Source organism: Hippopotamus amphibius, unplaced genomic scaffold (genome assembly GCF_030028045.1).
Source record: "Hippopotamus amphibius kiboko isolate mHipAmp2 unplaced genomic scaffold, mHipAmp2.hap2 H_2, whole genome shotgun sequence".
In the NCBI taxonomy this organism is placed as follows: Eukaryota; Metazoa; Chordata; class Mammalia; order Artiodactyla; family Hippopotamidae; genus Hippopotamus; species Hippopotamus amphibius.
Window position 1 is genome coordinate 68 of NW_026648281.1, and position 144179 is coordinate 144246.

General features: G+C 42.2%; 2 protein-coding genes across 2 annotated transcripts in view; both read left to right on the forward strand.

Moving 5' to 3' along the window:
• Positions 1 to 2505: 2505 nt before the first annotated feature.
• On the forward strand, positions 2506 to 78344 carry LOC130843079 (antigen WC1.1-like; the record flags this gene model as incomplete). The annotated part of the gene is made up of 30 exons (XM_057719735.1): positions 2506 to 2814; positions 2908 to 3225; positions 16438 to 16530; positions 16609 to 16923; positions 18026 to 18340; positions 23705 to 24091; positions 29659 to 29967; positions 30060 to 30377; positions 32209 to 32301; positions 32379 to 32693; positions 33774 to 34088; positions 34577 to 34900; positions 35154 to 35186; positions 35770 to 35907; positions 36324 to 36416; positions 36696 to 36779; positions 37312 to 37449; positions 39757 to 39900; positions 62851 to 63171; positions 71669 to 71761; positions 71838 to 72152; positions 73256 to 73570; positions 73924 to 73965; positions 74057 to 74371; positions 74626 to 74658; positions 75224 to 75361; positions 75778 to 75870; positions 76152 to 76230; positions 76785 to 76939; positions 78199 to 78344. Coding segments are annotated over 30 exons (6086 nt in total), but the record flags the coding sequence as incomplete, so codon positions are not given.
• A 22574-nt stretch (positions 78345 to 100918) lies between these two features.
• The window catches only part of LOC130843076 (uncharacterized), a 280003-nt gene continuing 236742 nt past the window's right edge, over positions 100919 to 144179 (forward strand). Inside the window, 14 exon segments of the mRNA XM_057719733.1 lie at positions 100919 to 100991; positions 105937 to 106255; positions 112437 to 112747; positions 112840 to 113157; positions 119001 to 119093; positions 119172 to 119486; positions 120587 to 120901; positions 126207 to 126521; positions 132080 to 132388; positions 132481 to 132798; positions 134646 to 134738; positions 134816 to 135130; positions 136212 to 136526; positions 137025 to 137339. Coding sequence (XP_057575716.1) covers positions 100919 to 100991; positions 105937 to 106255; positions 112437 to 112747; positions 112840 to 113157; positions 119001 to 119093; positions 119172 to 119486; positions 120587 to 120901; positions 126207 to 126521; positions 132080 to 132388; positions 132481 to 132798; positions 134646 to 134738; positions 134816 to 135130; positions 136212 to 136526; positions 137025 to 137339 — 3724 coding nt within the window.

Sequence of the window (144179 nt, forward strand, 5' to 3'; positions counted from 1 at the left end):
TTTATTTATTTATTTATTTATTGGCCACATTGAGTCTTCATTGCTGCACACGGGCTTCCTCTAGTTGCTAAGAGCTGGGGCTACTCTTCCTTGTGGCACATGGGCTTAGTTGCTCCGAGGCATGTGGGATCTTTCTGGACCAGGGATCAAGCACGTGGCCCTTGCATTGTCAGGTGGGTTCTTAACCACTGCACCACCAAGGATGTTCTGACAATAAGTTTCAAAAAACCATTTTCCCACAGAATTATTATTTAGTGCAGTCTTTATAGTTCTGGGTAGATCCAAATTTTCATCTGTTGTCATTTCCCTTTAGTTTGAAGACCTTTCTGTAGCAGTTTTTTGAAACTAAAAATCAGCAATGATAAGGAAACAGGAAAATTCATAAATATATAAAAATTAACACTCATATTTTAAGATTGTTTTTTCTATTTCTATAAAGAAAGCCATTGGGTTTTTGATAGGGATTGCATCAAATCTGTAGATCAGTTTGGGTAGAGAAGACATTTTAGTAATATTAATTCTTCCAGTCCAGAAAGACAAGATGACTTTCATTTCTCAGTCTTTAATTTCTTTCATGACTGTTTTATAATTTTAAAAGAAGATGACAAGCTGCCAAAGAAAAGGAAGAAGGAGAAGGAGGAGGAGGAGGAGAAGAAGGAGAAGGAGAAGGAGAAGGAGAAGAAGAAAGAAGGAGAAGGAGAAGGAGAAGGAGAGGAAGGAGGAGAAGGAGAAGGAGAAGGAGAAGGAGAAGGAGAAGGAGAAGGAGAAGGAGAAGGAGAAGGAGAAGGAGAAGGAGAAGGAGAAGGAGAAGGAGAAGGAGAAGGAGAAGGAGAAGAAGAAGAAGAAGAAGAAGAAGAAGAAGAAGAAGAAGAAGAAGAAGAAGAAGAAGAAGAAGAAGAAGAAGAAGAAGAAGAAGAATAATGAGGGGAGGAGGAGGAGGAGGAGAAGAAAAGAAGAAGAAGAAGAGGCAGGGGAAGGGAGGGAGGAGGAGGAAGATAGTGAGAGGAAGGAAGTAGTCAGCAAACAAGCCATGTTTTGGAGAGTTCCAAATTGCAAAAGCCTCAATATGGATAAAATATATAAATATTTGGGGAAAACACTTGTTGAATAGGTTTTTAGCATATTACATTACCCTCTGCTCCTCTCATCTACCACCTAACCCTGCCACCCTTTCTCATTTCTTCCACTTCAGACAAGCAAACACCAACCTTTCATTATGGCACGTGGGCTCTTTGTTATGGCAGCAGGCTTCTCTCTAGCTGGCATGCAGGCTCCAGAGCCTGTGGGCTTAGTTGCTCCGCAGCATGTGGGGTTTTAGTTCCCCGACCAGGGATCGATCTCACATACCCTACATTGGAAGGCGGATTTTTAACCACTGGACCGGCAGGGAAGTTCCTGGAATTATTTTAATCTTTTTGAATTTGTTAAGACTTGCTTATATCTTAGCATGTCATTTTTCCTGGAGAAAATTCCATGTGTGCTTGAGAAGAATGCATGTTTTTCTGTAGTAGGAATAGCTGTATTTGTACAATGATCGTATTAAATCAATTGTTATCAGCCCTTAGCATTTTCTGCGACTCCTGTTTCAGAAGAAAAACCTCTAATAGGAACTGATCTGCAAACTCAGCTGTCTAGTAAACTCCCACTAAATTTGAACTCTCTCCCAGGTTATTGACAGATCCTGGGGGTTCAAGAGACATGGCTAGGGCTCGCTCTCTCAATGACTGATGAGCTTTCTTAACTCATATTCTTTCACACTGAGGTCACCCAAGAAATTCATGGAATTTTTTGCCATGAAAAATTATCAGAAAAACAAAATGTGATGACATGAAATGAATGGTTTATAATGTCTGTATTTCTTCTCTTGAGCCGTCATCCGTCTGCAGGTTGGCATGCACTCACGGATCCAGCCTTCATGATTTCCCCTAACCTAAGTCACTAGAGGATTAGCTCCTGGGAGAGAAAACTGATCAGAATATTAGCCCCACAAGTCTCAGGAAAGCTTTCTAACTTTGTTTGGATGATAGGTCTCTAAATCATAGCCTATGCGCCTTGGGGTTTGTTCTATTCTTATCTCTGCACTCAGGTTTGAGTGTCCACATATTATGCAGTTTTGTTGGGTTCTGTAGTTCTCAGGCTTTTAAATGAGAAATCCACGTCTCCAACCAATGCTAAAATGTATGTTCCTGGTATTCAGCTATTGCAGGGGTTTGTCTTGGGCCCTGTAGTTTCCAGGCCTTTAGAAAAGGATTTCACATTTCTAACCAACCTCAAAGTATATCTGCTTGGGATTCAGCCATTCCAAACTGTCCCAGGATATCCTTCTGGGTTTTTCTTCAGAAATCTGCTCATGAAAATGCAATTATGACACTGTCAAACTCTCTCTTTATGCTCCACTCCTGGAATACAAAAGCTTTCACACCATTGCCTGTGACGTGTTGTTTCCATTTGCTTAGTGAGGATCCTGAACACTCACTGGTTTTGCTGCTGTTGTTTTTCTCTTAGGGTTTGTGCGTCTAGCTGAGGGGGATGGACCCTGTTCTGGGCGAGTAGAAGTGCATTCTGGAGAAGCCTGGACCCCAGTGTCTGATGGGAACTTTACACTCTTCACTGCCCAGGTCATCTGTGCAGAGCTGGGATGCGGCAAGGCAGTGTCTGTCCTGGGACACATGCCTTTCAGAGCAGCAGAGGGCCGGGTCTGGGCTGAAGAGTTCAGGTGTGAAGGGGAGGAGCCTGAGCTCTGTTCCTGCCCGAGAGTGCCCTGTCCAGGGGGCACTTGTCATCACAGTGGAGCTGTTCACCTTGTCTGTTCAGGTGAGATGCAGGTCAGGTTTATAACCTCTCTGCTTTCCCTGTTCAGGTGGGAAAATCATGAGATTTTGCTAAAATCCTGTCTTCTTCTACCAGTGTATGCAGATGTCCGGCTCATGAGAAATGGCACCTCTCAGTGTGAGGGGCAAGTGGAGGTGAATATTTCTGGACGATGGAGAGCGCTCTGTGCCTCCCACTGGAGTCTGGCCAATGCCAATGTTGTCTGTCGTCAGCTCGGCTGTGGAGTTGCCATCTCTACTCCTAGAGGACCACACTTTGTGGAAGGAAGTGATCAGATCTCAACAGCCCGATTTCACTGCTCAGGGGCTGAGTCCTTCCTGTGGAGTTGCCCTGTGACTGCCCTGGGTGGTCCTGACTGTACCCATGGAAACACAGCCTCTGTGATCTGCTCAGGTAAGAGCGAGGGAAGGGCTGCTAGTACCCCGGATGCTCCTGGAGTGAACTGTCCCCAAGAACAGAGAGTGTAGAAAACTGGCTTCATAAGCAAGATAGTTCATGGTGAAACATGGTTCTTCTCATTGTTCATTCATTTTTCAGGTCAGGGCAGGAAGTGTTAAGGGGAATAATATATTTTTAAGCAACATTATTATTTACATTAATCATAGGAAAAAATGTATAAGCAATAGGTGTATACATTAGTCATGTACCCCAACCCAGATCAACAAAGAGAACATTAACAGCACCAACAGCAGTCACTGCTGCCTCCCCATAACTTTGCCCTCCCTTCTCTCCAGCGAAAATCTGCTACCTAACTTCTATGACCATAGGATATTTTGTTGATTTTTGAACTTTGTATAAAATCATGCAGTATGTCTTCTTTTGTGTCTAACTTCTTCCATTCAACATTATGTTTGGGATTCTCTCATGGTGTTGTTTATAGCAGTGCTCCAGTCATTTTTATTACTGTAGAGCATTCCTTTGAATAATCACATGACCATGTATGGATACATTCAACAGATGGTAGAGATTTGAGTTGTTTACAGTTCTTGTCTATTACAAATATGATGCTACAAATTACTGTGACAATGAATTTGGGTGCATATATATGTTATTTGTTTTGTGTGTTTAACTCATGGTCTCTTATTTTCATGTTCTTAATGGTCTTTTATTTCCATGTTCTTAATGGTCTTTTGATGAATCAAGTTCTTAATTTTTTTAAAGCTTTGTTTTATATTTATTTTTCAGTTAGTTTTTTAAAATTGTAACATATCTTTATTTAAAACAATATTTATTGGAGTATAGTTGTTTTACAATACTGTGTTAGTTTATACTGTACAACAAAGTGAATCAGCGATACGTATACACATCTCCCCTCTTTTTCAGTTTTCCTTCTCATTTATGTCACCACAGGGCATTGTTCCCTGTGTTATACAGCAGGTTCTCATTAGTTATCTCTTTATACATAGTATCAGTTATGTATATATGTCAATCCCAATCTCCCAATTCATCCCACCCGCTCCCTGTCCCCCCTTGGTATCCATATATTTGTTCTCTACATCTATGTCTCTATTTCTGCTTTGTAAATAATATCGTCTATACCAAATTTTTCAGATTCCACATAGATGCCTTAATATATGATATTTGTTTTTCTCTTTCTGACTTACTTCGCTCTGTATGACAGTCTCTAGGTCTATCCACCTCATTACATATAGTTCAATTTCATTCCTTTTTATGGCTGAGTAATACTCTATTGTATATATGTGCCACATCTTCTTTACCCATTCTTCAGTTAATGGACTTTTAGGTTGCATCCACGTCCTGGCCATTGTAAATAGTGCTGCAATGAACATTGTGGTCCATGTATATTTTTGAATTATGGTTTTCTTTGGGTATTTGCCCAGGAGTGGGATTGCTGGATCATATGTTTGTTCTTTTTTTAGTTTTTTAAGGAATCTCCATATTGTTCTCCATTGTGGCTGTATCAATTTACATTCCCACCAACAATGCCTGAGGGTTCCCTTTTACCCACACCCTCTCCAGTGTTTTTTGTTTTTTGTTTTTTTTTGATGTTGGCCTTTCTAACCAGTGTGAGGTGATACTTCATTGTAGTTTTGATTTGCGTTTCTCTGGTAATTAGTGATGTTGAGCATGTTTTCATGTGTTTGTTGGTCACCTGTATGTCTTCTTTGGAGAAATGTCTATTTAGGTCTTCTGCCCATTTTTTGATTGGGTCTTTTTTTTTTTTTAATATTGAGCTGCATGAGCTGTTTGTATACTTTGGAGATTAATTCTTTGTTAGTTGCTTTGTTTGCACATAGTTTCTCCCATTCTGAAGGTTGTCTTTTCATCTTGTTTATGGCTTCCTTTGCTGTGCAAAAGCATTTAAGTTTAATTAGGTCCCATTCATTTATTTATTTTTTTAAGAACTTTTATTGAGATACAGTTAACAGATAATAAACTGCATATATTTAGAGTGTACAATTTGATTTTTTTTTCTTACTAGTAATGTATATATGGCAATCCCAATCTCCCAATTCATTTGCCCCCAACCTTCCGTGCTTTCCCCACTTGGTGTCCATATGTTTCTTCTCTACATCTGTATCTCTATTTCTGCCTTGAAAACTGGTTGATTTGCACCATTTTTCTAGATTCTGCATATGTGTTAATACATGATATTTGTTTTTCTCTTTCTGACTCACTTCACTCTGTATGACAGTCTCTAGGTCCATCCATGTCTCTACAAATGTCCCAGTTTCATTGCTTTTTACAGCTGAGTAATATTCCATTGTATGTATGTACCACATCTTTTTATCCATTCATCTGTTGATGGACATTTAGGTTGCTTCCATGTCCTGGCTATTGTAAAGAGTGCTGCAATGAACACTGGAGTGCATGTGTCTTTTTGCATTATGGTGTTATCTGGGTATATGCCCAGGAGTGGGATTGCTAGGTCATATGGTAACTCTATTTTTAGTTTTGCAAGAAACCTCCATACTGTTCTACATAGTGGCTGTATCAATTTACATTCCCACCAACAGTGCAAGAGCATTCTGTTTTGTCCACACTCTCTCCAGCATATAGTGTTTGTAGATTTCTGATGATGTCCATTCTAACCGGTGTGAGGAGATACCTCATTGTAGTTTTGATTTGCATTTCTCTAATAATTAGTGATGTTGTGCAGCTTTTCATGTGCCTCTTGGCCATCCGTATGTCTTCTTTGGAGGAATGCCTATTTAGGTCTTCTGCCCAATTTTTGATTGGGTTGTTTGTTTTTTTTTTGATATTGAGCTGCGTGAACTGTTTATATATTTTGGTGATTAATCCTTTGTTGATTCATTTGAAAATATATTCTCCCATTCTGAGAGTTGTCCTTTGTCTTGCCTATAGTTTCCTTTGCTGTGCAGAATCTTTTAAGTTTTATTAGGCCCCAATTATTTAGTTTTGTTTTTCTTTCCATTGCTCTACAGGGTGGATCAAAAAAGATCTTGCTGTGATTTATGTCAAAGAGTGTTCTTCCTATGTTTTCCTCTAGGAGTTTTATAGTGTCTGGCCTTACATTTAGGTCTTTAATCCATTTTGAGTTTATTTTTGTGTATGGTGTTAAGGAGTGTTCTAATTTCATTCTTTTCCATGTAGCTATCCAGTGTTCCCAGCACCACTTATTGACGAGGCTGGCTTTTCTCCATCGTATAACCTTGCCCATTCATTTATTTTTGTTTTTATCCTCATTTCTCTAGGAGGTGGGTTAAAAACCATCTTGCTATGACATGTCAAAGAGTGTTCTGCCTATGTTTTCCTGTAAGAATTTTATAGGGCCTGGCCTTGCATTTAGGTCTTTAATCCATTTTGAGTTTATTTTTGTGTATCGTGTTAGAGAGTGTTCTAATTTCATGTTTTTACATGTAGTTATATAGTTTTGTCAGCACCACTTATTGAAGAGGTTATCTTTGCTCCATTGTATATTCTGGCATCCTATGTCATAAATTAGGTGACCATAGGAGCGTGGGTTTATCTCTGGGCTTTCTATCTTGTTCCATTGATTTATATTTCTGTTTTTGTGCCAGTATCATACTGTCTTGATTACTGTAGCTTTTAGTATAGTCTGAAGTCAGGGAGCCTGATTCCTCCAGCTCCATTGTTGTTTCTCAAGATTGTTTTTTCTATTCAAAATCTTTTCTGTTTCCATACAAATCATAATTTTTTTTCTATTTCTGTGAAACATGCCATCAGTAACTTGGTAGGGATTGAATCTGTAGATGCTTTAGGTAGGATAGTCATTTTCACAATACTGATTCTTCCAATCCATGAACATGGTATATCTCTCCCTCTGTTTGTATCGTCTTTGATTTCTTTCATCAGTATCTTATAGTTTTCTGCATACTTAGGTAGCTTTATTTGCCTCCTTAGGTAGATTTATTCCTAGGTATTTTATTCTTTTTGTCAAGTTCTTAATTTTAAGGAAATATAACTTAGCAACGGTTTCTATACATTTAGTGCTTCTTTTAAGCTCTTTATTGAAATATAATTGCTTTACACTCTTGTACCAGCTTTTGAGGTACACCAAAGTGAATCAGCTGTATTTATACATATATCCCCATATCCCCTCCCTCCCAGGACTCCCTCCCATCCTCCCTGTCCTGGCCCTCTAAGGCATCACCCATCATCAAGTTGATCTCCCTTTGTTATACAGCAACTTCCTGCTAGCTAGGAGGAAGTGAGAGAGTTGCATAGACATATATACACTACCATTTAGTGCTTCTTACATCCTTTTAAAAAGAGCTTTGCCTACTCCAAGATCATAATAATAGTCTCCAATATTATATTATAGAAGTTTATTTTTCTCTTGCATATAATTGTACATTCCTTCTGGGATTGATACCTGTGGAAGATAAGGGTGAAGTTTTACATGGATATCTAATTGAGTCAGAATCTTTTTCTAAAAAGACTCTTTTCCCCACTGCAGTGCCACCTTTGTCATAAGCAGAAAGGCATGTATGTCTGAATCTTTTTAAAGACTCTCTATTCTATTCCATTGTATCATTTGTTTATCCTCCCACCAATACCACATTTTATTAATTATTGTAACTGTAGAATAAGTCTGGATAATTTCAATTTACAGGAGTTACTTTCTATTAACTTCTCTAACTGTATTGCCTGTCTTGCCAACTGTATTGATCATTCTTGGTCTTTTGTATTTTGTTTACATTTTGGAATCAGCTTGTGTTTTTCACCAAAAAATAAAGCATAAGGGTATTTTGATTGAGACGATTTAACCTACACCGAAATTTGAGGATGATTGAGTTTGACAGTTTTGAGACTCCCAATTCATTGACACCATACATCCTTCCATTCGGTTAGGTCTCGAATTTCTCTCAGAGGTTCTGCCAATCTTTGAGTAGGTTTTCTCCTAGGCACTTTATATTTTTGATGTTAGTAGTATTTTTTTTTTCAGTGAAGGTGTTCTCGGAATGAATTCTTTCTGACTTGTTTTCACCTTTTAATTTTTTTTATTTTGATGTAATTTGAGACTTACAGAAAAGTTGCAAGAACAATATAAAAATTCCCAGATAATCTTTAACTGGATTCCCCCAATGCTAGTTTTAGATTTAATCAATCTCTGTCTATCTCTCTGTCTCTTTGTCTCTCTCTACCTCTCTCTCCCCCTCCTGCCCCATTTCTCCCTGAATATATACAGTCTTTCTGAATTAGGTTGCAGACATGATGTCCCTTTACCTCTAAAGTACTTCAAGGAATTTTCTTACATAACCACAGTTCAGTCAAACCTTCAGATGACCTCAGCCCCAGATGACATCTAAGTGCAACCACGTGAAAGACACCAAAATAGAACTCCCGAGTAGTCTTTCCCAAGTTACTATACTTTCCTATGTATATATGCAAATATGTATACATATAGATAGATAGATATATAGATATTTATATATTTCAGCTGCTAAGCTTTTTGGGAAAATTTGTTATGTAGCAATATAACCAGGACACTTACCACTTACCTGCAGTTCTAAACAGAAGAATGTTTGTCCTCTGATCTTCCATGCTACTATTTCTACCTTATGCTGAGCTAATGTGCTGATACACTCATTCTTTAGTTCTTTACTTCAGCTATTCAGTTTTTCAGATCTGGAATTTTTGTTTTTTGTTATCATTTCTCTGCCAAGATACACATTTTGTCAGTTAATTCTATGAGCACTGTAAGCATGGCTATTTAAATTCTCTGTTAGGTAACGCTAGCAGCTGAATAACCTGGAAAATTGTTTCTAATGTCTCCTTTTTCTTCTTGGTTTTCTATGAGATGTCTTTTATATAAGTATTTTCTTATCTTTTCTTTTTTCTTTTTGGTTGTGTTAAGAATGCTTTTTATTTTTTTTTTATTTTCTTTATTTTTTTGGGGGGTACACCAAGTTCAATCATCTGTTTTTATACACATATCCCCGTATTCCCTCCCTTCCTTGACTCCCCCCACCTCGAGTCCCCACAACCTTCCCCGCCTCAGTCCTGTAAGGCATCATCCATCCTCGAGTTGGACTCCCTTTGTTATACAGCAACTTCCCACTGTCTATCTATTTTACAGTTGGTAGTATATATATGTCTGTGCTACTCTCTCGCTTCGTCTCAGCTTCCCCTTCACCCCCCGCCCCCCTCCCATACCTCGAGTTCTCCAGTCCAATTCTCTGTATCTGCGTCCTTGTTCTTGTCACTGAGTCCAACAGTACCATTTTTAGATTCTGTATATGTGAGTTAGCATACAATATTTGTCCTTCTCTTTCTGACTTACTTCACTCTGTATGACAGATTGTAGCTCTATCCACCTCATTACATAGAGCTCCATCTCATCCCTTTCTATCGCTGAGTAATATTCCATTGTATATATATGCCACATCTTCTGTATCCATTCATTTGTTGATGGGCATTTCGGTTGCTTCCATGTCCTGGCTATTGTAAATAGTGCTGCAATAAACATTATGGTACAAGTTTCTTTTGGGATTATGGTTTTCTTTGGGTATATGCCCAGTAGTGGGATTACTGGATCATATGGTAGTTCTATGTGTAGTTTTTTAAGGAACCTCCAAATTGTTTTCCATAGTGGCTGTACCAACTTACATTCCCACCAACAGTGCAGGAGAGTTTCCTTTTCTCCACACCCTCTCCAACATTTGTGGTTTCCAGATTTTGTGATGATGGCCATTCTGATTGGTGTGAGGTGATACCTCATTGTGGCTTTGACTTGCATTTCTCTGATGATGAGTGATGTTGAGCATCTTTTCATGTGTTTGTTGGCCATCTGTATGTCTTCTTTGGAGAAATGTCTATTTAGGTCTTCTGCCCATTTGTGGATTGGGTTATTTGCTTTTTTGGTATGAAGCTGCATGAGCTGCTTGTATATTTTGGAGGTTAATCTTTTGTCCGTTGTTTCATAGGCAATTATTTTTTCCCATTCTGAGGGTTGCCTTTTAGTCTTGTTTATGGTTTCTTTCGCTGTAGAAAAGCTTTTAAGTTTCATGAGGTCCCATTTGTTTATTCTTGATTTTACTTCCATGATTCTGGGAGATGGGTCAAAAAGGATGTTGCTTTCATGTATGTCATAGAGTGTTTTGCCTATATTTTCCTCTAGGAGTTTTATAGTGTCTGGCCTTACATGTAGGTCTTTAATCCATTTGGAGTTTATTTTTGTGTATGGTGTTAGGAAGTGTTCTAATTTCATTCTTTTACATGTTGCTGTCCAATTTTCCCAGCACCACTTATTGAAGAGGCTGTCTTTTTTCCATTGTATACTCGTGCCTCCTTTGTCAAAGATAAGGTGCCCATATGTGTTTGGGCTTACTTCTGAGTTCTCTATTCTACTCCATTGATCTTCCTTTCTATTTTTGTGCCAGTACCATACTGTCTTGATCACTATGGCCTTGTAGTATCGTTTGAAGTCAGGAAGCCTGATTCCACCAACTCCATTTTTCCTTCTCAGGATTGCTTTGGCTATTCGGGGTCTTTTGCGTTTCCATACAAATCGTAAGATTTCTTGCTCTAGTTCTGTGAAAAATGCCATTGGTAATTTGATTGGGATTGCATTGAATCTGTAAATTGCTTTGGGTAGTGCAGACATTTTCACTATGTTGATTCTTCCAGTCCAGGAACATGGTATGTCCCTCCATCTGTTTGTGTCGTCTTTGATTTCTTTCATCAATGTCTTAAAGTTTTCTGCATACAGATCTTTTGGCTCCTTAGGCAGGTTTATTCCTAGGTATTTTATTCTTTTTGTTGCAATGGTGAATGGGAGAGTTTCCTTAATTTCTGTTTCTGCTCTTCCATTCTTAGTGTATAGGAATGCAAGAGATTTCTTTGCATTAATTTTGTGTCCTGCTACTTTACTAAACTCATCAATTAGTCCTAGCAGTTTTCTGGTAGAATCTTTAGGGTTTTCGATATATAATATCATGTCATCTGCAAAGAGTGACCATTTTACTTCTTCTTTTCCAATTTGGATTCCTTTGATTTCTTTTTCTTCTCTGATTGTTGTGGCTAAAACTTCCAAAACTGTGTTGAATAATAGTGGTGAGAGTGGACACCCTTGTCTTGTTCCTGTTCTTAGAGGGAATTCTTCCAGTTTTTCCCCATTGAGAACAATGTTGGCTTTTGGTTTGTCATATATGGCTTTTATTATGTTGAGGTAATTTCCTTCTATGCCCATTTTCTGGAGAGCTTTTATCATAAATGGATGTTGAACTTTGTCAAAAGCTTTTTCTGCATCTATTGAAATGATCATATGGTTTTTATCCTTCAATTTGTTGATATGATGTATCACGTTGATTGATTTGCGTATATTGAAGAATCCTTGCATCCCAGGGATAAACCCCACTTGATCATGGTGTATGTTTTTTTAATATGCTGTTGGAGTCTGTTAGCAAGTATTTTGTTGAGGATTTTTGCATCTATATTTATCAGTGATATTGGTCTGTAGTTTTCTTTTTTTGTGACATCTTTGCCTGGTTTTGGTATCAGGGTGATGGTAGCCTTGTAGAATGAGTTTGGGAGTGTTCCGCCTTCTGCAATATTTTGGAAGAGTTTGAGAAGGATAGGTGTTAGCTCTTCTCGAAATGTTTGATAGAATTCGCCCGTGAACCCATCTGGTCCTGGGCTTTTGTGTGTTGGGAGATTTTTAATCACTGCCTCAATTTCCGTACTTGTGATTGGTCTGTTCATGGTTTCTCTTTCTTCCTGGTTCAGCCTTGGAAGATTGTATTTTTCTAAGAATGTATCCATTTCTTCCAGGTTATCCAATTTATTGGCATAGAGTTGCTTGTAGTAGTCTCTCATGATGTTTTGTATGTCTGAGGTGTCCGTTGTTACTTCTCCTTTTTCATTTCTAATTCTGTTGATTTGCATCTTCTCCCTTTTTTTCTTGATGAGTCTGGCTAATGGTTTATCAATTTTGTTAATCTTCTCAAAGAACCAGCTTTTAGTTTTATTTATTTTTGCTATGGTTTCCTTCCTTTCTTTTTCATTTATTTCTGCTCTGATCTTTATGATTTCTTTCCTTCTGCTCCCTTTGGGGTTTCTTTGTTCTTCTTTCTCTAGTTGTTTTAGGTGTAAGGTTAGGTTGCTTATTCGATTATTTTCTTGTTTCTTAAGGTAGGACTGTATTGCTATAAACTTCCCTCTTAGAACTGCTTTTGCTGCATCCCATAGGTTTTGGTTTGTTGTGTTCTCATTGTCATTTGTTTCTAGATATTTTTTGATTTCTTCTTTGATTTCTTTAGTGATTCCTTGGTTGTTTAAGAGTGAATTGTTTAGCCTCCATGTGTTTGTATTTTTTGCAGTTTTTTTCCTGTAATTGATATCTAGTCTCATGGCGTTGTGGTCTGAGAAGATGCTTGATATGATTTCAATTTTCTTGAATTTGCTGAGGTTTGATTTGTGATCCAAGATGTGATCTATCCTGGAAAATGTTCCGTGTGCACTTGAGAAGAAAATGTAGTCTGTAGGTTTTGGATGGAATGTCCTATAAATATCAATGAAGTCAAGATGGTCTAATGTGTCATTTAAAGCTTGTGTGTCTTTATTTGTTTTCTGTTTGGATGATCTGTCCATTGATGTAAGTGGGGTGTTCAAGTCTCCCACTAATATTGTGTTCCTGTCGATGTCCCCTTTTATAGCTGTTAGCATTTGCCTTATGTATTGAGGTGCTCCTATATTGGGGGCATAGATATTTACCATTGTGATATGTTCTTCTTGAATGGATCCCTTGATCATTATGTAGTGTCCTTCCTTGTCTCTTTTAATAGTCTTTACTTTCAAGTTTAATTTGTCTGAGATGAGTATTGCTACTCCAGCTTTCTTTTGACTTCCATTTGCATGGAATATCTTTTTCCATCCCTTTACTTTCAGTCTATATGTATCCCTTGGTCTGAAGTGGGTTTCTTGTAGGCAGCATATAGAAGGGTCTTGTTTTTGTATCGATTCAACAAGTCTGTGTCTTTTGGTTGGAGCATTTAATCCATTTACATTTAAGGTGATTATTGACATGTGTGTTCCCATTATCATTTTCTTAATTGTTTTGGGTTTGTATTTGTAGGTGTTTTCCTTTTCTTGTGTTTCCTACTTAGAGAAGTTCCTTTAGCACTTGTTGAAAGGCTGGTTTGCTGGTGCTGAATTCTCTTAACTTTTGCTTGTCTGGAAAGCTTTTGATTTCTCCCTCAAATCTGAATGAGATTCTTGCTGGGTAGAGTATTCTTGGCTGTAGGTTTCTCTCTTTCAGGACTTTCAGTATATCCTGCCATTCCCTTCTGGCCTGCAGAGTTTCTGCAGAAAGGTCAGCTGTTATCCTGTTGGGTTTTCCCTTGTATGTTGTTTGTTGCTTTTCTCTTGCTGCTTTTAATATTTTTTCTTTGTGTTTAATTGTCATTAGTTTGATTAATATGTGTCTTGGTGTATTTCCCCTTGGGTTTATTCTGTATGGGACTCTCTGTGCTTCTTGGACTTGGTTAATTATTTCCTTTCCTATGTTGGGGAAGTTTTCCACTATAACTTCTTCAAATATTTTCTCAGACCCTTTCTTGTTTTCTTCTTCTTCTGGGATGCCTATAATTCTAATGTTGGTACGCTTAATGTTATCACTGAGGTCTCTGAGACTGTCTTCTAGTCTTTTTATTCTTTTTTCTTTTTCCTGCTCTGTGGCAGTTATGTCCCCCATTCTATCTTCCAACTCACTTATTCGTTCTTCTGCCTCAGTCATTCTGCTGGTTATAGCATCTAGAGTATTTTTAATTTCAGTTATTATGTTATCCATTGCTGTTTGTTTTTCTGAGTTCTTATGACCTGTTTCTTGTACTTTCTCTATTTTGTTATCGAGACTTTGTATCATTTTTACTACCATGACTCTAAATTCTTTTTCAGGCATTTTTCCTATTTCCTCCTCATTTATTTGGTCTTGTGGGTTTTTTTCCTGCTCCTTTGCCTGCATGGTGTTTCTTTGTTTCCTCATGGTTGTCCAAACTTTTGGGGTTGCTTGTCCTGGCGATAGAGGTGTTTATAGAAAACTGTCCAAGCCTCAGACTAATGTCCAAGTATTGGATTAAACAAATATTAACTCTAGGAAACACATACATGTATAAGACACACAATTACTGAATCCATTAGGACATAAGGCTCTATAAAGACCTGACAGAACCCCAGTGTGCTATCAGATATTCAAAGAGAAACCCAACAGAAATTGACAACTGAAACAGAACAAATCAGAGACAAAAGCAAAAGCAAACAAACAAACAAATAACACCTTACACATACAAACATTAATCCGGGGAGATTTTTGTAAGCTAGGATCAAATATAGAAAAGAGCCAGAGTACCACCAGAGAGAATGGAGATTCTTGGAATGTAATTAGACAACTGTACTAAGAACTAATATAAGGACAAAAGCCTAATATTAAATACCAAGGCAGTGCGTCATCTGGAGAACAGAGCAAGGAGCCTGAGCATACCTATAGTGTTGCTTATAAGTATGTTAACATAAAATAAACTTAAAATGGCTGGAAGAAAGGGGGACAGAAGAGCGTAATGTGGTTGGAAATATGCAAATAAAAAGGAATAGAAATGTATAAAAGATAGGGATGAAAGGAAAGTATGAGAGATACATTGTCCATACTACCAAAAACTTAGCTAGATATAGAAGTATATAAAAAGGCAAAAAAAAAAAAAGAATAAAAAATATCATTAAAAAAATATGTTATAAAACTTGTAGATCCCTTAGGGCTAAGATCGTATTTAATAAAGAAAAAAAAAAAAAAAAAAAGAGAGAGAAAAAGAAAAAAAAGAAGAAGAAGAAAAAAAAAAATCCAGAACTGATCCCAGAATGGACCAGTTCAATAGGAATTGATACTACTATTTCTGTTTCCTTAGCATCTCATAAGTGTCCTTCTCCTTGCCTTGGGTTTTTTTGCATTATTCTGTGACCAGCAGAGGTTCCTTTATTGTTCAACTGTAAGCGACGGTGTGTGGGGAGGGAGAGGGTACAATAGTGGCTCCTTCTCCTGGGAGTGAGTGAGCTGTGGCGCACTGTTGTTTCAGTCGGGCTTGGAGGTGCCTGTTGCAGAGGGACACCGGTGGCTCAGGCGTAAACAGAAAGTCTTAGAGTTGGGCCTCTCTCGGGTTTTTTTTTTGTTTGTTTCCGTTTTTTTTTTTTTTTTTCTCTCGGCAGCCTCCCTGCTGCTGACGTTGCAAGGGGTTTTAATCTAGCCCCGCCCGAGTGCCTGAGGGTGCTTGTTATCCCTGAGCACCTTAGGTGGCCCATGGGCTTCTCTCCACTGCCTGTTGCAGAGGTGCCCAAAGAGAGAGAGAGGCTACACACGCGGCTCTTCCCCCCCGCCCGTGAGCCTGCAGCCTCCAGCCGCCATCACAGCCGGGCAGCTCTCAGGGGCAGGCACTCCTTGCCGCGGACCTCCTCCCTCCTGTCCTCTCGGTCCGTCACCCTACCGGCAACAATGTTTCTCACCCTGAACCGGCTCTCCGTTTCCCACACTCCTGCTCCCGGACCCTCCGTTCAACCGCGGATCAACGTCTCGGTCCGGGAACGCTGAGCTGCGCTGCAGACCCTCCGTATGTTTCTCACTCCCTCCCGTCTGCCACAGCTTCGCCGCTGCTTCACCCTCTTTGAGCCGTTGTAGATGCCTCCCTACCGGCTATGTCAGGCTCCCTGCGGTCCTTTCTGATGTCTGAGACCGTCTGCTGGTGTTCAGCTGATTCTCTGTGGGAATTACTGCGTCCTTCCGTGCATTCCCAATGCCTCTGTGGAGAGGGATGCACTCCACGTCCCTCTACTTCGCCGCCATCTTTTCCTATCCTATATAAGTATTTTCAATGACAGAGGTTGTAGATGAAAAATTGTAGAAGTCCTTTGGAAAGGATTTTATTTTGTTTCTTCTATTTAGGGATAGATTCCGGGATAGATGACCTTATTTAACTCATTCTTAGGGCAACGCATTGCTTAAAAATTGTGGTATTGTCAGAAGCAGAACTCTCCATGGAGAAGGTGATGGTAATGATAACTTTACTGCTATGTTGCAGCTTTCATCTCAGACACCATCGCTAGGTTATTACCTAGCGAAATACAATTTTCTGTTCTTCAACCCTACCAACCCTCTGATCACTGCAGTTTCTGCAGAAAACCAGACTCAGGTGAAGCGCCAGTGTAATGACTTCGAGTCTGAACCAGCAGTTTCCGCAGCCTCAGAGGAGAGCCCCGCCAACTGCTCAGGTGAGGGGTGCCACAAGACCCGAGGACCCTTCTCATTCCCTGTGTCAGTGCCCCACTGTCCCATTTCTCTCTCCTCAGACAGCAGACAGCTCCGCCTGGTGGACGGGGGCGGTCACTGCGCCGGGAGAGTGGAGATCCTTCACCAGGGCTCCTGGGGCACCATCTGTGATGATGGCTGGGACCTGGACGATGCCCACGTGGTGTGCAGGCAGCTGGGCTGTGGAGAAGCCCTCAATGCCACGGTGTCTGCTCACTTCGGAGAGGGATCAGGGCCCATCTGGCTGGAGGACCTGAATTGCATAGGAGAGGAGTCCCACGTGTGGAAGTGCCCTTCCCAGGGCTGGGGGCGGCACAGCTGCAGACACAAGCAGGACGCGGGGGTCATCTGCTCAGGTCTGTGCTGCACACTGTCCACAGGCTGGGGGAGGGGGTGGGGGCCTGGAGGTCGGGAGTCTGAGCCTTGAGGGAGAATTGCCGAAAGGACTAGAGAAGGATGCTTCCTCCCATGCAGCCTTGTCTTTCCAACAGACATGAAGATTAGGTGCTTTCACTTCCTCCTGCAGCAGCTGAGGTTCTGGTCCTTTCTTCTCGGCAATATTTTCTGTCAGAGTCATTTCTTACAGTTTCCACTTGAAAGCAAGGCTCTCTCTTCAGTTACATATGGTGCAGAAAACTTAAACCCACGGCACTAGTTTCCGTTTGCTTCTGTAACAAATTACCACATAATTAGTGGTTTAAAACAACATGTATTTATTGCCTGACAATTCTGTAGGTTTCATGTTCAACAGAGATCTCACTGGGCTGGAATCAAGCTTTCAGCAGGGCCACACCACTTCTGAGGCTCTGGGAAGAATCCGTTTCTTATCTCTTCAAGCCTCTGGAAACTGCCTGCTTTCCCTGGCTCATAGCCGCCTTCATTCACCATCAGACCAGCAGTGCTGCATGTCTCTAACCATTATCCACAGTCACATCTCCCTCCAGCCAGAGCCAGGAAGGGTATTCCACTTTTAAGGATAGTGGGTCTAAGGATGTGATTAGGCTGGGCTCTCGTGGTTAATCTCACCATCCCAAAGTCCGTAGGTTAATCATATCTTTGAAGTGATTTTGCTAGAGAAGCTAACATATTCACAGGTTCCAGGGATTGGGATGTGGACATTTGTGGGTCCACTATTCTGCCTACCTCCCCAATGTCCACATTACATCCCTTTCACACACTCTTTTAGAGGTTTTGTCAAGAAGTTGGATTCAGCTCCCCGTCTCTGCAGGTTGGTCTTCCTCTTAGTTCATATCCACTGCATCACGGTGGTAAAAATAGAAAGGGTGACTCAAATGGACAAAATCAGGTAAAAAGAAGACAAATTTCAGTCTTGTCGTCTAGTGGGTGTCTCCTCACTTGGGTCAGGGGTGAATGTTCTCAATTTATTGAGGAGAGAGAAAAACCCAAAGCACTGAGTGGAGTGCTCACTGTGTCCTGTTTCCTTCCTTTCAATCTCAGAGTTCCTGGCCCTCAGGATGGTGAGCGAGGACCAGGAGTGTGCTGGGTGGCTGGAAGTTTTCTACAACGGGACCTGGGGCAGTGTCTGCCGCAGCCCCATGGAAGACATCACTGTGTCCATCATCTGCAGACAACTTGGCTGTGGGGACAGTGGAACCCTCAACTCTTCTGTTGCTCTTAGGGAAGGTTCTAGACCCCGGTGGGTAGATGGAATCCAGTGTCGGAAAACTGATACCTCTCTCTGGCAGTGTCCTTCTGACCCTTGGAAATACAGTTCGTGCTCTTCAAGGGAGGAAGCCTATATCTCCTGTGCAGGTGATGACTTATTGTCTGTTTCTGTGTCTGTCCCAACCCTATAGAATGTTAGTAGTGAGAGTTTATATTTAGAAATGTGAGTGGTGAGTTTAAGTTGAGTCTACAAAATGAAGTTTGGAAGGAGCTGATTTAATCCGCATGTTTCAGCCTTGATTTTTGAAATGTTTAATGAATATGTAATTCACAGAATATTAGTTTCAGGTATAGAATGTAATACTTATATATTTGTACATATTGCTAAGTGATCACCACAAGCCCAGTAATATCCGTCACCATATATATTTACAATTTTTTTCTTCTGATGTGAACTTTCAAGATGCATTTTCTTACCAACTTTCAAATATACAATACAGTGTTAACTGTAGACACTGTGCTATACATTACATCCTCATGACATTTATTTTAGAACTGGAAGTTTATACCTTCTGACTACCTTCACCCATTTTGCCCACACCAACCCACCTCTGGCAACAACCAAACTGTTGTCTGTATCTCTGAACTCATTATTTATTTATTTAATTTATTTTTAAGAATCCACGTATAAATGAGACCATATTTTTCTTTCTGTTTGGTTTATTTCACTTAACATAATGCCCTTATGGTCCATCCATGTTGTTGCCAATGGCAAGATTTTCTTCTTTTTTATGGCTGGATGTATGTACATATCACATTTTCTTTATCCATTCATCCATCAATGAAGATTTACGTTATTTGGTTTTTGTAAATAATGCTGCAATGACACATATCTTTTCAAGTTAGTGTTTTCATTGCCTTCAGATAAATACCCAAAAGTGAGATTGCTAAATCACATGGCAACTCTATTTTTAATTTTTGAGGAACATCAACACTGTTTTCCATAGGGGCTGCACCAATTTACCTTCCCCCCAGCTGTGCACAAGCTTACTCTTCTCTCCATATCCTCACCAACTCTTATTTTTGCTGGTCTTTTTGATGAAAGGAATTCTGTGAGATGATATCTCATTTAGGTTTTGATTTGCACTTCCCTGATGATTAATAATATTGTGCACCTTTTCATGTACCTGTTCTGTTGGCCAGCTGTGTGTTTTCTTTGAAAAAAAATGTCTAAATCAGATTTTTTTTTTGATGTTGAGTTGTATGGGTTCTTTAAGTATTTTGGATAGTAACCCTTATTTAAAATATAATTTGCAAATATTTTCTCCAATTCCATAGCTTGACTTTTCATTTTCTTAAAAAATATTTTTTGAACACAAGATCTTTGCCTTTTCTTCCTTCCTTCCTTCCTTCCTTCCTTCCTCCCTCCCTTCCTTCCTTTGTTCCTTCCTTCCTTCCTTCCTTTATTGGCCAATCTACATGGCCTATGGGATCTCAGTTCCCCAACCAGGAACTGAACCTAGGCCATGGCAGTGAAAGTGCGAAGCCCTGACCACTGGACACCAGGGAGGTTCCTCATTTTGTTGATGGTGTCCTTTACTGTGAAGAAGGCTTTTAGTTTTATGTAGTCCCACTTGTTTATTTTTGCTCTTGTTGCCTTTGCTTTTGGCTTCAAATCCAATAAATCATCACTAAGACTGATATCAAAGGCCTTTTTATTCCTATTTTTTCTTCTAGGATTTTTATGGCTTCAGAGCTTATGATCAAGTCTTTAATCCATTTTGTGTTAATTTTTGTGAATTGTGTAAGATAGTGTTCCAGTTTCATTCTTTTTCATGTCACTGTCCAGTTTTCCCAACACCGTTTACTGAAGACACTGTCCTTTCCACATTGTGTATTCTTGGTTCCTTTGTCAAAAATTAATTGACCATATATATTTCATTTTATTTCTGTGCTCTCTATTTTGTTCCATTGATCTCTGTGTCTGTTTTTATACCAATACCATACTGTTTTGATTAAATAGCTTTGTAATATAGTTTGAAATCAGGACGCATGACACCTCTAGCATTGTTCTTCTTTCTCAAGATTGCTTTGGCAATTCGGGCTCTTTTGTAGTTCCATACAAATTTTAGAATGGTTTGTTCCATATCTGTGAAAATTTCCATTGGAATTTTGATAAGGATTACAGTGAATCTGTAGATAGCTTTGGGTAGTATGAGCATTTTTACAATATTAGGTCTGCCAATCCTGAGCACAGAATATCTTTCCATTTATTTGTGTCTTCTTCAATATCTTCCATCAATGTCTTATAGATTTTAGTGTACAAGACTTTCACCTCTTTGGTTATTTTGGATATTTTATTCTTTTTGGTGCAACTGTAAATAAATAGAATTGTTTTCTTAGTTTCTCCTTATGGCAGTTTGTTGTTGAAATGCAACTAATTTTTGCATATAGATTTTGCATCTTGTAACTTTACTGAGTGTTTTAGTTGTAACAGTTTTTGATGGAGTCATTAGGGTTTGCTATACATAATATCCTGTAACCTGCAAATAGTGTCAGTTTTGCATCTTCCTTTCAGATTGAATGTCCTTATTTTCTTTTTCTTGCCTGATTGCTCTGGCTAGGAATACCAAAACTATGTTGAATAAAAGTGGTGAGAGTAGGCATCTTTGTCTTTGTCTGATCCCAGAGGAAAAGCTTTCAGTGTTTTACAGTCAAGTATGATATTATCTGTGGGCTTCACATATGGCCTTTATTATGTTGAGGTGTGGTACCTCTGTACCTACTTTTTAAAGTGTTTTTTATCACAAATGGACGTTGAATTTTGTCAAATGGTTTTTGTGCTTCTATTGAGAGAATATGATTTTTACCTTCATTTTGTTTATTTGGTGTATCACATTGATTAATATGTGAATGTTGAAACATCCTTGCATCCTTGGAACAAACCTCACTTGATCATGGTGCATGATCCTTTTAATGTATTATTAAATATGGTTTTCTAATTTAATTTTGTTGTTTCATCTAGATGGGCTTTCATTTGAAGTATCTAATCCATTTACTGTAAATGTAGTTACTGATGTTGTTGGGTTAGTATCTACAATTTACTTTTAATGACCGACCTGCATTAGGTTCCTTTCTCTCTTCCTTTTTTCCTTCTTTTGTATTAAACAAATCTGTTCTTATTCCAGATATTCCTTTTTTCCTATGATTTTCAGCAGCTTTACTAGATGTGGAGGTTTTCATAGCCTTCCATCCATTTTTTAAAATTCTCAGTTACTAAATCTTCAAATATTACTTCTGCAGTTCTGTCGCTCTGTCTCTGTTTCTCATTCTCACCCTCCTCCTCCTCCCCTTCCCCCTCCTTCTCTTTCTCCACCTTCTTCTCCCCCTCCGCCTCCTCCCCCTTTCCCTCCTTCCCCTCCTCCTCCTTTTCCTCCTTCCCCTCCTCTTCCAGCCCCGCTTCTCACCTCTTATCTCTAGGACTCCTGTAAGTCACTAATTCTGTGCTGAGTTCTATCAAAAATTCTTTTAAACCTATTCATTTAATTCTTCATTCTAGACATTTTCTTTTCAGTTGGCAACCATTCCTTTGATTTTTTTTGTAGTTACAATTATTTGTTAAATTTTTTCGTCTTTTCACCTGTGTATTCTCTCCTTTCCTCTTTTTTCCTAAATACATTGATCATAGTTAAAATCCTTATCTGCTGACTCCAACATCTGTATCATGTGTGTCTATGCCCTCTCTTCTTCTTTATTTTTTTTGCACTTTAATTTGTCATATCATGCCATCTCTTTATGTGCTATGCAGTTTTTTTTTTTTTATTGAAAGCTAGAAATCGTATATGAAAAACAAGATACTCCAGATATATTTTCTAACGCCTGAAAGGATTCATATTGTGTTTTGTTAAGCAGGTGGGAGAAGGGGTGCACATCACTCAAATATCTAAATATTACCTAGAACTGAGCTGTAACAAGTCTGGGTTGCAGTTTTAGTAGCATTCGGTCTGCCTCTGATTTTCCTCTGTCCCTATGGCATGGGTCTTCAGAGATTTCATTTGAGAGCCTGGATGTTTTGGTAGCTCACCACACAAGAGAATGAGGGAATAGCCACTCTGCTTTCCAAGATTTTTTGACATAGTTCTTTGGGCTCCTGCCCTTCACAGCTTGTATACTGGGCAGATATTTGAGGAGAAAACCTGCTATGGGAGAGAGGCTCTCAAGTCTCCAAATTGTTACTCCAGCACCAGGTAACCCCCAAATTATCCTGGTTGCTCTGTCCCAGCAGGAGTCCTCTGCTATCCTGAGCCATTAACCTCACACCAAATTGAGAAAGTCCCACAGAGAAAAAGAAGCTGCAGATCCTTGGCTAACATTGAAATGATCTCCACTCTTTAAAATTTTAATGTATTTAGTCCCTGTTGTGTCCAAAAATGTGTGATACCTTTACTTTAAAGAAAAAATTTTTTCCAGCTTTTAAAATTGTATCCAGAAAGACCATTGGCTGCTGTGAACACCTCCATTCTTCATGGAAGTAGAAAATTTTAGGTTTTATTCTCTACTTCATTATTAACTTGAAGTGCAACACTGATCGACATTATTTAACCTTTCTTTACATCACTGCTTATGCATAAAAGGAGAGAATAATACAGTGTGTCTGTCAATATTGTTTGTTTGGGTGCTTTTAGAGCAGGAATAGAACCTATTTCTGCTCTGTGGTAAAGTTAGAAATTCATTTTCCCCCTAGAGAACAAATAACCTCAAAGGTTGAAAATAGTGATTCCTGACGTGAAGTCCAAGGAAAGATTATATTTATTTGAGAGAAGATGCAACATTCTCTGATTCCCAGTGGAATCTGGCCAATATCAATATCATCTGCCATCATTTCTCATGCAAGGTTGTCCAGCCTGCTCAAAGAGATTATATATTTTTTGAAACTAAGTATCCAGATCTGGAGTTTGAAGCCTAGAGTCATAAGTGAAATATGCTGGGGTAAACCATGGCATCTCACAAGTCATTTACTTTTCAGTCCTGAGTGACGATACAAAGGAGAACTTCTAAATGGTAGAGGATTCATGGCTGCTCCCTGAGGCTTCTGATGAGGCCAGTTCCTGACTCCACTCCCCTTGATCTAATCTGTTTATCTATTAGGTCAACAGCAGCAAAGTGTGTGTGGTTTATAAGGAATCCATCCAGCTGCCAGCCCATTCCTGTGACTCTGATCTCCTCTAACTGGTCAGGGTAAAGAGACTAGCATTTCCTGTATGTCTTTCTCAGATGCTATGCAGAACTCTACAAGTCAGAAGGTTAACACTCATAGGACCTGGGTAACCCCTTCTGTTTCACACTACTCAGTAGAGTAGTATTTCCTGCTTTTGCCCATTGCGCACTTCATTATTTTCTTATCACTGCTATGAGAAATCAGACCCAGGTGTTGACCTAGTGCAGTGACTCCATTTCTGACCTAACAGGCTCTGCAGCCTAGGGGAGAGCCTCACCAACTGCTCAGGTGAGGGTCCCACAGGAACAGAAGACCCTTCTCATTCCCTGTGTCAGGGCCCTACTGTCCCATTTCTCTCTCCTCAGACAGCAGACAGGTCCGCCTGGTGGACGGGGGCAGTCGCTGCGCCGGGAGAGTGGAGATCCTTCACCAGGGCTCCTGGGGCACCATCTGTGATGATGGCTGGGACCTGGACGATGCCCACGTGGTGTGCAGGCAGCTGGGCTGTGGAGAAGCCCTCAATGCCATGATGTCTGCTCACTTCGGGAAGGGATCAGGGCCCATCTGGCTGGATGACCGGAACTGCACAGGAAAGGAGTCCCACGTGTGGAGGTGCCCTTCCCGGGGCTGGGGGCAGCACAGCTGCGGGCATGACGAGGATGCAGGAGTCATCTGCTCAGGTACGGTCAGTGCATTGTCCAGTGGCTGAGAGAATGAAAGTTCCAAGGAAGCTTGTATCTGATCACTGGGGCAATAGGAGATGGATGAGCTACAGAGGTCAGAGACATCTACACACCCTCCCTGAGTGCACACTCCATCTGTGAGTGATGGGCTTCATTTACTTGCCTCTTATAAGTCTGCTGTTTCTTCTCCAGTGACCTTACCTGACTTTTAATCTATTATCCCAATTCAAATTGATCTTAATTTTTTTTTTATAATTCATTGTTTTTGAAGAGTGAAACATTTGCAAATCACCACACACACACTCCCTTTGCATAGTGAGCCTATGGGAGGGAGGGACAAGAATGAGGATGCACTTTCCTCAGTGGAGTTGTTTCTGTAGGTACAGTGTGAGACTTTATTTTGCACTAGGTTAGCAGAAGTGGAAGCTCAGGGGATATCGTTAAAGAAATTGGAGAGGAATTTACAGGTTTGTGCCAAATTGCAAGTCTCCTTTGAAAATTTAGATGTAAATATTCATAGCTCTTTGGCAGGTAGGACCAGAGGACTGTGGATGAAATGCTCTTAGTCATAGGTTCTCCTTCCATTGTTACCAGAAAAGATTTTCTCTCTGTTTTTTCTTTTAAAACATCTGTATAAAGTCAAACTTTGAAGGAACACCATGCACTGGTAAGTCACTGTGTGCTGATAAGTCAATTGTGGAAGCAATAAAATATTAAGTTGTGTGTTGTATGGTAAAAGATTACATAGTTTTCACCTGATGACTTCAATGATATAAGATAGTTGCATTTGGGGGCTTATTTGATAGAAGTAAGAGTAAGGGGACAAATGTAATTTTTGAAGAAGGTGGAAGAGACTTATAGTAGCTGGGAAGGAGAGGGATGGCATTGGGAGCTGACAAAGGCACATGTGAGGTTCTCTGAGCAGCACTGAAGGTCCAGGTGTGGTGTGGAGGACGCCATGTGTGCTTAGGGACCCACGATGTCTGTACAGCAAGAGACCAGACAAGGATATATCTGACCATGTTTTCATTTTGCCTTCGGTGGGGTTGATTCTTATAAATAAATAGCCCCCTGAAGGGGCAGTTTCCCTTTCTTTGGTTATCCAAGTCTCTCATAAACTCTTCAGAGGGCTTAACACTGTCTACTTGTTTTTCTCCTCCACCAGAAGTGAAGCCCCATAAAGATAAGAACATTGTTTTAGTGAGATTTACATTCCCAGCATCTACTAAAGTTCCTGGGACACGGTAAACTCTAAAAAGGTGTTTATATTTGTAACAAAACCACATGAAAATGGACTCTCAATATTGCCTTCAAATAACTTTCTCCTACTTAAATATCAGACCTATGCAGGTAGTTCAGATATGCCTGCTTTGAAGCCTCTCCTGTCTCTCCATTGTCATCATTTCCCAATCAGATGTTCATTTTTTGCCTATTTTTGGGCCTCTAAGGACCCACTTTCCTTGCATTTTCCTGTGCCTTGATGGAAAGGTCATCCTGACCACCTCTGGCTTTCAGATGTGAATGGGGAAACCAAGGGTAGAGGGCAAGTTTGGTCTTCCAGGAAGATACTTTGATCTTTGTGGATTTCTAAGTGGCCAAATACCATATGGAATGGAGACATTTCCTATACCTCAGGCAACACAGTACTCTATTCCAGTCAAAATAGTAGAAGTCCAGAGTGATGGATAAGGAGACAGAAGGTACAGAGACAGGCGAGGCTGATGGTCAGAGCCCCTGAGAATTGGTCTGGATGCAGATGCATCACAGCTGCAGGCAGGATAGAGAAGGCCGACTTGGTCAGAGGGAGAGAAATGAGCATGTGATGCAGATGATAGATGATAAAAACCAACCCAGTCACCCTTGCTCTCTTGCTTCCTTGGATAAAATCAAGCCCCAAAGCTATAATAATGAGAGGGGACATATCCTCTGGGTCCCAGAGCCCTAAGCAGAAGCTGAGATATAGAAAATTGGGCTCTCTCAGGTTCAAGCAAAGATGCAGAAAGAGTACTTTCCTGAAGACCTGGCCCCCTGCTCTCGCTCCTATGGCTCAGGTTGTTGTCTCTCTTGCAAATGGACTAAATTTGGGAAATGGAGGCCCCCTCTGTGAGAGAAGAACAGAGGTGAAGCACCAAGAAGAGTGGGCCATGATGCATAGTGAACACCAAGCCTGGAGGAAGACCAGATGCTGTGCAGTAACCTGGGACATGAGAGCACAGAACAGACAGAAGAGGCTCAGTCTCTAACTCTGCAGCCTTGAACAAGTCACTCTTGTGACAGGCCCTCCCAGGCTCTGTCTTCTCGGGTCTAAAATAAGAACATATTGTTCAACACCTCCAATGTTATTTACAGCTTTGAACATCTGTTGATCTTAACCCTGAAATAGGCCATATTTTGCTTGGTGTCTTACCCCTTCTGATTGAAGTAATGGTGTGTCTGTATCTCATCATGTTAATAACCCAACATGTGAACCTAGTTCTCCACAGTGCAAGACACAGATTCCAAATTTTAGGTTTTTTTTTTTTTTTTTTTTTTTTTGTCACCTTCAATTTTTGTTCTGTTGGTCCTTTGGAGTTTCTGTGGTTTTAGGTTAAATATATTGATTTTATATTCAGTAGTCCTTGATAAAACTGCTTTTTCTCTGCCATTTCTTTTGCTTGGGAAGACTTTTAGAAAAGTGTCCTGACATTTTTCAGGTCAGGTCAAGAAGACCGATTTCCATGAAAAGGGCAAGAAGCTGGACAGGATTTAGCCTGTATTCACCCTAAAACTTTCACTCACTCTCCTCAGAGGAGCCAGTCAGGAGTTCAGTGAGGAGCCCCATGTCAGTCAGGGCTTCCTTAGCCCTTATTTGTGCAGAAACTTCACTTACTTTCCTAAAGCATATAAATGGTACCCAACCAGGGGGTGAGGTCCTTGGTGAGCCCAGATTCTATTTTATGTCAGATGACAACATCTATGGAACTACTGAATTATTAAATCTTCACTTCTCACTAACAATACCAATCTTGGGTAGATATTAAAATGTCCTTAGCAAATCATAGACCAGTGAAAGGGTTTCTGTCACATCACAGAGGCAAACCACTTCAGTCAACATGGAAATGTGGGCTCATGTTAGCTGACAAGCAGAAAAAAATTATGTTAATGAGAAAGCCCTAGAATGAGTCTTCTTCACAAGCAACACTATTCTTCAAAGAATATATATAATTCATTTTTTCTCTCAGTGTCTTATGCTTCACTTCTGATATGTATATATTTAACTTCTATATAATTTATCTTGGAGTATTATATCAAGTAGGGATTTGATCTTGTTGTTTTAAAATCTATCCCTAAGTTATTCAGCACTCTTTATTAAACAGTCTATCTTCTTTAATGATTTAAAATATTATCTGCTTCAAACAGTAAATACTTATGTGTGTGTGTCTTTGAGTCTACTCGGTATTTATATTCTGCCCCTTTCACTCTATTGTTACACACAGATAATTGGTTTTATTATCTTAATACCTTATCCCCTTACATCAGCCGTCTATTTCATAAATTTTCTTGCAATGTCACACACTTATTTTTCCACGTAAATTTTAAAATCAAGTAGAAAATAAAAAAGAAACAATAATTTGTTTCAGAAGACTCTATCCTGATGTCTATAAGACTTTATTGATTATTCAGAATATATTTGAGTGTCTAACATGTGTCAGGCTACGTAAAATAGCATGCAAGCAATATCTCTTTCTTGTTCTTTCCAAATTTGTAATCTGGTGGGATTAATACAGAAAATAACAAAGTGTTGAGTAACAATCCTTTAATTACAATGTGTAGCTTATGACCAAACTCCCAACCAGACCAGACTGGGCTCCTAACCTGGGCCTCTCTGGGGAGGTGGAAATGGATAAATAACAAGAGGCAACCAGATCATCCTCTCAACATTCATACTTGTACAATTGCAAGCTAATCCTTTAAGTCTTTAATTTCTGTGGTGTATTTCCTGCTCTCTCCTGCTCTCTGTAGTAGATTTTTATTCAGGTAGAACACGCTTTCCGAATCTCCACATCATATGCTTCAAAGTTCATATACTTATGTATTCAGAGTCCTTTGCCAGAAAAAAAATTCCTCCATGCACATAAATAATCATGAGCATGCTCAGAAACCAGGCAAGGGTGTTAAAAAAAAGTGTTCTTTATGAGGTGGGGTTTTATTTTTTTCCATTGGATTACCTATTCTCCACCCAAAATATGGCCCCTGAAGGACCAAATCATGATCACGAATCTTTTCTTTGGTCTCCCCCTTTCCGTTTCATACTCTAGCCACTCCCACTTTAACCTACCACTCACCCCACCCGCACTCCACCTCTAGAGAAGTTCTTCCATTTGGAGTCTCCCTTCCATCCATCTGTAGCACTGCAGATTGTTTTTTCTTGCCTGCAGTGGGAGAAATGGGAAAGGGTAGCAGGGTTAGATGGTGGATGGGAGGAGCATAGGGGATAAAATGTGTTAAAAATCTTTCTATCTTTCATCCATTTTGAGCTTTTTGGAACTTGGAAATCTCTAAATTATATATGGCTTGTTTGCTCTCTGCTCTCTTCCTCTCCATCTCCTTTTTTCCATGCTGGCTATTTCTTGAGACTCCAAATAGGAAAGGAATATGCAGTTAGCATATACATAGGATTAAAATACATTAAATTACCTTCACTGTTAGCATTTGCTGAGGTTCCCACGTCTTGGAAGAAAAACCCTAGTATGAAGTAATCCACGAACTCAGCTGTTTTGCATATTCCTACTGAGAACTCTCTCTCACCCAGGTTCACTGATAAATCCTAGGCTTTCAAGAAAGATGGCTGGGACGAGCCCATTCTTCTCCTATGACTCTGAGCTTTCTTCATATCCAAACTCGTCTGTGGACAACTTCTTTTTACAAGCAACTCGCCAAAGAAATTCTTGGAATTTTCCACCATCAAAAATTATGAGAAAATACACATGAAATCATAATAGCAGGCTTGTTATAATATCTAGATTTCCTCCCTGAGCCGTAAGTCTGTGTGTAGTTTGGTGTGGACTCACAGATCCAGCCCTCAAGACTTTCCCTATTCTCAGAGGCCTGAGTATTGGCTCCTGAGAGAAAACTGGCCAGAATTCTAACCCCAGAAATCTCAGGATGGCCTTCTAACCTTGTCTGCCTCTTAGGCTTCGAACCTCTTGAATCCCATGGGCCTTTTTCACTCTGGGATAGTTCAGCTCTGCACCCAAGTTTGATGCCCACCACAGAGAAGTTTTCTTGGGTCCTGTATTTTCCAGGCCCCTGGATGAGGAATTCACCTTCCTAGCAAACCTCAAAATACACATTCTTGGAAATCAGCCATTCCAAACTGACCCTGGAAATCCTTGTGAATTTCTCTTTAGATACTCACTCATGGAAATGCAATTCTGACAATAATTGTCAAATTCTCTCTCCATGCCCCACTCCCAGAAAATAAAAGCTTTCACATTGTTGCCTGTGACATAATGTTGCAACTGTCAAACCAGGTTCATGAACAGTTATTTAGTTTATTGTTGTTGTTGTTGTTTTTCTCTTAGGGTTTGTGCATCTGGTTGGAGGGGGTGGACCCTGCTCAGGGCAGGTAGAAGTGCATTCTGGAGAAGACTGGATTCCAGTGTCTGATGGGAATTTTACACTCCCCACTGCCCAGGTCATCTGTGCAGAGCTGGGATGCGGCAAGCCTGTGTCTATCCTGGGACACATGCCTTTCAGAGCAGCAGAGGGCCGGGTCTGGGCTGAAGAGTTCAGGTGTGAAGGGGAGGAGCCTGAGCTCTGGTCCTGCCCCAGAGTGCCCTGTCCAGGGGGCACTTGTCATCACAGTGGAGCTGTTCACCTTGTCTGTTCAGGTGAGATGCACATCAGGACATAACCTCCCTGCTTACAGAGTTCAGGTGAGAAAATCATGAGATTTTGCTGAAATCCTGTCTTCTTCTACCAGTGTATGCAGATGTCCGGCTCATGAGAAATGGCACCTCTCAGTGTGAGGGGCAAGTGGAGGTGAATATTTCTGGACGATGGAGAGCGCTCTGTGCCTCCCAGTGGAGTCTGGCCAATGCCAATGTTGTCTGTCGTCAGCTCGGCTGTGGAGTCGCCATCTCTACTCCTAGAGGACCACACTTTGTGGAAGGAAGTGATCAGATCTCAACAGCCCGATTTCACTGCTCAGGGGCTGAGTCCTTCCTGTGGAGTTGCCCTGTGACTGCCCTGGGTGTTCCTGACTGTACCCATGGAAACACAGCCTCTGTGATCTGCTCAGGTAAGAGCGAGGGAAGGGCTACTAGTACCCAGGATGCTCCTGGAGTGAACTGTCCCCAAGAGCAGAGAGTGTAGAAAACTGGCTTCATAAGCAAGATAGTTCATGGTGAAATATGGTTCTTTTCATTGTTCATTCATTTTTCAGGTTAGGGCAAGAAGTGTTAAGGGGAATAATATATTTTCAAGCAACATTATTATTCACTTATAATCATAGAAACAATGTATAAGCAATAGGTGTATACATTAGTCATGTACCCCAACCCAGATCAACAAAGAGAACATTAACAGCACCAAAAGCAGTCACTGTTGCCTCCCCATAGCTATGCCCTCCCTCCTCTCCATCAAAAACCCGCTTGCCTAACTTCTATGACCATAGGATATTTTGTTGATTTTTGAACTTTGTATAAAATCATGCAGTACGCCCTCTTTTGCGTCTGACTTCTTTGACTCAATATTATGTTTGGGATTCACTCATGATGTTGTTTATAGCAGCACTTTATTCATTTCTGTTACTGTAGAGCATTCCCTTGAATGATCACTTGACCGTGTATGGATACATTCAACTGATGGTAGAGATTTGAGTTGTTTCCAGTTCTTGACTACTACAAATATGATGCTACAGCTTACCATGACAATGACGTTGGATGCAAATATGTGTTATTTATTTAACCCTTGGTGTTTTATTTTCATTTTCTTAATGGTATGGTGTCCTTTGATGATCCAAGTTCTTAATCTTAAGGAAATATAACTAACCAACTTTTCTCTATATATTTAGTGTTTCTCATTTCCAATTTTAAAATATTTATTTATTTATTTTTATTTATTGGCTGTGTTGGGTCTTTTTTGCTGCGGGCTTTCTGTAGTTGCAGACAGCGGGGGCTACTCTTCATTGTGGTGCGCACGCTTCTCACTGTAGTGCCTTCTCTTGTTGCAGAGAAGGGCTGTAGGTGCACAGGCCTCAGTAGTTGTGGCACATGGGCTCAGTAGTTGTGTCTTGCAGGTTCTAGAGCGCAGGCTCAGTAGTTGTGGTGCACAGGCTTAGTTGCTCCCCAGCATGTGGGATCTTCCCAGACCAAGGATAGAACCTGTGTCCCCTGCATGGGCAGGTGGATTCTTAACCACTGTGCACCCAGGTTAGCCCCTTATTTCCTTTTAAAAAGAACTTTGCCTATGCCAAGACCATGAAAACATTCTCCAAGAGTGTATTATAGAAGTTTAATCATTTTCTCTTGCATATGTACTGATAGACTCATTGTTTAGTTCTTATTTTCAGCTATTAGTTTCTTAGCTCTAGAATTATATTTTATTTTATTTTATTTATCATTTTTCTGCCAAGATACACATTTTGTCAGTAAATTCCATGAGCACTTTATTCATGGCTATTTAAATTCTCTGTCAGGTAACTCTACTAGTTGTGTACCCTGGAGAATCATTTCTAGTGTTTCATTTTTCCTTTTGGTTTTTTGTGAGATATATTTTATATAAGTATTTTTTTTAAAAGACAGGCATTGAAGATGAAAAAGTGTAGGAATCCTTTGGAAGGATTTTATTTTGCTTCTTCTACTTAGGGATAGATTTAGGGATAGAACAACTTATTTAATTCATTCTTATGAGTTAAATTGCATTTTCAGTGCAATGCTTGGCTTAAAACAAAAATTGTGGCATTGTCAGAAGCATAACTCTCCATGGAGAAGGTGAACTCTAAAATTAAGTTAACTTTACTGATGTGTTCCTGCTTTCATCTCAGACTTCATCACTAGGTTATTATTTAGCTTAATTCAGTTTCCTGATATTCAACGCTCTCAGCCCTTTGATCATTGCTGTTTCTGCAGGAAACCAGACCCAGGTGCTGCCCCAGTGCAACCACTCCCTGTCTGAACCAGCAGGCTCTGCAGCCTCAGAGGAGAGCCCCACCAACTGCTCAGGTGAGGGTCCCACAGGACCAGAAGACCCTTCTCATTCCCTGTGTCAATGCCTCATTGTCCCATTTCTCTCTCCTCAGACAGCAGACAGCTCCGCCTGGTGGACGGGGGCAGTCACTGCGCCGGGAGAGTGGAGATCCTTCACCAGGGCTCCTGGGGCACCATCTGTGATGATGGCTGGGACCTGGACGATGCCCACGTGGTGTGCAGGCAGCTGGGCTGTGGAGAAGCCCTCAATGCTACGGGGTCTGCTCACTTCGGGAAGGGATCAGGGCCCATCTGGCTGGATGAACTAAACTGCACAGGAAAGGAGTCCCACGTGTGGGGGTGCCCTTCCCGGGGCTGGGGGCGGCACGACTGCAGACACAAGGAGGATGCGGGGGTCATCTGCTCAGGTTTGCGCTGCACACTGTCCAGAGTCTGGGGAGCGGGTGGGGGCATGGAGCATGGGGGTCTGAGCCCTGAGGGAGAGTTGCTACAAAGGCCAGGGAAGGAAGCTTCCTCCCGTGGAGCCTGATTTCTAGCAGATGAGAAGATTAGGTGCTTTCACTTCCTTCTGCAGCAGCTGAGGTTCTGGTCCTTTCTTCACAGCAATATCTGCTGACAGAGCCATTTCTTACAGTTTTCACTTGAAAGCTGGGTTCACTCTTCAGTTACCTATGGTAGTAAAATCTCGAGAATGACATGGTAATGAAACCACAAATTTATTATTTACAGTTTTGTATGTTGGAAGTGTGACATGGGTCTCAGTGGGCTAACATCCAGGTGTCCACAGGGCTGCATTCTTGCTGGAGGCTCTGGGGAGGAATCCTTTTCCCAGCCTTTATTAGTTTCTAAAGGTGCCCTGCATTCCTTGGCTCAGAGCCTGCTTTCTTCCTCCTCAGACAGGCAAGAGTGCCACTTCTAACTTTTTCCTCAGTCACATTTCCCTCTGACTGGAGCTGGGACTGGTTATCCATTTCTAAGGATAGTGGGTCTAAGGATGTGATTAGACTGGGCTCACGTGCTTAATCTACAATATTCCAGCTGAATCTCAGCATCTGAAGTCCTTATGTGAATCATAGCTTTAAAGTGATTTGTGACAAGTAAGGTAACGTATTCACAGGTTTCACGGATTAAGATGTAGACATTTTTGTGTCCATTATTCTGCCTACCTCCCCAATATCTGCACCACACCCCTTTCACACACTCTTTTAGAGGTTTTCTTGGGATGTAGCGTTCAGCTCCCCCTCCTCGCAGGTGCCCAGGCTGGTCTTCCTCTCTGCTTGTATGCACTATGTCATTGTGGTAGAAATAGGAAAAGAGATATAAATGGATAAAATTAGATAAAAGTGAGTCAAATTTCAGTCTTGTCACCTAGTAGGTGTCTCCTCATCTGGGTCAGGGGTGAGTGTTCACGATTTCTGGGAGAGAGGAAAACCCAGAGCACTGAGTGGAGGGCTCACTGTGTCCTGTTTCCTCCCTTTCAATTTCAGAGTTCCTGGCCCTCAGGATGGTGAGCGAGGACCAGGAGTGTGCTGGGTGGCTGGAAGTTTTCTACAACGGGACCTGGGGCAGTGTCTGCCGCAGCCCCATGGAAGACATCACCTTGTCCATCATCTGCAGACAGCTTGGCTGTGGGGACAGAGGAACCCTCAACTCTTCTGTTGCTCTTAGGGAAGGTTCTAGACCCCGGTGGGTAGATGGAATCCAGTGTCGGAAAACGGATGCCTCTCTCTGGCAGTGTCCTTCTGATCCTTGGAAATACAGTTCATGTTCTTCAAAGCAGGAAGCCTATATCTTGTGTGCAGGTGACTTACTCTCTCTTTCTGTGTGTCTGTCACAAGCTTGTAGGATGTTGTTAGTGTGATTTTATATTTTCAAATCTAAGTGGTGACATTAGGTTTAGCCTATAAAATGTGTGTGAGTGTGTGTGTGTGTGTGTGTTTTATTTGTTGTGGAAAGTGGAGAGTGATATACAATATAAAGAAACACAGTTATTTCACCTGGTGATAAGATGCAGTGAATATCTCAGCCCATTAGATAATGAAGCCTGTTTTTCACATGTCATTTGGACCAAGCCAAGGCCCTTAGATAATCTTGTTTGGGGATGAGACCACCTCCAGCTGCCCCTGATCCAGCACTTCCCATTGTTTGCTCCTGCAGGAAGGTGACCTAAGAGCTGTCCAACTGTGGTCCCCTGCACAGGTACACCAGCCCCTCCCTCCTCCCCTGTGGCTCCCAGGGGCTCCTTCCTTCCCATCAGGGACAATAACAGGACAGGATGCTGTCTTCTCAGACAATGACAAGATCCGACTCAGGGGAGGAGACACCTCAGAGAACAACTGCTCAGGGCGGGTGGAGGTCTGGCACAGTGGCTCCTGGGGCACAGTGTGTGATGACTCCTGGAGCCTGGCAGAGGCCGAGGTGGTGTGTCAGCAGCTGGGCTGTGGCCATGCCCTGGAAGCCGTGCGGGACGCGGCATTTGGCCCTGGAAATGGGAGCATCTGGCTGGACGAGGTGCAGTGTGGGGGCCGGGAGTCCTCCCTGTGGGACTGTGCTGCGGAGCCCTGGGGGCAGAGCGACTGCAAGCACGAGGAGGATGCTGGCGTGAGGTGCTCTGGTGAGTGGAGTGGCTTGGGATGTGGTCTGGTTGAGCTGGGGCAGCGCTGGGGCAATGGGCTGGGCTGGGGTGTGGTGGGATTTGTATTCAGAAAGCACCCAGGAGCTGTAGCTCTGATCTCGGATGGGGGAGCTGGGAGGACTCAACACTGATGCTGTGGTGACTGAGGGGTGATTTCAGGGCTCAGGAGGGAAGAAGGCTGCCTTGCATCCTGGCCAATTCCCATGATCCAAACCCCTGTCTCTCTCTTTAGGTGGAAGAACAACTTTGCCCCCCACTCGAGCAGGTACTGTGCCATAATCCACGTGCAGGGGAGATATTCAGAGTCCTGGGACCTGCTGTGTGGACTCTCTGACAGAATTAGCCGCTCAGGAGAGGAAAGATCTTGAGGAGCCACTGGCTGGTGGGGGGGAACCAGGGCATTTTCCTTGGGAAACTCCCCCCGCCTTGGTTCAATGCCAGAGTTTCTCATGCCTGTGACCCAAGGGAGGCTGGTTCCTATGCTGCAGGATCTAAGGCTTTCCTACCTGCCCACGAGGGTCGCTCCTCATCAGAAAGGTGCCGGTTCCAGGACTTTTTTGTTGCTCTGGTCTCCTGAAGCCCAAGGAGAGGAGTGAAGCTGGGAGCCTGGCCCTCAGAGGCTGTCTCAGCAGGGAGGCTCGCTGATAATCTCTGGCTCTCCCTCCGTCCACGCTGGCTGGAGTGGAGTTGAATCATCTCAGGACAAGACCTGGGGGAGCCCAGTCACTGTCAGTGCAGTTGTGTCTGAGGCTGGGACTTCATTGTCCAGAGCTCCCTGCAAATGCTGGCATAGGGAGTTTCCCTGTGCCCAGGACCTTCTCCAAACCTTCTTGCTTTTTCCTCCTAAGGGACCAGACCAGGCTCAAATCCTGTTCTTGGCATCTTCTCCCTACCTGGGATCCTCTGCCTTATCCTGGGGGCTCTTCTCTTCCTGGTCCTCATCATCCTGGTGACTCAGCTGCTGAGATGGAGAGCAGAGCGCAGAGGTGGGCTGTAGCGGGTACTGGGTACCATGGAAAGTGTGTGGAGACAGGAAATGGGGCCAGGTGTGAGGAGGGGAAACCTGGGCCAGGTCTCTCTTTTTACCCCCATGAGCCTGCAGAACTCCATCTGCTGCATCTTAAACTCTAAGGGCTGAATATACAGAGGTTCTTAGGATTGAGATATGAGCCCTCATAAGTCATGGCCTCTTCTGTGAGACCAGAAGAAGTTGGGCTGAGCTGTGGGTTCAGGGTCACACAAGGGCAGAAGGTGCAGACCTGGTGCATAGGGTGGCAGGCTCTGCAGAGGTCCCGGCAGCTCTGAGGGGTTTTCCACATGTGAGCCTTGGGGAGATGGAGGGTTAAGCCAGCTGGTTCAGGGTGTCTGGGTTGCAGTCTCTGACCTGCTGGTGGTTTCTCAGCCTTATCCAGTGTAGAAGATGCTCTTGCTGAGGCCGTGTACGAGGAGCTTGATTACCTTGTGACAGCAAAGGAGGATCTTCTGGGCAACACAGGTGGGTGTCTCTGCCCTGTCCTCCTGGGACCTCTGGTTGTCAGCCACCACTGGCTGTGAGCCGTCTTCTCAGCATCTCAAACCCCACATCTGCCCCAGGTTCACAGAGGCAGCCCCTGCAAATGTGGCAGGATGGCCTCTCTGGAACCCCTGTGAGCACCCAGCCTCCCTCTACAGGGCAGGAGCCAAGCCTGCCCCGCATTTCTTCTCAGTGTCACACAGGTCCCATGGGTGTGGGGAGGGTCCTTCTGTTTGTTGTGTGATGTTTTCTCCACACTAGGGTTCCCATCAGATGACTCAGTGACTGAACTGCCACATTACACTGGGGACAGTGAGGACCACGGTGACTATAGATCTGCTGCAGGTAGTAGAGGTGGACCTGCCTCGCTGGGTATTGCGGGCAGGAAAATTTCCCTCATAGAGATGAGATCCAAGCAGAACAGTCTTCCTTTGCCTGAGACTAGAGGGATTCCTTGTGTCCAGATGGGCCCCATCCTCCCCCTTCTCTGGCTGTTCTGTGATGTCTCATGTTGGGGCTGGGCCCTCTGTATGCAGAATCACCCTCATTTATTCAAAACAGGCAACATTGTTTTAAGAAATAACATCTGGAGAGCTTCGTTTGTCAGAATATTTTAGTAATGCTCATAGGTGTAATAATTGCTTTGAGACATATAGTTTTAGTCAAGAAATATTGATATTTGTACAAACATTTTTGGGTTTATGGGCGCGTTAAAATGAAATACAGCCTTAAAAATAATCTATTAAAACAAGGAATGAACAATGCCTCCATTTAGCATCTCAGAAACTCTGGGTCAGAAGGGATCTTCGGTATTTGCCAGGCCAACGTACTTACTGTGGTTTCATCTGATCCCCTTGTCTGCCCTTAAAACCCCCAGATGACAGGACTGATGCCCCTGGTGAAGGTTATGATGATGCTGAAGAGGTACCAGTGCCTGGGGCTCCTCCTGCCCCCCAGGGAATCGAGGGGGAAGTGCCCCCAGTGAAGGAGAATGGGGTGAGGGCCTCTCAGACAGGTGAGTGGAGTTAGCTGATCTCCTGTAGTCTTTGGTCTCTGTCCTGGAAAGGGTGAATTTGAGCTCTCAATGCCCATCCTTCCTATGGATTCCAAGTTTGGATAATCTCATATGTTTGATAGCATCACCTCTAATATATGCCTTTCTTTAATGCTGTCAGAATCCTTGGGAGGGAGGAATCCCTCTATGTTCTTGGGATCTATGTTTCCATAATGAGACGTAAATTTATCAATGTATCCTTGATGTGCTTGCATTAAGACTTGTAGATTAATTGAGCATATTCACTAAACCTAGAAATGGAACAACTGTTCTCATAACACCTTTGTGCTGTCTTAAACATGAAACATAGGTAGAGATTTAAAAAAAGATATTGCAGTATTGGAATTTGTGAAGCATTTTGATAATTTAAGAGATACTGTGTTCATATGTTACACTAACATGTATTTTTAAAATACATTTATTTATTTATTTATTATTTATTTATTTATTGGCTGCATTGGATCTTTGTTGCTTCACTCGGGTTTTCTCTAGTTGTGGTGAGTGGGAGCTACTCTTCGTTGCAGTACACAGGCTTCTTATTGCCGTGGCTTCTCTTGATGAGGAGCATGGGTTCTAGGCATGAGGGCTTCAGTAGTTGCGGCATATGGGCTCAGTTGTTGTTTATCACAGGCACTGGAGCACGGGCTCAGTAGTTATGGCACCTGGGCTTAGTTGCTTTGTAGCATGTGGGATCTTCCCGGACCAGGGATTGCACCTGTGTCCTCTGCACTGGCAGGCAGAGTCTTTTTTTTTTTTAAGAACTTTTATTGAGATACAATTGATATACAATAAACTGCATATATTTAATGTGTACAATTTGATTTTTTTTCTTATTAGTAATGTATATATGGCAATCCCAGTCTCCCAATTCATCCCACGCCAACCCCCCTACCCCCTGCTTTCCCCACTTGGTGTCATATGTTTTTCTCTACATCTGTGACTCTATTTCTGCCTTGCAAACTGGTTGATCTGTACCGTTTGTCTAGATTCCACATATATGCATAAATATAAGATATTTGTTTTTCTCTTTCTGACTTACTTCACTCTGTAGGACAGTCTCTAGGTCCATCCATGTCTCTACAAATGTCCCAATTTCCTTCCTTTTTATGGCTGAGTAATATTCCATTGCATATATGTATCGTATCTTCTTTACCCATTCATCTGTTGATGGACATTTAGGTTGTCTCCATGTCCTGGCTATTGTAAAGTGTGTTGCAATGAACATTGGGGTGCCTGTGTCTTTTTGAATTATGGTTTTCTCTGGGTATATGCCCAGTAGTGGGATTGCTGGGTCATATGGTAACTCTATTTTTAGTTTTGCAAGGAACATCCATAATGTTTTCCATAATGGCTGTACCAATTTACATTCCCACCAGCAGTGCAAGAGTGTTCCCTTTTCTCCACACCCTCTCCAGCATTTAGTGTTTGTAGATTTCTGATGATGCCCATTCTAACGGGTGTGAGGTGATACCTCATTGTAGTTTTGACTTGAATTTCTCTTATAGTCAGTGACGTTGAGCAGGCAGGCAGATTTTTAACCACTGCACCTCCAGGGAAGCTCAACATTAACATGTATTGATACAAATCTATGATATACGGTGACCTTAAAATTAAGCCATGGTGGTGGACCATAGACTAGAATTTGTGGGCAGCTAAGGGCTAATCTGCTCCAGACAGTTCAGTGACCAGGAGAAGAAGGCACTCATTTTCTGGAAAAGAGTATTTCTCCGACTGAGGGCCTGTGTGGTTCCTGGGGAGGGGCCATCTGTGGATGCTGCCTGTGATAGTATTTGTGGGCATTTGGGAACACAAGTCAAGGTGGCTAAGAGCAGAGCTGGGATGTCAGTGAGGAATAGAGATTTCTCCTGTCTCCGGTCTTCCTCTCATTCTAAATTCATATCTGTCAGTTGTGAAAGGGGGGAAATATTAAATTTGTTTTTATTATCGTTACCATTCTTGGGGCATCTCCTTGCAGGTTGTGTAAGCCAGGAAGCAGGTCTTCACAGAGCTCCTGTGTTGGGCACAGATATTTTAATATCCTAAGTTTTTCAGAAGAGCTGAGGCCCCAGACCCACCACTGACTGGATCCTGATAGGACAGCCTGTCATATCTGTGCTGTAACTGATGTGAAATATGCTGAGCCTCCCTGAGCACAATCCAGTCCCTAGGGATGCTCTGCTGTCACCACTTACTTGACTTGCTTCTACCACAGGGCACTGTCCAGTCCCTCTGTCTCAGTTCTAATGAAACATCTCTTTGCTATTTCAGGCTCTTCTCTGTGCTTCTCTAGAGAGGCGGCTGATCCTGGGAGAGGAGAAGAGAGCCTCCGGCTGCTCCAGGGGGAGAGGGGGGACGCTGGGTATGATGACGTTGAACTAAGTGCCCCTGAAACAGCCATGGTGGCTTTCCCATGATGTTATATTAAATGTGAGATGAGGCCTCCGATATTCTAATTGCCTGTATTCCAATAGAGTATTGCTGACCTGTAACTGGGTTATATGGAAATTGCTGAAAATGAAATATTCTGAATAAAGTAACTTTTTGCTTTGTTGATAATTTAATGTTTCATGTCAAATGAGGATTGGTCCTCAAGGGAAATACAAGGTGAGTGAACTGACTTGTTTTCTCACCTCCCGCAAAGGCTAATGAAGGCATGACTTTGTGAGATGCAGAAATGCTCCAGGTCCCTGTGACTTAGACAAGGGACTCAAAACTTGGTCCTCACTCATACCTCATTCCTAGCAAGATGAACTCATGGCAGAAACTCAGTCCTGAACATTCTTGTATGCTCTTTCCTGAGATGTCACATCACCTGTTTTAACCAATCTTGGGCACCAGATTGAGTTTGAGTTTCAAGTTGAGGGTGGGAGCTTGGCTGGTGGAAGAGGATGAATACAGCTTTCCTTATCCTGCCTAACTTTTCATGGGTCCATTAAAAATCTAATTCTTCATAATTACCTTTTCCTTTTTCAACTCTAATTCCCCAAGTTATTCTATTTATTCCTGTAGCCCATCCTGACTCCTCCTCACTCTTCTCTCATGTCTAGTTGGTTATTAAAATCCTTTTAAATTCAGTCTTTCCTCTCTATCATTTCTTATTTCTTCATATTTTCTGTGGGAGAGGCCAAAGGTTACATTTCCAATACACCCCATTACACTGTGAACATGTGGAGGGGCTGCTGAACTCATACAAGAACTGAGTGGTGGCCTGGTTATGAGCTGAGCCCAGCCTGTTACTTAGTTGGTGGCTCTGGATGTTGTCTGGGGGTCCAACCTACTCACCATTGCAATGTTTGTAATTTTTGGCTGGGCATGGGGATTGGAAGATGCCCAGGGCTTCTCCCCATGCAGCTCAAATAGCCATTTGCCATTGGGAAGTGATGAAATAAATGACAGAGTAAAGTATACCCACCAAGAATGTTATATTTTATTTCTGATGCATGGTGTCAGTGAAGCCAAAATAGCTGGTTACTACAATTTTTGATGATAAAAATCATATAAAATTAATGGAGAGGTAGGACAAGATTCACCACCCAGATTTGGGAGAATTCCAGGATGAGCCTGTTATGGATTGGGTACTTAAGAGTGACTTAAGAGTGTTTAGATCAGGGAGATCAGGGCATCATTCCAAGTGACCCATGGCACGTGTGAAGTGGCCTTTTGTGAGGGGTGGTTTTGAAGGGTTTATCATTCCAGAGTCTGCCACAAAAGCCAGAAAACTTCTCTGCATAACAGTAATTATGACAAGGCAGCCAGAATGTCATGTGGGGAAAGAATTTACAGGAAATTCTTTCCTTTTAACAGTGTAGTTAGCATATTAAGCTTGGAGGCCTGTCCCATGTTTTTTGGATGGACCCACTGGATGTCCCTAGATTTTCCTGAAGCCTTACAGGCACTTAACACCCATAAATACTTTATTCTGGGCAGATTGGAGAAAGTCACAAACACCTGAAAATGTCAGGGATTATGTTACATACTAACTTCCAATGTAATAACCCTGTGTGGCAGGTAATGATATGATTCCTACAGGGAAAAATATCAAGTTGCAGGTTTCCCTAGGGCAGCATCACCAGGCATCACCATCAGAGAACGAGTCCAACCCTGCACAGAACTGGTCGCTTTATCAATAAGTGCAGTAAGAAGGGAGCCTAAGAGGATTCTGAAGTTGTGCAGAAGAGGTGTCTAATACAAGTGAAGGTCAAAGTCAGAACTAGGTGATAAACCTTGGCACAGCCAGATATTATCAACCTATACCCCAATTTTTGGCTTGGGTGACATGGCTTAAACAAAATTCTTTCTTGACTCAAGGTAGTAAATCTGCAGTTGTGGAACCACCAGACTTGGTGTTTTCCTCACTTCATGTGAACTCCTAAGACTGTAGTACCACTGAGGATGAGTTATTGAACAAGGTCAAATGAATCATAGAGCTTTTCCAACACCAAGCTTTACTAAAAAAGCAGGCACAGCACCTTTAGAGGGGCTCCAGAGTGGCAGATGTACCTTCTAAGCATCTTCTTTTCACAATGCGACACAGGTGAGCTCTAATTATGAGGGTGCTACAAGTTTGATTTAAGGAAGCCATATAGGTTTGGGTTTCTCAGTTTTTACACTTTGTTACTCATGTAAGGTAGAGAACTTATGTGATTAACTTCCAGCCACATTCTATAAACCAATCCAAGCTTATTTATTATTATTAGTCTTGATTGATTGGTTATATTCATTTTCATTTTTTTGAATTGAAGTATAGTTCATTTAGCATAGCATGTTAGATTCAGGTGTACAGCACAGCAATTCAATTATATATATATATATATATATATAATATGTATAAATGTATATATGTTACATGTATTCTTTTTCAGATTCTTTTCCTTTATATGTTATTACAAAATATAAAACTTTATGTTTAGTTTAATTTACTATGTAATACAGTAAGCCATTGGTTATCCATTTTATATATAGTAGTGAGTATATGTTAATCTCAACCTCTTAATTTCTCTCTCCCTTCTCCCCTTTTCTCTTTGGTACCTATACATTTGTTTTCTATGTCTGTGACTCTCTCTTTGGAAAATAGTTACTTCTATCTTTTATTTTTAGATTCCAAGTAGAAGTTATATCATATGATATTTGTCTTTCTCTGGCTTACTTCATTTAGCATGATAATCTCTAGGTCCATCCATGTTTGCTACAAATGGCATTATTTTATTCTTATTTATGGCTGAGTAATATTGCATTCCATATATATATACACACACCACATCTTCTTTATCCATTCACATTCTGATAAAATATTTTTAGATAAGAATTTCCTTGGCTATCTTCCATGTAGTGAATCCCATGGAAGGCTTTGAAGGAGCTCTGGTTGAGGTTAACACTGCCCTAAAGTTCTGGAACAAGGATTCAGACAATTTACCTCCTTCCGTCCCGGCCCCAAACCTGGTCCTCCTCTCACCAGAGCATCTTACTCTAGCATCCTCCTCGTGTTGCCGTCGCTCTGCCCCTAGGGCTCCCAAGCAGGAGTCCACAGGGAGGACTCCCTGCCCCTGCAGGGCACTTCCTCCAGCCAGATGCTCCTGTTTCTAGGGCCCTTCCCAGGTAATCGACCAGTTCAAGGAACCATTTTTTAATTTAAATGAGAATCAATGCCTCTCGCTCTCTTTGTGTGAGTAATGATCCAACAGAAGAAGAAAACATATACGAATTATTTTTAAGAGGAAGAAAAAATATCAACTAGAGGGAATCCATAGATTTGCTATGGCCCATTCGGGATCAACATCACATGGCATCAAAATTCCTTAGCAGTTCTGCTACCATCACCAAGATTACCTTCTGTTTCCTGCTCCATTTCCCCAGGATTACTAAGGAGTGGAGGTTAACAGCACAGACATGGGACTCAGAATGCCTGGCTTCCCAATACAGCATTTGCCAGCTGGGTGGCCTTGGAAGAGTTTTTAACTTGGTTTTCCTTTTTGTAGAATAGGGATGTTAATAAAAACTCTGCCTTGTACGGTTGTTGTGATGATTACATGAACTATGACATACAATCCCAGGCAATAATTCCTTGTACATAATAAGCTTTCAAAATGTTATTTGCTGAGACACACTCCCCCTCTGTTGTAGCACCTCCATTGGCCCCTAATCTTGTTGCATTGCCACTTCTCCTTTAACCCACCCTGGGGTTTCATGGAATGCTTCCTGTGACCAACTGACTTAGAGAAAAATCAAGTCTGTGTTATAGATGGTTCTGATATGTGTTGGCACCACCTCAAAGAGGATAAACTCAGTATTTTAGAATCCCTCAACCCTGGTCCTTCAAGGCAGTGGAAAAGGAAATCTTTTCAGTGGATAGAACTCTGAGCAGAACATTTGCTTGTGTCCTTTGCTTGAGAGGAGGAAAGGTCATAAGTTATGGATCTATACTGATTCATGGGTAATGGCTAATCATTTGCCTGGATATTCAGAGAGTTAGAAAGAATATGATGGAAAGACTGAGGACAAGGAGTTGGAGAAGAGGTGTGCAGATAAACCATTTGCAGGACACAAAGTATGAAGATATCTGTGTCCCATGTGAATGCTCACCAAAGGTCATTATCATAGAGGTGGGGCTCAAAAATCATTTTGACAAGATAACATGCTCTGTGGAGGGGAATCAACTGCTTTCCCAAGCTACTTCACTGCTTGCTCATTGACTTGTGAACCACGTGGCAATAGCATGAAGCAAAGAAGTTATAAATGGGCTCAGCAGCTGGACTTTCTTTCATCGAATTTGATCTGGGTCCAGTTTTGGTGAGTATCAAACCTGATCATTGCAGAACCCAAAGCCCCTTTTCTGATATTACACTGCATTCTTGGAGATGAACCTGTTCGCAGGCTGACTTCATTAGATCTCTTCCATCATGGATAAGGATGTGGTTAGCTTCCTTACTGGAATAGACCCTTATTCTGGATATAGATTTGTCTTCTCTGTGCACAACACTTTCTTGTGCTATTATTCTTGGATTCACTGAATCCCTTCTTCACCATGATGGTATCCTACCTAATAGTGATTCTGTACTAGGAACTCACTGTGCAACAACAACAAGAAGTTGACAATGTGTTCATAACCACAGTATTCACTTGTTTTATCATGTGTCATTACATCACTCAGAAGAAGCTGGCCTGGTGTAATAATGAAATGGTTTGCTGAAGACTCAATTATAGAATCATATGAGCAAGAATTTGAGGGGTTTAGGGACCTGTCCTATAAGATGTGGTCTATGGTCAAGATCAGTGACCATGCTGATTTCTCCCCTAGACAGCAAACACAGGTCTATGAACAAAGAGGTGGGAATGGCTTTCTTTCCCACTGTTATCTATAACCTCATTTGTGCTTCCTGTCCTGCAACTTTGGAATCTTTGATTTACAGGTTTTAATTCTCAAGGGAAGAATACCTCTACCAGGCTCCACATGTATGGTTCCACTGAAGTGGATGTTGATACCACCACATGTCATTTTGGATTCTTCACAGGACTGAACAAAAGGCAACGTGATAGGCAGAATAATGCCCCTCCCCCGAGAGGTCCACATTCTAATCCGCAGAACCTGTGATTATATTACCTCAGTGGTGAAAGTGTCTTTGCCAATGTGATTGAATAAAGGATTTTGAGGTGGGAAGAATGTCTGAGCAGACCATTAACAAGTGAGGAGATTGAATCAGTGATCCAAACCCTTTGCAGCACAGAAAAGACCAGGTCCGCAGGGTTCCATTTATAATTATACCAAACATTGAAAGAGAATTAAAGGCAATAATTCTTGAACTCCCCCAAAAACTTGAAGAGCAGGAAATATTCCCAAACTTATAGCCAGCTTTACCCCAATATACCAAAGTCAGATGAGGACACCACAAGAAGAGATAACAATAGGCCAACGTCCCTGATAAAGGATGGGTGCCTAAAATTCCCTGTTTCTTGGGCCTCTTCCATATTTTCCTTTGGTTTCTTATCTTCCCATCTCACTGTTAAGGCTACATCCTGCTACATGACCTGAGCTAATGTGGTAACATGTAGTAACAGATTTGTGGGTGGGCGTTTAATTTCATTTTTGAGTGACTACTTTCTTTCCCCTTTGGGACAACCACTATAAGTTACAGATCAGGGAGGACCAGACTTCTTGGGCCACTGAGTCTCTTGGGAAAATCCTTGATGTCTGTTCAGATGAACATATCCTGCCTCTGTATCCTGACCTTGCTGCTCCTCTTCTACCTGCTGTGCAGAACAGTTGAGTTGTCCGGGGTCTACAGCATCCTTCAGGATCAGTTCAAGGGGACTCTCCTTATATAAAATGAAAGACTAATTAAGGTGTTTATTTTTTAAAGCACAAGAACTCCTTTTGCATTCTTTTTGTCTCCTTCCTTATGTCATATAGACAGTGCAGCAGTAGTTTTTTTTTATCGTAACCTTTCTTCCTGTGATATTCCTGTGTGGTTTTACTTGAAAAGCAGCCAAATAATAAATCATATATGAGTATCCTGTCTCCTCCATTGGGTTTGATTAAGACTTAAAAGATGCCACATGGCCTCCACCTGTCAGTATGTTGTGGTTTGTCTTGTGTATCTTTTGAGACAGAGATTTGCAGCATTTCCTATTATACATTTGTTAGTAATAAGCTGCTTGTTTATGAAGATCAAAATTTGCCTTGTTAATTGCTAAAATCTTATGTCTTTGAAATGAAAATATCAATAACTTGAATAATGCCCTAAAATATTCCTTCTTATTTAGGTAATTTCTCTTAAGCATTTAACACAGTGCCATTCTGGCATTCAATAGGCATTAGTTGACCATCTAGGAAGTTTTAGAGAGTGGCAATACAGAGCCATTCTCCTCAAAATCTAGATTAGGAGATTAAGCAGCACATAAAGAAATGAGGTAAATGTTCAGGCACTCTGTTAGCCGTACCTGGAAAGTAAAATGGGAGCATAAAGGAGGTATGTAGGTAGAGGCTTTACCCCAATCCTAGGCCCTGGCAGGGTCCCAGCAGATGCCTGCAGGCTGCAGGGGCCTTAGTTAGCATGCACAGATGGGGAAGGATTCACTGAGAAGGAAAAGAGAATCTGTTCACAGACCTTTAGGTGTTAAAGGGAAGAACACGCTAGCTGCATTTTCAGTGTTCTTAGGCTGGTCTGCAGGCAGGACTGAGCTGCACCAAAGCTCCATGTGCAACAGAGCACCAATGTGGGAGCACCAGGCTTTACCTCTGAGAGCCACCCTGGTGGCACTAACCTTGGGCTTAAATGGTTTAAGAATCACCACCAGCAAGAAGGCAAATTGTTCTGAGTTAATTACATGAACTCTGAGCAGAGGAGGATTAATCCTGAAGCTAACGAAGCTTCATCTTCACGGCCTCTCACTGCACCAGCCCCTCCTAAGGCCCAAGGGTCCCTAGCGCTGTGCTCACAAGGGCATAGGTTTTGAATGTGCCATTGTCTTGTGCTGATGAAAAGAAGCAGTTCTGTAAAATCATTTCTTACCCAAAGGCCAAGAAGGTAATTGAAGGGGCCTGAGCATGGAGCACTGAATCCAGGAATCAGATTTGCTCTGGAAATCAAGAAGGAACTGAAGAGGTTTAGAAAGCACCTGCTGCCTTTTCAATAGTATAGGGTTGGTGGAAGGATAAAAAGAAAATCAAACATGATGAATCGACTAACCTGGAGGGAAGCAGAGCTGTGTAAGGATGAAGGTCAAGATGCTAAGACACAGAAGCAGGGAGATGGGAGCGAGACTGTCAGCGCAGACAGATACTAAGGGAAAAGGAGATGCATCAGGTGCAGGTGCTCTTAAACAGGGCTCTGGATCTAGTTGTTGGTCAGTCAGAAATGGTGACTGGGAACCAGCTCCGCCCAGCAGAGGAAGCAAGTTGAGATGTGAAGGAGCAGCTTGGGATGAAGACACAGAGGAGGATGAGATCCAGGAAAGTACTGAGAAGCCCCTTCTTCCCGTGACAGATTCTGTCTTCTTTTCAAGTCTCCTTTCTCCTTTATATCAGTCCGAATAGACTCTGTTCTGCTGCTGGAACAGGTGAACCCCCAAATCTCAGTGGTGTGTGCGCACACGCACACAAACACACTTATCACCAAGCTACAAACATACTGTGGTTAGTGAGGCTCCACCATTCTGCACATGTACCATTTGAAACATGAAGCTTCTGGGGCAGGAAAGAGAGAGACTAGAGAATCATACTTGGGCTTTTCACTGCCTCCACTCGGAAGTGACACATGTGACACCCAGCCACATTTCATTGGCTAGAACTAGTCACTGGGGGCTAGGAAAATACATATTTGATGACTACTACTGTCTATGCCACATCCTTTAATAAAAAGTTGATAGCAATGCTATCATTTTTTTCTTGTCTTGGAGAAGCTTCTGAGGTACAGGTTTGTACAGTAATTGACATCATCTGAACTCCACCGTGTGGGATTTGAAGGCATTTTCTATCTGATTTCCTTGGCTGCTGTGTCTCTGACTCCTTACATCCACTTCAGTCTGTGTGGAGTGTGATTCATGAGATTTGCGTCTCCCCTGTTCCCCACCTCTCTCCCCCTGCCCCCATAGTCACTAACTGCAGGGTTATTTTCAGCCTTTTTTCATGCATTCATTTCTGCAAATTATCCAATGTTTGTTAAGTTCTTACCATGTGCCTTTACTTGGCCCTAAAGGGACATCGAAGAATAAGACAGAGTCCTTGCACTGGGGAATCTCCCACTTTGGTGACAGTGAGCAAATTTTTTCCAATTAAATGGACACAGCTGTAATTTTGAGCTGGAAGGACCAAAAAGAGCTTCTGTAGTGGGTTTGAAAATGTATCCTCTAGAATTCAACGTGTGCATAAGTGTAGCATTCTCTGCTTTTCTGACTGATTTCATCTTGCTCACTAGCAAGGGGTATTTGTGTGGATTACAAGTTTCCATAAAGTTAACACAGATTCTTCCAATTAAAATGTGCCCTTCGGACTTCCCTGGTGGCCCAGTGGCTAAGAATCAGCCTGCCAATGCAGGGGATACGGGTTCGATCCCTGGTCCAGGAAGATCTCACATGCCGCGGAGCAACAAAGTCTGTGCACCACAACTGCTGAGCCTGAGCTCTACAGCCTGTGAGCCACAACTACTGGAGTCCATGCTTCACAACAGGAGAAGCCACCACGATGAGAAGCCCAAGTACCGCAACAAAGAGTAGCCCCCACTCGCCGCGACTAGAGGAAGTCTGCCTGCAGCAACAAAGACCCAATGCAACCAAATAAATAAATAAAGTTTAAAAATATTTTTAAAAATGTGTCCTTCATCTTACTTCAGTAATAATTATCTTGTTAATTTTAGGTTCAAGTTTCCTGTTGAGATTGGTTTACCTCTTGCTTAGGAGGCATCTTCTCTGTTTCTCCTGTCAAAGTTGGTGTCTGGGAAGAGCAGGCTTCTTACAATCCAGTGGCAGTGGAAAGGCCCTTGGTCTGCATGCTCTGCACTTAGTAACTGCTTGTCTTTGATTTAGTAGCTTTGATCTGGTCTGCTCTCTGGGAATCAGATGCTGGACCTGTGGAGAAATGCATGAGGTCAATTCAGTGCCAAGCTGTTTGCTAGATGTTACTGGTCATGGACTGCAAAGAGCTGAACAGAAATGATGGGCTGGACCTCAGCCAGCTCATGACCTTGCTCTTTCTTTTATGCTCTTGTAATGAAGTGGTCTTTGGTAAAGGATCCTTTACTAACCCTTGTACCATCCATGCAAGGAACACCGGTGGTGAGGTGGGTCTCCAATACATTGGCGAAACAACTCAATTAACAATTTCCTTTTAATGTTGTATAGATCTTTTTGAATTCAAAAAGAATATTTTGGGGCTTCCCTGGTGGTGCAGTGGTTAAGTATCTGCCCGCCAAGGCAGGGAACATGGGTTTGTGCCCTGGTCCGGGAAGGTCCCCCATGCCGTGGAGCAACTAAGCCCACGTGCCACAACTACTGAAGCCCGTGCACCTAGAGCCCGTGCTCTGCAACAAGAGAAGCCACCACAATGAGAAGCCCATGCATCACAAAGAAGAGTAGCCCCTGCTCTCCGCAACTAGAGCAAGCCCGCGCAGCGATGAAGGCAAAATGCAGCCAATAAATAAATAAATAAAAATAAAAAATAAATTCAAAAAAGAATATTTTGTATTTTAGTCACTCTGTTTCTGATTGGTCCTAAGGAAATATCCCTCAAGCATGGATGTTTAATTACTAACTTCCCTAGCAAAGAGATTACTTGACCTCTTAGACCTCCATTTTCTCATGTGTAAATTGGGAGTAACAACGCTCCATTACAATATTGTTGCAACATATTGTATTATTTTGCAATCCATAAGGCCAAGCAGTTATCCTAAGTAAAAGAACAGAACTTTTTCTGCTCTTTACTTCTGCACTTCTAATTCAATATAGAAGCTGTTGAACTAAATTTTTTAAAACCAGTTTTCTTCCTGTTACAGTCATGTGTGGTTTTAATTAAAAACGTGCCAAATGATAAGTATGTAAACATCCTGCCCATGTGGCTATATCTGATTAAGACCAGAGCACAAGGCTTCATGGTCTTCACCTGTCAGTATGCTGTGGTTTGTCTGCTGTATCTTCGGATACACAAAGAAACTTGCAGCATCTATAATTTTTTAAAACTGGTTGTCTCAACACTGCTCTGGGAATAGGGTTGCCTTTGTTTCTGGATATTGGAATTTATTGCATTCATTGCAGACATGTGTGTAATGCATTTAATAGAATTAAAATATCATTACAACAGACAATGCAATTTGCATTGTGCTGTTAAGTCCTCACAACAAGCTGCATTATGTTCTCAAAACAGTTCTTTTTGATTGGAATGATTTGTGTAAAACACCTTACAGAGTGCTATTCATTCATTCATTCATTCATTCATTCATGTATTCAATAGACATAGTTTGGGATTTTTAATTAGCCAGGCATTGGGCAAATGGAGGTGAATTAGACACAGAACTTCTACCAAGAACATTCGAGCCTATAAATTACATTGGCAGGTGAACAACTGAGTTCATGAAAGGGTTACAGGCGGTAGAGTTTCATGCTCAGTAGAATGAGGGGCACAAAAGAGAGGGGTCAGCTGTAGAGGGCTCACAACTCTGATCGGTACCAATTATCATCACACCACTGTGGTTTCCCAGTAGAATTTGACAGGCTCCACTCACAGCCTGATGTAACAGAATTTAATTTCCTGTTCTAGAGTCCTGTGATTCCTGGGATGGGATGAAGAGAGATGCCCTAATACTACTCCTCTGCTAATACTAAGTATTGCTACAAGCCAGCACTTACCACTTACTAATGCCAACTCACTTCATCCTCACCCAAACTCTGTCATCTAGGCCTGATCATAATCCTCCTTTTACGGATGAAGCCACGACACAGAGAGTTTAAGAACCCTGTTCAAGGTCGCACACGTGGTATGTGGCTGAGTTGTGGGTCAAGACAAGGCAGCCTGGCTCCTGAGTCTGTTCTCCTGACCACTGCACTGCACTCTCTCAAGTTCCCTGTGGGACCCAGCTGGCTGGTGTCCTCTCTAAAACTTTCTTCCTTTTCAAATCTTTGATGAGGTCGTAGACTAATATTTCCTTATGTGTCAAAGAAGACTTACCTTCAACAGAGGGTGAGTTGGTCCATGGTGACCCTGCACCCCAAGCTCTGGGGTATAGGGTGCTGCTTGGGACAGCATGCCAGCCCTGAGTTAGTCCCTCCTTTCCAGCTGATCCCTCCCTCGAACAGGGTCTGGAACCCCTAACTGTTAGTGTCTTATCTGTGAGATCTGAATTCCGAGGTAAGTGAGACCATGTGCACCTGGTTCCCTACATGCATCCCTATGTCATCCTGTGGGAAGGGGTGACTGGAGCCCAAGAAGCACATCCTGTGTTCTAGGTGTCTGGCTGATGGTTTCTGGTGGTAGTATGGATTCCAAAACTGCATAAGGAATATTAAATGTGGACCAGAGAGAGAGCATAGCATGAACCCTAAGTGACTGAGCAGATCCTGGTCCTGCTCTAGCACCTGAGTTTAAATTCCAGTTCTGACATTTATAATCAGTCATTGTCATTAATATGTTAGGGGTATAGAAATAGAAGGAGATGGGGCTCAGGTACAATCATGGGGCTTGGGAGTGAGAGAATCAGATGACAAGTAAGTGATTCTTGTAAAATTAATTGGTAGTATTAGAATATTTATGGGGAGAAATGCATGTGTTCAGTTGTCTTTTCTCCCTTTTCACTTACTGGAGTCTCATGGAGAAAGAACAGGCCTGGCAGGAACAGAGAAGCTGTGTCTGCTGACCTGGATGAGGGGGTCCTTCTGGTGGGGAACATGACAGGGCTGTGGACTGACCCGCTGCTGCCCTCAGGGTTGGTCCCACTGAGACCTTCAGGTGTGGGATGGGGAGGGCGTGACGCTGTCTCTGAGCTCTGGTGGGGACTCTGAGGGGTGTGTGTCCCAGAAAGCTTCCTTCCCATGTCTGTGTGCTGAAATGTTGAGAGCTAGGGTGAGGGGGCCACAGGGTGGGCTTGTGTGGAGCGCAGGGTGCATCATGGTAACCCTGAGCCTGAGGGGGTGTGAAGGGTGGAGGTAGCATTTTAGTGACCTTGAATTTTGTCACTATCTCATATCCCCTCACTGCCCTTCTCAGATTCTATACTCGTCCCAGGGCTACTTTCTGGGAGCATCTGGGAGCTTCTGTGATGAGTGGAAACCAGAACAAGGCCGCAATGGCTAAAGTGAGCATAAGTCCCTTCTGCTTTAATCTTTCCCCTCAACCCATCTGAGCTTCCATTCTTGCTGCCACCTTTCCTGTTAAATGAAGAACGAAGGAGGTGGGCTCACTGATGGTTTCAGGCAGCCTGTACCCCCTTCTTTTTTCTCTTTCACATGCCTCTTTTTTACCCCCTTCTCTGAAAATTCACCTGCTAGCAGAAAACTTTCTATTTCCCCTTTCTGTCTGCAGCAGTTCCCTTAAATTAGATTTTTCGTCTTTTGTAGTTATGATTTATAACACAATTGTGTTCTGAGTCCTACCAAGCCAAACTTTCAATATATAAATAGGAAAAATGTGAAGTTTAGAAAACCTTAGTCTTTCAAAACTATTTATTTTCTTCTTGGGACCCCAAAATCCTATTTTGGAGGGCTATAGTCGAATGATGACTCCTACTTTCTCTTTATTTCCTGTAACAGCAATATCTTCCTCTCCTGAAGCATCATTTGGTGAGAAGCTGAAAAGGATATTTCACATAAAATGAAATGTCAATAAAGGAAAAGGGATTCAGCATGTCTAAAAAGCACCATATATATAGCTATTGTGTCTCTGTACCTATGTATCTATGTAGCTATGATCTGTCTGTATCTATCTATCTATCATCTCTCTATCATCTATCTATCTATCTATATCTATCTATCTATATCTATCTATCGATCATCTATCTATCATCATCTGTCATCTATCTATCTATATCTATATCTATCTGTCTATTATCTATCTATCGTCTATCTATCTACCTATCTATCCTCTATCTAATCATCTGTCTATCACCATCACCATCTTCATCATCATCCCATCTATGTAATCTATTTCTTTAGTGTCTATCTATATTTCTAGTTTAATTAATTTCTTTATAGTTCAAACAGTGAAATTCTGTCTTCATCCATAGACCATTCTAAGGTAAATTATGAAAATAATATTAATTGTGAACTTTAAAAAAAACCAAACACAAATTTTGCTTGACTCTAGGGTCCAGGAATTTGTCATTCCCAGTTCTGCCACCTTCTGGCGAGCCTATGAACTGCACACTTGCAAAGTGGAACTTGATACTAATTGCCAAGCAGCATCCATACAGAAGCTAAAACCTTGAAATGCTGGACAAGTGCACTGATACAGTGAGTGGATTACAGTTTGACCATGTGAAAATTAATCATTTAAGTATTTGGAACTCAGACGTCTAGAACCCATCAGGACTATGTAAAGATTCCATGTCTAGTTGATCCCAGGGTTGGGAGTAAGACCTGGGAAAGAGCAGGGGTAAAGATTGGGAGGAGTCATCAACACAGAAGTTTCCGTTGCCTGGGAAACATTCCCCCACCACCACCAGCCACTCCTGGGAGAGGTAGTGACCTAGACCTGGAGTGGAATGAAAGAGAGAGGTTTATTTTTTTTGTTTTTCCTTTTTCAAGAAGATGGAATGATTCAGACTGGAATAGATAGATTTCCAGGTACAGTATGGTAAAAAAAAATTAATATTTTTGCCATCTGGAAAATAATAAATACCTATTCTGCAAATATAATAATAATAATTATTATTCCTGTTCTGGGTATCAATTACAAGTAAATAGGCTGAGATGTGCACAAAATTAACGTGAAAAGATCTTAATAGTAACACTAATTATGTAAAAATGAGGATATGGAATTTTCCTCTCCACCTTCCTCTGTATCCTCATTCTTTTCTCCCTTTCCTCTCGGATAATGATTGGTAAATTATTACCATTAAGGAAGCTATTAATATGTTCCTATTTTCAAAAGGATGTGAAATGTCTACCGACTGCAATTTTTCATAAAACAATTTAAATTTTAAATCAGAATGATGTTTTTTTAACTTACTCTGGGAACTGCAACTGTCAGGTGGGCTGGATATTACCTAAATGTGACCAAAGCATCTTCAAACTGTCCCCTCAGAGAAATCTGCGGCTGGAAGGGGAGGTTAGAGTGTGGCTTTTTGGGGAGAGCCTGCCCAAGGCCTGCTCTCCTCCTCTTCCCATTCCCTCACCTACTACACAGCCAAGGAGCACGCACTGCACCCAGTCTGTGCATCTTCGTTCCCTATAAACCAGCACCTTCAAACCCTGATGTGCAGAAGAAGAACCTGGAATGTCTGCGACACACACACAGAGTCTATTTGCTAGGCCTGGGTGTGGCCTGAGAACTCTCATTTCTTACAAGCTGCTGGGTCATGCAGCTGCTGCCTGCAGGTGGACCACACTTTGAGAAGCCCTGGTCTAAACCACACCCCCACCTCCACAGCAAACAGCAGGCCCTTGGTCACCCTCAGGACCAGGGTTGCCCACTCGTTGTCCCCTCTGGGGAGGACGTGTTGGGAAGAGGCCGATGCTGGTCTTGAAGCAGGCTGGGCTCCATTTGGGCAGAGAATTCCTGGTTCTGAGAACCCAGATAGGTCTAGCAGGGGGATGGCATGGACTCCATCTGGCTGTGCGTGTCCACTCTTCTCATGGCCTCCTCTCCATCTTGGGGAGCTGGTTGGGGGGTAACCTGGGCAGTGTCCTCTTAAGTGCAGTGTCCAGGGTGGGGCCTCTCTGGACTTGAGTCTAAGAGGGGTTCTGCCTGCACATATTCTAATCACTGCACGAAGCCTGTGTTTTGCAGGAAGAAAAATGGTACAAGCACATCAGCCAGGTGGCTCTGAGCCTTGAGCCCCACCTGGCTCTAAGGGCAGGACTGCTGGCCCTGGGCAGCTGCACAGACAGGAGGGAGTCCTTTTGTAAATACCCTGAAGACTACGTCCCCCTCTCATCCTGGAGAAGGAGGATTTAGCCCCAGGTGACAGGTGCCTGCTGGACAGAGTGGTCTTAGGGGCTAAGGAGGATCCTGATGGGGAAACCTTAGGTTATGTCAAAGCCCCGTGTTACTATGAGCCCCTCTGTGCTCCAGGACCCAGGCTCCAGATCATTCTGAGAAGGGGGGAAAGACCAGCCATCTCACCTCCCCAACTTGACGGTTCCCACCTCACCCCTCCACCTTCACCTGTGAATCCTGTGCTGCTGGTCCTCATTTTCTGCTGACCTGATAATTATTCCTGTATTTCAAGCCTTCTTGTAATTCTCTACTTTGGCTCTGAGCTCAGCCAGAGGGAAGATCAATGCTTGATTCCAACAAAGATATTCTCCATGGGCCAAACTATTCCAGCTCTCTGACCCTGGGAGATGTCATAGTCTGTGGCCATCAGCCAGGATGTTCGGGGGAGAGAAAGCCACTCATGCTATTGGATGCAACTCTTCTATGCCAGCCCCGGTCATGGGGGCCTGGTTCTCAGGGAGTCACGGAAGCAGGAGGTCAAAGGCCTGTGTTGCTCATATAAGGAGATGTTGAAGATTCAGAAGCTAATTGGTGTTTGCGCTTCAGAAAGTGGCAGCTGAAGCCTCCGATAGAGTCTGAAATGGTAAAAGCTGTCGCTATTGGCTCTCAGTGGGGAGGATGTCAGGGGATGGGTCTATATAGACCTGTGTTGATGCCCTGATGCCTCCTCACAGGGTGATTTTGCAGCTGGGACTGTGACCTTGATGACTTGGGAGTCAGGATGGCTCAGAACAGACACCTCTCCCTTCAGGGACTCTGTTTCCTCCTCCTCAGCACTGTGTTGAGGGGTCAAGGTAAGAGCTGCCCCTCTTTCTGGGGTCAACAGCAGGGAGTGGATGCCTTGGTAAAGAGAAAAGTCTCTGGAGTGCTGGAGCCGAAGCCTCAGTGTAGATCTTGTGCTTTTGACCAAAAATGGACCACACTGATTGTGAATATTGGTGCCTCTCCCGTGGAGGGTCCACCGGTCATAGTGGCAGATTTTACAGAGAAAAGATGTTTGGTCTGGACTGAGGGAGGTCAGCTTCCGTCCCCTCCACCATCTCCCTTGTTTTCAGGGAGCTTCCATGAGTCCCATTGGCTCCCCGTGTGGGGACGTTCCAGCGACTGACCTCAGCTGGGCCTCTGGGCTGTTCCCTGCTGCGTAGACACTGCCCCTGGGATTCCCATGTTTTATGCAATTATGCTTCTTTAGGCTCTGGTTTTGCCGTGTGTGTGTGTGTGTGTGTGTGTGTGTGTGTGTGTGTAGGGTGTGTAGGATATGTGAGGAGCCTGTGAAGCCTGCCTGTGTGAGAGGAACAGGGCTGCCGAGGAGGGTGTGAGTCCGTTGGGCTGTGAAACACACAGGTGCCCACAGGGCTGGGTGTCATGTCAGCTGCCTATAACCAGATCGTAGATAATCGTGCACCTGCCTGCTTCTTTCTGGCTCCTCTCCTCCAACCCCACAGCCTCCCCTCTGCTTGTTGCAGTGTTTGCCCAGCACTGGGCTCTGTGAGAGGCTCTGCCTCCTGGCCTCACCTGTTCCCACCAGGCATCCATGTGGAGCAGAGGGACCTGCAGCCAGAAGAGGGGACCTCTTGTTTATAGAGAGTAACTGTTGCACAGCACCATTTGTATAAAGTTCCCGAGTCCCTAGCCCAGTCCCCGTGAATTGTCTCCTGACGTGCTGTGGTCCTGGGATGGTCCTTTCCTCTCCCTAGGATCTGCTGTGAATGCTGTAGGGTGCATTTTCTCTCTCATGCTCTCTTCTGTCCCCCTCTGGGGGCTGGTTTCCACTGAGTGAGAGGACATCAGGCACAAGGGATGGGGCTGCATAAAATCTCATCTTCCGCCTGGAGGAGGCAGCTCTTTCAGATTTGGGTGTTGGTCCAGCAGAGACTCAGTAGAGCCCTGTCTCCTCTCAGGGCTCACTGTCTTCCCCTTGGACCTCAGCCTCTCGTTGAACAGCTCTCCTTGGGAAGCCCCCTCCCTCCTCGTCTCTGCTCCTCGAGTGCTGGGCAGGTGATAGTGAAGAGTCTCCTCCTGGGGGCCCTGACTTGCAGAGGTGGGTTTTGGTCCCATGACGGGGAGAGACATGGGTGTTCTGATACCTGGCCCTTTCCTCTTACCAGGAAAACTGTAGGTAATTTTCTCAGTAGTTTTTTAAGAAGCAAGACCACTTCACTAAGGCAAGCACTCTTTTCATTTCCCATGAAACAACACCATTCAGCATTGCGCTATTTAAGACTGTTTTCTTCTTAACCACTGCGCCACCTAGAAAGTCCTAAAACGTTTTTCTTCTACTTCCTGTGATGTTGGACTTGCTCCTTGTTCAACAATAGTCCTGGCCTTTGTGGGCATCTGATGATTTCTGGGATGGGCACACAATCCAGGAGTCTCCATGATGGGCATTGGGAAAAAATCATCCCTTTAAACACAATTGATGCCATTAGACACAAAAGCAGAGACCCTCAAAGACTGTGGATAATTCAGTATATATCATTTTAGAATCTGTTTTTAAAAATTAATAACATATTTTGGACATCACTGACTATTCTTTTACACATTAAAACTTGTTATTGTAGTATTACAAGGATGACATGGAAAATTTTAATTGCCTCCAATTATTTCATTGTATGACTGAAACACAATATGTTCACATAATTACCCGTGTTGTACCCATGTTTGTTTTCAACATTTTTGCTATTATGAAAATGGTGCTCTGAACTTCCCTGTATTTACATGTAAGGACCACCTATGATTCTTTCTAAAAATGAAATTGCTCTTTTATAGGCTATGAACACCTTTAAGGCCTTTCATACGCCAGAAATGTTTGCACTGAATTTTAGTTCCACAAATGCATGAGAATGTTCGTCTCCGCATACCCCTACCAACACTGGCTGTTTATCAAGTTTTAAAATCTTAGCCATTTTTGTAGGCAAAGACTGGCATGCATCAGCTAATTGAATCCCCCATTTTTTAGTTACTTCTTCATGACATTTGTCCTTTTTAGCCACAGATGTTTGTCATTTTTGTAATGATTTATGTTGGAGCTCTTTACGCTACACTATTACTGCTAATACCTACCACTACTACACCACCAAATACCTGTACTGCATTCACTTACATGAACTTATTTGAGTGCACAACAATCTTATAAGGCGGAACACATTTTTTATCTCAAAAAATAGATGAGAAAACTGAGGGAAAGCAACATTAAATCACTTGCCTAAATGAGACAGGTGTAAGTGGTACAGGTATGATTTGAAGCCAAGCAGTTTTTCAGAGTCCTTGTCCCTATTGACTTTTTCCAAGTTGCAAATATACCCCTCAGTTTATTGTTTTCAGTTTACTTTTCCTTCATTTTTAGATTCTTGGAAGTTTCTGATATTAATCATCTATAAAACTTTCCATTTTTTTGTTTCTGCTTTCAGAGTGTTGATAGGAAGTTTCTCTACTTCAAGTTAAATTATTTCATCTTTATTTAAAAATTTTCAAACTATATGTAAATATTGCAATACTCAATGACTGTGTAAGTTGTTTTATTGTATCATAAGAAGTGGTATCTAATTTTATCTTATTTTTCCAATATGATTTCTTGCATTATATCTTTTTCTTTTCTCACTGATGTAAATCCACTTAAAAAACATGTTAAATTACACCATTTTCCTTATTTGCTTTTTGAAATTTATGTAGGCTTTCATTTCAGAAATGCTTATTGAGTTAAAGATGGGCTTGTTGGGGATTAAATCCATACCCTTTGTAGGTCACTAGCTGCTGAGGCCCTAGTGGTGATGAATGAAGTTCCCTGACCCATGAAGCTTGTAGTCTAGTGAGGCTGGGCACCGAAACAAAGATTTATAATAGACTCTGACAAGTGCCATCAGTCAGGACACCAGCAGGGTTAGTTAATCTATCTGGGAGAGGCAGAGAAGGGTCCCTAAAGAAATAAAGTTTAAACTGAGGCCATGCATTCGGGAAATGAAGTAGTTTATTGTTTACAATTTATGGTATTGTTAATAATGTATAGCATATAAATCCATGTATGCATACATATTTACTATATGTCACTTTTAAATAACATGATTTATTTTAAATAGTGTATTTCAACTATTAAAGACTGAGAAATAGTCTAAACTCCCATAACTATTATTCTTCCGTCAATTTTTTTCTGTATTTACAAAAAAAGTGGAGCCCCTCTGATATCATGCCCCCTATAACTGATAACCTCCTTCCCTGTGTAGTGAAGACGTTCTCCTGTCCTGCTGGCCTTTGTCCATACATGACCTTTGCTTCTGACTTGTAAGATTCCCTGTCCTATAAGTCATTGATGTCCCGGTCACTGACTCTGTGTTCTTTCTTGGGTCTAGTAGCAGGACAGTTTCAATAATTGTAGGACTGTGGGGTGCAGCCCAACAATACAACAGTGTATTTTTTGCTGATACTATTTAATTTTGATTGCATCCAAAACTCTACCCTTTTACTTCTCCCCCTATATTTTATGTGTTGGATGTCACAGTTTATCTATTTTTGTAATTTGTAATCATTAACAATTATACTTGTAGCTGTTTTTAGTACTTTTGTCCTTTTTCTAGGGTGAAGTATTTAACACACCATTGTATTATGGTATTAGGGGATTCTGAATCTGGCTGTATGTTTACCTTTACCTATACCTAGTGTGTCATATATATTTCATGTTACTAATTAGCTTCCTTTCATTTCAGCTTGATGAACTCCTGTCAGCATTTTATGTAAGCTGGCCTAGTGGTGATGATCTCCCTCGACTTTTGTTTGTTAGGGAAAGTATTTCTCCATCATTTCTGAAGGACAGTTTTGTTGGGAAAAGTATTCTTGGTTGGCAATTTCTTTCTTTTGGCACTTTGAATATATGATCTCATTCTCTCATGGCCTGCAAGGTTTCATTTGAGAAATCTGCTGATAGCCTGTGGGAGTTCCCTTGTATGATAGAAATGTTTTCTTCTCCTGCCACTTTTAATATTCTCTGTCTTTGGTTTTAGATGGTTTTATTAAAATATGTCTTGGAGAAGACTGTTTGGGTTGAAATTTTGTGGTGACTTATTAGCTTCATGAACTTAGATGTCTAAATTTCTCCCTAGGTTTGGGAAATGCTCAGCCATTATTTTCTAAAATAAGTTTTCTATCCCTTTCTCCCTCACTTCTTCTGGGACTACATGATGTATACTTTGTTTCTCTTAATGGTGTCCATGATTCCCATAGGTTTTCATTATTCCTTTTCATTCTTTTTTTCTTTTTGCTCCTCTGATTGGATAATTTCAACTGATCTCTCTTCTAACTCATTGATTCTTTTGCTTGGTCAAGTCTATTGTTGAAGCTCTGTTTTGAATTCTCTAGTTCACTCATTGTATTGTTCAGCTCCAAAGTTTCTGCTTAGTTTTTGTTTGTTTGTTTGCTTTTAATGTTTTCTATCTCTTTGAATCTCAGTGAATTTACATGTTCCCTTCAGATTTGGCCCGCTTTCCCTTCTTATTTTATCAGGTCTTTAATGCTTTTAAGATAATTTTTGGTAAATTAATTCTGCTTTTTATTTATTTTCAGCAGATGAGATAGCCTCAGTAATAGCCTACTATTACAGATAAAATCTCCTGGAGCTTTTTACAGTAATGAAATCATCTGCTTGTTTGTGTCACAAACTATATAAAAGCTACATGAAGGCAAGGACATTGTCTTATTATTTTCTGCCTTTACAGCACTTAAAAAGGACCTGCCTCTCCATAGATAATTTTAGTGTTAATAAAAGTAGCTTCTTGTGTGCTTTCAGGATCCTATTTCAATCCTTTGCTCTCAGCTCAATATCAGACTCCTAAAAAAATCTCTGAGTAAGCATCACAAGATGCCTCTCTCTTTCTACTGTCTCCTTTACCTTTTCCCCATTTATCTTTATTTCCTTTCTAGAACGACCCCTCCCCCCGCCCAGTTCTATAGACTGAACTATCTTCCTCCAAAATTTATATGTTGAAGCCCTACCTCCCACTGTGCCTGCATTTGGAGATAAGGGCTTTAGGAGGTAATTAAGGTTAAATAAGGCCATAAGGATGTGGCTCTAATCCAATAGGTGACATTATAAGAAGAGGAAGAGATTGATCTCCCTCCCCGTCTCTCTGTGTACATGTCCTGAGGAAAGGCCAGGTGAGCACACGGTGAGGTAGCAGTGGCCTGCAAGCCAAGAGAAGAGGTCTCAGAATGAACACTGCTTTGCCTTGAAATCTTGTAATTATAGCCTCCAGAGCTGTGATAAGATAAATAAATTTCTGTTGTTTAACCAGCCAATCTGTGGAATTTTGTGGTGGCCGCCTGCCTGAGCCGACTAACACATCAGGGCTCTTTTCCAGTTCAGCATTTCCCAAGATGTTTCCCTCTTTGATGCACCATTTCTATTTTCCAGAGTGAAAGCCTACGGGGCTAGGGGTAGACCTGAGCAGTGTGAGTGGTACCCCAGGGACTACATCTTGTTAGATTATAAGAAAAAGCCTCATTTCCTGACCCAAATTCAAAGCTAATGGAGATGATTCTAGGGCCTCAGGAAACTCACTTCTCTATTCCTGATAGGAAAGCAGAAGCCTAGGACACTGGATGAAAAACTGATGGGACAGGGAGAGGTGGTTTGGGTCCCAGTTCCAGGTGGGACCAAGCAGCAGAACTGGTCACACAGGAAGAAATCTCATCTGGATGAAGCAGTTAAGGCACTCATACAAATCTCCAGCTTGTTCATGCCTCTGTTTTCTGACTCAGAAGGGAAGCCCTATATTAGGTATATATTGCTCTGCAAAAAGTTATTGCCAAACTTGGCAGCTTAAGTCAACAAACACCTAGTATCTCACAGTCTCTGTGGTCAGGAATTGGCATGGCTTACCTGGGTCCTCTGACTGATGATCTCTTACAAGGCTACAATCATATGAAGGTTCAACAACCCCAACCTACTTACCTGGATGTTGGCAACATTCAGGCCTTGGTGGACTGTTTAACTGAGGGCATCAGTCCCTTGCTGGCTGTTGGCTAGAGGCCTCCCTCAGTCCTTGTCATGAGGGTCTCTCCATACACAGCTCCCAGCTTGGCAGCTGGCTTCCTCAGAGCAAGAGAGAGGGCAAGATAGTCACAAGGGAGAAACCAGGGTCGTCTTGAAACCTAATCTAAGTGACTTCTCACCACTTCTCCAGGTTCCACTTATTATGTGCATGTTACTAGATACATTCGAGTGTGGGCCTTACACAATGATGTGAACACCAGGTGGCAGGAATAACTGGGACATTTTAGTGCCTGCTTACCATAGTCCTTTGTTCCTAAGCTAGATGAGAGTGTTCCCTGAGGGACAGAGAAGGAGAGGGAACATTCCTTCCTGCATCATGGGCCATGAGCAATAACTGAGATGGGGAATCTGGGCCCCTAGTAGCCTTGGGCACATCTACGGGGAGGGCAGCATCCAGAGTCCTCTGAAGGCCTGTCCTGGTGACCCTGGAGGTGGGTTCTACAGGCTTGTGGGAAATACTTGGGTGCCTCCCTTCCCAGCTCCATGTTCAGTGATGCCACATTGGTAGCATAAAATTGGTCATGGTAGGAATCTTTACACCAGAGAAATCAACAAATGCTATACATTGGGGACTTCTTTTTTTCCCCTCAGAGAGCTCATTTTTTAATAATTACCAAAACACTATAGCATGGTCTCCTAAAGTCTCTCCTGTGTCTTGTGTTCTGTGTCTGTGTCTCTCTTGCAGCTCTGGAGCTGAGGCTGAAGGATGGAGGCCACCGCTGTGAGGGGAGAGTGGAAGTGAAGCACCAAGGAGTATGGGGCACAGTGAATGATTATCAATGGAGCTTGATGTCCGCAGCTGTGGTGTGCAAGCTGCTGGAGTGTGGAGCTGCTGTTGATGCTCCTGGAGGGGCTTATTTTGGGCCAGCAGTTGGCCCCATTTGGTTTTCCTCTGTTTCCTGCAAAGGGACAGAGTCATCCCTCTTTGACTGTACACATTCTGGTATCAAATCGTATCATAATTATGGCTTTTCCCACAACTGGGATGCTGGAGCAGTCTGCTCAGGTAAGGCCTGTCTGGTCTGGAAGGGGATCCCCAGCAGGAAAAGCCTCAATCTCAATCCCAGAATAACTATGAGAATATGGATCACAGACTTTAGAGCATCCTTGGGTGAAGACTCCAGTCACACAGTGATTCTTACAGTATTAGGTGCTCAACGGGGTGCAAGGGCTTGCTTGACCCTGGACAGTAAAGCCTGCAGACCTATTGGTCACTGGGCCCTTCAGGTCTTTATGGTGTGTTATTAGAGGCAGAGAGGTGAGGTCAAATGCTTCATACAGATGCAGCTGCTGGGTTGGACCTCTATGACTTTGTTTCATCATGGTAGCTGTTTTGTATTTGTTTATGAGATGGTCACTCAGGTGCAGCCAAAGAAGGGGACATAGGAGAGGTACCAAGAAACAAAGTTTATTATACTCACAGGTCTTAGGCAGAGTCATCACACAATATAAGGGGGTCACATGGGAGATGCACCAATAGACCAGGCTCAACCAAGCAGTGAGGACCCGAAAGAGGGAATGAAGATTCGTGGACAAGTGACTATACTGGGGGTCAGGGTGTAGTTACACAAGGAAAAGGCATGAGGGGATTTCACTGGTGCATTTCAATGTACTAGGTCACAGCCAGGGGAGGAGAAGAAGGGGGATTTGTGGCAGGGGCTAGTCTTATCACATTGGTGCACTTGGTCACCTGGGTGGGGTTCTCACATCCCACCTGTTGGGGATATTGAGGCTTCAGGAAAATATGAAGTTTTAAAATTTACACTATGGTAGCTTAAACAAAGCAAGTACAAAGGGCAATGAGGATAAGAGAAAGTGTAGTGAGTCATAAGAAGTGCTCAATACTGTCTAAGTGTATTTGACCTGTGCCAAGGTGGATGCAGTAAAGACAGCAGTGAAACTAGGGTGTGAGTGGATGGTCACAGAATCTGCCAGAGATGTTTCCAGTGTTTATCACAATGGTGGATGTGATGCCCAGGACTTTAATCCCATCAGAACAGCTGGAATTGAAGAAAATATTATCAGCTATCACAGTGAATTCCCAACTGTAGGTTGTTGGGTCTTAGGAAAAGGCCATTCCTTGTGATGGGATGGTGGAATGGGGGATCCCTGAGAATATAAGCAGTAGGTCCTTAGCAGCCCATAGCCAATGAGTTCTTTTATGTTATGTTGGGGAAGATCATTGGAAAAGTCATTTTTTCCAATCTCACCTTCAGCAGATTTTTGATGATACTAGTTGAGGTCCCTAAAAAGCAATTATTTTCATTTTACAGAGCTAGTTTATTGAGGTATGGTTGACATACAAAAAGATGTTCATGTTTAATGTATACAACTTCATGATTTTGGAGGTATGTATCCATTTGTGAATCCACTACCGCAGTCTATACCATAAACCTATTCATCTCCTCAAAAGGTTTCTTCCATCCTCTTTGCTATTATTATTAAAAATTATTTTCAAGGTTCATTTGAATTTCAGTTTGGATTTTTTTACAAAAAGTCTTTTCTAGCACTTTAGGTAACATTCCTTATTGTCACAATGTCCTAACTATGATTTTGACTGCAAATAAGCTTGTGGAAACAGTACACAGGGCCCTGCCTTATTTTGATAATTCAGCCTCTAAATAAAAATGGAGTGTGTGATGTTGGAACTTTGTGTGATATTGGAGTTTCTAACGATATCACTGTAAGATAATTGAAATCAAACTCTTGGAGTTTCTTCCTCTCAATTTTAGGAGTTGGGTTTGGAAGAGAAATTTCAGCCTCCGTAGTGGATTGGTGGAAGTGACAACCTGTGTTAGGAGAAATCCGGAGGTAGAAACAATGACCTGAGAAGAATGTAGAGGAGTTTTATGAAATAAAGAGGAGATTTCAGCGGGTTCAGGAGAAAGATTTGGGAGGGGCTTCACAACTTGAGAAGGACTGCAGTACTGAAGTGCACAATGGTGAGAGGATGAGGATGCAAGGATTGCAGGAGGGGAGGCTGGGATCAAGATGCATGTCACCTCGTACATTCACCACGGCTTCTGTGTTACACTTCCTTCCTGCTCTCATTCCTTCCCGCCCTCTCTTCGTTTGTCTTGATGTGAGAGTCATTTCTGAGCTCTGTGGAAGAGCTGGCATTTGAAGGCTGCAATTTTCTTAGTGGGAAGTTTTTATAATATGGATTCTATTTCTTTAGCAAATATAAGACTACTGAGATTTTCCAATTTTTGGGGGGTATCAGTTTAGGGTAAGTTGTGTTTTTTAAGTAATTTGTTTTCAAGGACTCAGCACATTTTATATAAAATTTTCAAATTAGGATAAAATTAGTTAATATCTCATTTCTTTCACTTTTTTATTTAATTTTTAAAAATTATTTATTTACTTATTGGCTGCATTAGGTCTTTCTTGCTGCACACAGGCTTTCTGTAGTGGTGGAGAGCAGGGGATACTCTTCACTGCAAGCCCTCTCTTGTGGCGGAGCATGGGCTCTAGGCGCACAGACTTCAGTAGTTGCGGCATGCAGGATCTGTAGTTGTGGCATACAGGTTAGTTGCTTTGCAGCATGTGGGATCTTTCCAGACCAGGGCTGGAACCCGTGTCCCCTGTATTGGCAGGTGGATTCTTAACCACCAGGGAAGTCCCTCGTTTATTTTCTTTCATTTTATTTATTTATTCATTTATTTATTTATTTATTTATTATCTGCATGGGTCTTCATTGCTGCACAGGGGCTTTCTCTAGTTGTGGTGAGTGGGTGTTACTCTTCATTTTGGTGCACGGGCTTCTCATTGCAGTGGCTTCTCTTGTTTTGGAGCATGAGCTCTAGGCGTGCAGGCTTCAGTAGTTGTGGCACATGAGCTTAGTTGCTCCACAGCATGTGGGATATTCCCGGCCCAAGGATCAAACCCATGTTCCCTGAATTGGCAGGCAGATTCTTAACCACTGCCCCACCTGGGAAGCCCACTTCATTTCTCTTAAATGTTGGGAAGATCCACAATGATATTCCCCTTTTCATTCCTGGCATTGTTAATTCATGTTTTCTCCTATTTTTTCTTGATTGCTTGCTTGATTCCTTTTAAAAGAATAATCATTGACGCTATTGTATTTCTTTATTGTATATTTCCTTTCTATTTCATTGATTTCTGTTCTTAGTTTTCATTTCTCTTTTTTTTCTGCTTGTGATTTGCTGTTACTTCTGTAGATTTTTGAGATGAAATCTTAGATCATTTATATTCAGTTTTTTCTATTCTAATGAATAAATCAAGGAAGCGTCAAGACTCTAATTGCTCATTCAGTTGTAGCCCACTAATTTTGATAGTTCATAATATATTTTGTATTTTATCATCATGAAATGTTTCTTCTTTTTCTTTGTATATACCATTTTTTTAATAGCCGTACTTTGTATGATGCTAACACAGACACTACATCTTTCTTTGATGAGTGCTTGCAAGTTACATCTTTTTTACCTTTAATATGTTTTTATTTTTGTATTTAATGTATCTATGTTTTTGTAGAGGGCATATAGTTTTGTTTTACTTTTATCCAGTCTGATCATCTTGGTTTTATTTGAAGTGTTTAAATTATTTAAATTTAAAGAATTATTGATTTAGTTGTTTAGGTCTACTAGCCTATTTGTTCTATATTTTCTGTGTTCCTATTTTAATCTGATTATTTTTACTATAATATATTATTTACTCTATGGGTTTATTAGCTATATCACCTGTTAAGAGTTTACCATAATGTTGAAATTATTATTCTTCAATCACATCTTACCTTCAGATAATATTATGTCCCTTAACATATAACATCAGACCTTACTGTAGTACACTTCCATTTCCCTGTTCTTGTCATTTGTGCTATCTTTGTCATACATTTTACTCACAAATTTATTATAAATCTTATAACATGTTGGTGTTCTTTTTGCCTTATTCTGTTATTTCAAAAATGAGAAAAAGTTTCTATATTTACCCACAGAATTATCATTTAGAACAGTCTTTATAGCTTTGGGTAGATCCAAAGTTTCATCTGTTGTCATTTTTCTTTAGCTTGAAGACCTTTCTGTAACATTTTGTGTAGTGTGTGTCTGGTGGCCTCAAATTCTATTGTCTCTTCTTTATCTGAAAACAGTTTGATTTTCATTCAGTTTTGAAGGGTATTTCCACAGGTGACTGAATTCTAGGTTAGCAATTTTCCCCACAGTACTTTAAGGACGTTTTTACATTGTCATCTGACTAGCATTGCCTCTAACAAAAAGTCAGTAATACTTATTTTTTTCCCTTGTATATAATGTGTCAGTATTTCCTGGCTGCTTTTAGGTTATTTTGTTTCTTTGCTTGTTTATCGCTGGCTTTCAGCAATTGCATTATCAAATGCTCTGGTGTGGTTTTCTTTACGTTTATCTTGTTTTAGGTTTGTTTAGCTTCTTAGATCAGTGGGTTTATAGTTTTCATTAAATGGAAAAATTCCATCCATCATTTAAAGCTATTTTTCTACTCATTCCTTATTCTGAGTCTCCAAATACACACATTTTTTTTACATGATTTAATAGTATCCCAAATGCCATTGAGTTTCCATTTGTATTTTCTTGCCTTTTTCCCCTCTCTGCTTCAGCTTGAATAGTCTCTATTGCTATGTGCTTAATTTCCCAATTCTTTTATTTTGCTGTGTCTAATCTCTTTTTAAGTTGAGATAATTTTTCTTTTTTAAAAAATGTTTTCTTTCTTATTCTTTTCCCATTATTTATTTTTTTAATATACTTTTTAAAGGTATTTATTTATTTATTTATTGGCTGTGTTGGTTTTCTGTTGCTGCACACGGGCTTTCTTTATTTGCAGCGAGCAGGGGCTACTCTTTGTTGTGGTGCTGAGGCTTCTCAGTACAGTGGCTTCTCTTATTGCAGAGCACGGGCTCTAGGCACACAGGCTTCAGTAGTTGTGGCACGTGGGCTCAGTAGTTGTGGCTTGCAGGCTCTAGAGTGCAGGCTCGGTAGTTGTGGTGCATGGGCTTAGTTGCTCCGTGGCATGTGGGATCGTCCCGTACCAGGGCTGGAATCCATGTCCCCTGCATTGGCAGGGGGATTCTTAACCACTGTGCCACCAGAGAAGTCCAAATCCAGATAATATTTTGTTCCATATATTGATTTCTTCCATTTTAGGAGTTCCATTTGGTTATTTTTTTCTAGTTTTTTTCTGTTGGCTTTATCTTTGTGCTTCATTAAGCATATTTGTATTAGTGGCTTATGACCTTGGCAGCCAATTCAATAATCTCTGTAATTTCTGAATCTGTTTTTTGTGATCTCTCTTTTAAAAATTTTGTTATGAGTTACATTTTTCTTTTTCAAAAGGTCTTGTATTTTTTTGGTTGGATATTGGGCAGTCTTTTAACAGAAATAATTCTAGCAATAAATAATCAGAATACACACCGAAATCAGGTAATTGTGCTTGATGAATTAAAATTTTTTTTCATTGATTTATGTTTCATTCTCTTCAAAATATGTTCCTTGGATGACAAAATGATGAATTTTTATTTTGGTTTCCCTCCTTTAGTGTCAAAACTCCCTGTGATCCCACCTTCCTTGCCACAAACCCCACCTACACTGTACTTTTACGGCCGTTGCTTCCTTTTTTTCATTTTCTTTTCATCTATTTGTATCTTAACTTCTCATTTTATTTGCTCGTCTGAAGTGGGAGAAATGGGAAAGGATGACAGGGTTTGATGGTATATGGGGGAACAGAAGGTGATAAAATACACTAAAAACTTATTTAAGTGTTTTATGTCCTTTATTCATATTGAGGCTTTTATAACTCAGAACTCTCCAAATTAGGGCTTACTTGCTTTCTGCTTCCTTCCTCTTACTCTGTCTGTCTGTCTGTCTGTCTCTTTTTTTTTTTTAGCAGCATGCCATCTTTCAAAATTATGAAACATTTATGAATGAAATTAAAGGAGATACAGATAAATGAAAAGGCACCCTTTGTTCATGGATTGGAAGAATCACTACTGTTAAAATGTCTATTCCACTCAAAGTGCTCTGCAGATTTGATGTAATCTCTATCAAAATCCCAGCTGCACTTTTTTTTAGAGTGTTCAGATTTATGTTTTGACACGTGTATACACTTGTGAAATCAAGATACTGAACATATCCATCACCCCAAAAGATTCCTTGTGTCCATTTGTACATCCGCTCCACCTCCACCTTCCCAGGCAAGCATTTATCTACTTTTTGTCACTGTATATTATTTTTAATTTTCTAAAATTTTATACAAATGGACTCATACAGAATATATTCTTTTTTGTCTGGCTTTTTTCAACACAGATAAATTATTTGGAGATTTATTCATGTTGTATAAATCAGTAGTGCATTCCTTTTTATTGCTGAGTAGTGTTCAACTGTATGGATGTATCACAGTGTATCCATTCATCCCTTGTGAACACTTGGTTTATCATCAGTTTTTGGCAGTTACAAATAAAGCCACGATGAGCAGTCTTTATATGGAGTATAATTGATTTTCTTTTAAGTAAACACTTAGGAGTGGAATAGCTGGATCATATGATAGGTGTATTGTTTAATGTTTTAAGAAACTGTCAAACTGTTCTTTAAATTTAAAAATTTTAATTTTAAATTTTACATTGGCACTAGCACTATAAGAGTTCATTTACATCCCCATCAATGTTTGGTCAGTCAACTTTAGCCCTTCTAATAGATCAGTAATGGTATTTACTGTGTTTTTTAAGAAATTTATTTTATTATTATTATTTTTATATGTCTTTATTGGAGTACAATTGCTTTACAATGTTGTGTTAGTTTCTGCTGTATAACAGTGAATCAGCTATACGTATACATATATCCTCATATCCCCTCCCTCTTGAACCTCCCTCCCACCCTGCCTATCCTACCCCTCTAGGTCATCACAGAACATCAAGTTGATCTCCCTGAGTGGCACTTTTTATAGAAATAGAAAGAAATCTTAAAATACAATCTAAATATGTTTAATTTCCATATGTTTATGAAGTTTTCTGTTTTCTTATCATTATTGACTTTTAGTTGCATTCCACTGTGGTCAGAAAATATACTTGGAATGATTCCAATCTTCTTAATTTGTTAAGAGTTGTTTGTCACTGAGCGTGTCATCTATTCTGGAAAATATGCCATGTGTGCTTGAGAAGAATGCATATTCTTCTGCTGTTGGGTAAATGTTCTATATGTATATCTGTTAGTTCCCTTTGGTCTATAATGTTGTTCTGGTCTGCTGTTTCCTTTTTGATTTTCTGCCTGAATGACCTATCAATTATGGAGAGTGGCATGTTGAAGTCTTCTACTATTACTGTATTGCTTCTACTTCTCCCTCAAGAGCTGTCCATGGTGCCTTGTATATTGAGGTGTTTTATTTTGGGTATATATATATATATTTATATACATATATCTGTAATTGTTATATCTTTCTGTTGAACTGACCCTTTTATCATTACCTCTCTTATGACAGCTTTTGACTTAAAGTCTCTTTTGCCTGACTTTGATCTCTTTTGGTTATTTGCATGGATTGTCTCTTGCCACATATTCACCTCCAGTCTATGTATGTCATGAAATCTAAAGTGAGCCTCTTGTAGGCAATATGTAGTTGTGTCTTTTTTTTTTTTTTTAAATCCACTCAGGTACTCTACATATTTCAGTTGGAAAGTTTAGTACATTTACATTTATAATCATACTGAAAGGGAAGGAGTTACATTGCCATTTTGCTAATTGTTTTCTGTCTGTTTTACACTTCTCTAGTTCCTGCTTTCTGTTTTTTTCTTTGTGGTTTGGTGACTTTTCATGATGGTATGCTTTGACTATTTTCTTTTTATCTTTGTGTATGTACTATACTTTTTATTGTAGTTATGATAGAACTTGTATCAAGCATTTTATAATTATGGCAGTCTGTAACAGAAGTGCAGTGTTATTAAGAAAACAACTACAAAATCATGCAGAACTACATTTTATTCCTCCCCCAGACTTTAAGTGATTGATGTCAGAATTAACTTCTTTATATATTCTGTTTCCATCAACAACTCTCTGTGATTATAGTTTTTCTTATTCTGTATCAGCCTTGGCTGATCTTGAATTGTGTTTTGTGTTCTCTGAGGCCTGTGTGTCTGGCAAAATCTCTGATGAGCTTTTCAGAGTCTCAGCTATTACCTTTGAATTGACAAAGTCCTCAGGGAAGTGGCTTACCTTTCCCTTTACTTCTCTCTGAGAGCTTGGCTCCAAAAATGCTCACTGGCTTGGTAGTTCTACAATCATATTAAAAGTACTGATACTTTCTTGTTTTTCTAAAGTCATTCTTGGTGCAATGGTTGACTTAAAACAGGAATTGTGGTATTGTTAGAAGCAGAACTCTCTGTGCAGAAGGTGAACTCTAAAATTATGATAACTTTACTGCTAAGTTACAGCTTTCATCTCAGAACCCATCACTAGGTCATTATTTAGCTTGATTCAATTTCCTCTTCTTCAGCCCTCCCAATCACTTGATCATTCCTTTTTCTGCAGGAAACCAGACCCAGGTGCTGCCCCAATGCAACCACTCCCTGTCTGAACTAGCAGGATCTGCAGCCTCAGAGGAGAGCCTCGCCAGTTGCTCAGGTGAGGGTCCCACAGGACCAGAGGACCCTTCTCATCCCTGTGTCAAGGCCCCATTGTCCCATTTCTCTCTCCTCAGACAGCAGACAGCTCCGCCTGGTGGACGGGGGCAGTCACTGCGCCGGGAGAGTGGAGATCCTTCACCAGGGCTCCTGGGGCACCATCTGTGATGATGGCTGGGACCTGGACGATGCCCACGTGGTGTGCAGGCAGCTGGGCTGTGGAGAAGCCCTCAGTGCCACAGGGTCTGCTCATTTCGGGGCGGGATCAGGGCCCATCTGGCTGAATGACCTGAACTGCGCAGGAAATGAGTCCCACGTGTGGGGGTGCCCTTCCCAGGGCTGGGGGCGGCACAACTGCAGACACAAGGAGGATGCGGGGGTCACCTGCTCAGGTGTGTGCTGCACATTGTCCACAGGCTGGGGCAGGGGGTGGGGGCATGGAGGAGGGGGGTTCTGAGCCCTGAGGGAGAGTTGTTGAAAGGGCCAGAGAAGGATGCTTCCTCCCATGCAGCCTGTCTTCCTAGTAGATGTGAAGATTATATGCTTTCACTTCCTCCTGCAGCAGCTGAGGTTCTGGTCCCTTCTTCTCAGCAATATTTCCTGGCAGAGCCATTTTTTAAGTTTCCACTTGAAAGCAGGTTTCTCTCTTCAGTTACCTATGGTACTAAAATATTGAGATCCTATTGGTATTTTAATGTAATTGATTTTAAAAAGCACGAATTTATTATTTACAGTTCTGTATGTTAGAAGAATGGCAAGGGTCTTAGTGGGCTAACATCCAGGTGTCCACAGGGCTGCGTTCTTGCTGGAGGCTCTGAGGAGGATTCCTTTTCCCAGCCTCTTCTAGTTTCTAAAAGTGCCCTGCATTCCTTGGCTCAGAGCCCTCTTTCTTCCTCTTCAGACAGAAAACAGTGACTCTTCTGACTGTTCTTCCTTAGTCACATTTCCCTCTGACTGGAGCTGGGAAAGGTTATCCATTTCTAAGGATAGTGGGTCTAAGGATGTGATTAGACTGGGCTCATGTGGTTAATCCACAGTATTCCAGCTGAATCTCAGCATCCCAAACCTTATGTTCATCATATTTTTAAAGTGATTTGTGACAGGTAAGGTAACATATTCACAGGTTCCTGGGATTGGGATGTGGACATTTGTGTGTCCATTATTCTGCCTCCCTCCCCAATATCCACACCACATCCCTTTCACACACTCTTTTAGAGGTTTTGTTGGGAAGCAGGATTCTGCTTCCCCTCCCTGCAAAGTTCACACCCAGTTGGTCTTCCTCTCAGGTCGTATCCATTACATCATTGTGATAGAAATAGGAAAAGAGTATAAATGTACAAAATCAAGAAAAAAGGGAGGCAAATTTCAGTCTTGTTCCCTAGTGGGTGTCTCCTCATCTGGGTCAGGGATGAGTGTCACAATTTCTGGGAGAGAGGGAAACCCAGAGCACTGAGTGGAGGGCTCACTGTGTCCTGTTTCCCCCTTTCAATCTCAGAGTTCCTGGCCCTCAGGATGGTGAGCGAGGACCAGGAGTGTGCTGGGTGGCTGGAAGTTTTCTACAACGGGACCTGGGGCAGTGTCTGCCGCAGCCCCATGGAAGACATCACCTTGTCCATCATCTGCAGACAGCTTGGCTGTGGGGACAGTGGAACCCGCAACTCTTCTGTTGCTCTTAGGGAAGGTTCTAGACCCCGGTGGGTAGATGGAATCCAGTGTCGGAAAACGGATGCCTCTCTCTGGCAGTGTCCTTCTGATCCTTGGAAATACAGTTCATGCTCTTCAAAGGAGGAAGCCTATGTCTTGTGTGCAGGTGACTTACTGTCTCTTTCTGTGTGTCTGTCACAAACTTGTAGGATGTTGTTAGTGTGATTTTATATTTTCCAGTCAAAGTGATTAGTTTCAGTTGAGTCTAAAACATGTATGTGTGTGCATCTGTGTATGTGTGTGTTTGTATTTGTTGTGGGCTGTGGAGACAAGTAAACAAGTAAATAGATAATTTGTGTTAGTGATAAGATGCAGTGGATGTCTCAGGCCATTACATAATGAGGCCTCTGTTTTCACTTGTCATTTGTACTGAGCCAAGGCCCTTAGATAATTTTGTTTGGGGACAAGACCAGCTCCAGCTGCCCCTGATCCAGCACTTCCCATTGTTTGCTCCTGCAGGAAGGAGACCTAAGAGCTGTCCAACTGCGGCCCCCTGCACAGGTACACCAGCCCCTCTCTCCTCCCCTGTGACTCTCAGGGGCTCCTTCCTTGCCATCAGGGGCAGTAACAGGTGGTACTGCTGTCTTTTCAGACAAAGACAAGATCCGACTCAGGGGAGGGGACAACGTGTGCTCAGGGAGGGTGGAGGTCTGGCACAGAGGCTCCTGGGGCACAGTGTGTGATGACTCCTGGAGCCTGGCAGAGGCCGAGGTGGTGTGTCAGCAGCTGGGCTGTGGCCACGCCCTGGAAGCCGTGCGGGACGCGGCATTTGGCCCTGGAAATGGGAGCATCTGGCTGGATGAGGTGCAGTGCGGGGGCCGGGAGTCCTCCCTGTGGGACTGTGCTGCGGAGCCCTGGGGGCAGAGCGACTGCAAGCATGAGGAGGATGCTGGCGTGAGGTGCTCTGGTGAGTGGAGGGGCTTGGGATGTGGTCTGGTTGAGCTGGGGCAGCGCTGGGGCAATGGGCTGGGCTGGGGTGTGGTGGGATTTGTATTCAGAAAGCACCCAGGAGCTGTAGCTCTGATCTTGGACGGGGGAGCTGGGAGGACTCAACACTGATGCTGTGGTGACTGAGGGGTGATTTCAGGGCTCAGGAGGGAAGAAGGGCTGCCCTGCATCCTGGCCAATTCCCGTGCTCCAAACTTCTGTCTTTCTATTTAGGTGGAAGAGCAACTTTGCCCCCCACTCGAGCAGGTACTGTGCCATGATCCACGGGCAGGGGAGATATTCAGATCCCTGGGACCTGCTGTGTGGACTCTCTGACAGAATTAGCCACTCAGGAAAGGAAAGATCCTGAGAAACCAGGGCATTTTCCTTGGGAAACTCCCCCTGCCTTGGTTCACGGGACCAGAAATTTCTCATGTCCATGGGCCAAGGGAGGCTGGTTCCTGTGCTGCAGGATCTAAGGCTTTCCTACCTGCCCACGAGGGTCGCTCCTCATCAACAAGGTGCTGGTCCCAGGGCTTGTTCGATGCTCTGGTCTTCTGAAGCAGAAGGAAAGGAGTGAAGCTGGGAGCCTGGTCCTCAGAGGCTGTCTCAGCAGGGAGGCTCGCTGATAATCTCTGGCTCTCCCTCTGCCCACACTGGCTAGAGCTGAGTTGAATCATCTCAGGACAAGACCTGGGGGAGCCCAGTCACTGTCAGTGCAGTTGTGTCTGAGGCTGGGATTTCATTGTCCAGAGCTCCCTGCAAATGCTGGCATAGGGAGTTTCCGTGTGTCCAGGACCTTCACCAAACCCTCTTGCCTTGTTCTCCTTAGGGACTAGACCAGAATCAAATCCTGTTCCTGACATCTTCTCCCTGCCTGGGATCCTCTGCCTTATCCTGGGGGCCCTTCTCTTCCTGGTCCTCATCATCCTGGTGACTCAGCTGCTGAGATGGAGAGCAGAGCGCAGAGGTGGGTTGCAGGGGGTACTGAGTACCATGGAAAGTGTGTGGAGACAGGAAATGGGGCCAGGTGTGAGGAGGGGAAACCTGGGCCAGGTCTCTCTTCTTACCCCCATGAATCTGCAGAACTCCATCTGCTGCATCTTAAACTCTAAGGGCTGAATATACAGAGGTTCTTAGGATTGGGTTGTGAACACTCATAAGTCATGGCCTCTTCTGTGAGACCAGAAAGAGTCAGGGTTGAGCTGTGGGTTCGGGGTCACACAAGGGCAGAAGGAGCAGACAAGGTGCATGGGGTGGGAGACTCTGCAGAGGTCCCAGCAGCCCTGAGGGTTTTTCTACACATGAGCCTCGGGGAGATGGAGGGTTAGCCTGCTTGTTCAGGGTGTCTAGGGTGCAGTCTCTAACCTGCTGGTGGTTTCTCAGCCTCACCCAGTGTAGAAGATTCTCTTGCTGAGGCCGTGTACGAGGAGCTTGATTACCTTGTGACAGCGAAGGAGCATCTTCTGGGCAGCACAGGTGGGTGTCTCTGTCCTGTCCTCCTGGGACCTCTGGTTGTCAGCCACAACTGGCTGTGAGCTGTTTTCCCAGCATCTTCAGACCCCACATCTGCCCCAGGTTCACAGCGGCAGACCCTCCAAAGACAGCAGGATGGCCTCTCCGGAGCCCCTGTGAGCTCCCAGCCTCCCTCTACAGGGCAGGAGCCAAGCCTGTCCCCCATTTCTTCTCAGCCTTAACACAGGTCCCGTGGGTGTGGGGAGGGTCATTCTGTTTGTTGTGTGATGTTTTCCCCACACTAGGGTTCCCGTCAGATGACCTGGTGACTAAACTGCCATATTACACCGGAGATGGTGAGGACCACGGTGACTATAGATGTGCTGCAGGTAGTAGAGGTGGACCTGCCTCACTGGGTATTGGCGGTAGGAAAATTCCCCTGATAGGGATGAGATCCAAGGGGAACAATCTTCCTTTGGGACTAGAGGGATCCCTTGTTTCCAGATGAGGTCTGTCCTCCCCTTTCTCTGGCTTTTCTGTGATGTCTCATGTTGGGGCTGGGCTCTCTGTGTCCAGAATGACCCTCATTCAGTCACAACAAGCCCACATTGTTTTAAAAAATAATATCTGGGAAGCATAATTTGTCAAAATATTTTAATACTGCTCATTGGTGTAAGTGTTGCTTTGAGATATGTAGTTTTTTAAAATATCTTTATTAGTTTGAGATTTGTAGTTTTAATAAAGAAATACTGAGATTTAAAAAATCATATTTTGGTTTATGGGCACATCAAAATGAAATACAGCTTTAGGAAAAAATCTCTTGAAACAAGGAGTGAGTGATGTCTCTACTTCACTGTTCAGAAACTCTGGGTAATAAGGGATCGTAGGTATTTCCCAAACCGACCCATCTACTGTGCTTTCACCTGAACCCCTTGTCTTCCCTTGGAACCCCCAGATGAGAGGAATGATGCCCCTGGTGAGGGTTATGATGATGCTGAAGAGGTACCCGTGCCTCGGGCTCCTGCTGCTTCTATGATGAGCCAGGGGGACCTGCCCCCAGAGGAGGAGGATGGGATGAGGGCCTCTCAGACAGGTGAGTGGGGTTAGCTGATCTCCTGTAATCTTTGGTCTCTGTCCTGGAAAGGGTGAATTTGAGCTCTCAGTGCCCATCCTTCCTGGAGATTCCAAATTTGGATGACCTCATGTGTGTGACAGCATCACCTCTAACATACGCCATCTTTAATGCTGCAAGACACCTTGGGAGGGAGGAATCACTCTGTTATTGGGGTCTGTGTCTCCAAATTGTGCAACGTAAATGTATCACTTTATGTGTGATGTGCTTGCATTAAGACTTATAGATTAGGGAATTTCCTGGTGGTCCAATGGTTAGGACTCTGAGCTTTCACTGCCAGGGCCTGGGTTCAATCCTAGCGGGAGGAGGGCAGCGACTAAGATGTGGCACCACTGCCAAAAAAAAAAAAAGCGAAAGACTTCATAGATTAATTGAGCATATTTACTGACTCCAAAAATGGAACAACTATTTTGATAGCATCTTTGTGTTGTCTCGTACATGAAAGGAAGTTAGAGGTTTAAAAAAAGATACTGCAGTATTAGAATTTGTGAAGCATTTTGATAATTGAAGCTGCGCTCTGTTCACCTGTTGTCACTAACATGTACAAAGTCTATGATATATGGTGACCTTAAATATAAGCCATGGTGATGGATCATAGGCTCAGAATTTGTGGGCAGCTAACGGCAAATCTGCTCCAGATGTTTCAGTGGCCAGGAGAAAGCGCTCATTCTCTGGAAAAGAGTAATTCTCCATCTGAGGGCCTGTGTGGTGCCTGGGAGGGGCCATCTGTGGATGCTGCCTGTGATAGTATTTGTGGGCATTTGGGAACACAAGTCAAGGCGACTAAGAGCAGAGTTGGATTGTCAGTGAGGAACTGAGATTTTTCCTGTCTCTGGTCTTCCTCTCATTCTAAATTCACATCTGTCATTTGTGAAAGGAGAAAATCTTAAATTTGTTTTTATGATTCTTCCCATTCTTTGGGCCATCTCCTTGCAGATTGTATAAGCCAGGAAGCAGGTCTTCACAGAGCTCCTGTGTTGGCCACAGATGTCTTATTATCCACAGATTCCCAGAAAAGCTGAGGCCCCAGATCCAGATCCTGATAGGACAGCCCTGACATATCTGTGCTGTAATTGATGTGAAATAGCCTGAGCCCCGCTGAGCACAACCTGGGTCCCCAGGGATGCTTTGTCACCACCACTTACTTGACTTGCTTCCACCACAGGGCCTGTCTGGTCCCTTTGTCTCAGTTCTAATCAAACTTCTCTCTGCTATTTCAGGCTCTTCTCTCTGCTTCTCTAGAGAGGCAGCTGATCCTGGGAAAGGAGAAGAGAGCCCCTGGCTGCTCCAGGGAGAGAGAGGGGACCCTGGGTATGATGACGTTGAACTAAGTGCCCCTGAAACAGCCACAGTGGCTTTCTCATGATGTTATATTAAATGTGAGATGAGGCCCCAGATATTCTAACTGCCTATATTCCAATAGAGTGTTGCTGATCTGTAATTGGGTTATATGGAAATTGCTGAAAATGAAATGTTTTGAATAAAATAACTTTTTGCTTTGTTGATAATTTAATGTTTCATGTCAAATGAGGATTGGTCCTCAAAGGAAATGCAAGGTGAGTAAGCTAACTTTTTCTTTCACCTCCCTCAAAGGCTAATGAAGGCATGACTTCGCCCAAGCTCAGAAATTCTCCAGGTCACTCTTATTTAGACAAAGAACTCTAAACTTGGTCCACACTCACACCCTCATTCCTAACAAAACAAACTCATGGAAAAAACTCAATCCTGAACATTCCCGTATGCTCTTCTCTGAGATGTCACATCACCTGTTTTTAACCAGTCTTGGGCACCAGATTGGGTGTGAGTTTCTAAGTCAAGGGTGGAATGTTAGTTGGTGGGAGAGGATGAATACCGCTTTCCTTATCCTGCCTAATTTTTCATGGGTCAATTAAAAATCTAATTCTACATAATTACCTTTTCCTTTTCCCACTCTAATTCCCCAAGTTAGCCTCTCCATGTATTCCTCTAGCCCATCCAGACTTCTCCTCGCTCTTCTCTCATGTCTAGTTGACGATCCAATGCTTTTACATTCAGTCTTTCCTCTCCATCACTTCTTATTTCTTCTTATTTTCTGTAGAAGTGGCCAAAGATTATATTTCCAATACACCCCATTACACTGTGAACACGTTTAGGGGCTGCTGAACTCATACAAGAACTGAGAGCGGTGGCCTGGTCATGAGCTGAGCCCAGCCTGTTACTTAGTTGGTGGCTCTGGATGCTGTCCGGGGGTCCAACCTACTCACTATTGCAATGTTTGTAATTTTTGGCTGGGCATGGGGATTGGAAGATGCCCAGGGTTTCTCCCCATGCAGCTCACATGGCCATTTGCCATTTGGAAGTGATGAAGTAAATGACAGAGTAAAGTATACCCACCAAGAATGTTATATTTTATTTCTGATGCATGGTGTTAATGAAGCCAACATAGCTGGTTACTATAATTTTGGATGATAAAAATCATATACAATTAAGGGAGAGGTGGGTAGGACAAGATTTACCACCCAGATCTGGGAGAGTTCCAGGATGAGCCTGTTATGCATTGGGTGCTCAAGAAGCAGCCAGGATCCGATAAAGAGACTTTCAGAGTGTTTAGATCAGGGAGATCAGAGCATCATTCCAAGTGACCCATGTTGCTTGTGAAGGGATCTTTTGTGAGGAGTGGTTTTGGAGGGTTTATCATTCCAGGGTCTGCCACAAAAGCCAGAATGCTTAGTAGTAATTATCACAAGGCAGCCAGAATGTCATGTGGAGAAAGAATTTATAGGAAATTCTTTCTTATTAACAGTGCAGTTAGTATATTAAGCTTGGAGGCCTGTCCCATGTTATTTGGAAGGACCCACTGGAAGTCCCTAGATTTTCCTGAAACCTCACAGACACTTCACACTCATAAATACTTTATTCTAGGCAGAGTAGAGAAAGTCGCAAAGGCAATAAAATGTCAGGGACTATGTTACGTACTAAACTTTCAATGTAATAACCTGTGTGGCAGGTAATAATATGATTCCTACAGGGAAAAAAAGTTGCAGGTTTCCCTAGGGCAGCATCACCAGGCATCACCATCAGAGAATGTGTCAAACCCTCCACAGAATTGGTCATTTCATTGATAACTGCACAAAGAAGCTAGGCAGAGAGGATTCTGAAGTTGTGCAGGATAGGTGTCTAATACAAGTTTACTACAAGGTCAGAACAAGATGATAAAACTTGGCACAGTCAGATATTATCAATCTAGAGTCCCAATTTTTGGCTTGGGTGACATGGCTTAAATGAAATTCTCTCTCTTTTTTAAAATTTATTTATTTATTTATTTATTTATTTATTTATTGGCTGAGTTGGGTCCTCGTTGCTGCATGCAGGCTTTCTCTAGTTACTGCAAGCAGGGGCTCCTTTTCATTGTGGTATGCAGTTTTCTAATTCCAGTGGTTAATCTTGTTGTGGAGCATGGGCTGTAGGCATGCCGGCTACAGTACTTGTGGCTTGCAGGCTCTAGAGCACAGGATCCGTAGATGTAGCACATAGGCCCAGTTGCTCCATGACATGTGGGATCTCTCTGCACCAGGGATCGAACCCATATCCCTTGCACTGGCTTCCGTGTACCACCAGGGAAGCCCTGGAATTCTTTCTTTTAAGTAATAAATAAATCTGTAGTTGCGGTGCCCTCAGATTTGATATTTTCCTCGCTTCATATGAACTTCTAAGACTGTAGTACCACCATGGATGTATTATTAAACAAGGCCAGGTAAATCACAGAACATTCCCAAAATGAAGCCTTAATAAAAAAAAGTAGGCACAAGCAGAAAATCTATCTTTAGAGGGGCCCCAAAGTGTCAGCTGTATCTTCTAACCATCCTTTTTCCACACTGGGACACAGATGAGCTCTAATTATGCAGACGGTACAAATTAGCTCAAAAGAAGCCATACAGGTTTCCTTTTCGCAAAGTTTTTAGACTTTACTATTCATGTAGGTAAAGAACGTATGTGATTAATGTCCACCACCTTGTAAATCATATTCCATGAATCAAACCAAGTTTATTTATTTTTGTTGATCTTGATTGGATGGTTATATTCTGATAAAATACTTAGATAAGAATTTCCTTGGGTGTCTTCCATCTAATGAATCCCATCGGAATGCTTTGAAGGAGGGCTGGTTGAGGTTAACACTGCCCTAAAGTGCTGGAACAAGGATTCAGCCAATTCACCTCCTTCTGTCCTGGCCCCAGCCCTATCCTCCTCTCACCAGAGCAACTCACTCCAGCATCCTTCTCGTGTTGTGGTTCATCTGCCCCCAGGGGTCCCTAGCAGGAGCGCACAGGGAGTTCTCCCTGCCCTTGCAGTGCACCTCCTCCAGCCAGATGCTCCTGTTTCCAGGGCCCTTCCTAGGTAATTTTCCAGTTCAGGGAAGCATTTCTAAATTTAGGTGAGAACCAATTAAGCTCAATCTCTGTTTGAATAAATGATCCAACAGAAGTAGAAAACATCATATGCAGATGATCCCTTAAGAGGAAGAAAAAACTTCAACTGGAGGGAATCCAAAGATTTGCTACGGCCAACTCTGGATCAATAGCAGATGGTGCCAAATGACCTTAGTAGCAGCTCTGCTACCATTTCCAAGATTACCTTCTGTTTTCTACTCCATTTACCCAGGATTACAAAGGAGTGGAGGTTAACGGCATAGACTCCAGAATCAGACAGCTTGGCTTCACAATACTGCATTTGCTAGCTGGGTAAACCTGGATGAAGTTTTAACTTGGTTTTCTTCTCTGTAGAATAAGGATGTTAATAAAAACTCTATCTTATAGGATTGTTTTGATGATTACATGAATTATTACATATAATCACTGGCAATATTCCTTGTACATAAAGGGCTTGCAAAGTGCTTTTTGCTTAAACACATTCCCGTCCCCCCTCATGGCAGCACCTCCAATAGCCCCTAATTCTGTTGCATTGCCACTTCTCCTTTAACCCACACTGGGGCTTCATGGAATGCTTCCTGTGACCAATTGACTTCAAAAAAAACTTCAAGTTTGTGTTGTAGATGGTTCTGATGATATGTGGGCATTACCTGAAAGTGGATAAGCTCAGTATTTTAGAATCCCTCAACACTGGTCCTTCCAGTCAGTGGAAAAGGAAATCTTTTCAGTGGACAGAACTTTGAATACAGAATTTAATTGTCTATTTTGCTTGGAAGGAGGAAAGGTCATAAGTTATGAATCTATACTGATTCGTGAATAATGGCTGATCACTTGGTGGATGTTCAGAGAGTTAGAAAGAATAAGATGGAAAGATTGAGACAAGGAGTTGGAGAAGAGGTGTGCAGATAAACCATTTGCAAGGGCACAAAGTATGAAGATATCTGTGTCCCATATGAATGCTCACCAAAGGTCATTATCATAGAGGTGGTGCTCAAAAATCATTTTGACACGATAACATGCTCTGTGGAGGGGAATCAACTGCTTTCCCAAGCTACTTCACTGCTTGCTCATTGACTTGTGAACCACGTGGCAATAGCGTGAAGAATATAAGTTATAAATGGGCTTAGCCATTTGTCTTTCCCTCGTCAAATCTGATCTGGTTCCAATTTTGGTGAGTATCAAACCTGATCATTGCAGAACCCAAAGCCTATTTTCTGATGTTACCCTGCATCCTTGGAGATGAACCTGTTCGCAGGCTAACTTCATTAGATCTCTTCCATCACGGATAAGGATGTGGTTAGTTTCCTTACTGGAATAGACCCTTATTCTGGATATAGATTTGTCTCCCCTGTGCACAACACTTCTTCTTGCGCTATCATTGTTGGATTTGCTGAATCGCTTCTTCACCATGATGGTATCCTACCTAAGAGTGATTCTGTACTAGGAACTCACTGTACAACAACAAAAGTCAGGCACTGTGTTCATACCCACAGTATTCCCTTGACTTACCATGCATCATTTCATCACTCAGTAGTAGCTGATATAATTATGAAATGGTTTGTTGAAGACTCACTTATAGAATCACATGAGCAACAATTTGAGGGCTTTACGGATCTGTCCTATAATATGCGGTATATGGTCAACATCAGTGACCATGGTGATTTCTCCCGTAGACAGAAAACACAGGTCCATGAACAAAGAGGTGGGAATGGCTTTCTTTCCCACCATGATCTATAACCACATTTGTGCCTCCTGTTCCTGCAACTTTGGAATCTTTGATTTATAGGTTTTAATCCTCAAGGGAAGAATACCTCTACCAGGCTCCACATTCATGGTTCCATTGAAATGGATGTTGAAACCACCACATGTCATTTTGGATTCTTCACAGGAAAGAACAAAGGGCAATGTGATAGGAGGAATAATGCCCCTCCCCCGAGACATAATCCACAGGACCTGTGAATATATTACCTTACCTGTGAAAGGACTTTGCAGATGTGATTATACTAAGGATCCTGAGACATGAAGAATATCTGAGCAGAAAATTAACAAGTAAGGAGACTGAATCAGTGATCAAAAACCTCCCAGCACAGAAAAGACAAGGTCCACATGATTCCATTTATAATTATACCAAACATTGAAAGAAGAATTAAAGGCAGTAATTCTTGAACTCTTCCAAAAAATTGAAGAGGAGGAAATATTCCCACCCTCATTTTATGAAGCCAGGTTTACCCCAATATACCAAAGGCAGGTGAGGACATCACAAGAGGAGATAAAAATAGGCCAACATCCCCGATAAAGGATGAGTGCCTCAAACTCCCTGTTTCTTGGTCCTCTTTCATATTTTCCTTTGATTTCTTATCTTCCCATCTCACTGTTAAGGCTCCATCCTGCTACACAACCTGAGCTAATGTGGTAACATGTAGTAACAGATTTGTGGGTGGGCATTTAATTTCATTTTTGAGTGACTACTTTCTTTCTCCTTTGGGACAACGGCTATGAGTTACAGATCAGGGAGGACCAGACTTCTTGGGCCACTGAGTCTCTTGGGAAAATAGTAGAAATCTGGACAAACCTATCCTGCCTCTTCATCCTGACCTTGCTGCTCCTCTTCTACCTGTTGTGCAGAACAGTTGAGTTGTCTGGGGTCTACAGCATCCTTCAAGATCAGCTCAAGAGGACTCTCCGTACACAAAGTGAAAGACTAATTAAGGTGTTTATTTTTTAAAGCAAATAAACTCCTTTTGCCTTCGTTTTTTCTCCTTCCTTATGTCATATAGGTGGTGTAGCAGTAGTTTTTTAATCATAATTTTTGTTCTTGTGATATTCCTGTATGGTTTTACTTTAAAAGCAGCCAAATGATAAATCATATATAAGTAACCCATCTCCTTCTTTGGGTCTGATTAAGACTGAGAGAAGCCACATGACCTCTACCTCTTCGTATGTTGTGGTTTGTCTTGTGTATCTTTTGAGACAGAGATTTGCAGCGATCCCTGTTATACATTTGTTAGTAATAAGCTGCTTGTTTGTGAAGATCAAAATTTACCTTGTTAATTACTGACACCTTATGTCTTTGAAATGAAAGTATCAATAACTTAAATAATGTCCTAAAATATTTCTTCTTACTTAAGGTACTTTCTCTTAAGTGTCTAGCACAGGGCCATTCTGTCATTCAATAGGCATTAGTTGACCATCTGTGAAGTTATAGAGAGTGGCAATATAGAGCCATTCTCCTCAAAATCTAGTTTAAGAGATTGTGACACATAAAGAAATGATCTAAATTTTCAGGCATTCTGGTAGCCTTACCTGGGAGGTAAAACCGGGGCATAAAGGAGGTATGTAGGTAGAGGCCTTACCCCAATCCTGGGCCCTGGCAGGGTCCCAGCAATTACCTGCAGGCTGCATGGGCCTTAGTTAGCATGCACTGATGGGGAAGGAATCAGTGGTAAGGAAAAGAGAATCTGTTCACAGATGTTTTAGTGTTAAAGGGAAGAACACAGTAGCTGTATTTTCAGTGTTCTTAGGCTGGTCTTCGGGCAGGACTGAGCTGTACCAAAGCTCCATGGACAACAGAGCACCAATGTGGGAGCACCAGGCTTTGAACTCTGAGTATCACAGTGGTGGCACTAACCTTGGGCTTAAATGGTTTAAGAATCACCACTGGCAAGAAGGCAAAGTGTTCTGAGTTAATTACATGAACTCTGATCAGAGGAGAATTAATCCTGAAGCTAGTGAAGCTTCATCTTCATGGCCTCTCACTGCACCAGCCCCTCCCAAGGCCCGAGGGGGCCCTAGTGCTTTGCTCACAAGGGCATAGGTTTTGAATGTGCCATTGTCTTGTGCTGAAGAAAAGAAGCAGTTCAATAAAATCATTTCTTTTTTTAAAGGTCAGAATCTTTTAATGTATTTATAGGATAATATTTTTACTAATTTTAAAGCACTATTCATATTTTTTTCTTTAAAAAAAAACCTTTTATTGAAATACAATTGACATACAATAAACTGCATATATTTAAAGTGTACAATTTAATAATTTTTTGATTAGTAACGTATATATGGAATACCAATCTCCCAGTTCAATCCCCGCCCTCTGACCGCTTTCCCCACTTGGTGTCCATATGTTTGTTCCCTACATCTGTGTCTCTATTTCTGCCTTGCAAACCGATTGATTTGTACCATTTTTCTGTATTCTGCATATATGTGTTACTAAAGGAAATTTATTTTTCTCTTTATGACTCACTTCATTCTGTATGACAGTCTCTAGCTCCATCCGTATATCTACAAATGTCCCAATTTAGTTCCTTCTTACGGCTGAGTAATATTCCACTGTATACATGTACCACATTTCTTTATCTATTCGTCTGTTGATGGACATTTAGGTTGCTTCCATGTCCTGGCTATTGTAAAGTGCTGCAATGAACATTGTGGTGCATGTATCTTTTCGAATTATGGTTTTCTCTGGGTATATGCCTGGGAGTGGGATTGCAGGGTCATATGGTATCTCTATGTTTAGTTTTTCAAGGAACCTCCATACTGTTCTACATAGTGGCTGTATCAGTTTACATTCCCACCAACAGTGCAAGAGGGTTGCCTTTTCTCCACACCCTCTACAGCATTTATTTGTTGTAGATTATCTGATGATGCCCATTCTAACTGGTTTGAGGTGATACCTCATTGTAGTTTTGATTTGCATTTCTCTAATAATTAGTGATGTTGAGCAGCTTTTCATGTGCCTCGTGGCCATCTGTATGTCTTCTTTGGAGAAATGCCTATTTAGGTCATCTGTCCATTTTTTGATTGGGTTGTTTGTTTTTTTGATATTGAGCTGCATGAACTGTTATATATATTTTGGAGATTAATCTTTTGTCTATTGATTCATTTGCAAATATATTCTCCCATTCTGAGGGTTGTCTTTTCACCTTGCTTATAGTTTCCTTTACTGTACAGAAGCTTTTAAGTTTTAGGTCCTAATTATTTATTTTTGTTTTTCTTTCCATTACTCTAGGAAGCGGGTCAAAAAAGATCTTGCTGTGATTGATGTCAAAGAGTGTTCTTCCTATGTATTCCTCTAGGAGTTTTATAGTGTCTGGCCTTACATTTAGGTCTTTATTTTAAAAAAACTTATTTATTTACTTATTTAGTTTGTTTATTTATTTATTTATTTATTTATTGGCTGTGTTGGGTCTTCTTTGCTACACATGGGCTTTCTGTAGTTGTGGTGAGCCTGGGCTACTCTTCATTGTGGTGTGCAGGCATCTCATTGCAGTGGCTTCTTTTGTTGTGGAGCACAGGCTCTATGCATGCAGGCTTCAGTAGTTGCAGCACACAGGCTCAATAGTTGTGGCCCACCAGCTTAGTTGCTCCATGGCATGTTGAATTCCCCTGGCTCAGGGATCAAACCCATGTCCCCTGCATTGGCAGGTGGTTTCTTAACCACTGTTCCACCTAGGAAGTCCCACATTTAGGTCTTTAATCCATGTTGAGTTTATTTTTGTGTATGGTGTTAGAGAGTGTTCTCATTTCATTCTTTTGCATGTAGCTGTCCAGTTTTCCCAGCACCATTTATTGAAGAGGCTGTCTTTCCTCCATTGTATATCCTTGCCTCCTTTGTCTTGGAGTAGTTGACCATAGTTCATCTCTGGGCTTTCTATCCTGTTCCATTGATCTATATTTAGGTTTTTGTGTCAGTACCATATTGTCTTGATTACTGTAGGTTTGTAGTATAGTCTGAAGACAAGGAGTCTGAGTCCTCCATCTCCATTTTTTTTTCCCCTCAAGATTATTTTGGCTATTCAGGGTCTTTTATGTCTCCATACAAATTTTAGGATTTTTTGTTCTGGTTCCATAATAAATGCCATTGGTAATTTGATATGCATTGCATTGAATCTGTAGATTGCTTTGGGTAGTATAGTCATTTTCACAATATTGGTTCTTCTGATCCAAGAACATGGTATATCTCTCCATCTGTTTGTGTCATCTTTGAATTCTTTCATTAGTGTCTTATAGTTTTCTGAGTACAGGTCTTTTACCTCCTTAGTTAGGTTTATTCCCAGGTATTTTATTCTTTCTGTTGCAGTGGTGAATGGGATTGTTTCCTTAATTTCTTTTTCTTATCTTTTGTTGTTAGTGTGTAGAAATGCAAGAGATTTCTGTGTGTTAATTTTGTATCCTGCAACTTTACCAAATCCATTGATTAGTTCAAGTAGTTTCTGGTGGCATCTTTAGGATTTTCTATGTATAGTATCATGTCATCTGCAAACAGGGACAGTTTTACTTCTTTTCCAATTTGGATTTCTCTTATTACTTTCTCTTCTCTGGTTGCTGTGGCAAGGACTTCCAAAACTATGTTGAATAGTTGTGGAGAGAGTGGACATTCCTTGTCTTGTTCCAGATCTTAGAGGGAATACTTTCAGTTTTTCACCATTGAGAATGATGTTTGCTGTGGGTTTGCTGTAAATGGCTTTTATTATGTGGAGGTAGGTTTCCTCTATGCCCACCCCCTGAAGAGTTTTTTTTTTTTTTTATCATAAATGGGTGTTGAATTTTATCAAAAGCGTTTTGTGCATCCATTGAGATGATCATGTGGTTTTTATCCTTCAATTTGTTAACATGGTGTATCACATTGATTGATTTGCATATATTGAGGAATCCTTGCATTCTAGGGATAAACCCCACTTGATCATGGTGTATGATCCTTTCAGTGTGTTTTTGGATTCAGTTTGCTAATATTTTGTTGAAAATTTTTGCATCTAAATTCATCAGTGATATTGGTCTGTAATTTCTTTTTCTTTCTTTTTTTTTGGTAGTATCTTTGTCTGGTTTTGGTATCAGGGTGATAGTGGCCTCATAGAATGACTTTGGGAGTGTTCCTTCCTCTGCAATTTTTTGGAAGGGTTTGAGAAGAATGGTTGTTAGCTCTTTGCTAAATGTTTGATGACATTGAGCTGTGAAGCCATCTGGTCCTGGACTTTTGTTTGTTGGAAGATTTTTAATCACAGGTTCAATTTCATTACTTGTGATTGGTTTGTTCATATTTTCTATTTCTTCCTGATTCAGTCTTGGAAGGTTATACCTTTCTAAGCACCTGTCCATTTCTTCCAGTTTGTCCTTTTCCTGGCATATAGTTGCTTGTAGCATTCTCTTATGGTGCTTTTTATTTCTGTGGTATCCTTTGTTACTTCTTTGGTTTCATTTCTAATTTTATTGATTTGAGTCCTCTCCCTCTTTTTCTTGATGAGTCTTGCTAAAGGTTTATCAATTTTGTTTATCTCCTCAAAGAGCCAGATTTTAGTTTTATTGATTTTTGCTATTGTTTTCTTTGTTTCTATTTCATTTATTTCTGCTCTGGTCTTTATGATTTCTCTTCGTCTACTAACTTTGAGTTTTGTTTGCTCTTCTTTCTCTAGTTTCTTTAGGTGTAACGTTAGATTGTTTATTTGGGATTTTTTTTGTTTGTTTGTTTCTTGAGGTAGGATTGTATTGCTAAAAACTTCCCTCTTAGAACTGCCTTTGCTGCATCCCATAGGTTTTGGATCATTGTGTTTTCATTGTCATTTGTCTCTAGGTATTTTTGATTTCCTCTTTGATTTCTTCGTTGTTTAATAACATATTGTTTAGCCTCCATGTGTTTATACATTTTACAGTTTGTTTCCTGCAGTTGGTTTCTAATCTCATAGTGCTGTTGTCAGAAAAGATGCTTGATGCACTTTCAATTTTCTTAAATTTACCAAGGCTTGATTTGTGACCCAAACTGTGATCTATCCTGGAGAATGTTCTGTATGCACTTGAGAAGAAAGTGTAATCTGCTGTTTTTGGATGTAATGCCCTATAGATATCTATTAAATCATGCTGGTTTATTGCATCATTTAAAGTTTATGTTTCCTTATTAACTTTCTATGTGAATGATCTGTCCATTGATGTAAGTGGGGTGTTAAAGTCCCCCACTATTATTGTGTTACTGTTGATATCCTCTTTTAGAGTTGTTAGCATTTGCCTTATATATTGAGGTATTCCTATATTGGGTGCATATATATTTATAATTGTTATCGCCTCTTCTTGGGTCAATCCCTTGATCATTATGCAATGTCCTTTCTTGTCTCTTGCAATATTTTTTATTTTAAAGTCTATTTTATCTGATGTGAGTATCACTACTCCAGCTTTCTTTTGATTTCCATTTGCATGGAATATCTTTTTCCATTCCCTCACTTTCAGTCTGTATGTGTCCTGAGGTCTGAAGTGGGTCTCTTGTAGACAGCATGTATATGGGTCTTGTTTTTTATCCATTCAGCCTGTCTGTGTCTTCTGGTTGGAGCATTTAGTCCATTTACATTCAAGGTAATTATCTAGATGTATGTTCCTATTACGATTTTCTTAATTGTTTTGTTTTTGTAGGTTCTTTTCTTCTCTGGTGTTTTCCACTTAGAGGAGTTCCTTTAGCATTTGTTGTAGGGCTGGTTTGGTGGTACTGAATGCTCTTAGCTTTTGCTTGTCTGTAGGGCTTTGATTTCTCTGGTGAATCTCAATGAGATCCCTGCTGGGTATTCTTGGTTGTAGGTTCTTCCCTTTCACCACTTGAAATATATCATGCCACTCCCTTCTGGCTTGCAGAGTTTCTGGTGAGAAATCAGCTGTTAACTTTAGGGGAGTTCCCGTGTATGTTATTTGTCATTTTTCGCTTGTTGCTTTTAATAATTTCTCATTGTCTTTAATATTTGTCAATTTGACTACTATGTGTTGTGGCATGTTTCTCCTTGGGTTTATCCTGCCTGGGACTCTGTGTGCTTCCTGGACTTGGGTTCCTCTTTCCTTTCCCATGTTAGGGAAGTTTTCAACTATAATCTCTTCCAGTATTTTCTCAGGTCCTTTCTCTCTCTTTTCTCCTTCTGGGACCCCTATAATGTGAACGTTGGTGTGTTTAATGTTGTCCCAGAGGTCTCTTAGGCTGTCTTCATTTCTTTTCATTCTTTTTTCCTTATTCTTTTCAGCATCAGTGATTTCCACCATTCTGTCTTCCAGGTCACTTATTTGTTCTTCTGCCTCAGTTATTCTGCTATTGGTTCCTTCTAGTGTATTTTTCATTTCAGTTATTGTATTGCTTATCTCTGTTTGTTTGTTCTTCAGTTCTTCTAGGACTTTCTTAAATTTTTCTTGCATCTTTTCGATCTTTGCATCCAGTCTTTTTTCAAAGTCCTGGATCATCCTCACTATCATTATTCTGAATTCTTTTTCTGGAAGGTTGCCTATCTCCACTTCATTTAGTTGTTTTTCTAGTGTTTTATCTTATCCCTTCATCTGGTACGAAGTCCTCTGCCTTTTTAATTTCTCTATGTTTCTGTGGCTCTGACTTTCAGTTCCTCAGAATGAAATACTGCTGATACTACTTGATACTGCTGTCTGCCCTCTTTTGGAGGAAGATATCTAAGAGGCTTGTGCTACTTCCTTATGGGAGGCACTGATGGTGGGCAAGGCTGGGTGTTGCTTTGGCAGGCAGAGTTCAGTAAAACTTTAATCCACTTGTCTGTCAATGGGTGGGGCTGCCTTCCCATCCTGTTGGTTGTTTGGCCTGAGGTGACTCAGCACTGGCACTTACAGACTCTTTGACAGGGCTATTGGTGGACTCTGGGAGGGCTCACACCAGTGAGCACTTTCCAGAACCCCTGCTGCCAGTGTCCCTGTCCCTGCAGTGAGCCACAGCTGCCCCCCACCTCTGAAGGCCACCCTTCAACACCAGAAGGTAGATCTGGTTCAGTCTCCTATGGGGTCACTGCTCCTTCCCCCTGGGTCCTGGTGCACTCACTACTTTTTGTGTGCCCTCCAAGAGTGGAGTCTGTGTTTCCCCCAGTCTTGTGGAGGTCCTGCAATCAAATTCCACTGGCCTTCAAAGTCTGATTCTCTGGGGATTTGTCCTCCTGTTCCTGGACCCCCAGGTTCAGAAGCCTGACATGGGGCTCAGATCCCTCACTTCAGTGGGTGGACTTCTGCGGTATGACTGATCTCCAGTTTGGGAGTCACCCACCTAGTGGTTATGGGATTTGATTTTATCATGAATATGTACATCCTACCATCTCATTGTTGCTTCTCCTTTGTCTCTGGATGTGGGGTGTCTTTTTTGGTGAGTTCCAGTGTCTTTCTGTTGATTACTGTTCAGCAGTTAGTTGTAATCCCAATGCTCTTGCAAGAGTGAGTGAGCAAACATTCTTCTACTCCACCATCTTGAAATGTCTCCAGTAAAATCATTTCTGACCCAAAGACCAAGAAGGCAGTTAGAAGCACCTGAGCATGAAGCACTAAATCCAGGAATCAGATTTGCTCAGGAAATGAAACAGAAACTGAAGAGGTTTAGAAAGTGACTGCTGCCTTTTCATTAGTACAGGGTTGGTGGAAGGATAAAAAGAAAATCAAACATGATGAATTGACTAACCTAGAGGAAGGCAGAGCTGTTTAAGGATGAAGGTCAAGATGCGAAGAGACAAAAGCAGGGAGATGGGAGCGTGACTGTCAGCACAAATTGTTTCACAGGGAAAAGGAGACACACCAGGTGCAGGTGCTCTTAAACAGGGCTATGGATCTATTTGTTTGGCCAGTCAAAAATGGCGACTGAGAACCAGCGCAGCCCAGCAGAGAAAGCAAGGTGAAATGTGAGGGAGCAGCTTGGGATGAAGACACAGAAGGAGGATGAGATCCGAGAAAGTACTGAGAAGCCCCTTCTTCCCATGACAGATTCTGTCTTCTTTTGAAGTCTTCTTTCTCCTTTGAATCAGTCAGAATAGACTGTTCTGCTGCTGGAACAGGTGATCCCCCAAATCTCCGTGGTGTGCGTGTGCACACACACACTCACACCCACACACAGATACACATACACACACATTTATCACCAAGCTACAAATCTACATGGCCAATGAGTCTCCACCATGCTGCATATGTACCATTTGTAACATGCAGCTTCTGGGGCAAGAAAGAGAGAGACTAGAGAATCATACTTGGGCTTTTCACTGCCTCCACACAGAACTGACACAGGTGACACCCACCCACGTTTCATTGGCCAGAACTAGTCATTGGGGGCTAGGAAAATACATATTTGATGACTATTACTGTCTATGCCACCTCCTTCAATAAAACAGTTGATAGCGATGTTGTCAGTTTTTTCTTGCCTTGGAGAAGGTTCTGAGGTAAAGGTTTGTGTAGAAACTGAAGTCTTATGAACACCCCTCATGTGGGGTTTGAAGGCATTTTCTCTATGAGTCCTTTGGCTGCTGTGTCTCTGACTCCTTACATCCACTTCAGCCTGTGCTGAGTGTGATTCATCAGATTTGTGCTTCCCCTGTCCCCACCACCTTCTCCTGCCCCCGTGTCACTAACTGCAGGGTTATTTTTAGCCTATGTTCATGCATTCATTTCTGTAAATTATCCAATGTTTAAGTTCTTACTATGTGCCTTTACTTGGCCCTAAAGGGACATCGAAGAATAAGACAGTGCTTGCACTGGAGTATCTCCCAATTTGGGGACAGTAAGCAAGTTTCTACAGATTAAATAGACACAATTTTGAGCTGGAAGGACTAGAAAGAGCTTCTGTAGTAGGCTTGAACATATTTCCTTTAGAATTCAAGTATGCATAAGTGTATTATTCTCTGCTATTATAACTGATTTCATCTTACTCACTCGCAAAGGGTGTTTGTGAGGATTACAAGTTTCCATAAAGTTAACACAGACTCTTCCACTTAAAATGTGTCCTTCAGATTTCCCTGGTTGCCCAGTGGCTAAGAATCTGCCTGCCAATGCAGGGGACATGGGTTTGATCCCTGGTCAGGGAAGATCCCTCATGCCACAGAGCAACTATGCCTGTATGCCACAACTATTGAGCCCAAGAGTCACAATTACTGAGCCCAGCCACCTAGAGCCTGTGCTGTGCAACAAGAGAAGCCACTGCAATGAGAAGCCTATGGACTGAATGAAGAGTAGTCCCCTCTCACCACAACTGGAGAAAGCCCGCCTGCAGCAATGAAGACCCAACGCAGGCAAAACAATAAATTAGTAAAAAAAAAAAAATTTTTTTTAAATGTGTCCTTCAACAGAGCTAAGTAACAATTATCTTGTTAATTTTAGGTTCCAAATCCCTGCTGAGACTGGTTTACCTTTTCCTTAGGAGGCATCTCTGTTTCTCCTGCCTAAGATGGTATCTGGGAAGAGTAGGCTTCTTACGATCCAATAGCAGCAGAAAGGTCCTTGGTCTGCATAGTCTGCACTTAGTAACTGCTTCTCTTTGACTTAGTAGATTTGATCTAATCTGGTCTCTGGGCATCAGGTGCTGGATCTCTGGAGAAATACATGAGGTCAATTCAGTGCCAAGCTCTTTGCTAGATGTGGCTGGTCATGGGCTGCAAAGAGCTGAAGAGAGACGATGGGCTGGACCTCAGCCAGCTCATGAGCTTGCTGTTTCTTTTATACCCTTGTGATAAAGTGGTCTTTTGTAAAGGGGCCTTTATTCACTCTTGTACCACACAGATGATGAGGTTGGTCTCTAATACTTTGGCGAAACAACTCAGTGAACAATTTCCTTTAATGTTTTATTGATCTTTTTTAATTAAAAAAATTTCGTATTTTATTCACTCTGTTTCTGATTGGCCCTAAGGAAATGTCCCTCAAGCACACATGTTTAATTGTTAACTTCCCTAGCAAAGAGATTACCAAACCTCTTATACCTCCATTTTCTCATGTATAACTTGGAAATAATAATGCCATATTACAATATTGCTGCAACGTATTATATTGTTTTACAATTCATATGGCCAATTAAACAGTTATCCTAAGTAAAAGAACAGACTTCCTTCTGCTTTTTACTTCTGCAACTCTAATACAATAGAGAAGCAGTTAGACTAAATTTTTTATAACAAAATTTTCTTCCTGTTACAGTCATGTGTGGTTTAAATGTGCCAAATGATAAATATATAAACATCCTGCCCCCTTGGCCATATCTGATTAAGACTAGAGCACGAGGCTGCATGGTCCTCACCTGTCAGTATGCTGTGGTTTGTCTTCTGTGTCTTCTGATACACAAAGACACTTGTAGCATCTATAAATTTTTAGAACTGATTGTATCAGTATTACTCTGACAATGGGGCTGTGTTTGTTTCTGGATATTGGAATTTACTGCATTCACTGCAGAAATGTGTTGTAGTGAACCACGCACAGCTCATATCATTTAGTAATATTGAAATATCATTACAACAGATGATGTAACTTGCATTGTGCTGTTAAGTCCTCACATCAAGTTGAATTATTTTCTCAAAACAGTTCTTTTTGATTGAGACTGTTTGTGTCTCAATCAAAAACACCCTGCAGAATGCTATTCATTAATTCATTAATTCATTAATTCATGTATTCCATAGACATAGTTTGGGATTTTTCATTAGCCAGGCATTGGGGATATGGAGGTGAATTACACACAGAACTTCTACCAAGAACATTGGAGCTTATAAAGTAAAATTGGCAGGTGAACACCTGAGTTCATGAAAGGGTTACAGATGGGAAGGTAGTTTCATGCTCAGTAGCATGAGGGCACAAAAGAGGGAGGGGTCAACTGTAGAAGCCTCACAACTCTGATTGGTACCAATTATCAACACACAACTGTGGTTTCCCAGTAGAATTTGACAGGCTCCAGTCAAGGCTTGACGTAACAGAATTTAATTTCCTGTTCTAGAGTCCTGTGATTCCTGGGATGGGATGGAGAGAGATGCCCTAATACGACTTCTCTACTACTGTTAAGTATTGCTCCTAGCCAGCACTTACCACTTACTAATGCCAACTCACTTCATCCTCACCCAAACTCTGTCATCTAGGCCCAAACATAACCCTCCTTCTACAGATGAAGCCACTGCACAGAGAGTTTTAGAACCCTGTTCAAGGTCACACAAGTGGTATGTGGCTGAGCTGTGAGTCAAGACAAGGCAGTCTGGCTCCTGAGTCTGTTCTCTTGACCACTGCTCTGCACCCTCCCAAGTTCACTGTGGGACCTAGGTCGGTTGGTGTCCTCTTTAAAACTTTCCTCCTTTTCAAATCTTTGATGAGATCGTACACTGATATGTCCTTGTGTATCAAGGAAGACTTACCTTCATCAGAGGTGAGTTTGTCCATGCTAACCATACACCCCCAACTCTGGGGTATAGGGGGCTGCTTGGGGACAGCATATCAGCCCTGAGTTGGCCCCTCCTTTCCAGCCCATCCATCCCTAGAACAGGGTCTGGAACCCCTAACAGTGTCTTCTCTGTGAGATCTGAATTCTGAGGTAAGTGAGACCATGTGCACCTGGTTCTCTAAATGCATCCCTATGTCATCCTGTGGGAAGGGATGCCTGGATGCCAGGAAGCACATCCTGTGTTCTAGGTGTCTGGTTGATGGTTTCTGGTGATGGTGTGAAGTCCAAAGCTGGGTAAGGGATATTAAAACTGGGTCCTAGAGGGAGTATAGCATCAACCCTAAGTGACTGAGTAGATCCTGGCTCCAAGAGTTTAAATGCAGGTTCTGATATTTATAATCAGTCATTATCATTAATGTGTTAAGGGTACAGATATAGAAGAAGATGGGCTCAGGCACAGCCATGGGGCTTGGGAGTGAGAGAATCAGATGACAAGTAAGTGATTCTTGGAAAATTAGTGGGTAAATGTTGTCTATTTCGGGGGAGAAATGCATGTGCTCAATTGTCTTTTTCTCTGTTTTCCTGTGCCCAAGTCTCAAGGGGAAGATTTGGGTCTGGCAGGAACAGAGAAGCTGTGTCTGCTGACCTGGATGAGGGGGTCCTTCTGGTGGGGATGTGACAGGGCTGTGGACTGACCCGCTGCTGCCCTCAGGGTTGGTCCCACTGAGACCTTCAGGTGTGGGATGGGGAGGGCGTGATGCTGTCTCTGAGCTCTGGTGGGGACTCTGGGGCATGTGTGTCCCAGAAAGCTTCCTTCCAGGTCTGTGTGCTGAAATGTTGAGAGCTAGGGTGAGGGGGCCACAGAGTGGGCTTGTGTGGAGCGCAGGGTGCATCATGGTAACCCTGAGCCTGAGGGGGTGTGAAGAGTGGGGGTCAGTGTTAGTGACCTTGAATTTTCAGGTGGGGGCTCTATCTTGCATCCCCTGTGGCCCTTCTCAGTCTCTATACTCATCCCAGGGCTACTATCTGGGGAGCATCTGGGAGCTTCTGTGGTGAGTGGAAACCAGAACAAGGCAGCAATGGCTAAACTGGGCATAAGTCCCTTCTGCTTTGATCTTTCCCCTCAACCCATCTGAGCTTCCATTCTTGATGCCACCTTTCCTGTTAAGTGCAGATTGAAGGAGGTGGGGTCACTGATGTTTTCAGGCAGCCTGTACCCCTTCTCTTTTCTGTTTCACATGCCTCTTCTTTGCCCCCTCGCCTGCAGCCACCCTCTAGCAGAAGACTTTCTATTTCCCCTTTCTGTCTGGGGCAGTTCCCTTAAACTATATTTTGCATCTTCTTTAGTTATGGTTTATAATACAATTGTGTCCTGAATCCCACCAAACCAAACTCTCAATATATAAAGGGGAATAATTTGAAGTTTAGAAAACTTTAGTTTTTGAAAACCATTTATTTTCTTCTCAGGATCCCAAAATCCTATTTTTAAGGGTTATAGTTAAATGATAACTTCTTCTTTCTCTTTATTTCCTATAACAGCAACCTCTCTCTCTCTCCTGAAGCATCATTCAGTGACTGCCTGAAAGGGATATTTCACGGAAAATGAAATGCAATAAAATGAAAGGGATTTAGCATGTTTAAAAAGTCCCCTTACATATAGCTATTGTGTCTCTGTACCTATGTGTCAATCTATGTATTTATTATCTGTCTATTTTTCTATCACCATCACCATCACCATTAATCTCTCATCCCATCTATCTAATCTAAACATTTCTGTAGTGTCTATCTATATTTCTATTTTCACTAATTTCTTTGATAGTTGAAACAATGAGAGTCTGATGTATTCACCAATGGACCATTCTAGGATGTTTAAATATCAGATAGATATTCATTCTGATCTTTTTAAGAACAAGTAATTAAGTTTTACTTGCCTCTGGCTTCCAGGAATTCCCAGCTCTGCCACCTTGTGGCGATTGTGTAAACGGCACCCTCCTAAGTGGAGCCTGACACTATTAGACAAGCAGCATCCAGGTAGAAGCTGATGCCTCAGGCACTGGACAAGTCCACTGATACAGTGAGTGGATTACAGTTTGACCCTGTACTTTCCTTGCAAAAATTAATTGTTTAACAAATATTGTATATTAACGCATATATACAGAATCTAGAGAAATGGTACAGATCCATCGGTTTTCAAGGCAGAAATAGAGACACAGATGTAGACAACACACATATGGACACCAAGTGGGGAAAGTGGGGTGGGTGGAGGGGATGGGGTGGGATGAACTGGGAGATTGGGATTGTCATATAGTCATTACTAATAAGAAAAAATATCAAATTGCACACTTTAAATATATGCAGTCTATTGTATGTCAATTATATCTCAATAAAAGTTCTGACAAATTAATCATTTAAGTATTTGGAACTCAGAAGTCTAGACTCCGTCAAAGGACTGAGTAAAGATTGTGTGTCTACGTGAGCCTCGGGCAGGCAGTGAGCCCTGGGAAAGGGCGGGGTGGAGGCTGCAGGGAGACATCAACACAAGAGTCTCCTTCGCCTGGAAGAATACCCCCCTGCCCTGCCCCCCTCCCCCTGCCTTCCTGGAAGGGAGAGTGACCTAGACCTGGGGTGGGATGAAAGGGAGAGGTTTATTTTTTTCCTTTTCCTCTTTCAACAGGTTGAGTGATTCAGAGGAGAAGAGAGAGATTTCTAGATACTACAAGACAATGTGGTAAATAATCTATTATTTTTGACACTTAAATAATAAATGTCTTTTCTGCAAATATAATAACAATAATACTAATAACAGCAACAATACTTCCCTTTCTGGATGTCTACTAAAATAAATAATCAGAAATGCATACAAAACTTATGTGAACATATTTTTATGGTAACATTAATTATGTAAAAATGAGGACATGGAATTTTCCATTCCACCTTCCTCTATATCCTCATTCTTTTCTCCATTTCCTCTCTGATAATGACTGATAAATTACTACCATAAAGGAAGCTAACTCTTAATAAGTTCTTATTTTCAAATGGATATGAGGTATCTACCAACTGCCACTTTTCATACAACAATTTAAATTTTAAATCAAATAACATTTTTATTAATTTAAACTGAAACTGCAACTGTCAGATGGATTGAGTATTGCCTGAATGTGACCAAAGCATCTTCTCCCTGTAACCCAGAAGGGTGGAGGAGGGATGGTATGAAATGATTGAAAACGTACTTCATGTGTAGGGGAAGTTGAATATTTAGTTGGAGGTTTTAATGTTTTCAAACTCTGCAAGCTGACAAACCCATCTTTCCAACAAAGATGCATGTACCTCCCATTCCAAAGAGACAATATCATATACTTTCAGGAGACTAGCTTGTCATATTGGCCAGTAAGGGCATTCTCTGGCTTAACAATCCCCTCAAGGGTACATCCACTGTTCACCTGAAAGCTTTGTTTTGCTTCTGGAGTAAAATGTTAAAGCTGAGTTTCCACCAAGACATCAAACTATAGCAGAGATGAAATTCTGCAGCCTGGCTGCTGAATATGGCATTTGCAAAGGAAACATGTTAGACTTGGTTGCATGGCACTTGGCCCCTTTCAGCAGATGACGGATATTGAAGGAATCATACTGTCAAGAGAGGAGGATTTTGTGAAGGAGGATTTGGGCACCTTTTGTGCTGAGTGCTGAAGCCACAGATTTTTCCTCATGCTCACCGGGCCAAGGCAGGTGACCACGGCCCAAAAGCTGCTCCAATCCCCTGTCCCCTCAGAGAAACCTGTGGCTGGAAGTCGAGGTTAGAGGGTGGGCTTGTGGCGGGAGCCAGCCCGAGGCCTGCCCTCCTCCTCTTCCCATTCCCTCATCTCACACACAGCCAGGGAGCAGGTGCTGCACCCAGTCTGTGTGTCTGTGTTCCTGATAAACCAGCATCTTCAAACCCTGATGTGCAGAAGGAGAACCTGGAAAGTTTGTGACACACACACAGAGTCTATTTGCTAGGCCTGGGTGTGGCCTGAGAACTCTCATTTCTTACAAGCTCCCGGGTCATGCTGCTGCTGCCTGCAGGTGGACCACACTTTGAGAAGCCTTGGTCTAAACCACACCCCCACCTCCACAGCAAACAGCAGGCCCTTGGTCACCCTGTGGATCAGGGTTGCCCACTCATTGTCCCCTCTGGAGAGGAACTGTTGGGAAGAGGCCAATGCTGGTCTTGAAGCAGGCTGGGCTCCATTTGGGCAGAGAATTCCTGGTTCTGAGAACCCAGATTGGTCTAACAGGGGGATGGCATGGACTCCATCTGGCTGTGCATGTCCTCTCTGCTCATGGCCTGCTCTCCATCTTGGGGAGCTGGTTAAGGTGTAACCTGGGCAGTGTCCTCTTAAGTGCAGTGTCCAGGGTAGGGCCTCTCTGGACTTGAGTCTAAGAGGGGTTCTGCCTGCACATATTCTAATCACTGCACGAAGCCTGTGTTTTGCAGGAAGAAAAATGGTACAAGCACATCAGCCAAGTGGCTCTGAGCCTTGAACCCCACCTGGCTTTCAGGGTGGGACTGCTGGCCCTGGGCAGCTGCACAGAGAGGAGGGGGTCCTTTTGTAAATACCCTGAAGCCTTCATCCCCCTCTCATCCCAGAGAAGGAGGATTTAGCCCCAGGTGACAGATGCCTGCTGGGCAGAGTGGTCTTAGGGGCTAAGAAGGATCCTGATGGGTAAACGTTAGTTTCTGTCAAAGCCCCGTGTTACTATGAGCCCCTCTGTGCCCCAGGACCCAGGCTCCAGATCATTCTGAGAAGGAGGGAAAGACCAGCCATCTCACCTCCCCAACTTGATGGTTCCCATCTCACCCCCTCCACCTTCACCTGTGAACCCTGTGCTGCTGGTCCTCATTTTCTTCTGACCTGATAATTATTCCTGTATTTCAAGCCTTCTTGTAATTCTCTGCTTTGTCCCTGAGCTCAGTCACAGGGAAGATCAATGCTTGATTTCACCAAAGATACTCTCCATGGGCCAACCTATCCCAGCACTCTGACCCTGGGAGATGTCACAGTCTGTGGCCATCAGTGAGGACAATCGGGGGACAGAAAGCCACTCATGCTTTTGGATTCAACTTTTCTACGCCAGCCCCGGTCATGGGGACCGGGTTCTCAGGGACCCACGGAAGTAGGGGGTCAAAGGCCTGTGTTGCTTATATAAGGAGATGTTGAAGATTCAGAAGCTAATTGGTGTTTGAGCTTCAGAAACTGGCAGATGAAGCCTCTGATAGTGTCTGAAATGGTAAAAACTGTCGCTATTGGCTCTCTGTGGGGAGGATGTCAGGGGATGGGTCTGTATAGACCTGTGTTGATGCCCTGATGCCTCCTCACAGGGTGATTTTGCAGCTGGGACTGTGACCTTGATGACTTGGGAGTCAGGATGGCTCAGAACAGACACCTCTCCCTTCAGGGACTCTGTTTCCTCCTCCTCAGCACTGTGTTGAGGGGTCAAGGTAAGAGCTGACCCTCTTTTCTGAGGTCAACAGCAAGGAAGTGGACACCTTGGTAAAGGGAAAGGTCCCTGGAGTTCTAGAGCTGAAGCCTCAGTATAGACACTGTGCTTTTGACCAGAAAGGAACCACACTGATTGTGAATATTGGTCCCTGTCCTGTGGTGGGTCCACTGGTCATAGTGGCAGATTTTACAGAGAAAAAATGTTTGGTCTGGACTGAGGGGGTCAGTTTCTGTCCCCTCCACTGTCTCCCTTGTTTTCAGGGAGCTTCTATGAGTCCCAGTGCCTCCAGTGTGTGGAAGGTCTAGGGACTGACCTCAGCTGGGCCTCTGGACTGTTCCCTGCTGTGTAGACATTGCCCCTGGGATTCCCATGTTTTATGCATTTATGCTGCTTTCAGCTCTGTGCTTGTGTGTGTGTGTTTGTGTGTGTGTCTGTGTCTGTGTTTGAGACAGGGTGTGTATGTAGAGTATGTGAGGAGCATTTGAAGCCTGTCTGTGTGAGAGGAACAGGGCTGCTGAGGAGGGATTGAGTCCGTTGGGCTGTGAGACACACCGGGTGCCCACACGGTTGGGTGTCATGTCAGTTGCCTGTAACCAGATTGTAGATAATTGTGCACCTGCCTGCTTCTCTCTGGCTCCTCTCCTCCAACCCCACAGCCTCCCCTCTGCTTGTTGCAGTGTTTGCCCAGCACTGGGCTCTGTGGGAGGCTCTGCATCCTGGCCTCACCTGTTCCCACCAGATGTCCATGTGGAGCAGAGGGACCTGCAGCCAAGAGAGGCGACCTCTTGTTTATAGAGAGTAACCGATGCACAGCCCTATTTGTGTAAAGTTACCGAGTCCCTGCCCCAGTCCCCGTGAATTGTCTCCTGACGTGCTGGTGTCCTGGAATGGCCTTTTCCCATCCCTAGGATCTGCTGTGAATGCTGTAGGGTGCCTTTCCTCTCTCCTGCCCTCTTCTGTCCCTCCCTGGGGGCTGCTTTCCACTAAGTGAGAGGACAGCAGGCATCAGAGATGGGGCAGCAGAAAATCTCGCCTTCAGGCTGGAGGAGGCAGCTCTTTCAGATTTGGGTGTCGGTCCAGCAGAGACTCAGGACAGCCCTGTCTCCTCTCAGTGCTCACTGTCATCCCCCTGGACCTCAGCCTCTAGTCCTCAGCTCTCCTTGGGAAACCCCCTCCCTCCTCGTCTCCTCTCCTCGAGTGCTGGGCAGTTGCTAGTGAAGAGTCTCCTCCTGGTGGCCCTGACGTGCAGAGGTGGGTTTTGGTCCCATGAGGGGAAGACAACGGGTATTCTGATATAGGGACCCCTCCTCTTATTAGGAAAACTGTAGGGAATTTCCTCAATAGTTTTTTAAGAAGTAAGAACATGTTACCAAAGCAAACACTCTTTTCATTTTCTTTGAAACAACACCATTCAGAGTTATCTTACTAAAATTGTGCTCTTCTACTTCATGCTGCACTGGACTTGCTCCTTGTGAAATAATAGTTTTGGCTTTTCTGAGCATCTGGTGATTTCTGAGCTGGGCACACATTACAGGAGTCCCCACCTTGAAATCCATGATGGGCAATGGTACAAAATTATCCCTCAGATACAATGAGGACTTTATTCTGTGAGAGAATGATTTTGAGTATCTAATTTTAGGTTGGCAATTTTTTTTTTCTTTTGATACATCTAAGGCTTCAGTCTACTCTATACGGGCATCTCTTTTTGTTCTTGTGGACTTAGATGTTAGTATAAATGTTTCTCAATTTTATATACCTAGTCTCTGTCTTAATATTTTTCTTTCTGTCAATTTTCTGCTGTTTCTTCCCATTTCGGGAAGAATAATCTAGGTTATGTTGTAGTAACAAATAATCAAAATTTATTTTTATATGACATGTTCTATTCACTTTGGTGGGATTTCTGCTATCATGATTATTCAACTAATCAGGTTGTTGAAAGTCCCACCATCTTATTATGCTACCACTTCAACACAAGGCTGCAGGATTTGCCGTGGTAGAAAAATACATTGGCTCTCACATGTTTCTCTGTGGAAGTGACATCATTTGTTCTCACACTACATTGGATGAGCCAGATCACAAAGTTAAGCTTAACTTCAAACAGGCAGAGAAGTATTAATACTTCCATGTGCTCAGAAAAAGAGAATTTTAAATGTCACTGAACACTAGTAATGTTACCATCTATGATGTTTCTACACACGGATTCCTTTTTATATGGCCTGCCTGAGTTTGCTGGGCTTATTCCCTCAAAGGATTGGTGTCTTTCATCAATTCTGGAAAATTCTCACTCAGTATTTTTCAGATACTGCCTCTGCTCAATTCTCTTTCTTTCTGTGTCTCTCTGTGTCTGTCTGTCTGTCTCTCTTCCTTCCCTTGTTTCATTTTAACTTATTGGAAACCTCATGGTTCCATTTTCTGCCTCTGATTTTCTCTTCTGGAATTTTCATCCTTTTGTTTCTATGCGCAGTATTCCAGATAATTTAACTATTATTCACATCATTAATTCTCTCTTTACCTAAGTACAATGTTATGCAAAAATTTTAATTTCAATAAATATATGTTTCATTTATAGAAGTTAACTTTAGGTTTTAAAAGTTTTTCTATGCATTTTAAAAATTCCTTGAAGTTTCTTTAAGAGTTTATTTTTATGTCTTCAGATATGGTGGATGTGGTACTGGTATATCTAATATGAGAATTCTCTGTGTCTGCTTCAGTAGTTTCTCTTGGTTCTTGTTAACAGAACTTTGTTTCTTTGTGTGCTTCCTTTTCTTCTTTTTTTTTTTTGAAAATATACTGGTCACCTATATTTATAAAAATTATTTTAGAGGTAATTTGAAGCAAAGTAATTTGAACAAGGTAATTAACTCTAGAAAGAGTTTATTTTTATTTTTTCATGATTTCATGGTATTATCAGTAGTGGGCCACCTTAATACAAGTGCAAAAACTGATACTATCTGGACAGTCCGTACATTTAAACTCTGACTCTAATTTTGTGCAAGAGCATGTCTATTTCAACTGGTGTCCAGGCTTATTGTGCAGAATGTCTTCTTTTGAGTGTCTCCTCTGGGTGTGGGTTTGGGATTTGATTTATGCCTCTTCACCATCAAAGGCCATAACCCTTCCCCCTCCTTCGGCTAATGCCCTCAGGGCCAAAGCACAGCCCATGCTCCTGTATCTCAGTGAGTTTCCATTTTTCCTTCAGGTTTGGCCTTTTTATTGTTCCTATCTTATCAGGTCTTTAATGCTTTAAGATAATTTTTAGTACATTAACTCCACTTTACTTATTTTCAGCAGATGAGATAGCCTCAGTAACCAAGCCTACCATTACTGAGATAGTCTCCTGGAACTTTTCATAGTAATGAAATCATCTACTTGTTTGTTTGTGTCATCAACTAGGTAAAAGCTACGTGAAGGCAAGAACATTGTCCTATTGTTTTCTGCATTTATAGCACTGAGAATAGGGTAATTTTAGTGTTAGTGAAAATAGCTTCCTGTGTGCTTTTAGGATCCCATTTCAATCCTAAAACCTCGATGTCAGACTTCTAAGGAAAACCCTGAATAAGCTTCACAGGATGTCTCCCTTCCTCTGCTACCTCCTTTGCCTCCTTCCCATTTATCTTTATTTCCTTCCTAGAATGAACCCAGGTCTATGGACTGAACTGTGAATATCCGCAATTCATATATTAAAGCCCTAGCCCCCAGTGTGACTGCATTTGGAGGTAGGGACTTCAGAGGATAATTAAGGTTAAATAAGGTCACAGGTGTGGGGCCCTAATCCAGGAGGTTGCATTGTAAGAAAAGGAGGAGAGAGAGATTCTCTCTTTCTCTCCCTGTGCACATGCACTAAGGAAAGGCCATGTGAGCACCAGTGAGAGAGCAGTGCCCTGCAAGCCATGAGAAGAGGTCTCAGAATGAGATCTGCCCTGCCAGCACTTGGATCACCCTGATGTTTTCTGACCTTGGAGGGAAGCCCTACATTACATATATGTTTCTGTGCTATAAATTACTGCCAAACATGGCAGCTTAAAGCAACAAACACCTAGCATCTCATACTTTCTATGGGCCAGGAATCAGCATGGCTCATCTGGGTCCTTGAAATCATAATGTCTCCCAGGGTGCAATCATGTGAAGGTTCAGGAACCCAAACCTACTCACCTGGGTATCAGCAGCATTCAGGCCTTGGTGGACTGTTTAACTGAGGGCCTCAGTCCCTAGCTGGCTGTTGGCTAGAGGTCTCCCTTGGTTCCTTGTCATGAGCATCTCTCCATACACAGCTCACAACCTGGCATCTGGCTTCCTCAGAGCAAGAGAGAGAGCAAGATAGTCACAAGGGAGAAACAAGGGTCATCTTGAAACCTAATCTCTTAAGTGACATCTCATCACTTTTGCTAAATTCATTTGTTAGATGCATGTTACTGGATACATTCTACTGTGGGGATTACACAAGGACATGAACAACAGGTGGCAAGATAACTGAGGCAACTTAGTGTCTGCTTACCATAGTCCTCTGTTCCTAAGCTAGATGAGAGTGCTCCCTGTGGGCCAGAGTAGGAGAGGGAGCATTCCTCCCTGCATCATGGACCATGAGCTGTAACTGAGATGGGAAAGCTAGGCCCCTAGTAGCCTTGGGCACATCGACAGGGAAGGCAGCATCCAGAGTCCTCTGAAGGCCTGTCCTGATGGTGTCCCTGTAGGTGGGTTCTACAGGCTTGTGGGAAATACCTGGGGGCCTCCCTTCCTTTCTCCACATTCAGTGATGCCACATTGCTAGCTTAGAGTTGGTCCTGGTGGGAATATTTGCACCACAGAAAACAACAAATACTATACACCAGTGATTATTTTTTCCCCTCAGAGAGCTTATTTTTTAATACTTACAGCACTGCAAGGTCTCCTAAAATCTCTCTTGTGTTCTCCTTTCTCTGGCTGTGTCTGTGTCTCTCTTGCAGCTCTGGAGCTAGGGCTGAAGGATGGAGGCCACCGCTGTGAGGGGAGAGTGGAAGTGAAGCACCAAGGAGAATGGGGCACAGTGTTTGACTTCAACTGGATCTTGGAGGATGTAGCTGTGGTGTGCAGACAGCTGCAGTGTGGAGCTGCTGTTGATGCTCCCCGAAGGGCTTATTTTGGACCAGGGGATGGCCCCATTTGGCTTTGGTATGCTTCATGTGAAGGGACAGAGTCAGCTGTTAGTGACTGTAGGCATTCTGCTATTACAGACTATCGTGAGTATAGTCTTTCCCACGACTGGGATGCTGGAGCAGTCTGCTCAGGGAAGTTCTCTATGGTCTGGGCGGGGGAAGGGATCCCCAGCAGGAAAAGTCTCAGTCTCATTCCCAGAATAACTATGAGAATACAATCATGGCTTTAGAGTATATTTGTGAGAAGTATCCACTCACACACTGATTCCTAGAGTACTAGGTGCTCAAGAAAGCAGAAGGGCTTGCTTGGCCCTGGACAGTAAAGGCTCCAGAACTATTGGTCACTGGGCTCTTCAGGTCTCTGTGGTAGGTGTCATAAAAGTCAGGGAGGTGAGGTCAAATGTTTCAGGTAGGTGAGGTACAGCTGCTGGGTTGAAACTCTGTGACTTAGTTTCATTATGGTAGCTGTTTTGTGTTCTTTTATGAAATGGTCAGTTAGGTGTGACTGCAAAGGGGGCCATAGGAGAGTGCAGGCAACTAGGATTATTATACTCACAGGTCCTAGGAAGACAGAGTCACCACACACCATCAGGTGGGTACATGGGGGAGGTGCCAAAAGTACAGGCTCAACCAAGCAGTGGGACCCAAAGAGGGAGTGAAGACCTATGAACAAGTGACAATCCTGGGGGTCAGGGTGGAGTTGCACAAGGAAAAGGCGAGAGGGGATTTCACTGGCGCATTTGGATGTCACTAGGTCACGACCAGGGGAGGACAAGAAGGGGGATTTGTGGCAGGGGCTAGTCTCATCACACTGGTGCACCCGGTCACCTGGGTGGGGTGCTCACATCCCACCTGTGGGGATATTGAGGCAGCAGGAGAATGTGAAGTTTTGAAATTTACAATGTGGTAGCTGGAACAAAGCAAGTACAAAGGGCAGTGAGGCTAAGAGAACCTGAAGTGACTCATAAGAAATGCTCAGTGCTGTCTAAGTGTATTTGACCTGTGCCAAGGTGGATGCAGTAAAGGCTGCACTGAAACTAGGGTGTGAGTGAGTGGTCACAGTATCTGCCAGAGATGTTTCCAGTTGTTATCACAATGGTGGATGAGATGCCCAGGAATTTAATCCCATCAGAACATCTGGACTGGAGGAAGTTATTTTCAGATATCACACAGAATTCCCAAATGTAGGTTGTTGGATCTTAGGAAAGGGCCATCCCATCTGCTGGGATGGTGGGATGGGAGAGCCCTGAGAACACTTGCAGGAGGTCCCTAGCAGCCATAGCCAATCAGCACTTTGGTGTTATGCTGGGGAAGATCATTAGAAAAGTGATCTTTCCCAATTTCACCTTCAGCAGATTTTTAATGATTCTAGTTGAGGCCCTTAAGAGAATAGTTCTTTTCCTTTTTAAAAACTACTTTATTGAGGTAAGACTGACATACAAAAACTGTGCATATTTAATGCATACAACTTGGTAAGTATACATTTGTGAAACCATTACAGTACTTATGCCATGAATGTATTCATCTCCTCAAAAGTTTTCTTCCATCTTCTTTGTTATTAGTAAAATACTTATTTTCAAGGGGCATTTGAATTTTAGTTAGAAATTTTTGTTCTGAGAAAACCTGTTTTCTAGTGTTTCAAGAAATATCCCTTGTCGTCACAATGTCCTGATCATGGTTTCAATGGCAGATGAGCTTGTGGGAACACTACAGGAGGCCCTGCCCCTATTTTGATAAAAATGGAGTGTGTGATGGTAGAACTTTGTGTGCTATTGGAGCTTCTAAAGTTATCATGTTAAGAAAATTGATGTCTCAATATTAATTCCAGTTAAGATACACTTAAAAATAAAAAGAGTTTGAGAGTGCTCTGGCATTTCAACATTCATTGTGGTTTTACTCTCCGACTATCATTGCTCTAACTTAGGTTCTCAGCTTTTTATGAATGATTCCAGTTTTCTTCTACTAATTTCTTTGTCACTAGTTTCCTCCCACTGGTCTGTCCTTTCTATATTTTCAGAACATGTTTTAGTGATGTGAGGGTAAGTCAAAGTTGTGGTGATGTAGCAGAGATGAGAATAGAAAGCATGTCTTTTCATTATTTTGATTGATATTTAACTGTTGGGGTTTCTTCCTGTCAATTTTCAGAATGGGGTTTGGAAAAGAAACTTCAGCCTCTGTAGTGGCTTGTTGCAAGTGAAGTACTGTGTTTAGGAGAAATCCAGATGTGAAAACAGTGATCTGAGAAGAATGTAGAGGAGCTTGTATGAAATAAGAGAGAGGACTTCAGGGGGTTCAGGACAAAGATTTGGGAGGAGCTTCACAAGCTGAGAAGGACTGTGGTACTGAAGTACAAAACGGTGAGGAGATGAAGATGCAAGGACTGCAGGAGAGGAGGCTGGGATCAAGATGCACGTCACCTGGTACATTCACCACAGCTTCTGTGTTACACTTCCTTCCTGCTCTCAATCCTTCCGGCCCTCTCTTCCTTTATCGTGATGTGGGAGTCATTTCTGAGCTCTGTGGAAGAGCTGGCATTTGAATTTTGCCGTATTCTTAGCGGGAAATTTTTATAATACAGATTCTGTTTATTTAATGAATATAGGACTACTAATATTTTCCTTTTATTTTTTGTATCAGGTTTTGGTGAGCTGTGTTTCTCAAGTAATTCATTTTTAAGGACTCAGCCCATTTTACAGAAATTTTTCAAATTAGAATATCATTTGTTCATATGTCATATCTTTAAATGTTGGTAAGATCTATAATGATATTCCTGCTTTCATTCCTAGTGCTGCTAATTTGTGTGTTTGCCTATTTTTTTTCCCATTAGTTTTCCTAGAAGATTATCATTTTTAATATTTTAAGGGAATCACCAATTGACTGTTGATTTTCTTCAGTGTATATTTACTTTGTATTTAATTGTATTGTGTACTCAGTTTTCACTCTTCTTTTTCCATTATGATTGTTATTTTTGTAGTTTCTTGAGATGGAGTCTTAGATCATTTCATTCACTGTGTATTTTTTATTCTTTAATGTAGGCATCAAGGAAGCATCAAGGTTCTAAATTTTCTTCTAAACACTTTAGATTTAACCCACTAATTTTGATACTACATAGTTTCTTGTGTATTTTACTATCATAAAATGTTTTTTTAATAAATTTATGTATTTATTGGCTGTGTTAGGTCTTCGTTGCTGCATGTGGGCTTCCTCTAGTTGCAGCGAGTGGGGGCTACTCCTTGCTGCGACATGCAGACCTCTCATTGCCGTGGCTTTACTTGCTGAGGAGCACAGACTTCAGGCACGTGGGCTTCAGTAGTTGTGGCACGTGGGCTCTGTAGTTGTGGCTTGCAGGCTCTAGAGCCCAGGCTCGGTAGTTGTGGCACACAGGCTTAACTGCTCCGTGGCATGTGAGATATTCCTGGACCATGGACTGAACCTGTCTCCCCTGCATTGGCAAGCAGATTCTTAACCATTGTGCGACCAGGGAAGTCCCAAAATGTTTCTTTTTCTCTGAATGTATTCTTTGTCCAAGAGTATTATGTTGTATGATATTAATATAGATACTACATACAGCTTTCTCTGATTAGTGTTTGCACGGTTTATAAGTTTTTACCTCTTTAACATGTTTTTGTGTTTATATTTAAACACGTGTATGTTTGGTAGACAGCATATGGTTTTGTCTTAATTTTAACTGGTCTGATCATCTTGCTTTTATTTGGAATATTTAAATTATTTAAATTTAATATAATTATTGATATAATTGGGTTTAAGTCTGCTGAACTGCTGTTTGTTCTTTGTTTTCTTTTTTCCTGCTTTAATCTGAGTATTTTTTAGTATTTTATTTAAATACTCTATTGGTTTATTAGCCATATCACCTTTTTAGGAGTTTACATAATGTTGAATTATTACTCTTTAATCCTATTTTATCTTGAAGTGATATTATGTCACAACATACAATGTCAGACCTTACTATAGCATACTCCATTTCTCTGTTCTCGTCTTTGTGCTATTGTCATACATTCTACTTATAAATGTGTTATGAATCTTATAGTATGTTGCTATTATTTTGCCTTAAAATTCTATTATTTTAAAAATGATAAGTTTTTTTAAAAAGTTTATTTATTATTGGCCACAGTGGGTCTTCATTGCTGCGCATGGGCTTCCTCTAGCTGCTAAGAGCTGGGGCTACTCTTCCTTGTGGCACACGGGCTTAGTTGCTCCGAGGCATGTGGGATCTTTCTGTACCAGGGATTGAACACGTGTCCCCTGCATTGTCAGGTGGGTTCTTAACCACTGCACCACCAAGGACTTCCGACAATAAGTTTCAAAAGACTATTTACCCAAAGAATTATTATTTAGTGCAGTCTTTATAGCTCTGGGTTGATCCAAATTTTCATCTGTTGTCATTTCCCTTTAGCTTGAAGACCTTTCTGTAGCAATTTTGTGAAATTAAAAATCAGTACTGATAAGGAAACAGGAAAATTCATGAATATATAAAAATTAACACTCATATTTTAAGATTGTTTTTTCTATTTCTATAAAGAATGCCATTGGGATTTTGATAGGGATTGCATCAAATCTGTAGATCAGTTTGGGTAGAGAAGACATTTTAGTAATATTAAGTCTTCCAGTCCAGAAACACAGGATGACTTTCATTTATCATATTGTCTTTAATTTCTTTCATGACTGTTTTATAATTTTAAAAGAAGATGACAAGCTGCCAAAGAAATGGAAGAAGAAGAAGAAGGAGAAGGAGAAGGTGAAGAAAAGAAGAAGAAGAGGAAGGGGGGGAAGGAGGAAGAAGATAGTGAGAGGAAGGAAGTGGTCAGCAAAGAAGCCATAATTTGGAGAGTTCCAGATTGCAAAAGCCTCAATATGGATAAAATTTATAAATATTTGGGGAAAACACTTGTTGAATAGGTTTTTAGCATGTTACTTTACCCTCTGCTCCTCTCATCTACCACCTAAGCCTGCCACCCTTTCTCGTTTCTTCCACTTCAGACAAGCAAACACCAACCTTTCGTTATGGCGCGTAGGCTCTTTGCTGTGGCAGCAGGCTTCTCTCTAGCTGGCATGCAGGCTCCAGAGCCTGTGGGCTTAGTTGCTCCGCAGCATGTGGGGTCTTAGTTCCCTGACCAGTGTTCAAACTCACATACCATACACTGGAAGACGGATTCTTAATCACTGGACCTCCAGGGAAGCTCCTGGAATTATCTTAATCTTTTTGAATTTGTTAAGACTTGCTTGTAACTTAGCATGTCATTTTTCCTGGAGAAAATTCCATGTGTGCTTGAAAAGAATGCATGTTTTTCTGTAGTAGGAATAGCTGTATTAGTAAAATGATCGTATTAAATCAATTGTTATCAGCCCTTAGCATTTTCTGCGACTCCTGTTTCAGAAGAAAAACCTCTACTAGGAAGTGATCTGCAAACTCAGCTGTCTAGTAAACTCCCACTGAAATCAAACTCTCTCCCAGGTTATTGACAAATCCTGAGTGTTCAAGAGACATGGCTAGGGCTCGCTCTCTCAAAGCTTTCTTAACTCATATTCTTTCATACTGAGGTCACCCAAGAAATTCATGGAATTTTTTGCCATGAAAAATTATCAGAAAAGCAAAATGTGATGACATGAAATGAGTGGTTTATAATGTCTGTATTTCTTCTCTTGAGCCGTCATCCATCTGCAGGTTGGCATGCACTCACGGATCCAGCCCTCATGATTTCCCCTAACCTAAGTCACTAGAGGATTAGCTCCTGGGAGAGAAAACTGATCAGAATATTAGCCCCACAAGTCTCAGGAAAGCTTTCTAACTTTGTTTGGATGATAGGTCTCTAATCTCATAGCCCATGTGCCTCGGGGTTGGCTCTGTTCTTCATTATCTCTGCACTCAGGTTTGAGTGTCCACATATTATGCAGTTTTGTTGGATTCTTTAGCTCTCAGGCTCTTAAATGAGAAATCCATCTCTCCAACCAATGCTAAAATATATGTTCCTGATATTCAGCTATTGCAGGGGTTTGTCTTGGGCCCTGTAGTTTCCAGGTCCTTACAAAAGGATTTCACATTTCTAACCAACCTCAAAGTTTATGTTCTTGGGATTCAGCCATTCCAAACTGACCCTGGATATCCTTCTGGGTTTTTCTTCAGAAATCTGCTCATGAAAATGCAATTATGACACTGTCAAATTCTCTCTTTATGCTCCACTCCTGGAATACAAAAGCTTTCACACCATTGCCTGTGACGTGTTGTTTCCATTTGCTTAGTGAGGATCCTGAACACTCATTTCTTTTGCTCTTGTTGTTGTTGTTTTTCTCTTAGGGTTTGTGCATCTAGCTGAGGGGGATGGACCCTGCTCAGGGCGAGTAGAAGCGCATTCTGGAAAAGACTGGACCCCACTGGTTGATGGGAACTTTACACACCCCACTGCCCAGGTCATCTTTGCAGAGCTGGGATGCGGCAAGGCTGTGTCTGTCCTGGGACTTGTGCCCTTCAGAGAGTCAGATGGCCAGGTCTGGGCTGAAGAGTTCAGGTGTGAAGGGGAGGAGCCTGAGCTCTGGTCCTGCCCCAGAGTGCCCTATCCAGGAGGCACTTGTCATCACAGTGGAGCTGTTCACCTTGTCTGTTCAGGTGAGATGCACATCAGGACATAACCCCCCTGTTTACCCAGTTCAGGTGAGAAAATCATGAGATTTTGCTGAATTCCTGTCTTCTTCTACCAGTGTATGCAGATGCCCGGCTCATGAGAAATGGCACCTCTCAGTGTGAGGGGCAAGTGGAGGTGAATATTTCTGGACGATGGAGAGCGCTCTGTGCCTCCCACTGGAGTTTGGCCAATGCCAATGTTGTCTGTCGTCAGCTCGGCTGTGGAGTCGCCATCTCTACTCCTAGAGCACCACACTTTGTGGAAGGAAGTGATCAGATCTCAACAGCCCGATTTCACTGCTCAGGGACTGAGTCCTTCTTGTGGAGTTGCCCTGTGACTGCCCTGGGTGTTCCTGACTGTACCCATGGAAACACAGCCTCTGTGATCTGCTCAGGTAAGAGCGAGGGAAGGGCTACTAGTACCCAGGATGCTCCTGGAGTGAACTGTCCCCAAGAGCAGAGAGTATAGAAAACTGGCTTCATAAGCAAGATAGTTCATGGTGAAACATGGTTTTTCTCATTGTTCATTCGTTTTTCTGGTCAGGGCAAGAAGTGTTAAGGGGAATAATATATTTTTAAGCAATATTATTATTTACATCATTCATAGAAACAATGTATAAGCAATAAGTGTATACATTAGTCATGTACCCCAACCCAGATCATTAACAGCACCAACAGCAGTCACTGCTGCCTCCCCATAACTTTGAGCTCCCTCCTCTCCCGTGAAAACCCACTAGCTAACTTCTATGACCATAGAATATTTTATTAGCTTTTGAACTTTGTATAAAATCATGCAGTATGTTTTCTTTTGTGTCTAACTTCTTCAACTCAACATTATGTTTGGGATTCACTCATGATGTTGTTTATAGCAGCGCTTTAGTCATTTTTATTACTGTAGAGCATTCCTTTGAATAATCGCATGACCATATATGGATACATTCAACAGATGGTAGAGATTTAAGTTGTTTCCAATTCCTGAATATTACAAATATGATGCTACAAATTACCGTAACAATGAATTTGGGTTCATATATGTTATTTATTTTGTGCGTTTAACTCATGATCTTTTCTTTTCATGTTCTTAATGGTCTTTTGATGAATCAAGTTCTTAATTTTTTTAAAGCTTTGTTTTATATTTACTTTTCAGTTAGTTTTTTAAAATTGTAACATATCTTTATTTAAAACAATTTTTATTGGAGTATAGTTGCTTTACAATATTCTGTTAGTTTATACTGTACAACAAAGTGAATCAGCGATACGTATACACATCTCCCCTCTTTTTCAGATTTCCTTCTCATTTAGCTCACCACAGAGCATTGAGTAGAGTTCCCTGTGTTATACAGTAGGTTCTCATTAGTTATCTCTTTATACATAGTATCAGTAGTGTATACATGTCAATCCCAATCTCCCAATTCATCCCATCCCCTCCCTTTCCCCCCTTGGTATCCATATATTTGTTCTCTACATCTGTGTCTCTATTTCGGCTTTGTAAATAATATCGTCTATACCAAATTTTTCAGATTCCACATGGATGCCTTAATATATGATATTTGTTTTTCTCTTTCTGGCTTACTTCGCTCTGTATGACAGTCTCTAGGTCTATCCACCTCATTACATATAGTTCAATTTCATTCCTTTTTATGGCTGAGTAATATTCCATTGTATATATGTGCCACATCTTCTTTACCCATTCCTAAGTTAATGGACTTTTAGGTTGCGTCCACGTCCTGGCCATTGTAAATAGTGCTGCAATGAACATTGTGGTCCATGTATCTTTTTGAATTATGGTTTTCTTTGGGTATATGCCCAGTAGTGGGATTGCTAGGTCATATGTTAGTTCTATTTTTAGTTTTTTAAGAAATCTAAATATTGTTCTCCATTGTGGCTGTATCAATTTACATTCCCATCAACAATGCCTGAGGGTTCCCTTTTACCCACACCCTCTCCAGTGTTTTTTGTTTTGTTTTGTTTTGTTTTTTTGGTAATGGCCATTCTGACCAGTGTGAGGTGATACTTCATTGTAGTTTTGATTTGCATTTCTCTGGTAATTAGTGATGTTGAGCATGTTTTCATGTGTTTGTTGGCCACATGCATGTCTTCTTTGGAGAAATGTCTATTTAGGTCTTCTGCCCATTTTTTGATTGGATCATTTTTTTTTTTTTTTAATATTGAGCTGCATGAGCTGTTTGTATACTTTGGAGATTAATTCTTTGTTAGTTGCTTTGTTTGCACATAGTTTCTCCCATTCTGAAGGTTGTCTTTTCGTCTTGTTTATGGCTTCCTTTGCTGTGCAAAAGCATTTAAGTTTAATTAGGCCCCATTCACTTATTTTTTAAGAACTTTTATTGAGATACAGTTAACAAATAATAAACTGCATATATTTAGAGCATACAATTTGGTATTTTTTTTCTTATTAGTAATGCATATATGGCAATCCCATTTGCCCACAACCTTCTGTGTTTTCCCCACTTGGTGTCCATATGTTTATTCTCTACATCTGTGTCCCTATTTCTGCCTTGCAAACCAGTTGATTTGTACCATTTTTCTAGATTCCGCATATGTTTTAATATATGATATTTGTTTCTCTCTTTCTGACTCACTTTACTGTGTATGACAGTCTCTAGGTCCATCCATGTCTCTACAAATGTCCCAGTTTCATTGCTTTTTACAGCTGAGTAATATTCCATTGGATATATGTACCACATTTTTTTAACCTTTCATCTGTTGATGGACATTTAGGTTGCTTCCATGTCCTGGCTATTGTAAAGAGTGCTGCAACGAACATTGGAGTGCATGTGTCTTTTTGCATTATGGTGCTCTCTGGGTACATGCCCAGTAGTGGGATTGCTAGGTCATATGGTAACTCTATTTTTAGTTTTTCAAGGAACATTCATAGTGTTCTCCATAGTGGCTGTATCAATTTACATTCCCACCAACAATGCAAGAGAGTTCCCTTTTCTCCACACCCTCTCCAGCATTTACTGTTTGTAGATTTCTGATGATGCCCATTCTAACCAGTGTGAGGAGATACCTCATTGTCATTTTGATTTGCATGTCTCTAATAATTAGTGATGTTGAGTGGCTTTTTATGTGCCTCTTGGCCATCCATATGTCTTCTTTGGAGAAATGCCTATTTAGATCTTCTGCCCATTTTTTGATTGGGTTGTTTGTTTTTTTGATATTGAGCTGCATGAACTGTTTATTTATTTCTGAGATTAATCCCTTGTCTGTTGATTTGTTTGCAAATATTTTCTCCCATTCTGTGGGTTGTCTTTTCATCTTGCTTATAGTTTCCTTTGCTGTGCGGAAGCTTTGAAGTTTCATTCAGTCCCAATTATTTATTTTTGTTTTTATTTCCATTATTCTAGGGGGTGGATCAGAAAAGATCTTGCTGTGATTTATGTCAAAGAGTTTTCCTCTAAGAATTTTATAGTGCCTGGCCTTGCATTTAGGTCTTTAATCCATTTTGAGTTTATTTTTGTGTATGGTGTTAAGGAGTGTTCTAATTTCATTGTGTTACATGTAGTTATATAGTTTTCCCAACACCACTTATTGAAGAGGCTATCTTTGCTCCATTATATATTCTAGCATCCTGTGTCATAAATTAGGTGACCATAGGTGCATGGGTTTATCTCTGGGCTTTCTATCTTGTTCCATTGATTTATATTTCTGTTTTTGTGCCAGTACCATACTGTCTTGATTACTGTAGCTTTGTAGTATAGTCTGAAGTCAGGGAGCCTGATTCCTCCAGCTCCATTTTTTTTTTCAAGATTGTTTTTTCTATTCAAGATCTTTTCTGTTTCCATACAAATCATAATTTTTTTTTCTATTTCTGTGAAAAATGCCATCAGTAACTTGGTAGGGATTGAATCTGTAGATGCTTTAGGTAGGATAGTCATTTTCACAATACTGATTCTTCCAATCCACGAACATGGTATATGTCTCCCTCTGTTTGTATCATCTTTGATTTCTTTCATCAGTATCTTATAGTTTTCTGCATACTTAGGTAGCTTTATTTGCCTCCTTAGGTAGATTTATTCCTAGGTATTTTATTCTTTTTGCCAAGTTCTTAATTTTAAGGAAATATAACTTAGCAACGGTTTCTATACATTTAGTGCTTCTTTTTTTTAAGCTCTTTATTGGAATATAATTGCTTTACACTCTTGTACCAGTTTTTGAGGTACACCAAAGTGAATCAGCTGTATTTATACATATATCCCCATATCCCCTCCCTCCCAGGACTCCCTCCCGTCCTCCCTGTCCTGGCCCTCTAAGGCATCACCCATCATCAAGTTGATCTCCCTTTGTTATACAGCAACTTCCTGCTAGCTAGGAGGAAGTGAGAGAGTTGCATAGACATATATACACTACCATTTAGTGCTTCTTACATCCTTTTAAAAAGAGCTTTGCCTACTCCAAGATCATAATAATAGTCTCCAAGATTATATTATAGAAGTTTATTTTTCTCTTGCATATAATTGTACATTCCTTCTGGGTTTGATATCTGTGGGAGATAAGGGTGAAGTTTTACGTGGATATCTAATTGAGTCAGAATCTTTTTCTGAAAAGACTCTTTTCCCCACCAGTGCCAACTTTGTCGTAAGCAGAAAGGCATGTATGTCTGAATCTTTTTAAAGACTCTCTATTCTATTCCATTGTATCATTTGTTTATCCTCCCACCAATACCACATTTTATTAATTATTGTAACTGTAGAATAAGTCTGGATAATTTCAAGTTACAGGAGTTACTTTCTATTAACTCCTCTAACTGTGTTGCTTTTCTTGCCAACTGTTTTGGTCATTCTTGGTCTTTTGTATTTTGTTTACATTTTGGAATCAGCTTGTGTTTTTCACCAAAAAATAAAGCATAAGGTTATTGTGACTGAGACTAGATTTAATCTATACAGAAATTTGAGGATGATTGACTTTGACAATTTTGAGACTCCCAATTCATTGACACCATACATCCTTCCATTCAGTTAGGTCTCAAATTTCTCTCAGAGGTTTTGCCAATCTTTGAGTAGGTTTTATCCTAGGCATTTTATATTTTTGATGTTATCAATATTTTTTTTTTCAGTGAAGGTGTTCTAGGAATGAATTCTTCCTGACTTGTTTTCACCTTTTAATTTTTTTTACTTTGATGTAATTTGAGACTTACAGAAAAGTTGCAAGAACAATATAAAAATTCTCAGATGATCTTAAACTGGATTCTCCCAATGCTAGTTTTAGGTTTAATCAATCTCTGTCTATCTCTCTGTCTCTTTGTCTCTCCTTCCTCTCTGTCCCCCTCCTGCCCCATTTCTCCCTGAATATATACAGTCTTTCTGAATTAGGTTGCAGACATGGTGTCCCTTTACCTCTAAGGTACTTCAAGGAATTTCCTTACATAACCACAGTTCAGTCAAACCTTCAGATGACTTCAGCCCCAGATAACCTCTAAGTGCAAACATGTGAAAGATGCCAAGATAGAACTCCCAAGCTGAGTCTTTCCCAAGTTACTATACTTTCCTATGTATATATAAAAAAATACATATATATATATAATTTCAGCTGCTAAGTTTTTTGGGAAAATTTGTTATGTAGCAATATAACCGGGACACTTACCACTTACCTGCAGTTCTAAACAGAGGAATGTTTGTCCTCTGATCTTCCATGCTACTATTTCTACCTTATGCGGAGCTAATGTGCTGATACACTCATTCTTTAGTTCTTTGCTTCAGCTATTAAGTTTTTCAGATCTGGAATTTTTGTTTTTTGTTACCGTTTCTCTGCCAAGATACACATTTTGTCAGTTAATTCTATGAGCACTGTAAGCATGGCTATTTAAATTCTCTGTTAGGTAACTCTAGTAGCTGAATAACCTAGGAAAATCTTTCTAATGTCTCCTTTTTCTTCTTGGTTTTCTATGAGATGGCTTTTATATAAGTATTTTTAATGACAGAGATTGTAGATGAAAAATTGTAGAAATCCTTTGGAAAGGATTTTATTTTGTTTCTTCTATTTAGGGATAGATTCCGGGATAGATGACCTTATTTAACTCATTCTTAGGGCAACGCATGGCTTAAAAATTGTGGCATTGTCAGAAGCAGAACTCTCCATGGAGAAGGTGATGGTAATGATAACTTTACTGCTATGTTGCAGCTTTCATCTCAGACACCATCGCTAGGTTATTACCTAGCGAAATACAATTTTCTGTTCTTCAACCCTACCAACCCTCTGATCATTGCAGTTTCTGCAGAAAACCAGACTCAGGTGAAGAGCCAGTGTAATGACACCGAGCCTGAACCAGCAGATTCTGCAGCCTCAGTGGAGAGCCCCACCAACTGCTCAGGTGAGGGGTGTCACAGGACCAGAGGACCCTTCTCATTCCCTGTGTCAATGCCCCATTGTTCCATTTCTCTCTCCTCAGGCAGCAGACAGCTCCCCCTGGTGGACGGGGGCGGTCACTGCGCCGGGAGAGTGGAGATCCTTCACCAGGGCTCCTGGGGCACCATCTGTGATGATGACTGGGACCTGGACGATGCCCACGTGGTGTGCAGGCAGCTGGGCTGTGGAGAAGCCCTCAATGCCACGGGGTCTGCTCACTTCCAGGCGGAATCAAGGCCCACCTGGCTGGACGACCTGAATTGCACAGGAGAGGAGTCCCACGTGTGGAGGTGCCCTTCCCGGGGCTGGGGGCGGCACAACTGCAGACACAAGCAGGACACGGGGGTCACCTGCTCAGGTGTGTGCTGCACACTGTCCACAGGCTGGGGGAGGGGGTGGAGGCCTGGAGGTCGGGAGTCTGAGCCATGAGGGAGAGTTGCAGAAAGGACTAGAGGAGGAGGCTTCCTCCCATGCAGCCTGCCTTTCCAGCAGAGGTGAAGATTAGCTGATATCACTTCCTCCTGCAGCAGCTGAAGTTCTGGTCCTTTCTTCTCAGCAATATTTTCTGTCAGAGCCATTTCTTACAGTTTCCACTTGAAAGCAAGGCTGTCTCTTCAGTTACATATGGTAAAGAAATCTTAAACCCACGGCACTAGTTTCCGTTTGCTTCTGTAACAAATTACCACATAGTTAGTGGTTTAAAACAATATGTATTTATGCCTTTCAATTCTGTAGGTTAGATGTTCAACAGAGATCTCACTGGGCTGGAATCAAGCTTTCAGCAGGGCCACACCACTTCTGAGGCTCTGGGAAGAATCCGTTTCTTGTCTCTTCAAGCTTCTGGAAACTGCCTGCCTTCCTTGGCTCATAGCCCCCTTCATTCACCATCAGACCAGCAGTGCTGCGTGTCTCTAACCATTATCCACAGTCACATGTCACTTCAGCCAGAGCCAGGAAGGGTATTCCACTTTTAAGGATAGTGGGTCTAAGGATGTGATTAGACTGGGCTCTCGTGGTTAATCTCACCATCCCAAAGTCCTTAGGTTAATCATATCTTTGAAGTGATTTTTGCTAGAGAAGCTAACATATTCATAGGTTCCAGGGATTGGGATGTGGACATTTGTGGGTCCACTATTCTGCCTACCTCCCCAATGTCCACATTACATCCCTTTCACACACTCTTTTAGAGGTTTTGTCGAGAAGTTGGATTCAGCTCCCCGTCTCTGCAGGTTGGTCTTCCTCTTAGTTCGTATCCACTACATTACTATGGTAGAAATAGAAATGATGAGACAAATGGACAAAATCAGGTAAAAAGAAGACAAATTTCAGTCTTGTCATCTAGTGGGTATCTCCTCACTTGGGTCGGGGTGAATGTTCACAATTTATTGAGGAGAGAGGAAAACACAGAGCACTGAGTAAAGTGCTCACTGTGTTCTGTTTCCTCCCTTTCAATTTCAGAGTTCCTGGCCCTCAGGATGGTGAGCGAGGACCAGGAGTGTGCTGGGTGGCTGGAAGTTTTCTACAACGGGACCTGGGGCAATGTCTGCCACAGCCCCGTGGAAGACATCACTGTGTCCATCATCTGCAGACAGCTTGGCTGTGGGGACAGTGGAACCCTCAACTCTTCTGTTGCTCTTAGGGAAGGTTCTAGACCCCGGTGGGTAGATGGAATCCAGTGTCGGAAAACTGATACCTCTCTCTGGCAGTGTCCTTCTGACCCTTGGAAATACAGTTCATGCTCTTCAAAGGAGGAAGCCTATATCTCCTGTGCAGGTGACTTATTGTCTGTTTCTGTGTCTGTCCCAACCCTGTAGAATGTTAGTAGTGAGAGTTTATATTTAGAAATCTGAGTGGTGAGTTTAAGTTGAGTCTACAAAATGAAGTTTGGAAGGAGCTGATTTAATCCGCATGTTTCACCCTTGATTTTTGAAATGTTTAATGAATATGTAATTCACAGAATATTAGTTTCAGGTATAGAATGTAATACTTATATATTTGTACATATTGCTAAGTGATCACCACAAGCCCAGTAATATCCATCACCATATATATTTACAATTTTTTTCTTATGATATGAACTTTCAAGATGCATTTTATTACCAACTTTCAAATATACAATACAGTGTTAACTGTAGACACCGTTCTGTACATTACATCCTCATGACATTTATTTTAGAACTGGAGGTTTATACCTTCTGACTACCTTCACCCATTTTGCCCACACCAACCCACCTCTGGCAACAACCAAACTGTTGTCTGTATTTCTGAACTCGTTATTTATTTATTTAATTTATTTTTAAGAATCCACGTATAAATGAGATCATATTTTTCTTTCTGTTTGGTTTATTTCACTTAACATAATGCCCTTATGGTCCATCCATGTTGTTGCCAATGGCAAGATTTTCTTCTTTTTTATGGCTGGATGTATGTACATATCACATTTTCTTTATCCATTCATCCATCAATGAAGATTTACGTTATTTGGTTTTTGTAAATAATGCTGCAATGACACATATCTTTTCAAGTTAATGTTTTCATTGCCTTCAGATAAATACCCAAAAGTGAGATTGCTAAATCACATGGCAACTCTATTTTTAATTTTTGAGGAACATCAACACTGTTTTCCATAGGGGCTGCACCAATTTACCTTCCCCCCAGCTGTGCACAAGCTCTTCTCTCCACATCCTCACCAACTCTTATTATTGCTTGTCTTTTTGATGAAAAGAATTCTGTGAGATGATATCTCATTTAGGTTTTGATTTGCACTTCCCTGATGATTAATAATATTCTGCACCTTTTCATGTACCTGTTGGCCAGCTGTGTGTTTTCTTTGAAAAAAATGTCTATTTAAATCAGATTTTTTTTTTTTGATGTTGAGTTATATGGGCTCTTTAAGTATTTTGGATATTAACCCTTATTTAAAATATAATTTGCAAATATTTTCTCCAATTCCATAGATTGACTTTTCATTTTCTTAAAAAATATTTTTTGAACACGAGATCTTTGCCCTTCCTTCCTTCCTTCCTTTCTTTCTTCCTTCCTTCCTTCCTTCTTCTTCCTTCCAAAAGTGCGAAGTCCTGACCACTGGACACCAGGGAGGTCCCTCATTTTGCTGATGGTGTCCTTTACTGTGAAGAAGGCTTTTAGTTTTATGTAGTCCCACTTGTTTATTTTTGCTCTTGTTGCTTTTGCTTTTGGCATCAAATCCAATAAATCATCACCAAGACTGATGTCAAGGGCCTTTTTTATCCTATTTTTTCTTCTAGGATTTTTATGGCTTCAGGACTTGTGATCAAGTCTTTAATCCATATTGAGTTAATTTTTGTGAATTGTGTAAGATAGTGTTCCAGTTTCATTCTTTTTCATGTCACTGTCCAGTTTTCCCAACACCGTTTATTGAAGACACTGTCCTTTTTCCATTGTGTATTCTTGGTTCCTTTATCAAAAATTAATTGACCATATATATTTCATTTTATTTCTGGGCTCTCTATTCTGTTCCATTGATCTCTGTGTCTGTTTTTATACCAATACCATACTGTTTTGATTAAATAGCTTTGTAATATAGTTTGAAATCAGGAAGCATGACACCTCTAGCATTGTTCTTCTTTCTCAAGATTGCTTTGGCAATTCGGGCTCTTTTGTAGTTCCATACAAATTTTAGAATGGTTTGTTCCATATCTGTGAAAATTTCCATTGGAATTTTGATAAGGATTACAGTGAATCTGTAGATAGCTTTGAGTAGTATGAGCATTTTTACGATATTAGGTCTGCGAATCCTGAGCACAGAATATCTTTCCACTTATTTGTGTCTTCTTCAATATCTTCCATCAATGTCTTATAGATTTTAGTGTACAAGACTTCCACCTCTCTGGTTGTTTTGGATATTTTATTCTTTTTGGTGCAATTGTAAATAAATAGAATTGTTTTCTTAATTTCTCCTTATGGCAGTTTGTTGTTGAAATGCAACTGATTTTTGCATATAGATTTTGCATCTTGTAACTTTACTGAGTGTTTTAGTTGTAACAGTTTTTGATGGAGTCGTTAGGGTTTGCTATACATAATATCAGGCAACCTGCAAATAGTGTCAGTTTTGCATCTTCCTTTCAGATTGAATGTCCTTATTTTCTTTTTCTTGCCTGATTGCTCTGGCTAGGAATACCAAAACTATGTTGAATAAAAGTGGTGAGAGTAGGCATCTTTGTCTTTGTCTGATCCCAGAGGAAAAGCTTTCAGTTTTTTACAGTCAAGTATGATATTATCTGTGGGCTTCACTTATGGCCTTTATTATGTTGAGGTGTGGTACCTCTGTACCTACTTTTTAAAGCATTTTTTATCACAAATGGATGTTGAATTTTGTCAAATGGTTTTTGTGCTTCTATTGAGAAACTATGATTTTTACCTTCATTTTGTTTATTTGATGTATCACATTGATTAATTTGTGAATGTTGAACCATCCTTGCATCCTTGGAACAAATCTCACTTGATCATGGTGCATGATCCTTTTAATGTATTATTAAATACAGTTTTCTAATTTAATTTTGTTGTTTCATCTAGAAGGGCTTTCATTTGAAGTACCTAATCCATTTACTGTAAATGTAATTACTGATGTTGTTGGGTTAGTATCTACCATTTACTTTTAATGACCCACCTGCTTTAGGTTCCTTTTTCACTTCCGTTTTTCCTTCTTTTGTATTAAACAAATCTGTTCTAATTCCAGATTTTCCTTTTTTCCTTTGATTTTCAGCAGCTTTACTAGATGTGGAGGTTTTCATTGCCTTCTATCCATTTTTAAAATTCTCAGTTACTAAATCTTCAAATATTACTTCTGCAGTTCTGTCTCTCTGTCTCTGTTTCTCACTCTCACCCTCCTCCTTCCCTTCTTTCTCCACCTTCTTCCCCCCCTCCACCTCCTACCCCTTTTCCTCCTTCCCCTCCTCTCCCAGCCCCGCTTCTCACCTCTTATCTCTAGGACTCCTGTAAGTCACTAATTCTGTGCTGAGTTCTATCAAAAATTCTTTTAAACCTATTCATTTAATTCTTCATTCTAGACATTTTCTTTTCAGTTGGCAATCATTCCTTTGATTTTTTTTGTAGTTACAATTATTTGTTAAATTTTTTTGTCTTTTCACCTGTTTATTCTCTCCTTTCCTCTTTTTTCCTAAATACATTGATCATAGTTAAAATCCTTATCTGCTGACTCCAACATCTGTATCATGTGTGTCTCTGCCCTCTCTTCTTCTTTTTTTTTTTTTTGCACTTTAATTTGTCATGTCATCCCATCTCTTCATATGCAGTGCAGTTTTTTTTTGAAAGCTAGAAATCATATATGAAAAACAAGATACTCCAGATATATTTTCTAACGCCTGAAAGGATTCATATTGTGTTTTGTTAAGCAGGTGGGAGAAGGGGTGCACATCACTCAAATATCTAAATATTACCTAGAACTGAGCTGTAACAAGTCTGGGTTGCAGTTTTAGTAGCATTCGGTCTGCCTCTGATTTTCCTCTGTCCCTATGGCATGGGTCTTCAGAGATTTCATTTGAGAGCCTAGATGTTTTGGTAGCTCACCACCCAAGAGAATAAGGGAATAGTCACTCTGCTTTCCAAGATTTTTTGAGATAGTTCTTTGGGCTCCTGCCCTTCACAGCTTGTATACTGGGCAGATATTTGAGGAGAAAACCTGCTATGGGAGAGAGGCTCTCAAGTCTCCAAATTGTTACTCCAGCACCAGGTAACCCCCAAATAATCCTGGTTTCTCTGTCCCAGCAGGAGTCCTCTGCTTGCCTGAGCCCAAATCCTGAGCCATTAACCTCGCACCAAATTGGGGAAGTCCCACAGAGAAAAAGAAGCTGCAGATCCTTGGCTAACATTGAAATGATCTCCACTCTTTAAAATTTTAATGTATTTAGTCCCTGTTGTGTCCAAAAATGTGTGATACCTTTACTTAAAAAAATTTTTTTTCCAGCTTTTAAAATTGTATCCAGAATGACCGCTAGCTGCTGTGAACACCTCCATTCTTCATGGAAGTAGAAAATTTTAGGTTTTATTCTCTACTTCATTATTAACTTGAAGTGCAACACTGATCGACATTATTTAACCTTTCTTTACATCACTGCTTATGCATAAAAGGAGAGAATAATACAGTGTGTCTGTCAATATTGTTTGTTTGGGTGCTTTTAGAGCAGGAATAGAACCTATTTCTGCTCTGTGGTAAAGTTAGAAATTCATTTTCCCCCTAGAGAACAAATAACCTCAAATGTTGAAAATAGCGATTCCTGACATGAAGTCCAAGGAAAGATTATATTTATTTGGGAGAAGATGCAACATTATCTGATTCCCAGTGGAATCTGGCTAATATCAATATCGTCTGCCATCATTTCTCATGCAAGGTTGTCCAGCCTGCTCAAAGAGATTATATATTTTTTGAAACTAAGTATCCAGATCTGGAGTTTGAAGCCTAGAGTCATAAGTGAAATATGCTGGGGTAAACCGTGGCATCTCACAGGTCATTTGCTTTTCAGTCCTGAGTGACGATACAAAGGAGAACTTCTAAATGGTAGAGGATTCATGGCTGCTCCCTGAGGCTTCTGATGAGGCCAGTTCCTGACTCCACTCCCCTTGATCTAATCTGTTTATCTATTAGGTCAACAGCAGCAAAGTGTGTGTGGTTTTTAAGGAATCCATCCAGCTGCCAGCCCATTCCTGTGACTCTGATCTCCTCTAACTGGTCAGGGTAAAGAGACTAGCATTTCCTGTATGTCTTTCTCAGATGCTATGCAGAACTCTACAAGTCAGAAGGTTAACACTCATAGGACCTGGGTAACCCCTTCTGTTTCACACTACTCAGTAGAGTAGTATTTCCTGCTTTTGCCCATTGCGCACTTCATTATTTTCTTATCACTGCTATGAGAAATCAGACCCAGGTGTTGACCTAGTGCAGTGACTCCATTTCTGACCTAGCAGGCTCTGCAGCCTAGGGGAGAGCCTCACCAACTGCTCAGGTGAGGGTCCCACAGGAACAGAAGACCCTTCTCATTCCCTGTGTCAGGGCCCTACTGTCCCATTTCTCTCTCCTCAGACAGCAGACAGGTCCACCTGGTGGACGGGGGCAGTCGCTGTGCCGGGAGAGTGGAGATCCTTCACCAGGGCTCCTGGGGCACCATCTGTGATGATGGCTGGGACCTGGACGATGCCCACGTGGTGTGCAGGCAGCTGGGCTGTGGAGAAGCCCTCAATGCCATGATGTCTGCTCACTTCGGGAAGGGATCAGGGCCCATCTGGCTGGATGACCGGAACTGCACAGGAAAGGAGTCCCACGTGTGGAGGTGCCCTTCCCGGGGCTGGGGGCAGCACAGCTGCGGGCATGACGAGGATGCAGGAGTCATCTGCTCAGGTACGGTCAGTGCATTGTCCAGTGGCTGAGAGAATGAAAGTTCCAAGGAAGCTTGTATCTGATCACTGGGGCAATAGGAGATGGATGAGCTACAGAGGTCAGAGACATCTACACACCCTCCCTGAGTGCACACTCCATCTGTGAGTGATGGGCTTCATTTACTTGCCTCTTTTAAGTCTGCTGTTTCTTCTCCAGTGACCTTACCTGACTTTTAATCTATTATCCCAATTCAAATTGATCTTAATTTTTTTTATAATTCATTGTTTTTGAAGAGTGAAACATTTGCAAATCACCACACACACACTTCCTTTGCATAGTGAGCCTATGGGAGGGAGGGACAAGAATGAGGATGCACTTTCCTCAGTGGAGTTGTTTCTGTAGGTACAGTGTGAGACTTTATTTTGCACTAGGTTAGCAGAAGTGGAAGCTCAGGGAATATCGTTAAAGAAATTGGAGAGGAATTTACAGGTTTGTGCCAAATTGCAAGTCTCCTTTGAAAATTTAGATGTAAATATTCATAGCTCTTTGGCAGGTAGGACCAGAGGACTGTGGATGAAATGCTCTTAGTCATAGGTTCTCCTTCCATTGTTACCAGAAAAGATTTTCTCTCTGTTTTTTCTTTTAAAACATCTGTATAAAGTCAAACTTTGAAGGAACACCATGCACTGGTAAGTCACTGTGTGCTGATAAGTCAATGGTGGAAGCAATAAAATATTAAGTTGTGTGTTGCATGGTAAAAGATTACATAGTTTTCACCTGATGACTTCAATGGTATAAGATAATTGCATTTGGGGGTTTATTTGATAGAAGTAGGAGTAAGGGGACAAATGTAATTTTTGAAGAAGGTGGAAGAGACTTATAGTAGCTGGGAAGGAGACGGATGGCAATGGGAGCTGACAAAGGCACATGTGGGGTTCTCTGGGCAGCACTGAGGGTCCAGGTGTGGTGTGGAAGATGCCATGTGTGCTTAGGGACCCACGATGTCTGTACAGCAAGAGACCAAACAAGGATATATCTGACCATGTTTTCATTTTGCCTTCGGTGGGGTTGATTCTTATAAATAAATAGCCCCCTGAAGGGGCAGTTTCCCTTTCTTTGGTTATCCAAGTCTCATAAACTCTTCAGAGGGCTTAACACTGTCTACTTGTTTTTCTCCTTCACCAGAAGTAAAGCCCCATAAAGATAAGAACATTGTTTTAGTGAGATTTACATTCCCAGCATCTACTAAAGTTCCTGGGACATGGTAAACTCTAAAAAGGTGTTTGTATTTGTAACAAAACCACATGAAAATGGACTCTTAATATTGCCTTCAAATAACTTTCTCCTACTTAAGTATCAGACCTATGCAGAGGGTTCAGATATGCCTGCTTTGAAGCCTCTCCTGTCTCTCCATTGTCATCATTTCCCAATCAGATGTTCATTTTTTTGCCTATTTTGGGCCTCTAAGGACCCACTTTCCTTGCACTTTCCTGCGCCTTGATGGAAAGGGCATGCTGATCACCTCTGGCTTTCAGATGTGAATGGGGAAACCAAGGGTAGAGTGCAAGTTTGGTCTTCCAGGAAGATACTTTGATCTTTGTGGATCTCTAAGTGGCCAAATACCATATGGAATGGAGACATTTCCTATACCTCAGGCAACACAGTACTCTATTCCAGTCAAAATAGTAGAAGTCCAGAGTGATGGATAAGGAGCCAGAAGGTACAGAGACAGGCGAGGCTGATGGTCAGAGCCCCTGAGAGTTGGTCTGGATGCAGATGCATCACAGCTGCAGGCAGGATAGAGAAGGCCGACTTGGTCAGAGGGAGAGAAATGAGCATGTGATGCAGATGATAGATGATAAAAACCAACCCAGTCACCCTTGCTCTCTTGCTTCCTTGGATAAAATCAAGCCCCAAAATTATAATAATGAGAGGGGACATTTCCTCTGGGTCCCAGAGCCCTAAGCAGAAGCTGAGATATAGAATATTGGGGCTCTCCCAGGTTCAAGCACAGGTGCCGAAAGAGTACTTTCCTGAAGACCTGGCCCCCTGCTCTCCCTCCTATGGCTCAGGTTGTTGTCTCTCTTGCAAATGGACTAAATTTGGGAAATGGGGGCCCCCTCTGTGAGAGAAGAGCAGAGGTGAAGCACCAAGAAGAGTGGGCCATGATGCATAGTGAACACCAAGCCTGGAGGAAGACCAGATGCTGTGCAGTAACCTGGGACATGAGAGCACAGAACAGACAGAAGAGGCTCAGTCTCTAACTCTGCAGCCTTGAACAAGTCACTCTCGTGACAGGCCCTCCCAGGCTCTGTCTTCTCGGGTCTAAAATAAGAACATATTGTTCAACACCTCCAATGTTATTTACAGCTTTGAACATCTGTTGATCTTAACCCTGAAAGAGGCCATATTTTGCTTGGTGTCTTACCCCTTTTGATTGAAGTAATGGTGTGTCTGTATCTCATCATGTTAATAACCCAACATGTGAACCTAGTTCTCCAAAGTGCAAGACACAGATTCCAAATTTTAGGGTTTTTTTTTTTTTTTTTTTTTGTCACCTTCAATTTTTGTTCTGTTGATCCTTTGGAGTTTCTGTGGTTTTAGGTTAAATATGTTGATTTTATATTCAGTAGTTTTTGATAAAACTGCTTTTCCTCTGCCATTTCTTTTGCTTGGGAAGACTTTTAGAAAAGTGTCCTGACATTTTTCAGGTCAGGTCAAGAAGACCGATTTCCATGAAAAGGGCAAGAAGCTGGACAGGATTTAGCCTATATTCACCCTAAAACTTTCACTCACTCTCCTCAGAGGAGCCAGTCAGGAGTTCAGTGAGGAGCCCCATGTCAGTCAGGGCTTCCTTAGCCCTTATTTGTGCAGAAACTTCACTTACTTTCCTAAAGCATATAAATGGTACCCAACCAGGGTGTGAGGTCCTTGGTGAGCCCAGATTCTATTTTATGTCAGATGACAACATCTATGGAACTACTGAATTATTAAAACTTCACTTCTCACTAACAATACCAATCTTGGGTAGATATTAAAATGTCCTTAGCAAATCATAGACCAGTGAGAGGGTTTCTGTCACATCACAGAGGCAAACCACTTCAGTCAGCATGGAAATGTGGGCACATGTTAGCTGACAAGCAGAAAAAAATTATGTTAATGAGAAAGCCCTAGAATGAGTCTTCTTCACAAGCAACACTATTCTTCAAAGAATATATATAATTCATTTTTCTCTCAGTGTCTTATGCTTCACTTCTGATATGTATAGATTTAACTTCTGTATAATTTATTTTGGAGATTTATATCAAGTAGGGATTTGATCTTGTTGTTTTAAAATCTATCCCTAAGTTATTCAGCACTCTTTATTAAACAGTCTATCTTCTTTAATGATTTAAAATATTATCTGCTTCAAACAGTAAATACTTATGTGTGTGTGTCTTTGAGTCTACTCGGTATTTATATTCTGCCCCTTTCACTCTATTGTTACACACAAACATAATTGGTTTTATTATTTTAATATCTAATCCCCTTACATCAGCCGTCTATTTCATAAATTTTCTTTCAATGTCACACACTTATTTTTGCACATAAATTTTAAAATCAAGTAGAAAATAAAAAAGAAATAATAATTTGTTTCAGAAGACTCTCTCCTGATGTCTGTAAGACGTTATTGATTATTCAGAATATATTTGAGTGTCTAACATGTGTCAGGCCAGGTAAAATAGCATACAAGCAATATCTCTTTCTTGTTCTTTCCAAATTTGTAATCTGGTGGGATTAATACAGAAAATAACAAAGTGTTGAGTAACAATCCTTTAATTACAATGTGTAGCTTATGACCAAACTCCCAACCAGAACAGACTGGGCTCCTAACCTGGGCCTCTCTGGGGAGGTGGAAATGGATAAATAACAAGAGGCAACCAGATCATCCTCTCACCATTCATACTTGTACAATTGCAAGCTAATCCTTTAAGTCTTTAATTTCTGTGGTGTATTTCCTGCTCTCTCCTGCTCTCTGTAGTAGATTTTTATTCAGGTAGAACACGCTTTCCGAATCTCCACATCATATGCTTCAAAGTTCACATACTTATGTATTCAGAGTCCTTTGCCAGAAAAAAAATTCCTCCATGCACATAAATAATCATGAGCATGCTCAGAAACCAGGCAAGGGTGTTAAAAAAAGTGTTCTTTATGATGTGGGGTTTTATTTTTTTCCATTGGATTACCTATTCTCCATCCAAAATATGGCCCCTGAAAGACCAAATCATGATCACGAATCTTTTCTTTGGTCTCCCCCTTTCAGTTTCATACTCTAGCCACTCCCACTTTAACCTACCACTCACCCCACCCGCACTCCACCTCTAGAGAAGTTCTTCCATTTGGAGTCTCCCTTCCATCCATCTGTAGCTCTGCAGATTGTTTTTTCTTGCCTGCAGTGGGAGAAATGGGAAAGGGTAGCAGGGTTAGGTGGTGGATGGGAGGAGCATAGGGGATAAAATGTGTTAAAAATCTTTCTATCTTTCATCCATTTTGAGCTTTTTGGAACTTGGAAATCTCTAAATTATATATGGCTTGTTTGCTCTCTGCTCTCTTCCTCTCCATCTCCTTTTTTCCATGCTGGCTATTTCTTGAGACTCCAAATAGGAAAGGAATATGCAGTTAGCATATACATAGGATTAAAATACATTAAATTACCTTCACTGTTAGCATTTGCTGAGATTCCCACGTCTTGGAAGAAAAACCCTAGTATGAAGTAATCCACGAACTCAGCTGTTTTGCATATTCCCACTGAGAACTCGCTCTCACCCAGGTTCACTGATAAATCCTAGGCTTTCAAGAAAGATGGCTGGGACGAGCCCATTCTTCTCCTATGACTCTGAGCTTTCTTCATATCCAAACTCATCTGTGGACAACTTCTTTTTACAAGCAACTCGCCAAAGAAATTCTTGGAATTTTCCACCATCAAAAATTATGAGAAAACACACATGAAATCATAATAGCAGGCTTGTTATAATATCTAGATTTCCTCCCTGAGCCGTAAGTATGTCTGTAGTTTGATGTGGACTCACAGATCCAGCCCTCAAGACTTTCCCTAGTCTCAGCAACTTGAGTATTGGCTCCTGAGAGAAAACTGGCCAGAATTCTAACCCCAGAAATCTCAGGATGGCCTTCTAACCTTGTCTGCCTCTTAGGCTTCGAACCTCTTGAATCCCATGGGCCTTTTTCACTCTGGGTTAGTTCAGCTCTGCACCCAAGTTTGATGCCCACCACAGAGAAGTTTTCTTGGGTCCTGTGTTTTCCAGGCCCCTGGATGAGCAATTCACATTCCTAACCAACCTCAAAATACACATTCTTGGAAATCAGCCATTCCAAACTGACCCTGGAAATCCTTGTGAATTTCTCTTTAGATACTCACTCATGGAAATGCAATTCTGACAATAATTGTCAAATTCTCTCTCCATGCCCCACTCCCAGAAAATAAAAGCTTTCACATTGTTGCCTGTGACATAATGTTGCAACTGTCAAACTAGGTTCATGAACAGTTATTAGGTTTATTGTTGTTGTTGTTTTTCTCTTAGGGTTTGTGCATCTGGTTGGAGGGGGTGGACCCTGCTCAGGGCAGGTAGAAGTGCATTCTGGAGAAGACTGGATTCCAGTGTCTGATGGGAATTTTACACTCCCCACTGCCTAGGTCATCTGTGCAGAACTGGGATGCGGCAAGCCTGTGTCTGTCCTGGGACACATGCCTTTCAGAGCAGCAGAGGGCCGGGTCTGGGCTGAAGAGTTCAGGTGTGAAGGGGAGGAGCCTGAGCTCTGGTCCTGCCCCAGAGTGCCCTGTCCAGGGGGCACTTGTCATCACAGTGGAGCTGTTCACCTTGTCTGTTCAGGTGAGATGCACATCAGGACATAACCTCCCTGCTTACAGAGTTCAGGTGAGAAAATCATGAGATTTTGCTGAAATCCTGTCTTCTTCTACCAGTGTATGCAGATGTCCGGCTCATGAGAAATGGCACCTCTCAGTGTGAGGGGCAAGTGGAGGTGAATATTTCTGGACGATGGAAAGCGCTCTGTGCCTCTCACTGGAGTCTGGCCAATGCCAATGTTGTCTGTCATCAGCTCGGCTGTGAAGTCGCCATCTCTACTCCTAGAGGACCACACTTTGTGGAAGGAAGTGATCAGATCTCAACAGCCCGGTTTCACTGCTCAGGGGCTGAGTCCTTCTTGTGGAGTTGCCCTGTGACTGCCCTGGGTGGTCCTGACTGTACCCATGGAAACACAGCCTCTGTGATCTGCTCAGGTAAGAGCGACGGAAGGGCTACTAGTACTCAGGATGCTCCTGGAATGACCTGTCTCCAAGAGCAGGGAGTATAGAAAACTGGCTTCATAAGCAAGATAGTTCATGGTGAAATATGGTTCTTTTCATTGTTCATTCATTTTTCAGGTCAGGGCAAGAAGTGTTAAGGGGAATAATATATTTTCAAGCAACATTATTATTCACTTATAATCATAGAAACAATGTATAAGCAATACGTGAATACATTAGTCATGTACCCTAACCCAGATCAACAAAGAGAACATTAACAGCACCAACAGCAGTCACTGTTGCCTCCCCATAGCTATGCCCTCCCTCCTCTCCATCAAAAACCTGCTTCCTAACTTCTATGACCATAGGATATTTTGTTGATTTTTGAACTTTGTATAAAATCATGCAATATGTCCTCTTTTGCATCTAACTTCTTTGACTCAATATTATGTTTGGGATTCACTCATGATGTTGTTTATAGCAGCACTTTATTCATTTCTGTTACTGTAGAGCATTCCCTTGAATGATCACTTCACCATGTATGGATACATTCAACTGATGGTAGAGATTTGAGTTGTTTCCAGTTCTTGAATATTACAAATAAGCTTACCATGACAATGACGTTGGATGCAAATATGTGTTATTTATTTAACCCTTGGTGTTTTATTTTCATTTTCTTAATGGTATGGTGTCCTTTGATGATCCAAGTTCTTAATCTTAAGGAAATATAACTAACCAACTTTTCCCTATATATTTAGTGTTTCTTGTTTCCTTTTTTAAATATTTATTTATTTATTTATTTATTTATTTATTTATTTATTTATTTATTTTTATTGGCTGTGTTGGGTCTTTGTTGCTGCGGGCTTTCTGTAGTTGCAGACAGTGGGGGCTACTCTTCATTGTGGTGTGCACGCTTTTCATTGCAGTGGCTTCTCTTGTTGCAGAGAAGGGCTGTAGGTGCACAGGCCTCAGTAGTTGCGGCACATGGGCTCAGTAGTTGTGTCTTGCAGGTTCTAGAGCGCAGGCTCAGTAGTTGTGGTGCACAGGCTTAGTTGCTCCCCAGTATGTGGGATCTTCCCAGACCAAGGATAGAACCTGTGTCCCCTGCATGAGCAGGTGAATTCTTAACCACTGTGCACCCAGGGAAGCCCCTTATTTCCTTTTAAAAAGAACTTTGCCTATGCCAAGACCATGAAAACATTCTCCAAGAGTGTATTATAGAAGTTTAATCATTTTCTCTTGCATATGTACTGATACACTCATTGTTTAGTTCTTATTTTCAGCTATTAAGTTTCTTAGCTCTAGAATTATATTTTATTTTATTTTATTTATCATTTTTCTGCCAAGATACACATTTTGTCAGTTAATTCCATGAGCACTTTAATCATGGCTATTTAAATTCTCTGTCAGGTAACTCTACTAGTTGAGTACCCTGGAGAATCATTTCTAGTGTCTCCTTTTTCTCTTGGTTTTTTGTGAGTTATATTTTATATAAGTATTTTTTTTAAAAGACAGGCATTGAAGATGAAAAAGTGTAGGAATCCTTTGGAAGGATTTTATTTTGCTTCTTCTACTTAGGGATAGATTTAGGGATAGAACAACTTATTTAACTCATTCTTGTGAATTAAATTGCATTCTCAGTGCAATGCTTGGCCTAAAACAAAAATTGTGGCATTGTCAAAGCGTAACTCTCCATAGAGAAGGAGTTCTCTAAAATTATGTTAACTTTATTGATGTGTTCCTGCTTTCATCTCAGAACCCATCACTAGGTTATTATTTAGCTCAGTTCAGGTTCCTGATATTCAACCCTCTAGGCCCTCTGATCATTGCTGTTTCTGCAGGAAACCAGACCCAGGTGCTGCCCCAATGCAACCACTCCCTGTCTGAACCAGCAGGCTCTGCAGCCTCAGAGGAGAGCCCCGCCAACTGCTCAGGTGAGGGTCCCACAGGACCAGAAGACCCTTCTCATTCCCTGTGTCAAGGCCCCATTGTCCCGTTTCTCTCTCCTCAGACAGCAGACAGCTCCGCCTGGTGGACGGGGGTGGTCACTGCGCCGGGAGAGTGGAGATCTTTCACCAGGGCTCCTGGGGCAACATCTGTGATGATGGCTGGGACCTGGACGATGCCCACGTGGTGTGCAGGCAGCTGGACTGTGGAGAAGCCCTCAATGCCACGGGGTCTGCTCACTTCGGGGCGGGATGAGGGCCCATCCGGCTGGATGAACTAAACTGCACAGGAGAGGAGTCCCACGTGTGGAGGTGCCCTTCCCGGGGCTGGGGGCGGCACGACTGCAGACACAAGGAGGATGCGGGGGTCATCTGCTCAGGTGTGTGCTGCACATTGTCCACAGCCTGGGGGAAGGGGTGGGGCATGGAGCATGGGGGTCTGAGCCCTGAGGGAGAGTTGCTGAAAGGGCCAGAGAAGGAAGCTTCCTCCCGTGGAGCCTGTTTTCTAGCAGATGAGAAGATTAGGTGCTTTCACTTCCTTCTGCAGCAGCTGAGGTTCTGGTCCTTTCTTCTCAGCAATATTTCCTGGCAGAGCCATTTCTTACAGTTTCCACTTGAAAGCAGGGCTCACTCTTCAGTTACCTATGGTAGTAAAATCTTGAGAATGACATCGTAATGAAACCACAAATTTATTATTTACAGTTCTGCATGTTGGAAGTGTGACAGTGGTCTCAGTAGGCTAACATCCAGGTGTCCACAGGGCTGCATTCTTGCTGGAGGCTCTGGGGAGGAATCCTTTTCCCAGCCTTTTCTAGTTTCTAAATGTGCCCTGCATTCCTTGGCTCAGAGCCTGCTTTCTTCCTCCTCAGACAGGTAAGAGTGCTGCTTCTGACTGTTCGTCCTTAGTCACATTTCCCTCTGACTGGAGCTGGGACTGGTTATCCATTTCTAAGGATAGTGGGCCTAAGGATGTGATTAGACTGGGCTCATGTGCTTAATCTACAATATTCCAGCTGAATCTCAGCATCCCAAGTCCTTATGTGAATCATATCTTTAAAGTGACTTGTGCCAGGTAAGGCAACTTATTCACACGCTCCAGGGACTAGGATGTGGACATTTTTGTGTCCATTATTCTGCCTACCTCCCCAATATTTGCACCACATCCCTTTCACACACTCTTTTAGAGGTTTTCTTGGGACGACGGATTCAGCTCCCTCTCCTTGCTGGTGCCCGTGTTGGTCTTCCTCTCTGCTTGTATCCACTATGTTGATGTGGTAGAAACAGGAAAAGAGATATAAATGGATAAAATCAGATAAAAGTAAGTCAAATTTCATTCTTGTCACCTAGTGAGTGTCTCCTCAGCTGGGTCAGGGATGAGTGTCACAATTTCTGGGAGAGAGGAAAACCCAGAGCACTGAGTGGAGTGCTCACTGTGTCCTGTTTCCTCCCTTTCAATTTCAGAGTTCCTGGCCTTCAGGATGGTGAGCGAGGACCAGGAGTGTGCTGGGTGGCTGGAAGTTTTCTACAACGGGACCTGGGGCAGTGTCTGCCGCAGCCCCATGGAAGACATCACCTTGTCTGTCATCTGCAGACAGCTTGGCTGTGGGGACAGTGGAATCCTCAACTCTTCTGTTGCCTTTAGGGAAGGTTCTAGACCCCGGTGGGTAGATTTAATCCAGTGCCAGAAAACTGATGCCTCTCTCTGGCAATGTCCTTCTGATCCTTGGAAATACAGTTCATGCTCTTCAAAGGAGGAAGCCTGTATCTCATGTTCAGGTGACTTACTGTCTGCTTCTGTGTGACTGTTTCTGTGTCTGTCTCAGCCTTGTAGGATGTTGTTAGTGTTATTTTATATTTTCAAATCTAAGTGATGAGATTTGGTTTAGTCTATAAAATGTGTGTCTGTGTCTGTGTGTGTGTGTTGCATTTGTTGTGGAATGTGGAGAGTGATATACAATATAAAGAAACAAAGTTATTTAATGTGGTAATAAGATGCAGTGAATATCTCAGCCCATTAGATAATGAAGCCTGTTTTTCACATGTCATTTGGACCAAGCCAAGGCCCTTAGATAATCTTGTTTGGGGATGAGACCACCTCCAAATGCCCCTGATCCAGTACTTCCCATTGTTTGCTCCTGCAGGAAGGAGACCTAAGAGCTGTCCAACTGCGGCCCCCTGCACAGGTATATCAGCCCCTTCCTCCTCCCCTGTGGCTCCCAGGGGCTCCTTCCTTCCCATCAGGGGCAGTAACAGGACAGGATGCTGTCTTCTCAGACAATGACAAGATCCGACTCAGGGGAGGAGACAGCGTGTGCTCAGGGCGGGTGGAGGTCTGCCACAGCGGCTCCTGGGGCACAGTGTGTGATGACTCCTGGAGCCTGGCAGAGGCCGAGGTGGTGTGTCAGCAGCTGGGCTGTGGCCATGCCCTGGAAGCCGTGCAGGACGCGGCATTTGGCCCTGGAAATGGGAGCATCTGGCTGGACGAGGTGCAGTGCGGGGGCCAGGAGTCCTCCCTGTGGGACTGTGCTGCGGAGCCCTGGGGGCAGAGCGACTGCAAGCACGAGGAGGATGCTGGCGTGAGGTGCTCTGGTGAGTGGAGGGGCTTGGGATGTGCTCTGGTTGAGCTGAGGCAGCGCTGGGGCAATGGGCTGGGCTGGGGTGTGGTGGGATTTGTATTCAGAAAGCACCCAGGAGCTGTAGCTCTGATCTCGGATGGGGGAGCTGGGAGGACTCAACACCGATGCTGTGGTGACTGAGGGGTGATTTCAGGGCTCAGGAGGGAAGAAGGCTGCCTTGCATCCTGGCCAATTCCCATGCTCCAAACCCCTGTCTCTCTCTTTAGGTGGAAGAACAACTTTGCCCCCCACTAGAGCAGGTACTGTGCCACGATCCATGGGCAGGGGAGATATTCAGAGTCCTGGGACCTGCTGTGTGGACTCTCTGACAGAATTAGCCGCTCAGGAGAGGAAAGATCTTGAGGAGCCACTGGCTGGTGGGGGGGAACCAGGGCATTTTCCTTGGGAAACTCCCCCCGCCTTGGTTCAATGCCAGAGTTTCTCATGCCTGTGACCCAAGGGAGGCTGGTTCCTATGCTGCAGGATCTAAGGCTTTCCTACCTGCCCACGAGGGTCGCTCCTTATCAGAAAGGTGCCGGTTCCAGGACTTTTTTGTTGCTCTGGTCTCCTGAAGCCCAAGGAGAGGAGTGAAGCTGGGAGCCTGGCCCTCAGAGGCTGTCTCAGCAGGGAGGCTCGCTGATAATCTCTGGCTCTCCCTCCGTCCACGCTGGCTGGAGTGGAGTTGAATCATCTCAGGACAAGACCTGGGGGAGCCCAGTCACTGTCAGTCCAGTTGTGTCTGAGGCTGGGATTTCATTGTCCAGAGCTCTGTGCAAATGCTGGCATAGGGAGTTTCCCTGTGCCCAGGACCTTCTCCAAACCTTCTTGCTTTTTCCTCCTAAGGGACCAGACCAGGCTCAAATCCTGTTCTTGGCATCTTCTCCCTACCTGGGATCCTCTGCCTTATCCTGGGGGCTCTTCTCTTCCTGGTCCTCATCATCCTGGTGACTCAGCTGCTGAGATGGAGAGCAGAGCACAGAGGTGGGCTGTAGCGGGTACTGGGTACCATGGAAAGTGTGTGGAGACAGGAAATGGGGCCAGGTGTGAGGAGGGGAAACCTGGGCCAGCTCTCTTTTTACCCCCATGAGTCTGCAGAACTCCATCTGCTGCATCTTAAACTCTAAGGGCTGAATATACAGAGGTTCTTAGGATTGAGATATGAGCCCTCATACGTCATGGCCTCTTCTGTGAGACCAGAAGAAGTTGGGCTGAGCTGTGGGTTCAGGGTCACACAAGGGCAGAAGGTGCAGACCTGGTGCATAGGGTGGCAGGCTCTGCAGAGGTCCCGGCAGCCCTGAGGGGTTTTCCACATGTGAGCCTTGGGGAGATGGAGGGTTAAGCCCGCTGGTTCAGGGTGTCTGGGTTGCAGTCTCTGACCTGCTGGTGGTTTCTCAGCCTTATCCAGTGTAGAAGATGCTCTTGCTGAGGCCGTGTACGAGGAGCTTGATTACCTTGTGACAGCAAAGGAGGATCTTCTGGGCAACACAGGTGGGTGTCTCTGCCCTGTCCTCCTGGGACCTCTGGTTGTCAGCCACCACTGGCTGTGAGCCGTCTTCTCAGCATCTCAGACCCCACATCTGCCCCAGGTTCACAGAGGCAGCCCCTGCAAATGTGGCAGGATGGCCTCTCCGGAACCCCTGTGAGCACCCAGCCTCCCTCTACAGGGCAGGAGCCAAGCCTGCCCCGCATTTCTTCTCAGTGTCACACAGGTCCCATGGGTGTGGGGAGGGTCCTTCTGTTTGTTGTGTGATGTTTTCTCCACACTAGGGTTCCCATCAGATGACTCAGTGACTGAACTGCCACATTACACTGGGGACAGTGAGGACCACGGTGACTATAGATCTGCTGCAGGTAGTAGAGGTGGACCTGCCTCGCTGGGTATTGCGGGCAGGAAAATTTCCCTCATAGAGATGAGATCCAAGCAGAACAGTCTTCCTTTGCCTGAGACTAGAGGGATCCCTTGTGTCCAGATGGGCCCCATCCTCCCCCTTCTCTGGCTGTTCTGTGATGTCTCATGTTGGGGCTGGGCCCTCTGTATGCAGAATCACCCTCATTTATTCAAAACAGGCAACATTGTTTTAAGAAATAACATCTGGAGAGCTTCGTTTGTCAGAATATTTTAGTAATGCTCATAGGTGTAATAATTGCTTTGAGACATATAGTTTTAGTCAAGAAATATTGATATTTGTACAAACATTTTTGGGTTTATGGGCGCGTTAAAATGAAATACAGCCTTAAAAATAATCTATTAAAACAAAGAATGAACAATGCCTCCATTTAGCATCTCAGAAACTCTGGGTCAGAAGGGATCTTCGGTATTTCCCAGGCCAACGTACTTACTGTGGTTTCATCTGATCCCCTTGTCTGCCCTTAAAACCCCCAGATGACAGGACTGATGCCCCTGGTGAAGGTTATGATGATGCTGAAGAGGTACCAGTGCCTGGGGCTCCTCCCGTCCCCCAGGGAATCGAGGGGGAAGTGCCCCCAGTGAAGGAGAATGGGGTGAGGGCCTCTCAGGCAGGTGAGTGGAGTTAGCTGATCTCCTGTAGTCTTTGGTCTCTGTCCTGGAAAGGGTGAATTTGAGCTCTCAATGCCCATCCTTCCTATGGATTCCAAGTTTGGATAATCTCATATGTTTGATAGCATCACCTCTAATATATGCCTTTCTTTAATGCTGTCAGAATCCTTGGGAGGGAGGAATCCCTCTATGTTCTTGGGATCTATGTTTCCATAATGAGACATAAATTTATCAATGTATCCTTGATGTGCTTGCATTAAGACTTGTAGATTAATTGAACATATTCACTAAACCTAGAAATGGAACAACTGTTCTCATAACACCTTTGTGCTGTCTTAAACATGAAACATAGGTAGAGATTTAAAAAAGATATTGCAGTATTGGAATTTGTGAAGCATTTTGATAATTTAAGAGGTACTGTGTTCATATGTTACACTAACATGTATTTTTAAAATACATTTATTTATTTATTTATTATTTATTTATTTATTGGCTGCATTGGATCTTCGTTGCTTCACTCGGGTTTTCTCTAGTTGTGGTGAGTGGGAGCTACTCTTTGTTGCAGTACACAGGCTTCCTATTGCCGTGGCTTCTCTTGATGAGGAGCATGGGTTCTAGGCATGAGGGCTTCAGTAGTTGCGGCATATGGGCTCAGTTGTTGTGGCTCACAGGCACTGGAGCACGGGCTCAGTAGTTATGGCACCTGGGCTTAGTTGCTTTGCAGCATGTGGGATCTTCCCGGACCAGGGATTGCACCTGTGTCCCCTGCACTGGCAGGCAGAGTCTTTTTTTTTTTAAGAACTTTTATTGAGATACAATTGATGTACAATAAACTGCATATATTTAATGTGTACAATTTGATTTTTTTTCTTATTAGTAATGTATATATGGCAATCCCAGTCTCCCAATTCATCCCACGCCAACCCCCCTACCCCCTGCTTTCCCCACTTGGTGTCATATGTTTTTCTCTACATCTGTGACTATTTCTGCCTTGCAAACTGGTTGATCTGTACCGTTTGTCTAGATTCCACATATATGCGTAAATATACGATATTTGTTTTTCTCTTTCTGACTTACTTCACTCTCTAGGACAGTCTCTAGGTCCATCCATGTCTCTACAAATGTCCCAATTTCCTTCCTTTTTATGGCTGAGTAATATTCCATTGTATATATGTATCGTATCTTCTTTACCCATTCATCTGTTGATGGACATTTAGGTTGTCTCCATGTCCTGGCTATTGTAAAGTGTGTTGCAATGAACATTGGGGTGCCTGTGTCTTTTTGAATTATGGTTTTCTCTGGGTATATGCCCAGTAGTGGGATTGCTGGGTCATATGGTAACTCTATTTTTAGTTTTGCAAGGAACATCCATAATGTTTTCCATAATGGCTGTACCAATTTACATTCCCACCAGCAGTGCAAGAGTGTTCCCTTTTCTCCACACCCTCTCCAGCATTTAGTGTTTGTAGATTTCTGATGCTGCCCATTCTAACGGGTGTGAGGTGATACCTCTTTGTAGTTTTGACTTGAATTTCTCTTATAGTCAGTGATGTTGAGCAGGCAGGCAGATTTTTAACCACTGCACCTCCAGGGAAGCTCAACATTAACATGTATTGATACAAATCTATGATATACGGTGACCTTAAAATTAAGCCATGGTGGTGGACCATAGACTAGAATTTGTGGGCAGCTAAGGGCTAATCTGCTCCAGACGGTTCAGTGACCAGGAGAAGAAGGCACTCATTTTCTGGAAAAGAGTATTTCTCCGACTGAGGGCCTGTGTGGTTCCTGGGGAGGGGCCATCTGTGGATGCAGCCTGTGATAGTATTTGTGGGCATTTGGGAACACAAGTCAAGGTGGCTAAGAGCAGAGCTGGGATGTCAGTGAGGAATAGAGATTCCTCCTGTCTCCGGTCTTCCTCTCATTCTAAATTCACATCTGTCAGTTGTGAAAGGGGGAAATATTAAATTTGTTTTTATTATCGTTACCATTCTTGGGGCATCTCCTTGCAGGTTGTGTAAGCCAGGAAGCAGGTCTTCACAGAGCTCCTGTGTTGGGCACAGATATTTTAATATCCTAAGTTTTTCAGAAGAGCTGAGGCCCCAGACCCACACTGACTGGATCCTGATAGGACAGCCTGTCATATCTGTGCTGTAACTGACGTGAAATATGCTGAGCCTCCCTGAGCACAATCCAGTCCCTAGGGATGCTCTGCTGTCACCACTTACTTGACTTGCTTCTACCACAGGGCACTGTCCGGTCCCTCTGTCTCAGTTCTAATGAAACATCTCTTTGCTATTTCAGGCTCTTCTCTGCGCTTCTCTAGAGAGGCGGCTGATCCTGGGAGAGGAGAAGAGAGCCTCCGGCTGCTCCAGGGGGAGAGGGGGGACGCTGGGTATGATGACGTTGAACCAAGTGCCCCTGAAACAGCCATGGTGGCTTTCCCATGATGTTATATTAAATGTGAGATGAGGCCTCCGATATTCTAATTGCCTGTGTTCCAATAGAGTATTGCTGACCTGTAACTGGGTTATATGGAAATTGCTGAAAATGAAATATTCTGAATAAAGTAACTTTTTGCTTTGTTGATAATTTAATGTTTCATGTCAAATGAGGATTGGTCCTCAAGGGAAATACAAGGTGAGTGAACTGACTTGTTTTCTCACCTCCCGCAAAGGCTAATGAAGGCATGACTTTGTGAGATGCAGAAATGCTCCAGGTCACTGTGACTTAGACAAGGGACTCAAAACTTGGTCCTCACTCATACCTCATTCCTAGCAAGATGAACTCATGGCAGAAACTCAGTCCTGAACATTCTTGTATGCTCTTCCCTGAGATGTCACATCACCTGTTTTAACCAATCTTGGGCACCAGATTGAGTTTGAGTTTCAAGTTGAGGGTGGGAGCTTGGCTGGTGGAAGAGGATGAATACAGCTTTCCTTAACATGCCTAATTTTTCATGGGTCCATTAAAAATCTAATTCTTCATAATTACCTTTTCCTTTTTCAACTCTAATTCCCCAAGTTATTCTATTTATTCCTGTAGCCCATCCTGACTCCTCCTCACTCTTCTCTCATGTCTAGTTGGTTATTAAAATCCTTTTAAATTCAGTCTTTCCTCTCTATCATTTCTTATTTCTTCATATTTTCTGTGGGAGAGGCCAAAGGTTACATTTCCAATACACCCCATTACACTGTGAACATGTGGAGGGGCTGCTGAACTCATACAAGAACTGAGTGGTGGCCTGGTTATGAGCTGAGCCCAGCCTGTTACTTAGTTGGTGGCTCTGGATGTTGTCTGGGGGTCCAACCTACTCACCATTGCAATGTTTGTAATTTTTGGCTGGGCATGGGGATTGGAAGATGCCCAGGGCTTCTCCCCATGCAGCTCAAATGGCCATTTGCCATTGGGAAGTGATGAAATAAATGACAGAGTAAAGTATTCCTACGAAGAATATTATATTTTATATCTGATTCATGGTGTCAGTGAAGCCAAAATAGCTGGTTACTACAATTTTTGATGATAAAAATCATATAAAATTAATGGAGAGGTAGGACAAGATTCACCACCCAGTTTTGGGAGAATTCCAGGATGAGCCTGTTATGGATTGGGTACTTAAGTGTGACTTAAGAGTGTTTAGATCAGGGAGATCAGGGCATCATTCCAAGTGACCCATGGTGCCTGTGAAGGGGCCTTTTGTGAGGGGTGGTTTTGAAGGGTTTATCATTCCAGGGTCTGCCACAAAAGCCAGAAAACTTCTCTGCATAGCAGTAATTATGACAAGGCAGCCAGAATGTCATGTGGGGAAAGAATTTACAGGAAATTCTTTCCTTTTAATGGCGTAGTTAGCATATTAAGCTTGGAGGCCTGTCCCATGTTTTTTGGAATGACCCACTGGAAGTCCCTAGATTTTCCTGAAGCCTCATAGGCACTTAACACCCATAAATACTTTATTCTGGGCAGATTGGAGAAAGTCACAAACACCTGAAAATGTCAGGGATTATGTTACATACTAACTTCCAGTGCAATAACCCTGTGTGGCAGGTAATGATATGATTCCTACAGGGAAAAATATCAAGTTGCAGGTTTCCCTAGGGCAGCATCACCAGGCATCACCATCAGAGAATGAGTCCAACCCTGCACAGAACTGGTCGCTTTATCAATAAGTGCAGTAAGAAGGGAGCCTAAGAGGATTCTGAAGTTGTGCAGAAGAGGTGTCTAATACAAGTGAAGGTCAAAGTCAGAACTAGGTGATAAACCTTGGCACAGCCAGATATTATCAACCTATACCCCAAT